The 144,179-nt window shown below is 43.8% G+C and overlaps 1 protein-coding gene across 2 annotated transcripts; it reads right to left on the bottom strand.

Moving 5' to 3' along the window:
* Nucleotides 1–28,896: 28,896 nt before the first annotated feature.
* On the bottom strand, nt 28,897–112,130 carry coro1b (coronin, actin binding protein, 1B). Of its 2 annotated transcripts, none has more exons than XM_084313492.1 (11): nt 111,705–112,130; nt 97,545–97,750; nt 78,458–78,580; nt 69,759–69,888; nt 60,350–60,531; nt 55,911–56,030; nt 54,583–54,687; nt 52,255–52,400; nt 51,984–52,041; nt 41,220–41,528; nt 28,897–30,857 (listed from the first exon to the last, which is right to left on the bottom strand). In XM_084313492.1, the coding sequence occupies exons 2-11, from the start codon at nt 97,746–97,748 to the stop codon at nt 30,735–30,737; spliced, it is 1,500 nt and encodes a 499-aa protein (XP_084169618.1). In that variant the 5' UTR covers nt 97,749–97,750; nt 111,705–112,130; the 3' UTR covers nt 28,897–30,734. The 2 variants fall into 2 exon arrangements, with proteins under 2 accessions (XP_084169618.1, XP_084169617.1); XM_084313491.1 differs by having other exon boundaries at nt 97,545–97,753.
* Between the last annotated feature and the right edge of the window lie 32,049 nt (nt 112,131–144,179).

Here is a 144,179-nt window from a genome sequence, read left to right on the forward strand (position 1 = left end):
ACAGCGGCAGGACCCGGCGGAGGACTGCGGTCCGGAGGCTCCTCGGCGGCGAGACCCGTCGCAGGACCTGATGTAGGACCCCCGACTGGGGTCCTTCCGGCCGTGTGATCTGGCGTCGCTCTCCGGGCAGACGACATGCCGGTGACGTGGGACCTGAGGTAGTCCCAGAGCGAGGGATCACTTTCAGGAACCTCCTCGGGAGGAAGAGACCCGGACCAGGGCGGTGAAGGGGACCTGTAGTCTCTGGAACCCCTTCTCCCTCTGGGGCTATGGCGTCGGGATCCGCGTCCCTTCCCGGACGTTCCCCTGCGGACCAGGCGACTTCCCTCCCAAGGGTTTGGAGCCGAAGTGGCAGCGGGAATGGCACCCATGGTCGAGGTACCCAGAACCATCAGCGCAGCTGGGTTGGCAGCTCCGTCTCTCCTCTTATCTGCTGGGTTGTGGTTTGGTCGCGTCATTCTGTTACGACTAGACATGACGGTGGTGGACAGAGTAAAACCCAAGCGCAGACCAGCAGAGGATAGACAGGAGGCAGGTGTTGAATCTTGAAATATGAGCACTGCTCCTTTAATGTAGGTACGAGTAGCTCAAAAACAAAGAGAGAGAGGGCAAGTCTCCAAACGTGCTAAATGCCCTACAAATCATAAACATAATAAATAATAATATCCTCTGTGACAAGGAGCGATAAAGACTTCCACAAAACAAGTTATGCTACTTACAAAAGTGTTCAGCGAACAGCTGACAAACACACAAGCCAAAACACGACTGGAACCAGGGAACACAGAGTAATGACGCGACAGGGAAGACAGGAAGTAAGAGGCATATATACAGACACTGATTGACACAGGGGGGTAATTAGGTGATTAGACTCAGCTGGGGAAACAGAGTGACACACAACATTACCAAGTTGAAATATAAATACACATAAACACAACACTGACCAGATCACAAAACCAACACAGATAGGGAAGACATTTAGACCAGGGAGTGTAACATCACAGATAAGACAGACATCAAATGAACAGACAACAGATTGATAAGGACCACATGAAACACATTAATAAATAAACACAAGAGCTGCGCCACCTGAATTAGTCCACCGGCTGGCGCAGCAACCAGGGGGGCGTTACACTGTACTACTGTCTATGATGCTATATAATGAAACGCGCTGAAAGCTACGGTCTATGATGCTATATAATGAAACACGCTGAAAGCTACAGTCTATAATGCTATATAATGAAACGCGCTGAAAGCTACGGTCTATGATGCTATATAATAGCTTTTCAACTTGGCCTTTAACCCCTAATCTCTCACTTTATATGTATATGTTGTGATTTTCCACTGTCTGTTACTTTGTTATTCCCCCCCCCCCCCCTATGTAAAGCGACCTTGGGTCTCTTGAAAGGCGCTATATAAAATGAAGTTATTATTATTATTATTATTATTATTATAATGAAACATGCTGAAAGCTACTGTATATGATGCTATATAATGAAACGCGCTGAAAGCTACTACTGTCTATGATGCTATATAATGAAACATGCTGAAAGCTACAGTCTATGATGATAATGAAACATGCTGAAAGCTACTGTCTATGATGCTATATAATGAAACGCGCTGAAAGCTACTGTCTATGATGCTATATAATGAAACATGCTGAAAGCTACATTGTTGAGATCAGAAGCTCTGTGTAGGATTGTTAGTAACTGTCTAACTGTACATATGGCTGTTTACACTAGTAACTGTTTACCTGCATATATAATTGTCTCCACCAGTGACTGTCTAGTTGCATACATATCTGTTCCCACTAGAGGGCGCTCTAGGCGGAGCCACCCAGGTACTCCACCTTGTGGCGAGTATAAAAGCAAAGGTATACTCCCATTTCGTTCTCTCCCCCAATGTCTCTCAGTGAGAGAAGAACATGTATGTTACTGCTGCTATTTCCATGTGAATAAAAAGAAACCACGCCAGTTCAGGCTCAAGATAGAAACCATGCCTCTTGACCACATTATTGTTGCCCTATAGCCGAATTCTGTTAACAGGTTATGGGCCCAGATAACGCCGGGGCGAAATAGTGGAGGTACTGTAGCAAGCTTAGCTGAAGTATAGGCTAGGATCACCGCGTGGCTAGACGCTAGGCCAACAAGAGCGAAAGCTAAGCATACCATTAACGAAGAGAAGAGGCAAATGGCAGACATTCAATGGAAAAGCGGAGAACTACGAGCTCTGGGAAGAGCGCATGCTGTGCTGCATGCACGGGGCGGGGCTGAAGGAGACGATCCTGGGGGCCCCCACCGGAGAACTGACAGCGGAAGAGCAAGCCCTGGACGACCAGTGGAACGCAAGCACGTACTGTGAGTTAGCACCGATGCTCGACGACACCAGCCTGGGGCAGATATTCCGCGACACTAAAGACAGAGGCCGAGAAAGCCTGGCGGTATTGAGAGAGCATTTCATCGGGCGAGGAAGACCCAGAGTCGTGGCCCTCTACACAGCACTAACGGGCTTGAGGAAGGGGATCACCGAAACCGTGACCGAATACGTCAACAGAGCGGAGCAAATCACGACGCCACTGAGGAGTGCCGGAGAAGCACCAAGCGATGGGCTAATGATGGCGATGATAATGAGAGGACTACCGGAGCTGTACAAACCGTTCACACTCCTGGTAACACACGGTTCAACGGACATTACGTTGGGACAATTCAAGGCTAAGTTAAGGAACTTCGAGGCCTTAGAAGACACCCACCCAGCCGCCGCGGAGGAGGGGGAGAGGATGCTAAAGGCCAGAGCGACGCCAAGAGAGAGAACCAGGACCACGACGGAACTGGCGTGTTGGCGATGCGGAGATCGGAGAAGCGAATGCACAAAGACTGTCTGGTGTAGCTTCTGCAAATCCACGGGGCACACAGACAGAGCGTGCATGAAGAAACACAACCAGAGCGCGCGATACGCGCATGGACAAGATGGCGGCTACGGACGAGACGACGGCCATGAACGAGACGGAGGCCACGGACAAAATGGCGACTACAGACGAGACGGAGGCCACGGACAAAATGGCGGCTACAGACGAGGCGAAGGCCACGGACAAAATGGCGGCTACAGACGAGACGAAGGCCACGGACAAAATGGCAACTACAGACGAGACGGAGGCCACGGACAAAATGGTGACTACGGTCAAGATAACGGCTGTGGACAGGATGACGACAGCGGACACGACGGTGGCGACTATCGACGTGAGATGAATTGAGATGACGCCCGGAGAATCGATGGCGGCGACGATCGACGTGAGGCGAGTCGAGACGACGCCTGGAGGATAACGGGACAAGAAGACTGCGCTTTTGGAGCGCGGACGGCGGGCATCGCCGGACCGGCCCAGCTGCAGCGGGCCCAGAGAAGGGGACTGATCGTGGACACGGGCGCGTCGTCCCATGTCATCAACGACAGGGGTCGTTCAAGAACTTTGACGACACTTTCCACCCGGAAAGGCACTGCATGGAGCTGGCGGACGGTAGACGCATCTACGAATTGGCACAAGAGAGGGGAGACGCACAGGTATGCCTCACGGACAGCAAGGGGCGCCGGCGTACGGTGACGCTAAAGAACGCTCTATACGTACCATCGTTCCCACAAGGACTATTCTCTGTAATAGCTGCTACTGCAAGCGGCGCCAAGGTATTCTTCGACAAAGGTAAAAATGTTCTTGTAGAACCTGACGGTACCCGGTTTGACATAAAGATGTACCAGAGAATATTTTATCTGAAAACGGAGTGTAATGACAACGACCAGTGTAATGATAATGATGATGTGTGTAGCGGGACGGCCCGTCACGATATTCAGACATGGCACGAGATTATGGGTCATTGTAATTACGAGGATTTACTGAAACTGCAAGGAGTGTCAGAGGGCATGCACATTGAAGGGGAGAAGCGTAGACCTGACAAAAATTGTACAATGTGCAAAACGGGGAAGTTTACCCAACCGAGATACAGAAATCCCACAGACAGAGTAAGGGTACCACTTGCACTAGTTGACATGGACCTAGCAGGCCCAGTAAGCAACGAGTCCATAGGAGGTTTTAGATATGTACAGTCTTTTACAGACATGTGTACACTACAGGGGCAGTGTTTGTTTACTTTATCAAAGAAAAGAGTGACACACTCCAGGCCACAGAAAAATTCCTGGCAGACGTAGCCCCTTATGGTACAGTAAGATGTTTGAGGTCCGACCACGAAACCGAGTTCACAAACAGAGAGTTACAATCACTGTTGAGAAGGTATAAGATAAGACACAAGACGTCACGTCCATATCCCACACACCAGAGCGGGGTGGCAGAGAGGGAATGGCACACCCTTTTCGAAATGGCTAGGTGTAAGCTAGCAGATAGTAACTTACCAAAGAGCCTGTGGCATTATGCGGTGCAAGAAGCCGCTTACACCAGAAACAGGTGCTTTAATAAGCACTCTGGCACCACCCCGTATACAGCACTGACAGGAAAGAAGTGTAATCTAGCTAGAATGCACCGATTTGGATCAGTGTGTTATGCAGGACAGGGGAAAACCCAAGTCCAAGGAAATAAAAGGATTTTTCGTAGGATACGACAGAGGAAGCCCTGCTTTCCTAGTTTATCACCCCGGTAACGGGAGAGTGCAGAAACACATGCTAGTCAAGTTTGTCACGAAGACAACCTGTGAGAGCGACACACAGACAGAGGAGCCAGAGCTGGACTCCAGAGCAAGGTGTGTAGAAACAGAAACACATCACCCCAGTGTACTTAGTACAGTTGTGCAGACAGACAGTCAGCAACCCCCAGAGGGCGATGGCGAGGAGCACCTGAGGGTGACGTCAAGCAGTGGGAGGTATTCCCCAAGGGAACACAAACCCCCAGAATATCTGCCAGACTATGCCAGGAAAGGGAGTGACGAGGAGGACAATACACCTACCCCTGTTGAGTACTACTACAGGGTAGTCAGTGGGGTAAACCCGACCTTTAAGGAGGCCACATTGTCCCCCGAAGAGGGCAGACATACAGTGGGAGGAAAATGGGTGTATTCAACCAAGTTACCAGAGGGCAGACAGACAGTGGGAGGGAAATGGTTGTATTCGATCCAGGAGGGTATTGAAGACCACGGTAAATACAAAGTATGGTTCATAGAAAATTGCTTAAATGCTGAAGGAGGGTACCCCATATTTAAATAATGAAGAAGGGTGACTAATTTCTTAAATGCTGAGGGAGAATACTCCAGGTTTAAATACAGGAGGAGTAGAATCCAGGTTTGAAAGTCTGACTAGTTACCATGTTTAAAATACTGAAATGAATCGTATGTTTAATCCCATGTTTAAGTACAGAGGTGGGTGATTTACAATGTTTAAATACAAAGGTGATTCAATGTTTGAATACAAAAGAGGATCTATGTTTAAAATACAGAAGTGGAGGATTTGATCATCGCACCAGACAACAATAGAAAGACCTAGGCAGGTTCAACCATTTTATAGGTATGGACTTCGAACAGTCTGCCAATTATGTAAAAATATCCCAGAAGAGATATGTGGGAAAGATCCTGAGATGTTTTGACTGAAGTAAGAGATGTATAGAAAAATGTGGGTAGCTTCATTTTGTTGGACAACCTGTACTCGCCCTGACCTATGTTTTGTAGTGAGTAAGAGTGTCATAGTATTTTTGTTGACCCCACAGAGAAGCATTGAACTACGTCAAAATATGTTTTTCGTTATCCCAGAGGTGCTGCAGACGGACAGCTGTGTGTTCAGAAAAGACAACAAAGGTTTAACGCTTAAAGCCTACAGTGATACTATCAGCCTGTGAAGCTGAGTATATGTTTCTAGCTATGACAATGCAAAATGTGTTTATCTAGAGCAACTGCTCGAAGTGATGGAGATAGGTTATGAATATATTGCTCAAAATGCAGTAGGTAATTGAAATGTATTCTCTATACCGAATATAGTGTTTTTGAAGAATGGGCGTTCTGTCAAAACCGTTTAAAATGATGAACACTGTGTATATATGGAGACTGTTGTTTATGAGGACAACCAGGGGACCATTGTGATTACTAGGAACCCAATATGTCAATATAGATGTAAACATGTCATTATAAATAATATCATCTCATCAGGTATGTCATCAGATAAGAAAGAATGACACCGGTTTACTGTCCAATGGACGACAGAGCAATAGATACTATGAGAGAGCCTGTTTCAAATTAAAATTGAAGGGATTTGCAAAGGTCATGTTTAATGTGAAGATATTGACTGTCATACCCTATGGATATTTTTGGGATTATATTATTTCCTTTGTTAAATGTTTTTCCCAGAAGTCAGCCAGTATGCTAATGCAAACCTAAGTGGGAGTGTTGAGATCAGAAGCTCTGTGTAGGATTGTTAGTAACTGTTTAACTGTACATATGGCTGTTTACACTAGTAACTGTTTACCTGCATATATAATTGTCTCCACCAGTGACTGTCTAGTTGCATATATATCTATTCCCACTAGAGGGCGCTCTAGGCGGAGCCACCCAGGTACTCCACCTTGTGGCGAGTATAAAAGCAAAGGTATACTCCCATTTCGTTCTCTCCCCCAATGTCTCTCAGTGAGAGAAGAACATGTATGTTACTGCTGCTCTTTCCATGTGAATAAAAAGAAACCACGCCAGTTCAGGCTCAAGATAGAAACCATGCCTCTTGACCACATTATTGTCGCCCTATAGCCGAATTCTGTTAACATACATGATGCTATATAATGAAACGCGCTGAAAGCTACTACTGTCTATGATGCTATCGCACTGAAAGCTACTGTCTATGATGCTATATAATGAAACGCGCTGAAAGCTACAGTCTATGATGCTATATAATGAAACATGCTGAAAGCTACAGTCTATGGTGCTATATAATGAAACATGCTGAAAGCTACAGTCTATGATGCTATATAATGAAACACGCTGAAAGCTACTGTCTATGATGCTATATAATGAAACGTACTGAAAGCTACTACTGTCTATGATGCTATATAGTGAAACTCGCTGAAAGCTACAGTCTATGATGCTATATAATGAAACGCGCTGAAAGCTACAGTCTATGATGCTATATAGTGAAACGCGCTGAAAGCTACTGTCTATGATGCTATATAATGAAACATGCTGAAAGCTACTGTCTATGATGCTATATAATGAAACGTGCTGAAAGCTACTACTGTCTATGATGCTATATAATGAAACTCGCTGAAAGCTACTGTCTATAATGCTACATAATGAAACATGCTGAAAGCTACTATAATGCTATATAATGAAACACGCTGAAAGCTACTTATGATGCTATATAATTAAACACGCTGAAAGCTACTGTCTATGATGCTATATGAAATGCGCTGAAAGCTACAGTCTATGATGCATAATGAAACATGCTGAAAGCTACGGTATATGATGCTATATAATGAAACGCGCTGAAAGCTACAGTCTATGATGCTATATAATGAAACACGCTGAAAGCTACTGTTTATGATGCTATATAATGAAACATGCTGAAAGCTACGGTCTATGATGCTAGCTGTCATGCTGTACGCCTACTGTATTAGTGTCACGTCAGCAGAGAAGGATGCCCCCCCACCCTCCCCCGACACAGGAAGTGTCTGTGTGGCCCTGATTCTGAGCCTCCGTGGCGCGGCTGAGGAACAGGAAGCCAGCAGACGCTCTCAGCCTCACCGGCTTCCTGTCGGATGAGACGACATCAGTCGAGATTTAAGATAAGCGACAGGATCCGCAGGTTTAGACTTGGTGGAACGTGCAGCTCAAAGAGTGGTGCGTGGCACTAGCATGGGTCAGGTCGAGGGTTTGATTCCCACTGGGGCTGTACCCATGCTCAAGGGAGGCCTTGTGTGAGGCGCAGCTGGCATGCTGTATGTTAATTGGCGGACCTGGTCCAAGCCTTTAACCCTTTCACTGCCACACGACAGCCGGTTAACCCTTTCACTGTGACAATAAAGAAGGTTAACCCTTTACTATCACACAACCGACGGCGATGCTCCATCATTAGCTCCGCGGATGCCGAGTTAATGATGCTAATGATGGAGCATCGCCCTCGGTTGTGTGATAGTAAAGGGTTAACCTTCTGTCGTGTGGCAGTGAAAGGGTTAAGGGGCCCCTAAGTAAAACTTTATTAATACTATTGACTATGATCAATGCCTGATCATTCACACACCTACAGCTCTCCAGCTACTGTGTTTTGTATATTTGTTTCTGTGCCTTTGTCTCTGTAGCCTGTTGTCTTTGGAAAGCTATATACTTGTATTGATTTTTGTCATTTGTGTAGTATGGTAGTAGTATATGGTAGTATAAGTAGCCAGCCCGTAAACATAATAATGCATTTTTGTATGACGACATGATATAATATATTACAAAAAACAAACAAACAAAGAAAGACAATTTCAACCGCTCTTGGCTCTCTGGTGGCCATGGGGGCCCTAAGCAGGCGCATCATTCACGTATGCGTTGGGCCGGCCCTGTTAATTGGCATAAGCACCATGACAGAAACTATCAGCTACAAACATGGTGTGATTCAGTTATGCTGCTCCGTTTAAAGGTTATGTTAAAGTGGTATGTGGTCCAGTTATGCTGCTCTGATTAAAGGTTATGTTAAAGTGGTATGTGGTCCAGTTACGCTGCTCTGATTTTTCTTCTCCTCCTTTTTCTGTATTTTTCTCCCATCCCAATTTAGTCGTTATGCCAATTCCCCCCTCCCCTTCCTGGTCGTTGCGCGCATTTCCCCCCCACTTGCCGGTCTAGGGAAGGTTGATAGATACTATCACATGTCCCCTCCGATTAGGGCTGGGCAATTAATCGGAAAAAAATCGCGATCTCGATTCATAGACCTATGCAATCTCATTTCTAAGTTATGATGATTTTCTTTAATGAAAAATAAAAAAAGCATTACACTTTTTTTGTTTTTTCTTTACTTTTTAAAATGATGACTATGCGGAGCTAAGTTTAAGCGTTAAGTTTAAGTCAATCATTTTGATATATGTTATGTTGTCTGTTTAAGAAAGAGTGCAATAAATGATTTTATTGAAAAAATAAGAATCGTGTGAGAGAATTGTGATCTCAATTCTTAGAGAGAAAAATCTTGATTCACATTTTAGCAAGAATTGCCCAGCCCTACCTCCAATACATGCAGAGTCAGCCAGTCGCTTATTTTCACCTGACAGCGAGGACTCTCACTGGGGGAGCGTAACGCGTGGAAGGCTCACACTACTTCCCCCAGTTCCCTCCCTCGCTGAGCAGGCGCCCAGACCGACCTGTAGGAGTCGCTGTTTACAACGACCAGGATACACACACCGCCGGCTTCCCACCCGCTAACACTGCCAATTGGTTAGTATGGACGACCAACCAAGCCGGATGTACCGCTGACAGCTGGATTCGATACCAGTGTCTCTGCGGTGGTAGGCAGGCGCTTAGTCCACTGCGCTACCCAGCCGCCCTATGTTGCTCTGATTAAAGGTTATGTTAAAGTGGTATGTGGTCCAGTTATGCTGCTCTGATTAAAGGTTATGTTAAAGTGTATGTGGGACAGTTATGCTGCTCTGATTAAAGGTGATGTTAAAGTGGTATGTGGTCCAGTTATGCTGCTCTGATTAAAGGTTATGTTAAAGTGGTATGTGGTCCAGTTATGCTGCTCTGATTAAAGGTTATGTTAAAGTGGTACGTGGTCCAGTTATGCTGCTCTGACTAAAGGTTATGTTAAAGTGGTATGTGGTCCAGTTATGCTCCTCTGATTAAAGGTTATGTTAAAGTGGTGTGTGGTCCAGTTATGCTGCTCTGATTAAAGGTTATGTTAAAGTATTATGTGGTCCAGTTATGCTGCTCTGATTAAAGGTCATGTTAAAGTGGTATGTGGACCAGTTATGCTGCTCTGATTATGTCCTCTTGAAGTTGACAGGCTTCAAAATGTGTAAATTATTGCCATGTTTTATATGCAACATCTTTTTCTACAGATAAATGTAGTAAAAAGTACAATATTTTCTTTGAAATGTGGAGTAAATGTACAAAGTTCCCTAAAATTAAAATACTCACATGGTAGAAGTACCTAAAAACTATTCTTAAGTACAGTACTTGAGAGTAAAAAATACTTAGTTACTTTCCACCACTGAAATAGATCCACTCTAAAATAGAAATATCCTACACACAGCAGTCAAGAGATTCAAGTGTTAAACTCTGGAACACTCTAAGTTCATCATTGAGGTCAACAACCTCCTTATCTATATTTAAAAACAATTAAAATCTCATTTAATTTCATCATAAATCATCAACATATTAAGTTAGTCCTGTGCATCAATGTTACATATATGGCTGCTTATTTTGTTCTTTTTCTTCATTATATACTTTTCATATGTTATTCTCCTCTCCTTTGCCTTCTTGTACCTTTTCTAATTTCTTTTTCTTTTTATTGGCTCTTGTTGCTGTGTTTTGAACATGACATATATCCGTGTTTATCTTCCATTTTTTCGCTATAGTGTTTGCCTTATATCTCTGATTTTGTTCTGAATTTATTTTCTAGAAAATGTTGACATGTATTTAGTTCATATATGATTATGGGCATTGATGGGATGGGAGTGGAACTTTGTACCCTTTGGGCTTCGTTCCCTCCTAGCACTGTTTTTTTTTTTTTTAAATAATGTGCTAAATAAATAAACTAAACTATAATTCAGATACCAGGAGAACACAATAATGCCAATAATCACCAATATACTATTTATTTTTCCAGAAGAGTACTATTAGATTTGATTAGATTAGATTGAAATGTATTGTCATCATGCAGTAACAAGTACAGTACAACAAAAAGAGGTTCGGCATCCAACCACAGTGCAAATGTAACAGTAAAGTGCAATAGTAATATACAATGTACAGGTGATTAAATTGGGTATAAAATATATAAATGAGTACTACGGAGTAATAGTGCTAATCAGATGTATGTACAGAGTTGAGTATTAATATGTACAGTGATACAGGTAAGTCATACTGGCCAGCAGCGTAATTATTCAAAATGATTTTCAAGTAACTTGCATGCATCCGATACTACTTCCTGTGGTCTTATATATGCTATGAATTTCAATCGTGAAGATTTATATCAGTTTTTAAGTTTAGTTTATTAAATGAGTTGATGTGGGTTTGCCAGAGCCACCATAGCATCCCAAAATAGGCTGCAAGTATAATATAAAAGCACCAACTTACCCAAATGTGTTGGCATCTAAATTGGCAAGATGATGGGTTTGCTAAAACAGATGGGAGCGCTCCCAGAGAGACAGGAAGACATGACCAGCGTGCGAGTGAGAGACAGACAGAGAGAGAGAGAGAGTGAGTGAGAGAGTGAGTGAGTGAGAGAGAGAGAGAGAGAGAGAGAGAGAGACAGAGAGTGAGTGAGTGAGTGAGAGAGAGAGAGTAAGTGTGAGAGAGAGAGAGAGAGACAGAGAGAGAGTGAGTGAGTGAGTGAGAGAGAGTAAGTGAGCATGGAAACAAAACTTAGGGTAGGGTGCAAATGAGGTATGGATGTAGTGCAAATCTCTTTAATAATAGATAAATATAAAGTGTGTTAAAGTGTCTAAAACGTGAGTAAAGTGAGTGGTAGTGTGAGTGTGTACATGTGGATGTGTGTGTACTGTACTAACCTAACTGTACCCAACCAACTGGTTAATTGTTTAGAGTAAATCTGTAATTAATTAATTTACTTCGTTAACCGTTATCAAGGAGTACATATTAATATTACAACTCTGTACATACATCTGATTAGCACTATTACTCCGTAGTACTCATTTATATATTTTATATCCAGTTTAATCACCTGTATATTGTATATTACTGTCGCACTTTACTGTTACATTTGCACTCTGGTTGGATGCCAAACGTATTTTTGTTGTACTGTACTTGTGCTGTATGATGATAATACCTTTTAATCGAATGTAATCGGCAACAAATGTATAATTGCAGATTAGTCTAGCAACACTTAGATATATGTCACTGACTGGCATCCAGCTTTTACATCCACTTCATCACCTTTGAATAACTATAATATTTATATACAATATATTTTTTCAAGTGAGTTTTACTGAACACTACATGAGGGTGGCTTAGGAGGTAGAGCGGTCGTCTGGTAATCAGAAGGTTCTCGATTGTACTTTAGCTTGTATATTGTGTATAATATGGTGTTATTCCTCTTTTACTACTTTTTTACGGTATGAAGCACATTTATCACTGCCATGCCTCTGCACACTGCACTGTAGCACCTTATGGCACCTATCTCTTTGGATTTTTATTGAATCAGTTTGTATGTCTGTCATGAGGATCGGTATTTTATTTGTTTAGTGTATATCTAGCATCAAATGGCTGTAACTGAGACCTGAGTACTGTATCTCGTGCTTCCATGTCAATGGAAAAATTACAATAAACTTAACTTTTATTCTCAGGGGCTCATACAGAACCACGCATTTAACTGTAGAGTACATGTACCTTATGTGACAAATAAAAACAAACTTGAACTTGATTAGATTCCTGCTCCTCCCGGCAGCGTGTCGAAGTGTCCTTGAGCAAGACACTTAACCCCTTAACTGCTCCTGATTCACACACCTCTGCCGTTGGTGTGTGAATGGGTGAATGTGAGGATTTGCACCATTTACGTGAACATGAGCAGGTTCAAAATGCTGCAGGTTTTGCTCTTGGAGGTTGAAAGTAGAAGAACTTCCTGTTACAGTATATGCTCCAATGACAGGCCACCAGTGGTGGAAAGTAACTAAGTATTTTTACTCAAGTACTGTACTTATTTGAAATTAATTAAAATTATACTTTTACTCCACTACATTTCAAAGGAAATATTGTATCTTCTACTCCACTACATTTATCTGAACCCATAAGTTACTAGTTACTTTAACATGGCAAAATAATTATGAAGATTATATACTTTCACATTTGAAGCCCATCAACTTCAAGAGGACGTAATCAGAGCAGCATAACTGGACCACACACCACTTTAACATAACCTCAGAGCAGCATAACTGGACCACATCACTTTAACATAACCTTTTAGCCGGAAAGTTTGGTTTCTTACATATCTCGATGTGATTTATCAAGAAATATCTACAGCAAGAATTCTGGGTCTCAATGAATCCAAAATGTCAATGTGGTTAGAAGTGGTGGAGAGAATAAAAGCTAGCTTATAACGGTAGTGTCTGGTTAGGAGCGAGGGATAATGGAGGTACTATCCAAAGAGGGGTCCGGGAGGGGGGGGTTCGAGCTGGAGCATATGTGTGTAGGTTTTTAGATAACAGGTATTAGGGGTATATCCTGTATAAGACATTGGTATAAATGGTAATTTTGTTGGATATACACTGTATATTAATGCTTGTGTATCTTATCGTGTGTTGTCATGTTTGTTTATATGTGTGTTTAAAAAAAACATAACCTTTAATCAGAGCAGCATAACTGGATCACACCACTTTAACATAACCTTTAATCAGAGCAGCAGAACTGGACCACATACCACTTTAACATAACCTTTAATCAGAGCAGCATAACTGGACCACATACTATTTTAACTAGGGATGCTCGATATTAGCTTTTTTTACCGATATTGTCCAACTCTTAATTTCCGATACCGATATCAACCGATACCGATATATGCAGGGTTTAATAATTTAATAATTTCAGGTAATTAACATTACATATCTCACAAGTTCATATAAAGTTCATATAAAATGTAAGTGATTAGGGCATGACAAATGAAGCTTATTTTTGGTCTTTATTTTTAGTTTTATCTTATTTAAATTTTTATTTTACGGGAAAGTGGCCAAGCCACAGTCGACATTCTACTTATGGTAGAATTTAGAGTGTTAGATCCTATGGTATACATAGGAATGTTAAGGATAATTGGATCATTCTGGGATATCCGGTGGTGCAAGGGAGGGAGTCATACGCAAAGGTTGTGTTCATGGAACACAATCCTGTACGACTCTCGGTGGGAGGGAAGGGTAGGGGATTTTTATTTGTATATATGTATGTTTTTAAGCTCGGCTCTCAACGGGACCTCACTAGTGGGAAGTATATCTATTATTGCCTCGCACTCTAGAAGCATTACCAAAAATTACAATACAACATGTATAGATTATGGCTAGTTTGAATGATATGGAACACCGGGGGAATAAATAACCAACTCAAACGCAAAAGCGTGCTCACACGGATGAAAAAAGAACATGTGGACATTGCTCTGCTAAGCGAAACGCACATTCTAGAGAAAGACATAGATAAATTAGCGGACAACACATACCATAATATTAGTCACTCTTCTATTGGTACGAGAACTCGGGGTGTAGCCATAGTCGTTAAACGTAAGTTGAATATTGTACTAAAGGGAGTATGGTCTGATGTAGAAGGTCGGATAACTATAGCTAAGATTGAACATAAGAACAGGAAAATAGCGTTGGTAGCGGTATACGCCCCAAATTTGTACGAAGAAGATTTCTTCACTACACTAACCAATGCAATGTTAGACATTCCCGATTACTCATTTATAATAGGTGCGGATTTTAATGCCATCTGGAACCCAAGGATGGACAAATCTTACCTCGCCTTTTCCAGCGAACAAAAAAACTCATCGAAGGCATTAAAGGATTGGTCGAAGATTACAGGTGTAATTGACTTATGGCGGTTACTTAATCCCACGACCCGAAAGTACTCTTGTCGATCCACGAGACATAATACACTATCCAGAATAGATTATGTCTTTGCATCACAGAGACTATTTGATAATTATGAAGTGGAAATGATACCCAACGCACTATCAGATCACTGTTATTTACTCCTTAAAGGTACATTTGGTATACTATCCTCCCGAGCCCCAAGATGGCGATTTAACTCGTTGCTGCTTAATAACAAGGAATTCATTACACAACTCAAAGAAGCTCTTATAGTATTCCAACGGGAGAATGCAAACTCGGTGCAAGACCCCAGAATAATATGGATGTCGGTAAAGGGAAGGATCAAAGATTTCACGGATAGCTTTTCCTCCAAAATGCGCAAGAATCAATGCACAAAACTGGCTGAGCTGGAAACGCTTTACTCAACGTTATTTAATTCCCTAAAATACAACAACTCAACTCGACTAGAGATTCAAGTTAACGTACTAAAAATAGAGATCAATGCCATATACAGACAACAATCGGAAATACAAATACGCAGCACAAGACAACAGCAGCACTCCCATGGTTCCAAACCCAGCCACCTATTAGCCATGCGATTAAGAATTAATGCAAAATTTGCAGATATAACTACCATTAGAGCACAACAAGTACTTGTAACAGATCCTGTAAAAATAAACGATACATTCAAAGAATTCTACTCCGACTTATATAAATCAGAAACGACCTTCGATCAAAACAAAATGGACACATTCTTAATCAAATTATTCTCCCTAAACTTTCAGAGGATGACGCTAAACAGTTAGAAACACCGATCACACTAGAGGAACTCAAGAAGGCCATAACCGCAATGCAAAGTGGTAAGGCTCCTGGAATAGACGGTTTCCCATCAGAAATGTACCTTTCTTGTTGGGACATAATTGGCCCCTTATTACTAAATATGATCTTATACTCAGTCAAGGAGGGGAACATCCATAAGAATGACAATATTGCACTCATAACAGTCCTCCTTAAAAAAGACAAAGACCCCAACGAGTGCGGTAGTTATAGACCTTTAAGCCTCCTCGGAACCGATATCAAACTGTACTCAAAGGTATTAGCCATCAGATTACAAAAGCATATGACGTCTTTAGTTCACCCGGACCAAACTGGCTTCATAGGAGGCCGCCTGATCACTGAAAACATAAGACGAATACTGCACGTACTTGATGCCGACAAGGAGGACACCATACCTAAGGCGATGCTGTCCCTGGATGCTATGAAAGCCTTTGACAGGCTGGAATGGTCGTATCTATGGGCAGTACTAGAAAGGATGGGGTTAGGAAAAGGATTCATCGATATGATTAAAGTATTATACAAAGACCCATCGGCCATGATTACAACAGGCACAATCATCTCCAAAATCGTTCCGGTATCACGCTCAGCCAGACAGGGTTGTCCTCTTAGTCCCGGACTGTTCAATCTATCATTAGAGCCTTTAGCACAATATATAAGACAATCCCAATCCATAGAACCAATCGTAATCAAGGGCACACAACAAAAAATTAGTTTATATGCGGACGATGTAATACTGTTCATGCAAAACCCCAACACCACATTGCCTCATCTGCTCAAGTTGATTGAGGACTTTGGTGATTTATCGGGATTTAAGATAAATTGGCCGAAGTCGGCTTTCCTTCCACTTAACACCCCTGCAAAAAAAGATACAACCCTCCCAGGAGAGATACCGATGGTAAAACATTTCAGATGCTTGGGAGTGGAAATATTCCCCACCATAAGACAAACTACACAAAAATCCAAAACAAAATCAATGACGACCTTGATAGATGGGCAAAACTTAAAAACACAGTACAAGCACGGATATCAATAGTTAAGATGGATGTACTACCTAGAATCAACTTCTTCAGTTCAATGCTACCGTTACCCCCTCCAGAGGGTTACTGGAAAAGATTACACTCCTCCACATACAAATTTATTTGGAATAACAAACCACCACGTATAAAAAGATCCACCGCACAGAGAAATAAAGCAGATGGTGGCATGGCATTTCCAGATTTTTTCCTATATTTTAAGGCGTACACATTAAGTCCATTGACAACATGGTTTGACCCCCAAGCATTAGTATCCTGGAGAAAATTAGAAGAAAACATAGTAGCCCCACATAGACTGAAGGACATAGCATACACTAAACTATACCAATCAAGCACTGTGAACGAAAATTTGGCCCCATAATTACTCATGCGATCCGGATATGGCGTGAATCACAAAAAAAAAATCCTAACCCACAAAAATGGCACAATCATACTCCCTTATTTAATAACAATGCACTCTTAATTGGAAAACGACCTATAAGATTCCCTATATGGGAAGAGCAAGGCATACACTCATTAGGGGATGTTTTTAACAAACAGGGTTTTTGTAGTGATTTTTTTTGATCAAATTTTTTTTATTATTAATTACATGAAACAGGACAACACAATAACCACAGTAACAAAAAACATAACTTTCACAGGAGAATAACAAACAATAATAATACAGAATAATAAATTATAAAGACAAAAATTATAAAGACAAAAAGAAAAAGAAACAGCGTCCAACCTATCAAATATAGATGGCTACTTCAATAACAAAAAGGGTCTTCAAAACATGGCAACCTTTCCCCACCTTTACAAAGTGGAGTGACTTAAAAGATCGTTTATGAGAGTGTTGCCGCAGATTTACTGTAGATAGCCTAGGTCCCTTACACATGTTCAAGACTGCCAAACTTGCAGAAGGTAAAGTGTAAGAAGAAAGAAATTCTTCCTCCAAGTTGGCTGACAGGTCAATCAGTCTGCCAATATTAGTCTCTTGGGGAGATGGCATGTGAATTGACATATAGCGCAGAATAGCTAAATACCAACCCCCCCTAAAATCCCCCCAGTCAAAGTTAAGAAGGACAAGACAAAAACCAAGACAGACAAGACATTTCCTCCTCCCCCTCCCCAGAGACCGCCGGACCCCCCCGATCAAGCGCCCCAACCCCGCTCAGCCGCACACTGCGGTCTTTACCTTCTCAGCTGCTGCGAACCACAGGTCAATTCCAGCCTGCCCTACCCCGATCACCCGGGCCGTGGATATCTCAAGATAAATCACATCCAATAGAGTTAGGGACCAGTTAATCATTGTAAGCTTCTCAGGCTCCTTCCATCTCATTGCTATTAGCTTCTTCGCTGCTGTGACGCCCGCTAGGACAACCCTTTTCAGTTGTACGGACGCGGGTAGTGTCGTTATATCGTTCAGGAGTAGCGTAACAGCTGTGAATGGGATAGTTAAGCCACACAGATCTGAAAGTTTGTCCGTTATTGACCTCCAGAAGCGGGCCACTGGTGGGCAATCCCAATACATATGCATATAAGTGCCAGTGGCCTTTTGAGAGCACAAAGTGCACCGAGAGTCGGTTATCAGTCCCATAGCAAATAGCTTCCTAGGTGTAAGATAGGTCCTATGAATATAATTAAAATTTATTTGCTGGTGATTGGGGTTGCGGGAAGATAATGCCACATTTGCCCAAACATCATCCCAGTCAAACTCGGGGTCCAACCCCGGGATATCCACACGCCAGATTGTATCCAATGATAAATTTTTATACGTGGATTGAATTAAGAGCGTATAAAAGTCAGAGACAAACCCTCTGGATGTCGTCCTGTCCACTATGAGCCTGAGGAAGGGGTGTGGGTGCAAGGCTTGAGCCCACGGTACGCCATGCGCCCTCAGTGCTGACCTTAGTTGAAGGTAAAGAAAGAAGGACTCGCCGGGAAGATCATAAAATTCTCTTAAGTCCTGAAACGCACGGAGGCCGTTCTTATCATAAATATCCTCCAGAGTATGTACTCCCCTCCTTTGCCATTGAGGAATATTAACCGGCTTGTGTCCAACAAGTAATTGCTGGTTATTAAAAATTGGAGAGTCCAGGTGCCAAGGGCATTTAACCCCACACGACCTCTGTACATTACGCCACGTTTGGATCACGTGAGTTATGATCGGTCCATACCTCAGCCGGCATTTCGCAATAGAGACAGTGGAGTACACTACATCCTGCAATCTTAGCGGAGACACCGCCGCCGCTTCTAAGGAGCGCCACGATACAGCCTCTACAGGGTCTAGCCAGCACATCAAAGGTCTCAGTGAAAAGGACCAGAAATACAGTTTAAAATCAGGGATTGCGAGGCCCCCATCTTGTTTCCTACGTTGAGTAGTAGCCCTTTTGATTCTCGGGCGTTTGTTATTCCAGACAAACTTAGATACCATCGATTGTACCTTGCGCCAGTGGTCTATTGGAGGGGGCAGGGGGAGCATTGAGCTAATAAAATTTATCCTAGGCAGGATGTTCATTTTGATTATGGAAGCCCGGGCTTGTAAGGAGTTAGGAAGGGACGACCACCTGTCTAGATCCTGGCGTATTTTATCATAAGTACCCGTGAAGTTGTACTTAGTAGTTTGGTTCAGCGTGGGGAATATCTCTATGCCCAGGTATTTAAAATGTTCTACTATGGGGATATCAGCTGGTAGTCGTACCGCCTTGGCCAGTTCATTAAGAGGTAGGCAGGCTGATTTGTTCCAGTTAATCTTAAAACCTGACAATTTACCAAAGTCGTCGATTATCCTCAATAATTTTGTGGCCGACCGGGAGGGGTCGTCCATGAAAATCAGCAGGTCATCCGCATAGAGAGCAATTTTGTGTGGAGTATTGTTGACCATTATGGGGACGATGTCCTCCGATTGCCTAATAAATTGGGCCAAAGGTTCGAGGGAAAGCGCGAACAGTCCCGGGCTCAGAGGGCAACCCTGTCTAGAAGATCTGGAGACTGGAAAGAGTGTGGAACAGTTTTTGCCTGTCAGTATCATCGCAGACGGCGAGGCATACAGGACTTTAATCATATGAATAAAACTCTTTCCAAGACCCATGACCTCAAGTACCTTCCACAGATATGACCACTCAAGTCTGTCAAACGCCTTCATGGCATCCAAAGACAGAACTGTGGATGGAGTTGTATTGTCTTTACTGTTATCGATTACATGCAACAGCCTCCTAAGATTATCTGCAGCCAGACGCCCCGGGATAAAACCAGTTTGATCGCAGTGTACCAATACCGTCATAAATCTCTGCAGGCGGCGGGCCAGCACCTTGGCAAACACTTTTAAATCGGCCCCGAGAAGACTCAAGGGTCTATAGCTACCACAATCATTGGGATCTTTGTCCTTTTTGAGAAGTAAAGAAATCAACGCCATATTGACATCTCTTGAGAACTCCCCTTGTTCGATAGCGTAATTGATCATATCGAGCATCAATGGACCCAGTTGGTCCCAGAAAGCTAAATACACTTCGGGTGGAATACCATCCCAGCCTGGCGCCTTACCCCTCTGCATTTCAACAATAGTCTCCCTCAATTCTACGAGAGTAATCGGTCTCCCCAGTTCCTTGGCCTCTTCCTCAGAAATGTGGGGTATCTCAAGCCCGCCAATGAACGATTCAAATCTAGAGTCATCCAGATTACCCTCTGAGCTATATAACTGTGAGTAAAACTCTTTAAAAGTGTCATTGATCTTTTTCGAATCAGTAGTGACTGCACCCTGGCTCGTCCTAATCGAGGGGATATCTGAGAAATGATCATTTGATCGTATTTTCATTGCCAATAGATGGCTAGGTCTGGAGCCGTGAAAATAGTAATTTTGTCTTGTCCTATGTATCAAAAACTCAGACTGTTGTTTAAGTATGGAGTTTATTTCTTTTTTGACTATCTTACGTTGTGTGTTTAGTCGTTCATTATAGTCAGTTTGCAAGGATGCGTATAGGTCCGCATATAATGATTCCAGTCCTTCTAGCTTTTTTGACCGGGATTTTCGCAAATTGGAGGCAAATAGTGTGACATGACCCCTGATGAATCCTTTCAATGCGTTCCACAGGACCCTAGGGTCTTCTACTGTGCCAACGTTGATCTGCAAAAATTCAGCTAGTTTACTCCTGAACTCAGAACAGAAGTCATCGTTCTTTAGCAAGGTCGAATTAAAACGCCATCTGGGAGCTCTTGCGGAGAGCCTGCCAAAGGTTGCCGTAAGGAAAATCCCCTTGTGGTCTGAGAGAGCCAAGGGAACCAATGAGACATCGACACTATCAAACGTATTAGGGGACGCGAATGCATAGTCAATTCGAGAGAAGCTTTTGTGTCTGGCTGACAGGTGAGAGTAATCTCTGAGGGTGGGGTTGCATAAGCGCCAGAGGTCTGTGAGCCCCGTGTCTTTGGCCCACATCCTGAGGGCCTTAGAGGCCCGTTTCTGGTCGCTCGTTTCAGAGGGCCCGGACCTATCTATCTCCGCATCCCAGCACGCATTAAAATCGCCACCCACAATGAGAGCGTATCCATTAAGTTCCAACATATTCTTCGTGATTGTATTATAGAACGCTGAATCAAATGTGTTAGGAGCATACAATGCTATTATAGCCATCTTCCTATGCAAGAATTCAACTTTTGCTATAGTAATCCTTCCCTCCGTGTCCGACCATACATCCAAGATTTTGATATCAAGGTTACGTCTTGTAACTATGACTACTCCTTTCGTCTTATCATCGGCTGAAGATGAGGAGATAACGTGATATTGCCGATTTGCCAGTCTTGACACGTCACCTACCATTAAATGCGTCTCACTAAGGAGAGCAAGGTCAATATTTCTCCTCTTCAATAGCCAAAGGACACTGGCACGCTTGTGTGGGGCGTTAAGCCCTCCTGCGTTCCAAATTAAAATATTCAATTTAGCCATGGTCGAGCTTGTATAAGTGCGTAGAGAACATACCCGTGCAGCCAGGCTGAGTACAGAGGTGCCGATCCCGGCGGGCCCGGACGGTCAATCCCAGGAGTTCAGAGGAGGAACACTTACACATATATAAGACAACAGTACACAGAACACATAAAAATACCACCCCAGCTACAGCCCCCCCTCCTTCTACTCTAAACCCTAACCCACCCGTCCTACTATAAGTTCCTCTATACCCACTCTCCAATCCCCACCCTATGCCCCATCCACTGAGGATGGTCATCTTCCTATCACTTCCCACTAGAGACATGGATCAATAAGACGCTTCCCACTCCCACCCCCCTCTAGATAAACCCCTGAGTAAACCCCCACTAGTCCAATAAACACAAATAATAATAAAATAAAATTCAATAAAGATATCGGTCGAGACCCACCTGAGCCCTGGCCCCAACATGAGACAACCATAATGGTAAAAATAGCCATTATTAAATAATAACTCTGCATCAACCTGCAGCCCTCTATTTCCGAATCTGCGCTTCAACATCACATTGTTATAGCCCAACAAGGTATAGGAAAATTCAAAACAAAATTAAATTAAAGCATCCCAGCCGATAGTCTAAGGCAGGTTCGGGTCACAGGTTAATTGTGCAAAATTGTGTGAACAGTGTCAATTAAACAATGACAAAAAAAAAAAAGGAGGAAGGGAAAAAAAAGGGTTATGGTCAAAGTGCACCCCTTTAGCCGTCCCTCTGATCAGGCACAACGGCTGAAATGACCCAACCTATGTAAGAATAGAATTAAACACAATCATTCATTAATCAATCCGGGGATGGTAATAGGCAACACCTGACACCACCTGTCATCATACATTGTTTCAATAAAGATATCGGTCGGAGCAGTTAGTCCGAGGTAGGATCGAATCACAGTTAAATTGCTCATTCAAATGCCCTTAAAACAGCGACACAATAATTATTATATAGTTACTCAGCATCAACCTGTAACCATCTACCTTGGAGTCTGCATATTAATGTATCAACGTTATAGCATAAGTGCCTCACGGAAAATTCAAAAAAAAATTAAGGCGAGTCAGCAGTTAGTCCAAGGTAGAACCGGATCACATTTAAATCGCGCATATAGATGACATAAAAACAGCGACAATAGGAAAGAAAAAAGAAAGGAAAAGAGGGTAATGGCTAGAGTGCAAGCCATATAACCATATAGCCATGAAGTGCAAGCCATACCCGACCCAACCGTTTATCAAATATTGTATATGCATATTCAACCGACCTTGGCATCTACTTTGGATCACCAAAGCTCAAAACAACCTGGATATAAAAATAAAAAGCATACCAGAAGTTAGTTAGGGACTCGGTCACTCTTGAACTGTGCAAACCAATGTCCCTTTGAACAGCAACGTAACCATTAACGGGTCTCGAATGTCTCAGCGCAGACCATAGTCGAAGCCCGCTGGCTAGCCCGAGGCTAGCGTGTAAGCTAGTGACGAATCCGGATAGCACGTTAGCCTACTATGTACATTGTTCAGCTAGCTCGTTAGCTTCCAAAGAGGCGATACACAAGTACGACCATGAGGTCAGCTTTAGCAAGTAACAGAAGTCATTGGGAAGCCCCGCTAGTTGGATGGGCAGAGGACAGTTAGCATGTCTGGGCATGACAGCAAGTGTTTGTGAATAGTCGACCTAATCAATGTATATAGGCCCAAACCGCCAAGTCACTCACCCTCCATAGATATCAAGCAACAGACTCGGGTGTCTCCGCGAGATATTCCTTCGCTTTAGCCAACGACCAAAACAAACGCTGACCACCGACCTTCTCCAACACAGATAGTTTCGCGGGAGCGAATAACGTGGGCCTCAGGCCTAGTTTCCATAGCTTAGTCAGGACCACCTTGTACTCGGCTCTCTGAGCTTGAACCTCCGGTGTAAAGTCCTCGAAAATGGCCACTTTGTGATCGCCAAGCCTCAGAGTACCCCTTCTGGTACGAGCCGACCGCATGATGATTTCTCTCTGTTGGAGTCTGTTCAGCTTGACTATGATGGGCCTCGGTTCTTTGTTCACGCCGGGAGAAAACCTGCCCGCTCTGTAGGCCGACTCACAGATAGGAGGCGAGGGGAGGACGTCCGTCCCTAGTATCTTCTGCAGCAGTTCGGGCATGGTCTCAGAGAGACGGCCTTCACCGCTGGTCTCCGGTACTCCAACAATCCTGACGTTGTGGCGTCTATCCCGGGACTGCATCTCCTCCATCGCCGACTGTAGTTTGTTGACTTCAGCCTGCCTAGCCAGCAGGGCGGATTCAAGACCCGCCATCTTCTCACACTGTGATGATACCTCCGTCGTTAGCATGGCTAGTTCGTTAGCATTAGCCGATGAGGCAGCGTGAATCGTCTCCATCTTGTCTGTCAGCGGGACTACCGCCAGCCGTATTTCTTCTGATATCTCACGACGGAGGCTGATACAGAAATCCGCCAACGCTTTCTTCTGTGCTTCAGCGATGCGTGCCTCAGAGTCTGCGTGTACTTTCTTCTGTGCTTCAGCGATGCGTGTCTCAGAGTCTGCGTGTAGCTTGGTCATGACCAAGAGCACAGCTTCGCTTAACTCCCCGACAGCGGGAGACGGTGCGGCCATGCTCGGCGGTGCCGGTGTCGTGCCTAATTCTTTCATGGCTCTGGTTTCCACCCCCGCCATCGTAGAAAGTCGAAAAAAGTTGATGAATGTATACTAAACACGACGACCTAGCAAACAGATAAAAAACAAATAAAAATAAAATAAAGACTAATGGGGAGAAACGTATATTCAGCACGGTAGAAGGGAGCTCATGTGAAACACGTCTACTCCATGATCGCTCAGCTCCGCCCCTTCTCGGGTTTTTGTAGTGATAAAGAAATACGCAAAAAATTTAATCTCACCAAGTCCACATGGCTTTTTTACAAACAGTTAGAGCTATGTTTGAAGTCTCACGGTGTTCCATTAGACAGACCAATTGAACACCACAGATACCACAAATTATTCTACGAAAGAGAGACATCGAGAGGTTTTGTTTCAGAATTTTATCATCAATTACTAACGTCCTCGTATGAAACCCTCCAACTAGACTCTGTCTGGAGGAGGGATATACCTGACCTGGAAAATGACTTTGATTGGCAAGGAGCCTGGGCAAATGTCCGACTTACATCAAGGAACCCGGATCATCAACAAATCAATCTTAACTATATTCACAGGACATACTTGACTCCTATAAGACTGTGCCGAATGGGTCTTAAACAAGACTCCAAATGCTCCCAATGTACAAATGGGGACGAAGGGACATTTATGCACATGTATTGGGACTGCTCACCAGTTAAGGCATTCTGGAAAGATGTGACCCAACAAATATCAAAACTCGTATCTTGGAATATACCTGTACACCCCTCTGTATTACTATTGAATGATGTTTTTGAGTTTGCAGTGAATCCACAGCTAAAGAGATTGGTTTTATCGGGTATCACAGTAGCTAAAAAGCTGATCGCATCACGCTGGTTTCAACCGGAAAAAAAGTGCCGTAAAGTTTGGTTTCTTACATATCTCGATGTAATTTACCATGAAATATCTACAGCAAGAATTCTGGGTCTCAATGAATCCAAAATGTCAATGTGGTTAGAAGTGGTGGAGAGAATAAAAGCTAGCTTATAATGGTAGTGTCTGGTTAGGTGCGAGGGATAGTGGAGGTACTTCTCAAGGTGGGGTCCGGGAGGGGGGGGTTCGAGCTGGAGCATATGTGTGTAGGTTTTTTAGATAACAGGTATTAGAGGTATATCTTATATAAGACAACTAACTAAAATGTGATCTCATTGGATGTGCCCTGACAATTAATGCTTGTATATCTTATCGTGTGTTGTCATGTTTGTTTATGTTTGTTTAAAAAATAATAAAAAAATAAAATACAAAAAACATTACATATCTCTTGTTGTGGAATTAACACAACATTATGCATACTTATGACAATAAATAAAATCAGAATTTGTTCTTACTTGCTTGCCTGGGTAAATAAAGTTTATAGAAATGTAAAAAAAAGTTAAAAAAAATTAAATAAAATATTATAATTTGAAAACCGATACCGATATTTTCCAATATCACATTTTAATGCCGATATCGGCCGATAATATCGATAGGCCGATAATATCGGACATCCCTAATTTTAACATAACCTTTAATCAGAGCAGCATAACTGGACCACACACCACTTTAACATAACCTTTAATCAGAGCAGCATAACCAGACCACATACCACTTTAACATAACCTTTAATCATAGCAGCATAACTGGACCACACACCACTTTAACATAACCTTTAATCAGAGCAGCATAACTGGATCACACACCACTTTAACATAACCTTTAATCAGAGCAGCATACCACATAACACTTTAACATAACCTTTAATCAGAGCAGCATAACTGGACCACACACCACTTTAACATAACATTTACATTTAGTCATTTAGCTGACGCTTTTATCCAAAGCGACTTACAAGTTCTGTACGACAAGCCATCAGGAAGGGCACAACTCTATCAGCTGAGTAACAATGTTCATCAAAGTGTTGAGTGCTACAGTGTAGGTTAGTTTATTAGGACAAGTGCATGACAGTATGGTTAGTTAGGGTTAGATTTTTATTTTTTTTAATTCAGATAATGGTTGAAGAAGTGTGTCTTTAGTCGACGGCAAAAGATTGGACGTGTTTCGGCTGTCCTAACTGGGGTGGGTAGTTCATTCCACCATTGTGGGGCAAGGACTGAGAATAGGCAACTTCTCTTTGATGACCCTCCTGGAGCTTGGATAGGAGTAGGTCTGAGGCGGCCAGAAGATGCAGAGCGTAGGGGTCTTGAGGGTGTGTAGTTAGAGACCATTGACCGGAGGTAGGCGGGAGCGGTTCCCTTTGCCGCACGGTATGCTAGGTCGAGGGCCTTGAAGCGGATTCGTGCAGCAATGGGGAGCCAGTGCAGGTCCCCAAGAAGTGGGGTGACATGGGCCGACTTCGGTAGGTTTGAGATCAGGCGGGCCGCTGCGTTCTGAATGAGTTGAAGAGGCTTAGTGGCAGTGGCCGGTGAGCAGTCGAGGCGGGAGATGACTGTTGATTGGACGAGGAGTTGGGTGGCTTCTTTTGTCAGGAAGGGGCGGATCCTTTAATCAGAGCAGCATAACTGGACCACATACCACTTTAAAGGGGAACTATCTTATAAATGGCCTTTTTGAGTGTTTAGCATTGTTTCCTAGCTATGTGAACTTATATTAATATGATCCGTCTGAAAATTCTCATATTGGCGCATTCTTCCAATTCTCCTATCACAATATTCACCCTCACTGAACTGAGTCATTTGAAAATGTGATGATTTGTGATGTCAGAAAGACAACGCTGCATGATAATGTTGAGATACAAGATGAGCTGCACACAGTTCTGCTGCCCAGGCTCAAAACGGCTCGAGATCTTGAGGTAGAAAAATGCTGTTTTTGAGGACTTGATTAGAAATACAAAACAATGAATAAAAAAAATATATATATATTACAGAGGTGTTCCATAGACTCACAGGAATTGTGTAAAAGTGCCCAAATAGTGAAAGAAATAGTAAAATAGTTCCCCTTTAACATAACCTTTAATCAGAGCAGCATAACTGGACCACATACAGTACCACGTTAACATGACCTTCAGAGGTCAATGGTTCAAGCACATTCAATAGCAAATACGTCTCTACTTTTACTTAAGTAGAATTGCAATGGAGGGCTTTTACTTTTACTCATTTATCTGAGTATTTCTACTTTTACTCAAGTAAAATAACTGTGTATTCCACCACTACTGGCCACAACACCCAACACTGACCATCATTATACAATCGAAACCAAGCAGTCTACAGTAACTTCGTCTCCACTTGACTACATACCGTAACACTTCCATCAATAGCCGGGGCTTTTATTTCAGGGTTCCCACAGACATTGCAAAATGAAATTCAAGGACTTTCAAGTACTTTTCCAAGCACAATTTTTCATTTTAAAAAGGGCATTTAAAAGGATACAATTCACTTTTAAATATGTTTTTTTTATTGGAAAAAAGTCGGATCCAATATTTATGGCTTAAAACCAATTTCCGACAATTAGTTACACTTTAGATTAAAAAAAATACAATTTCTTGATTCAGAACAATTTTATCATGGATGAACAAAACTTTCAATGCGAATGGTTGCTTTTTATTCAAAGGACTTTTTAAGTGCCTTGTTAAAAAATGGGCTGTTTAGGGAATTCCAGTTGTTGACTTTTTTTTGGGACAAAAATCAAGCACTTTAAGGACCTTGTGCGAACCCTGTCTACAGTAACTTTGTCTTCACTCGACTACATACCGTAAAACTTCCATCAATAGCCTGGGCTGTCATTTGCTTCAATCTCAGAAATTAGTATTTTATTTGTTCAAATAAGTAGTCTACATCGGAGATTTTGGATCCGTTTACCGCGCACAGGACCTACCAAAATGAACTGATTAAGACACTTGGACTAATAATGCATTCAGTCATTTGGACGGAGTTGTTCAAACTCACTCCACTCAAATCAATAGTTATATTTCACTATTCAAATCAAATTTAAAGTGACGTGGCTGGGATAAATGTGCCAGTCAGTCAGCCAAAACAAATTCCTGGACCAAGGTCGAACCAGGGAGCTGCTGGAGTCGAAGGCCCTCTGGGAGATAAGAGTGGCAAGCGGCTTCCCCCACCCCCAATCCCCCCTCCCGCGTGTACGCCCGGCGCCACTCCCACGTGATGGTGACGGCAGCCGACTAGTACACGCGCTGGAGGGGGGGAGCCTAAGACTGTCACCGCCGTCCCTGCCCCCTCCCGCTTGACAATCTTTCCACCCTCCCTCCCGCCACCTGGCGCAACGACACCCCGGTGTTGTCGCAGCCGACTATCGCATATGGTGTCTCAGGCATTCTGTAGTCGACATGTGTCAACAAATGTACATGTCTGTTTGAATTTATGTTGTGCCGTTGTTACTGTAAAAATGTTATGATTGTGATATGTTGTTGTTAATGAGACGATGAGCTGTATGTGTGTGTCACTGGAATTTCCCCAAGGGGATCAATAAAGGAATATCTTATCTTATCTCATCTTAAAATAATAGCTCGACGTACTGACAGCCATCAGTGATAGTGTTTGGTCAGACCGTATTCTTTCAGTGTGGAGTTCTCTCTCCTGATTGGATAAGTGTATTTCCTGTTTACTGCAGCGTCGAGGACTGGGAGACCCATGACACTCTATAATCAGTGATGGCTGTCAGAATGTAGAGCTATTATTTTAACATGTAGACCACTTATTTTAACAAACAAAAGAATACCCGTTACAGCATCTTTAATAATTCTGGTCAATAAGAAGTTCAGTACACAAACACAACAGGAGGAATGAGTGTTTATTGGTCTTTTGCACAGTGTCTCTCATTTCATCACCTACTGGTTCATAACCACAGAAAACAAGTCAGTGCAATAATGAAAATATTACCAAGTAATCGACCTATCTCAAACCCCGCCCACTTTTCTCGATCCTTCAATCACAACTGTTGCTTCCTTCGAGGGTGGGGGAGATACCTCCACAGGGGTTTGTGATAGGTCCATCAAGGAGTCTGTCCTGGCGTGGAAGGTACCAGAAGCTAGAGGATCCTTGGCCAAAGAAAATAAATGCACAATAGTCTAATTGTAACTTAACGCAAGAAAAAAAGGAAGTTATTATTTTTCAAAAGAGCATCGTATAAGAGCTTCTCCTCTCCGAACACCACAGCTGCTTCTACATCAGCCTAATTAGGTTCTACCCACTTGGTTCACTTCATTCACACTGTAAAAAAACAAACAAACAAAAGCAAACATACGACACATCACATCTTCCTCTTACTGTGCCAGGCAAGCACTAATTGAACTGTCATTTTGAATAACAATTAGTATAGTTTTGTCCAAACTGCGGCAATGTGTTCCTGGGTCGTGCCTAGAGGATATCCAGATTTTTTGCCGAAACGCATTATAACTTTGAAAACCGATGACCATACAAAATACATTGCTTTCATCTCAGGTTAGGGTTAAGGTAAGGGTTTATAAACAACTTATAAAAAAGGTGAAAAAAATGCGGATACCTTCTAGCCTTGACGATGCTACTTGCACTCTCTTACCCGCAGTTGGGAGGTAAGTGTTTGTTATGTTGCAGTCGCTTCTCCTCCTAGCGTACCCCTTTGTGACATCGCGGTGGCTTCTTTAACATCAAGGTTATTCTCTCCATATAACACGAGGTACACGATCACAAGCGCTGCCTTCTCTCGGAACAGGAAAAAGAAAGCGCACACAGTTTTACAACGTCGTACTGTACAGACACATCATCTCTCACTCACATCGTCACTTTTATCAAAAAACCTTATTTGTATATTGGCCGACGGTGGTTCTACCCATAGCCCTATAGATCCCTATAACGAAGGGGTAAAAATCAAAAGTACAAGCCACGCACGAATGAATCCACTATTATCTGGTCTTATACAACCTCACAATTTAGCAGCTGCAAACTACCTGATTATACATCTCTAATAGATAGATGATGCAAGTCCTTCAGCAGTGACAGAGAGGGGGGGGGGGGGGGGGAGACAGAGAGAGGGGAGGGGGGGAGAGAGAGGAGAGAGGGGGAGAGAGAGAGGAGAGAGACAGAGGGGGGGGAGGAGAGGAGGGAGAGAGAGACAGAGAAATAGAGAGGGGGGAGATAATTAATTTTACTAAGTAGCAGGAGTCCAGGGAGACCCTGCGTCATGTGCTCAAGTACGAAGCGCTGTTGATTAATCACGACATACGTCCGACATGTAAACCTCACTGAAACCCTTCAAAAAATTAAGACGTACTTCCATGAACCCAGATTGAGATTTTGCCTCAAAAGCTACTCTATATGCGCCCCTCAAAATGTTACTACAATGCTCCTATATATATGAGAAACCATTATGTCACTGCCAAAATGTATTCTATATGCAGATGATATCCCTTTCTCATCCACTGTCTATCAAGGAATTGTGTGGAATCAAAATTGTGGTCCATGTTCCTTCACTATAGCCGACCTGGTTCTAAGCAACTGCGATTCACAGTTAGCACACTGAGCTACACTTCAAACTAAATTCCCCCACTCGCACGCACAGCTGGAAGGTACTGTTGATTCTAGTAAGGCTATGGTCTAGAGTTGAGTAAGAATGTGGGTGTTTGGTGATGCGGTCACACGTCTCCGTCCTCGATGCGAGCCAGCTGCCTCTCCAGCAGCTCGATCCTCTGGCCCTGAGCGAGGACCACTGAGCGCAATGCCTTGACCTCCGCTAACACCTCGCTCAACACATCCTCCTGGGGGGGGGGGGGGGGGGGGGAGAGGAGGGAGGGAGAGAGAGAGAGAGGGGGGGAGGGAGAGAGAGAGAGAGGGGGAAGAGAGGAGGGAGAGGAGAGCGAGAGAGGGGGGAGGAGAGAGAGACAGAGAGAGGGGGGGGAGAGGAGAGAGAGAGAGGTGGGGGAGACAGGAGAGGGGGAGAGAGAGAGACACAGAGAGAGGGGGGAGAGAGAGAGAGAGATTACAGTCAGGACTCAACGAGAAACTATAGGGTTATTCCACAAAACTGAACTTGGTTGGAGTCTTACTCTAGAGAATCAAATATCTTATGGATGACCTTTAACGGCAACATTCTTGTATTGTGGTTTCAAGTTTCTTTATTAGTTGTCATACAGAAATACAGAATACTTTTGCATTAGGGATGCACCGAATGGGAAATTCTTGGCCGAAACCGATACCGAAAATAGGAAACAGTTGGCCGAAAACCGAATGCCGAAAGGCCGAAAATGATTCATAGAATAGAATTTTTTTTTACCAATGTTGTTCAGCTACCTGATTATGGAAAAATATATGATTATGGCTAAACTTAACTTAAATAATAAATAATCACTATTATGGGTCCATAAAACATTTATTCAGCACTTCTGAATGCATACAGTACATTAATTCCAAGTCAAGTGCATTTTCTTTTCTCTGTAGGATAACTACAAAGTGCATTCAGAACAAAGCCAATGTGCTTTAAAACTGCATAAAGATCTGCACACATGAGAGGGAGAATAGCTTATAGCAGACTTAATGATGTTACTGTAGTGGCTACAGTAAGCATTTTATATAAAAGTACCCCCTCCAATGTACAGTAAATTACCTAGTATGGTTGTCAATATTCCAATGTACAGCTTTGCTTGTACAGTTGTACAGTGTTCCCCCCCCCCCCCCCCCACCTCCTACAATGTACAGTTTCTACGTCAAATGTATATACTCCCTTTTCTGGACTATTTTTGTATCACAAACAGTACTGTATTTGGAAATCGGGTATGTCATAAATGTATAGATGTAGCAGTACTGTCTATCTGTATGTCATGTATATGTATGTCATATATGTCCGGATGAATTGAAAATGGGGGACCCTGATGTAAACAAGACGAAAGTCTTTCTCTGGTCTCCATCCCCTTAACAATTGTGTGTATTGAGCTGTACTGTATTGTACCCATTCTGCAATCTGTTAATAAAGTTTTCAATCAATCAATCAATCAGAGAGAGAGAGAGAGAAAGAGAGAGAGAGAGGTAGATAGATATAGAGAGAGAGAAGACATGTGTGGCTGCCGCCATGGCGGACATCTGTGCTCTACTGAGCGCACCTTCTAGTCCCCAGATGAATGTGCTCTCTTGACTTTGGCACAGTAGACGCGCGACGTGTATTCTCGAGAATGATAATAATAATAATGCTCTTCAGATTATATTATCAACGACAGACAGCGTCAATGTGAGAAACACAATCCCTCCCCCTCTCGCTCTGAGGAATATGCATATTAGATCACTCAGTGATTAACCGCGACGGGCATATAGTAAATAAGGATATAAAGCATGTTAAAGACGCATTTATTGGACGCGTTGCGCGCAGAGTTTACATAGAAACAGCGCGACTCCCGAGTCCCAAGAGGAGTTATCACAGGCTGCAGAACGCAGGACTGAAGAGCTCACGTTGCGCATGTAATGACTGAAGCTGCGTTTTGATGACATCATCACAACAACACGCGTTAGGTTACAGGTTGTTTCTGTTTCGGTGATATATTTTCGGTGAAAAAACTCTTTCGGCCAAAAGCCGAAAGGCCATTTTTGGCCAAAAACTTTCGGTGGCCGAAATTTCGGTGCATCCCTATTTTGCATGAAATGCTTCTTTCTGTTTTGCTCCTGAGAGTGTGCTAGGTAATAAAGATAGTATAAAATAAGTATAATATAAGTATAAAATAGAAAGTCATGTACGTAAACAAGTGTACAAATTTTTCTCTTCTTCAATATACATACACTATATGTACAGTCTATACAATGCAGATACAGGATACAAGTGTCATGATAACATGATCTCAGAGTTCTGCAGTGAGGGGTAGGGTCATGATAACATGATCTCAGAGTTCTGCAGTGAGGGGTAGGGTTTACCACCGACTGAATCATGTACCCTTGTAAAAAAAATTATAAAATAAAAATGCCCCTGCACAATCACGTATGTTTACTTTATGTGGCGGGGATTGATGTGTGGGGTGTTTTGGGGGACTGGCTGTTCCGGGGGGGGGGGGGGGGGGGGGTTCACATGCCTTCAAGCAACACTGTGCTTATTGTACTTATTTTATGCCTATTCTTATGTCTGCATGTTCTACGTTGCACTACTTTTATTGTCTTTTACACCTATTCCTATGTCTGCACTTTATGCATTGTTTTTATTCTGTCAACTGTATGCAAATTGTATGCCTATGTTCATTTTATGCTATTTGCTGTGGGGCACTTTGGGCTGCAGTCCATGTGTGAAAGGTGCTCGGCGACATTGAAAATGAGGGTGACCTCAATTGTCCTTTGAGAATAAATAAAGGTTTGTGGTGAATTGAATTAATGCTTACCTTGCACCATCACTTATGTTTACTTTAATGTAGGGCTGAGCGATATGGCTTCTAAATGATATCGCGATATTTTTTGGCCATTTTTTTATATCACGATACACAGACATTTCCTCTAAAGCACTTAAAAATGCTTGATTTAACCCTTTGATGCATACAGTCACGCCAATATGATGATTATAATAAGTCCCTGCAACATATGTTTGCATTATTAAACCATGAAGATGCTTTAAAAAAGAATTAAATGAAAATGTACTAAGAGTAGTCTACTGACACACTAATAAAAAAAAATTATTTACATCCAAGACAATTATTATAAAAACGATTGGGTGCCTAATAATTTTGCACAGTACTGTGTTTTCTATCCACTTTAGCCAAACACACACACACATATATATATACACACACTACTGTGAGAAAATAATAATCACACACAAAGGGATAATGGCTTATAGCAGACTTAATGATTTTAGAATATTTCAGATAATGAAATTAAATGTTTATATCATCAACTATCCAGTTAGTATTTATACTGTAACGTTTGGCTACTTTAAATCATTGAATGGAGAGAGAGAGAGAGAGAGAGAGAGAGAGAGAGAGAGCCTCAGGTTTTGTTTTAGGTTCGCGTTTTGAGCGTCTAAGCTGCCGTAGGCAATGACGTCACACTCGAATGTCAACAGGAAGAGTTTAAGACACGGAGATGGAAACTGGATGCCGATATAAAGAAACGAATAACCAATAAATATGAAGTTATGTTTAAACCTCTGTTGTTAAGCGTCGTCAATATAACCCACCCCCTTTCCTCACGAATGGAACTAGTGACGTGGAGTCCGCTTTGAGCGTTTTCCAGGGTTAGCAGCTAACGCTAGCTAACTCTGGAGCGTAACAGTAACAGTAAGCGTAACAGTAAGAAGCATTTAGTATGAAAGTATTCTGTACTTCTGTATGACAACTATTAAAGAAACTTGAAACTTGAAACTAGCTAGTTAGCTTAGCCTAGTCATGTGGGATAACTTGGTTAGCAGCTAACGTTAGCCCATTGCTTGCGTCAATTAAATTGCATGTTATTAAAGGTCCGCGCTGGTCTGTCTAATGAAATTACAATTGCATGTCATTTAAGGTCCGCGCTGGTCATGTGTCTATAATGAAATGAGGACAGCTCTGCGCTAAAGCTAAAGTCTGATCTCAGCCGCGACGTGACAACATATACTCGGGTCATACTTTTTTTTTTTTGGAAAATCAATGGAGTGGGGTGTCTAAAATATGTGTTTTCTTGTGGGGAATTCAAATATGGGATTATTTTTCTAATCGGATAACTCCTACCTACATTGTTTTGGATTTCAAAATGGCCGATTTGACCATTTTTCACCCCTTGGCCATACATGGATGCCAACATGAATCTGAAGGAAATCCTAACATGCAAGGTGTCTAAATGATGTGTTTCTTAATGGGGAATTCAAATATGAGTTCATTTTTGGCATAGGATAACTCTAACCTACATCATTTTGGATTTCAAAATGGCAGATTTTACCATTTTTCACCCCTTGGCCATACATGGATGCCAACATGAATCTGAAGGAAATCCTAACATGCAAGGTGTCTAAATGATGTTTCTTAATGGGGAATTCAAATATGAGGTAATTTTTGGGATAGGATAAATATAACCTGCATAATTTTGGATTTCAAAATGGCTGATTTTACCATTTGAACCCATTGGTATTGTATTACAAATTTGCAAAGATAAAAAATATATGGGAAATCATTTATAATGACAAAGCCATCAAATTTATTAACAAGTGAACTGTATATAACTGGATACAACTCCAAAGATCAATAATAATAATACTAACAATAATAAATTGTATTTGTAATGCACACAAACACCTAAGTGCTAAATCTCGATCTCCTGACTTCTTGAACTTTGCCAGGTTCCAATATCTTGATTGGACTCATTCTTGGATGGCAAGATCTCCTACTGTACTGCTTTAGCCACCAACCTACAAACACAAACTTAAAGTCAACGTCAGCCATAAATAGGTGAGCTCTTTCCAGAACTACTCAGCAGAAACCTCTGTAACCATTTTAACAAACGTCTCAATGTATTGAGAAAATCCATGGGCCTCCATCAATCCTCTATCTTCTTAAATTTGATCAGGTTGCACAAGTCCTGCTTGGATTCATTCTTGGACATCAGCCTCCTGCTGGTCTCCTGAGCCCTGATCCCTCCATCCCTTTTTTCTTGTGAAAAGTACTTAGCAGAGGCCTCAGTCACCATTTTAACAACCCTCTCGATGCTTTGTGTGTGGCAAGGCCAGTCGAGAACCTCCATGGGGGTGTTGATTAAGTTCTTCACCTCGGAGGTGCTTAGGGAGCAGGTGAGAGGTGGCTGACAAATCTTCTGACCAGCTGATTAAGCCACCAATGCTGGAAGCGTCACTATTGATGTGAGGTGTTCTTCTGATCCTGACACAGGAGTCTCCCAGCTGAGTGTCTGGATCCCCCTCTCCCCTGATGGCCAGGATTCTCTCCACCCCCTCAATTCTCTCTTTTTGATCCTCAGAGCACAGCAGTGTTTGGAGGATGGCTTCACTGTGGGCATACCAAGCAGATCTTCTCACAGTTGGCATCACAACATCCAGCACCTCCTTCCTCTGAGACTTGAGGCAGTCCAGCTGAAACAGGATGTGCCTAGGCCCTTCGATCCAGGAGTGCTTGACCTTCATGTTGAACCAACATGGATAATACACTCCAATGATGAATTCCACAATGCATTGTAGATTATTCAGGTTCTTTCTTTTAAGTTGATGCTTTGACACCCAGAGCCTGAGGAGTCTGTTTGCTGTGGTGAGCCAGCGGCTGTGGTTTACCGGTCCAATCTCCAGCAGAGCCAGCCTTGCAGAAAGCACTCCATCCCTGATTGCACAGACCAGCTTATAGCCATAGTGTTGATCAGTTGAGAGATCTTGAATGATCTTCTCAGGCAGCTTGATCAGCGGAGGGCCAAGAAAGATCCTGGTGAAGTTAGGATTGATCTCCAAGTCTGTAACAGAATCAAGGAGCTGTCCTATTGGCCCAGACAATTTGTTGTCTGACAGAGTAGCCCCATCAACTTCAACAATGAGACGGCGCAGTGGAAGTTCACCAGTGTGCAGGTTGCACACCAACCAGACCAGCTTTCTCCCCAGGTGCAGCTCCAGCTTCCGCATTACACCTGCCTTCACTCCAGTGTTGACATTGGTCGAGTCTCCTCCAATGGCCCACAAGGTCTTATCAGAACCTCTCTCTTTCAGCCAGGCAAACAGGACCTTAGCAATCTTCTCTGCATGGGACTCCTCTTTAGTTGCTTTCTCTGGTGTAAAGTGGAACAGATAGTTGCTGCCAGGCTCACTAGCAACACTATAGTGTTCTTCCTTGATCTTTGCAGGAAAAGATTGGTCACTGCCCTCAGCTTCCATCATCACATTGATCCGGCCATCAAAGAGGATACAGGAGATCCCCCCCCTCCTCCCAGCACTTCTCCTCAAACTCTTCCCCCAGCTCTTGCATCAACTTTTCTTGTGCTCTCTTAACCTTGTTCTTATCAATCACTTTACTTGTGTCATCTTCTAAGATGAGTCCTGCATCAATCAGAGCTGCAGTTGCTATAGCTGCAGTTGGCCTTAGACCTATGCCATACCTTACACTAGCAAGGGCGATGTTTGGAATCTCATCATAATTTTTCCGTAGCTTTGCTGAAGCTGCAGGGTCAGTTTCAGGAATGAGCTCAACTTCAGGGACTGTAAGGAAGCGCTCAACATCCTTCCTGGCAACCTTGTCTGCTGCTGCAAAGCTTTCTTCTTTGCCCCTTCTCCTTTTCTCTGCCTTCTTTTCCGTCCCCTGCCTTTCCAATGTTTTAAGAAGATAGAGGATTGATGGAGCCCCATGGATTTTCTCAATACATTGAGACGTTTGTTAAAATGGTTACAGAGGTTTCTGCTGAGTAGTTCTGGAAAGAGCTCACCTATTTATGGCTGACGTTGACTTTAAGTTTGTGTTTGTAGGTTGGTGGCTAAAGCAGTACAGTAGGAGATCTTGCCATCCAAGAATGAGTCCAATCAAGATATTGGAACCTGGCAAAGTTCAAGAAGTCAGGAGATCGAGATTTAGCACTTAGGTGTTTGTGTGCATTACAAATACAATTTATTATTGTTAGTATTATTATTATTGATCTTTGGAGTTGTATCCAGTTATATACAGTTCACTTGTTAATAAATTTGATGGCTTTGTCATTATAAATGATTTCCCATATATTTTTTATCTTTGCAATTTTGTAATACAATACCAATGGGTTCAAATGGTAAAATCAGCCATTTTGAAATCCAAAATTATGCAGGTTATATTTATCCTATCCCAAAAATGACCTCATATTTGAATTCCCCATTAAGAACCACATCATTTAGACACCTTGCATGTTAGGATTTCCTTCAGATTCATGTTGGCATCCATGTATGGCCAAGGGGTGAAAAATGGTCAAATCGGCCATTTTGAAATCCAAAACAATGTAGGTAGGAGTTATCCGATTAGAAAAATAATCCCATATTTGAATTCCCCACAAAAAAACACATATTTTAGACACCCCACTCGATTGATTTTCCAAAAAAGAAAAAGTATGGCCCGCCCTAATACTCGATGTTCACGATATAATAATGTACTACATCTCATGTAGAACAAGCCGCGATACATCGAGTATACTCGATATATCGCCCAGCCCTACTTTAATGTAGGGATGTCCGATATTATCGGCCTACCGATATTGGCATTAAAATGTGATATATATATTTTTTTACATTTATTTAAACTTTAGTTACCCAGGCAAGCAAGTAAGAACAAATTCTGATTTTATTTATTGTCAAAAGTATGCATAATGTTGTGTTAATTCCACAACAAGATATATGTAATGTTAATTACCTGAAATTATTCCGTTATTGTTATTCCGTACTAGGGCTGTCCCAGACTAAGGATTTGGATGGTCGACTATGATTGGCCAAAATTTGCCGCTAGTCGACTATTGGTCGACTAAAAAAGAAAAAAAAAGAAAAAAAAGTATAATATATATATATATATTTTTTTGTATCATTCCATTTGGGCTGTGGGGGTGCTTAATGTCTGAAGGAATCGACTGAAGGCTTCTTGTCCTCTGCAAAAGCATGCAATTGGTCCACTGATGGATACATCTTGATATTTGTCTAGTCTAGTGTGTTCATTAGATGGGTGAAATCCTCTTTCAGTGCCTCTGTGCCTGTTTTCGTAGGCAGTTAGCCTCTGGTATGCGTGCCATTAGCGTTAGCCACGCTTCTAGGCCTCCTTTCTTTTGGAAAGAATGATAAAAATAAAAATATAAATATATATTTTTTTATATTCGACTAAGAGGTTGGCTCCTTACGACCGACTAATCGACTAATAGGGGTCAGCCCTATTCCGTACCTGAAATTATTCCCTGCATATATCGGTATCGGTTGATATCGGTATCGTAAATTAAGAGTTGGACAATATCGGTAGAGGTAAAAAAGCCAATATCGAACATCCCTACTTTAACCCTTTAATCGCCAAGGACGACTTAACACGCCATTCTCCGCCATGCGTAATCTGCCAATGACGTCGTACAGCGTCTTTGAGATCAATATTTAAAAAATCTGTCATGGCAATCATATTTCACCCACGGAGACTTGAGATCTCCTGTAGATCTCCTCTCAACTCTCCAACGGTTCAAGACCGCCATCTGGTGGCCGATCGGCGAATCGCCAAAACAGGAAGTGACGCGCCGGAAGTGGTGCTCGCCCATATTTCGTCCGGGCACTCGCTAGCGGGACTCCATCTTGATACACTGGACATCGATCGGTTGCAAATAACTCGATAAACAACATGATTTGGACGCATATAGTATTATACAACCTGGAAATGGATCGCATATATCAACATCCCATAATAGCGATCTTTCTGCTCCACGCTGATCACCCAACGGTCAGAGGAAGCCGCGGTGAGTTTCAGCGTGTTTGATTATTATTAACCTCATAATCTGCTCTGATATATATATCGCCCATACTACATGAATCATTTAATGTCGGCCACGGACTTATAAACCCCCCCCCCCCCCCCCCCTCCGGTCACCAGCAGATGATGAGGCATGACGTTTAGGATCTTGTACAATTGAAATTTTTAATCTGACGTCAATCGGTATCAAACTACATTTGATGATCTAATATATGTATTTGTGGCTATAACTCACGTTCTATGGAATGCTGCAGAAAACGATAAAAACATATTTATACTTTAGACCATATTTTAGTATGAATGTGTGAATGAAAAAGTAGAACGTTGCTACATCCTAAACGATAGATACTTGATGTTGAATGGGCCATAGTAAAGTCAATTTAGCAATACAATTTAAAAAGTTATAGCCCTGCAAAGGGGAACATCTCCATAGACCAGGGGTGGACAATTATTTTTCCCAGGGGGCCGAATGAGCAACTGAAAATATGTTGGGGGGCCGGGCCAAAATTCCAAACTCAATTATGCATAATATACATTTTATTTCTATATAAAAAGCAGTAAATGGCATTGTTTTGACCCCTGGTAAGAGTGTATGTTATTATTTGGCAATTAAAAGGTGAGGTTAGCTTTCAAAAATATCATTTATTCAAATAGAATTTATTTCCAAAATGATAAACAAAATGTGAAACATTAATAACAAAGGGCATTTTGAGTTTCATATACTATTGAAACAAGGATTTTCTTAGCTTTCTAAAGACATCACATCATCTTATAGCAAAAATAAACAAGACATGTCACTGAACTGTGTAAAGAAAAGTGTCCCAGTTTTGTAGCCTTTTTTACTTTACATGCCTATATTAAACATTTAATGTTTTCAGAACTGTGCAAAAAAAGAAAAAAAATATCATGTGTCCCATTTCACTTGTTATATTTCCACATTTTAGTGTTCTTCAGTTCCCTTTTTTTTTTTCATTCAGTGTGAGAAATCCAGTCTCTGTTGAGCTTTAACAAGTCCATCAAAGTCAGGTTGCATGTCTGAGGTGGAGATGCGAAGCACAGCTGCCAGATGTTCATCAGTGAGAGAGGATCTGTACCTGGACTTGGTAAACGTCATGACTGAGAATGTCTGTTCACATATGTAGGTGGATCCAAAGAGAACCAACATCTTCTGAGCATGTCTCCTACGCGTATATTGTGCGTGTGAACGTTGACATGAAAATAAAAAAGTTAAAACTAAATTTTTTTTTTTTTTTTTATTATCATCATGTAATATTTCGCGGGCCGGTCACAATCATCCCGCGGGCCGTATCCGGCCCGCGGGCCGTACAATGCCCAGGTCTGCCATAGACAAATAGAGCTGGCAGAGGACGGTATAAGATCAGAATAATCCCTGGCAGATAAAGGGTTAATGGTTACCTTGCACTTATGTTTACTTAAGGTTTTCTTTGCACATGGACTGTAAATTGTTTTACGCTTGACAGGTAAACACATTGTAGTCGTGTATAACGTGTAGTATAAACACATTGTACTTGTGTATAACGTGTAGTATAAACACATTGTACTTGTGTATAACTAACATGTAGTATAAACACATTGTACTTGTGTATAAGGTGTAGTATAAACACATTGTACTTGTGTATAACGTGTAGTATAAACACATTGTACTTGTGTATAAGGTGTACTTGTGTATAAGGTGCAGTATAAACACATTGTACTTGTGTATAAGATGCAGTATAAACACACCTCTTTCTTCAGCCTCTCGGTGGTCCCGTCCGTCTCTCTGGTCGCTCTGGCAGGTGGTGCGGCCTCCACCTCGGCCTCCCTGCTGGCGAAGGCGGCCGCCGGGGTAACCGGGTGTGCCGCCCCCGAGTCCTGCGCGGGCAGCTTGGGCTTTCCCCTGGGGGCTTGGTGCTTGGAGGAGGGCGTCGAGTAGCCGGCGCTCAGGGAGACCAGCAGGGGAGGCGCGTCCTGCCCAGCGATCCAGTCCTCTGCCAGGAGAGAGGGCTCCAGGCTGGCCGTGTCCGGGTACAGGTCTCCCTGGAACAGGTCCGACTGCAGGAGGCAAGCAAGGAGCATTTTGGAATGGAAATCCTGGACACTACACCAGTCTGTTGATGAGCTATTACAGTAGTCTGTTGATGAACTACTACACTAGTCTGTTAATGAACTACTACACTAGTCTGTTGATGAACTACTACACTAGTCTGTTGATGAACTACAACACTAGTCTGTTGATGAACTACTACACTAGTCTGTTGATGAACTACTACACTAGTCTGTTGATGAACTACTACACTAGTCTGTTGATTAACTACTACACTAGTCTGTTGATGAGCTACTACATTAGTCTGTTGATGAGCTACTACACTAGTCTGTTGATGAACTACTACACTAGTCTGTTGATGAACTACTACACTAGTCTGTTGATGAACTACTACACTAGTCTGTTGATGAACTGCTACACTAGTCTGTTGATGAACTGCTACACTAGTCTGTTGATGAACTACTACACTAGTCTGTTGATGAACTACTACACTAGTCTGTTGATGAACTGCTACACTAGTCTGTTGATGAACTACTACACTTGTCTGTTGATGAACTACTACACTAGTCTGTTGATGAACTACTACACTAGTCTGTTGATGAACTACTACACTAGTCTGTTGATGAACTACTACACTAGTCTGTTGATGAACTGCTACACTAGTCTGTTGATGATGAACTACTACACTAGTCTGTTGATGAATTACTACAGTAGTCTGTTGATGAACTATTACACTAGTCTGTTGATGAGCTACTACACTAGTCTGTTGATGAACTACTACACTAGTCTGTTGATGAACTATTACACTAGTCTGTTGATGAACTACTACACTAGTCTGTTGATGAACTGCTACACTAGTCTGTTGATGAACTGCTACACTAGTCTGTTGATGAACTACTACACTAGTCTGTTGATATACTACTACACTAGTCTGTTGATGAACTACTACACTAGTCTGTTGATGAACTACTACACTAGTCTGTTGATGAACTACTACACTAGTCTGTTGATGAACTACTACACTAGTCTGTTGATGATGAACTGCTACACTAGTCTGTTGATGATGAACTACTACACTAGTCTGTTGATTAACTACTACACTAGTCTGTTGATGAACTGCTACACTAGTCTGTTGATATACTACTACACTAGTCTGTTGATGAACTACTACACTAGTCTGTTGATGAACTACTACACTAGTCTGTTGATGAACTACTACACTAGTCTGTTGATGAACTACTACACTAGTATGTTGATGATGAACTGCTACACTAGTCTGTTGATGATGAACTACTACACTAGTCTGTTGATGAACTACTACACTAGTCTGTTGATGAGCTACTACACTAGTCTGTTGATTAACTACACTAGTCTGTTGATGAGCTACTACACTAGTCTGTTGATGAACTCCTACACTAGTCTGTTGATGAACTACTACACTAGTCTGTTGATGAGCTACTACACTAGTCTGTTGATGAACTACTACACTAGTCTGTTGATGAACTGCTACACTAGTCTGTTGATGAACTGCTACACTAGTCTGTTGATGAACTAGACTAGTCTGTTGATGAACTGCTACACTAGTCTGTTGATGAACTACTACACTAGTCTGTTGATGAACTACTACACTAGTCTGTTGATGAACTACTACACTAGTCTGTTAATGAACTGCTACACTAGTCTGTTGATGAGCTACTACACTAGTCTGTTGATGAACTGCTACACTAGTCTGTTGATGAACTACTACACTAGTCTGTTAATGAACTACTACACTAGTCTGTTGATGAACTACTACACTAGTCTGTTGATGAACTACTACACTAGTCTGTTAATGAACTGCTACACTAGTCTGTTGATGAGCTACTACACTAGTCTGTTGATGAACTGCTACACTAGTCTGTTGATGAACTACTACACTAGTCTGTTGATGAACTGCTACACTAGTCTGTTGATGAACTACTACACTAGTCTGTTAATGAACTGCTACACTAGTCTGTTGATGAACTGCTACACTAGTCTGTTGATGAACTACTACACTAGTCTGTTGGTGAACTACTACACTAGTCTGTTGATGAACTACTACACTAGTCTGTTGATGAACTGCTACACTAGTCTGTTGATGAACTACTACACTAGTCTGTTGATGAACTGCTACACTAGTCTGTTGATGAACTACTACACTAGTCTGTTGATGAACTACTACACTAGTCTGTTGATGAACTACTACACTAGTCTGTTGATGAACTACTACACTAGTCTGTTGATGAACTACTACACTAGTCTGTTGATGAACTACACTAGTCTGTTGATGAACTACTACAATAGTCTGTTGATGAACTGCTACACTAGTCTGTTGATGAACTACTACAATAGTCTGTTGATGAGCTACTACACTAGTCTGTTGATGAACTGCTACACTAGTCTGTTGATGAACTACTACACCAGTCTGTTGATGAACTACTACACTAGTCTGTTGATGAACTACTACACTAGTCTGTTGATGAACTACTACACTAGTCTGTTGATGAACTACTACACTAGTCTGTTGATGAACTACACTAGTCTGTTGATGATGAACTGCTACACTAGTCTGTTGATGATGAACTACTACACTAGTCTGTTGATGAACTACTACACTAGTCTGTTGATGAGCTACTACACTAGTCTGTTGATGAACTGCTACACTAGTCTGTTGATATACTACTACACTAGTCTGTTGATGAACTACTACACTAGTCTGTTGATGAACTACTACACTAGTCTGTTGATGAACTACTACACTAGTCTGTTGATGAACTACTACACTAGTCTGTTGATGATGAACTGCTACACTAGTCTGTTGATGATGAACTACTACACTAGTCTGTTGATGAACTACTACACTAGTCTGTTGATGAGCTACTACACTAGTCTGTTGATTAACTACACTAGTCTGTTGATTAACTGCTACACTAGTCTGTTGATGAACTGCTACACTAGTCTGTTGATGAGCTACTACACTAGTCTGTTGATGAACTCCTACACTAGTCTGTTGATGAACTACTACACTAGTCTGTTGATGAGCTACTACACTAGTCTGTTGATGAACTACTACACTAGTCTGTTGATGAACTGCTACACTAGTCTGTTGATGAACTGCTACACTAGTCTGTTGATGAACTAGACTAGTCTGTTGATGAACTGCTACACTAGTCTGTTGATGAACTACTACACTAGTCTGTTGATGAACTACTACACTAGTCTGTTGATGAACTACTACACTAGTCTGTTAATGAACTGCTACACTAGTCTGTTGATGAGCTACTACACTAGTCTGTTGATGAACTGCTACACTAGTCTGTTGATGAACTACTACACTAGTCTGTTGATGAACTGCTACACTAGTCTGTTGATGAACTACTACACTAGTCTGTTAATGAACTACTACACTAGTCTGTTGATGAACTACTACACTAGTCTGTTGATGAACTACTACACTAGTCTGTTAATGAACTGCTACACTAGTCTGTTGATGAGCTACTACACTAGTCTGTTGATGAACTGCTACACTAGTCTGTTGATGAACTACTACACTAGTCTGTTGATGAACTGCTACACTAGTCTGTTGATGAACTACTACACTAGTCTGTTAATGAACTGCTACACTAGTCTGTTGATGAACTGCTACACTAGTCTGTTGATGAACTACTACACTAGTCTGTTGGTGAACTACTACACTAGTCTGTTGATGAACTACTACACTAGTCTGTTGATGAACTGCTACACTAGTCTGTTGATGAACTACTACACTAGTCTGTTGATGAACTGCTACACTAGTCTGTTGATGAACTACTACACTAGTCTGTTGATGAACTACTACACTAGTCTGTTGATGAACTACTACACTAGTCTGTTGATGAACTACTACACTAGTCTGTTGATGAACTACTACACTAGTCTGTTGATGAACTACACTAGTCTGTTGATGAACTACTACAATAGTCTGTTGATGAACTGCTACACTAGTCTGTTGATGAACTACTACAATAGTCTGTTGATGAACTGCTACAGTAGTCTGTTGATGAACTACTACAGTAGTCTGTTGATGAACTGCTACACTAGTCTGTTGATGAACTACTACACTAGTCTGTTGATGATGAACTACTACACTAGTCTGTTGATGATGAACTACTACAATAGTCTGTTGATGAACTACTACACTAGTCTGTTGATGAACTGCTACACTAGTCTGTTGATTAACTGCTACACTAGTCTGTTGATGAACTACTACACTAGTCTGTTGATGAACTACACTAGTCTGTTGATGAACTGCTACACTAGTCTGTTGATGAACTACTACACTAGTCTGTTGATGAACTACTACACTAGTCTGTTGATGATGAACTACTACAATAGTCTGTTGATGAACTACTACACTAGTCTGTTGATGAACTACTACACTAGTCTGTTGATGAACTACTACACTAGTCTGTTGATGAACTGCTACACTAGTCTGTTGATGAACTACTACACTAGTCTGTTGATGAACTACTACACTAGTCTGTTGATGAACTACTACACTAGTCTGTTGATGAACTACTACACTAGTCTGTTGATGAACTACTACACTAGTCTGTTGATGAACTACTACACTAGTCTGTTGATGAACTACACTAGTCTGTTGATGAACTACTACAATAGTCTGTTGATGAACTGCTACACTAGTCTGTTGATGAACTACTACAATAGTCTGTTGATGAACTGCTACACTAGTCTGTTGATGAACTACTACAGTAGTCTGTTGATGAACTGCTACACTAGTCTGTTGATGAACTACTACACTAGTCTGTTGATGATGAACTACTACACTAGTCTGTTGATGATGAACTACTACAATAGTCTGTTGATGAACTACTACACTAGTCTGTTGATGAACTGCTACACTAGTCTGTTGATTAACTGCTACACTAGTCTGTTGATGAACTACTACACTAGTCTGTTGATGAACTACACTAGTCTGTTGATGAACTGCTACACTAGTCTGTTGATGAACTACTACACTAGTCTGTTGATGAACTACTACACTAGTCTGTTGATGATGAACTACTACAATAGTCTGTTGATGAACTACTACACTAGTCTGTTGATGAACTACTACACTAGTCTGTTGATGAACTACTACACTAGTCTGTTGATGAACTGCTACACTAGTCTGTTGATGAACTACTACACTAGTCTGTTGATGAACTACACTAGTCTGTTGATGAACTGCTACACTAGTCTGTTGATGAACTACTACACTAGTCTGTTGATGAACTACTACACTAGTCTGTTGATGAACTACTACACTAGTCTGTTAATGAACTGCTACACTAGTCTGTTGATGAACTGCTACACTAGTCTGTTGATGAACTACTACACTAGTCTGTTGGTGAACTACTACACTAGTCTGTTGATATTATATATTCAATCTTTATTTATACTCGATAATACACTGAGTAATTAAACTCATTTACAGTGCCGTCGAGATGTTACATACACAAGTGTCACAGTGTGTTCATAAATATAAAGACATCAGACAATCAGAATAATTGAGAGCACATTTTAAAATACATTAAAAAAAAATAATAAAACATCTTTTAAAAAGAATAAAATAGCTCAAAATTAAAACAGAGGTAATAATTTAAAAACAATTACATATTGTGGTGACCTGATTGGTCATTAAGGTTCTAAACCGACCCATAGACACTAGAGTGTCTAGTTTCAGTGTTTCCTGCAGGGTATTCCATGATGTAGGGGCAAAAAAGCCAAAAGCAGATCTACCAAGTTCAGTACAAACTCTAGGCACTCTAAGTGTAAGCCAAAAACTGGATCGTGTACGACAGGGTCCAGTGGTCCATTCCAATAAAGAACTAATATAATTTGGACAATCTCTAATTATGGCTTTATAGATAAAAAGATTGCAATGCAACTTACGTCTCTCTGCCAGAGAGGCCCACCCGACCTTATTATATAGGATACAATGGTGAGTACCATAACTATCACCGGTGATAAATCTAATGGCTGAATGATAAACAGAGTCTAAGGGCTTAAGAGTGGAAGCCGCTGCATGTCTATAAATCACATCTCCGTAATCCAAAACAGATAGGAACACTGCTTCAACAACTCTCTTTCTACTAATCATAGGGAAGTTGGCTCTATTTCTATACAAAAAGCCAATCTTTTTCCGTAATTTACTGGCGAGAACGCCCACATGATATTTAAATGTAAGTCCTTCATCAATCCAAATACCAAGGTATTTGTATTCTGAAACTCTCTCGATATAAGAACTGTTCAGAGTCGATATATGCAAGTCACTATAAACAATATTTTTGGCTTTGGAAAACAACATGAATTTAGTTTGACTGGCATTAAGCACCAATTTTAGACTAATAAGTGCATCTTGCAGGGCGTCAAAGGAGAGTTGTAAATATTTAGTGGCCAGTTGCACAGAATCAGCAGTACAATAGAGAACTGTGTCATCCGCGTAAAGGTGGCTTTGACAGCTGCTCAGAGATGAGACAATATTATTAATATAAATGGTAAATAAGACCGGGCCGAGGATTGATCCCTGTGGAACACCTTTTGTGATGGGTAGAAGCTCTGATTGGGCATTTCCCATTTTCACACACTGAAATCTTTCTGTTAAATAGTTTTGAAACCAACTGCAAGCACCTGTATCAAAGCCAACACTCTGCAATCTTTGTAAGAGGAGAAGGTGGTCAACAGTATCAAACGCCTTAGACAAATCTACAAACAGGGCAGCACAATGCTTTCCTTTGTCAAGGGCTGATACAATGTCATTTATAACTACAGTAGCCGCCGAGATTGTACTGTGTTTTTCTCTAAAACCAGATTGGTGTGGGTTTAATATAGAGTGTTTTGTGATGAATGTTTTAAGTTGGTTGTTTACCAATGACTCCAGGATTTTTGCTAGACAGGATAACTTGGAGATTGGTCTGTAATTATTTAGGTCACTTTTATCCCCCCCTTTATGCAAGGGGGTCACATGGGCTGTTTTCCAGGCAACAGGAACCACACCTGTTAGTAGTGAAAGATTAAATATGTGCGTTATTGGCTTTGAAACCAATGGTGCAGCTAGTTTGAGGAAAAAAGGATCCAACCCATCCTCTCCAGTTGATTTCCTGGTATCAATGGCTTGAAGTGCCTCAAGAACCGAGTTTACAGACAAGGGTTGTAAATGAAACTGAAAATCATGTCTTATCTGCACAGGGAATGTACAGGGCTCCTGATCCTGTCCACCTGGTGGCCCTACATGGCTATTCTCAAATAGATTGACCAGCTTCAATAAAATGTTGGTTTATGGCTAAACAGACCTCTTTTTGTTCCGAGATCAAGGATTCACCCTTTCTAATCTCTGTAGGGAGGGAAATTGTGGTTCTGGTCTTATTTAAATTCACCGCCTTCCAAAATTTAGCAGGATCTGAGTAGGAGCTGGTTACTAGTTCTAAGTGATACTCAACTTTAGCCGTTCTCACAGATGCTGTACATTCATTTCTAAGCCGTCTAAATGCTGCCCAGTGTGACTGATCACCAGAGCGTCTGGCAAGTGACCAGGCTCTATCTCTCTCCTTAAGCAAGGCAGATAATTCAGGTGTGAACCAAGGGATTAATCTATTTTTTATTCTAAGCCTTTTATAAGGTGCATGTTTATTAGCAATTGAGAGAAAGGTTTTTGAAAAAAAGTTGAGTGCTACTTCTACATCGGGAATCTCCAATGTGTAGTGGATGTCGCTATGGAATAGGTCAATTAGAAAAGCCTGATCACTAAAGTTTTTCATATTCCTTTTGTTAATAATGCGAGACTGTGATTTCTCTAATCGAGAGTTTCTAACACAAGCTATAGGACAGTGATCACTAACACCTAATTCAAAAACACCACAAGCACTAATTTTATCAGTCTTATTAGAAAACATTAAGTCAATTATACTTGACCTAGAATAATCTTTTAGATTTGGCCTGGTGGGTTCAGTAACCAACTGAGATAAGCCAATGCTACTACTAATGTCTCTAAGATGGTTTGAATCATTACTAAGCCAATCAATATTAAAATCCCCTAGAACTATCAGTTCAACATTTGAGTACTGAGATAGTAACTCTGCTATCCTATCAATAGAGTTAACATCGGCTGATGGGGGTCTATAGACTCCAGTCACATTAACAGAATTATTGGGTCCCAAATAAATGTTTAAAACAAGGATTTCAAAACATTTAGGAATTGTTACAGTGTTTAAAATAGTCACAGAAAAAATAGACTTTACATAAATAGCCACCCCTCCCCCCCTCCCAGTCCTATCCGCTCTAAACAGGTTGTAATTGTCTAGAGTTACATCCAAGTCAGAATCACCTTTCTTAAGCCAAGTTTCACTTAAAATCAGGATATCGGGGTTAGACTGCATGACAAGTATCTTGACATGATCAAGATTTTTATGTAAACTCCTAATATTCCAATGAATGATCCCTAATCCGTTTCTCTTTTTAAAAGTAAGTGGGCTGAATAGAGACTCTGAATTGGTGTAAAAATCAATAACATGATTAATAACAGGGGGCTGCTACACTAGTCTGTTGATGAACTGCTACACTAGTCTGTTGATGAACTACTACACTAGTCTGTTGATGAACTGCTACACTAGTCTGTTGATGAACTACTACACTAGTCTGTTGATGAACTACTACACTAGTCTGTTGATGAACTGCTACACTAGTCTGTTGATGAACTGCTACACTAGTCTGTTGATGAACTACTACACTAGTCTGTTGATGAACTGCTACACTAGTCTGTTGATGAACTACTACACTAGTCTGTTGATGAACTACTACACTAGTCTGTTGATGAACTACTACACTAGTCTGTTGATGAACTACTACACTAGTCTGTTGATGAACTACTACACTAGTCTGTTGATGAACTACACTAGTCTGTTGATGAACTACTACAATAGTCTGTTGATGAACTGCTACACTAGTCTGTTGATGAACTACTACAATAGTCTGTTGATGGGGGTCTATAGACTCCAGTCACATTAACAGAATTATTGGGTCCCAAATAAATGTTTAAAACAAGGATTTCAAAACATTTTGGAATTGTTACAGTTTAAAATAGTCACAGAAAAAATAGACTTTACATAAATAGCCACCCCTCCCCCCCTCCCAGTCCTATCCGCTCTAAACAGGTTGTAATTGTCTAGAGTTACATCCAAGTCAGAATCACCTTTCTTAAGCCAAGTTTCACTTAAAATCAGGATATCGGGGTTAGACTGCATGACAAGTATCTTGACATGATCAAGATTTTTATGTAAACTCCTAATATTCCAATGAATGATCCCTAATCAGTTTCTCTTTTTAAAAGTAAGTGGGCTGAATAGAGACTCTGAATTGGTGTAAAAATCAATAACATGATTAATAACAGGGGGCTGCTACACTAGTCTGTTGATGAACTGCTACACTAGTCTGTTGATGAACTACTACACTAGTCTGTTGATGAACTGCTACACTAGTCTGTTGATGAACTACTACACTAGTCTGTTGATGAACTACTACACTAGTCTGTTGATGAACTGCTACACTAGTCTGTTGATGAACTGCTACACTAGTCTGTTGATGAACTACTACACTAGTCTGTTGATGAACTGCTACACTAGTCTGTTGATGAACTACTACACTAGTCTGTTGATGAACTACTACACTAGTCTGTTGATGAACTACTACACTAGTCTGTTGATGAACTACTACACTAGTCTGTTGATGAACTACTACACTAGTCTGTTGATGAACTACTACACTAGTCTGTTGATGAACTACACTAGTCTGTTGATGAACTACTACAATAGTCTGTTGATGAACTGCTACACTAGTCTGTTGATGAACTACTACAATAGTCTGTTGATGAACTGCTACACTAGTCTGTTGATGAACTACTACAGTAGTCTGTTCATGAACTGCTACACTAGTCTGTTGATGAACTACTACAGTAGTCTAGTGTCTACTAGTATTAGCCTGGTATAAGCCTGTATGAGCCTGCATTAGCCTGGTATCTGCCTGTATTAGCCTGGTATCAGCCTGTATGAGACTGTATTAGCCTGGTATCTGTCTGTATTAGCCTGGTATCTGCCTGCATTAGCCTGGTATCTGCCTGCATTAGCCTGGTATCTGCCTGCATTAGCCTGGTATCTGCCTGCATTAGCCTGGTATCTGCCTGCATTAGCCTGGTATCTGCCTGCATTAGCCTGGTATCTGCCTGCATTAGCCTGGTATCTGCCTGCATTAGCCTGGTATCTGCCTGCATTAGCCTGGTATCTGCCTGCATTAGCCTGGTATCTGCCTGCATTAGCCTGGTATCTGTCTGTATTAGCCTGGTATCTGTCTGTATTAGCCTGGTATCTTCCTGCATTAGCCTGTATTAACTAGTTACATGCATGGCTTACCTTTCTAGGCACAGTCATGGAGATGGGTTCAACTTTCCTCTCATGCAGCTTGTAGAACCTGTAGTAAAGAGAAAGGGGTGAGTCCTAAATGGCATGAAAGGCTGTGAGAAAGGGGTGAGTCCTAAATGGCATGAAAGGCTGTGAGAAAGGGGCGAGTCTAAAAATGGCATGAAAGGCTGTGAGGGAACATAATTGTATGAAAGGAAACAAAAGAAAAGCACTAATGTTCCATCTAATTTCTCCCTGCTACAATGCTGAAAAACCTGCCTACCTGGCAATTTCACACTTGTTGACGTCCACGCCTCTCTTACTCAGGAAGCCTGCACCTCTCTGTGGCTCCTTGCTGCTGTACAGGCTCAGGAAATGAACATAGGGGGACTCGTCCGTCACCTCAAAGTACCGGATGGTACAGTCCCCCTGAAAGAAAGCAACAGATCACAGACCGAACCAAACACTGACGGGGGTGGTTACTGAACCAGCGGAGGGCTCGTGTCCACTAGGGGTATTTTTATTTTGCAGAGCGCTTTTTCAGGAAATAACTAAAAGAATTGGCCAACACCAGTGATGATGACTGGACTTCATAATGTGCCCACCTTTCCTTCTGAATGTGGTTGTATAAAGTCACAATATGTCCACTACTTGTTCAGACCAGGTCTCGCTCCTCACACATGTTGTTTAGCTAACCCACCCCCCCACACTATTAGTTACCAGCACAGGTTTAAATAGTTTAAAACAGTAAAACTACATCCTCTTTCTCTCAAAGTAAAATTTAAGAAATTTTTAATACCAATTAGAGCAAAGATGAATACCAATTTCAGGATCATACTAGCAAAAAAAACTAAAAACACAACAAAGCATTTCATTATGTTGTTATCGACAGAAGAACGATCTACACAGAACTGCCGTAAAGTAAACTGCTTGCCGTCGTCAACAATCGGGTCTCTGGCCTGGTATCTGGCCTGGTATCTGGTCTGGTATCTGGTCTGGTGTCTGGTATCTGGGCCTCTGGCCTGGTATCTGGGCCTCTGGCCTGGTATCTGGCCGGGTATCTGGGCCTCTGGCGCAAGCGGGTAAACTGCTTTGTCGTCAATAAATCAGGCTCCCGGCGCTAATGATGCTAGGGCACGCCCCCTGATGCTAGGACACGCCCCTGAAGCTAGGACACGCCCCCTGATGCTAGGACACGCACCCTGATGCTAGTGGACCCGAGCCCTCAGTGAATCGGTTAACCCTAAACGCGTTACCTTCCCACACAGGAAGACCATGTTGGTGTCTGGGTCGTAGTTCGACATGAGAACCCTAAACGCGTTACCTTCCCACACAGGAAGACCATGTTGGTGTCGGGTCGTAGTTCGACATGAGAACCCTAAACGCGTTACCTTCCCACACAGGAAGACCATGTTGGTGTCGGGGTCGTAGTTCGACATGAGAACCCTAAACGCGTTACCTTCCCACACAGGAAGACCATGTTGGTGTCGGGTCGTAGTTCGACATGAGAACCCTAAACGCGTTACCTTCCCACACAGGAAGACCATGTTGGTGTCGGGGTCGTAGTTCGACATGAGAACCATAAACGCGTTACCTTCCCACACAGGAAGACCATGTTGGTGTCGGGGTCGTAGTTCGACATGAGAACCCTAAACGCGTTACCTTCCCACACAGGAAGACCATGTTGGTGTCGGGTCGTAGTTCGACATGAGAACCCTAAACGCGTTACCTTCCCACACAGGAAGACCATGTTGGTGTCGGGGTCGTAGTTCGACATGAGAACCCTAAACGCGTTACCTTCCCACACAGGAAGACCATGTTGGTGTCGGGGTCGTAGTTCGACATGAGAACCCTAAACACGTTACCTTCCCACACAGGAAGACCATGTTGGTGTCGGGGTCGTAGTTGGACATGAGAACCCTAAACGTGTTACCTTCCCACACAGAAAGACCATGTTGGTGTCGGGGTCATAGTTCGACATGAGAACCCTAAACGCGTTACCTTCCCACACAGGAAGACCATGTTGGTGTCGGGTCGTAGTACGGCATGAGAACCCTAAACGCGTTACCTTCCCACACAGGAAGACCATGTTGGTGTCGGGTCGTAGTTCGACATGAGAACCCTAAACGAGTTACCTTCCCACACAGGAAGACCATGTTGGTGTCGGGGTCGTAGTTCGACATGAGAACCCTAAACGCGTTACCTTCCCACACAGGAAGACCATGTTGGTGTCGGGGTCGTAGTTCGACATGAGAACCCTAAACACGTTACCTTCCCACACAGGAAGACCATGTTGGTGTCGGGGTCGTAGTTGGACATGAGAACCCTAAACGTGTTACCTTCCCACACAGAAAGACCATGTTGGTGTCGGGGTCATAGTTCGACATGAGAACCCTAAACGCGTTACCTTCCCACACAGGAAGACCATGTTGGTGTCGGGGTCGTAGTACGGCATGAGAACCCTAAACGCGTTACCTTCCCACACAGGAAGACCATGTTGGTGTCGGGGTCGTAGTTCGATATGAGAACCCTAAACGCGTTACCTTCCCACACAGGAAGACCATGTTGGTGTCGGGGTCATAGTTCGACATGAGAACCCTAAACGCGTTACCTTCCCACACAGGAAGACCATGTTGGTGTCGGGGTCGTAGTACGGCATGAGAACCCCATTGCTGGTGTCCATCTCCTGCACCGCCATCGGCTCGGAGAGATCCTTCTGGAAAATCACATGAAAACAAAAAACAATGACCGGACAAACTCACAACTAATAAGTCTTCTATTCTACTTTAGAACCGATTGGCTGATCTTTGAGGTCCCCAGAGTTTTCTGGGAAAAGGGTACATTTATATTTTATTATGATGACCCTACAGTAGCTCATGGAATGAACTCCACTCATTAATCATTGTTGATCAAATTGTACGTGTTTTAATTGATTCGTTAATCCTAGTCTACCCTCGTCTTGTCATCTTATTGTTGTGATTTTATATGCTGTGTGATTTCTAGGCTGTATTTATGATCGTTTATCTCTGTAGGCAAACTCAACGTAACTTTAAATGAAGAGAGTATAAATAAAGGTTTGAAATTAAATTGAAATAATCCCGAAATTCTTCCTGTGGCAGAAATATACTTAAAAAAAAGATACAATATATAGACGCATAAAAACAGAGGCAGGTGGTGACAAGTGGAACACAACATGACGGAGATAATTAAAGCGGCTACAGAAAACATTCGGCCACTAGATGTCGCACTAGAGCACCAGCATGTCATTTATCCAATCAGGTGCAATTGTTTTTTAATGATTACTTTACATAACATTTGTATCTATTAGCACCTTTAAGATACAATGAGACACTATATAAGCCAACAAGGGCTGAGGTGAAGGACCGCATAACGCCAGCAGAGCAAAGAGGCCGCTATTCAAATCAAAACAGAAGCCCAAACAAAGTGGGTGAAAGTCGAGGTCTTGCCATAAAGCTGTAGAACTCAAAAAGTACAATAAAATTACAATGTGACATCATCTGTGGAACATACTGAATGTGGTGCTAAAGCAATGTCCAAACATAATGAGACAATTCAAACTGAATTATAAAGAAATCATTTTCACGAGGTACAGGGATGAGGAAGGGATTTGACATTCACAGGCGTTTACATTTTTATTTTTTATTTCTTTATATATATTTGTTTTGTAAGGTTTTAAATTAGTACATTAATTTGAGTAGTGGAAAAGGGGTAGGATTAAATAAGTGTATACTTCTTCCTACTCCTTTTCGAACATGTAAATTGAGTTATGTTTTAAATTTAAAAAAAATAAAAATCTCAATTCATTGTTAGAGATCAATGATTTGTTTTTGTTTTATATAGTTTGTATTTACATGTTCAAAATAAAGATTTCAATTAAATCATCAACGTGCGCTCGTGGTACAGTGAGTGGCTGGTTACCGTGTCCCACAGGGCCAGCTGTCTCTCGCTCATGCGGCTGAAGCCGGTGGTCAAGATCTTCCCGTCCTGGAGAAACACGGCTCTCATGGGCCGCGTGCCGTCGTGGACCCGCTCTCTCACCTGGGAGACACAGGAGACCAATCAGGGACTGGTGTCCATGTCACATGTCTTACAGGAGACCAATGAGGGACTAGTGTCCATCTAACATGTCTTACAGGAGACCAGTGGCGGACTCAGGCTGTTTGAAGGGCAGGGGCGAAAAGAAAAAAAGGGCACCTACTGCATAACATGGGACTCCATCAGTAAGCAAAAAGCTATGATGAGTCATGTATGGTTAAATAGTCTTCATCCTTGATTAAGATTAACATTAGAATAACATAGACAATCCAGATTAATAGTATAACCACACCTCTATGATAAAAACACAGGGAACAATACACCTTTCAAATGTTTATTTCACCTCATTGTCATGGTGTTTGAAAAGTAGATTTATCATGGTGTTTGAAAAGTAAATGATCATGGTGTTTGAAAAGTGGATTTATCATAGTGTTTGAAACTTAGATTTATCATGGTGTTTGAAAAGTAGATAATCATGGTGTTTGAAGGCCTAAACCATTGCTGCAGTGGTACATTTCTCAATGCTAAAGATATCAGTGAGGAATATAAATATTTGGGAAACAGCATTTTCATATATTCTGGGTTGAGAAATAGTGAACCTATTCTTTAAAAGCTATTTACAACATATATTTGTAAACAGTTTAACAGTTAGTTAATTTGAGTGCCGTTGAGCTTCTTCCTTTCTCTCTCCTAAGACTCCTTCTCCCCTCCTGACCTCTCCTTCTCTCCTCCTATACTCCCCTTCTCTCCTCCTGTACTCCCCTTCTCTCCTCCTGTACTCCCCATCTCTCCTCCTGTACTCCCCATCTCTCCTCATGTCCTCTCCTCTCCTTCTCTCATCCTGTCCTCTCATTCTCTCTTCTACTGTATCTCTCCCTCCCCCCTCTCTATCTTCCCCATTCTCTCCATTAAAGTTAATATATTGTACCTGGATACTGGCTGGATCAGTGGGATATTTTAACAGGAGAGCATTCAAGTTATTTGTTGTTGTGTCGTTTGAATCATTTCTCTTCCTATCATCATTTCCATCCTCGCTTTCTTTAGCATCTCCATGACCGTCTTCATCATCATTTCTCTCCATAGCATCATCTGCATTCTCTTTCCTCAACTTCTTCATCATTTCTCTCCATAGAATCATCAGCATTTCTCTTTCCTCCACTTCTTCACCATCTCTCTTCCTGATATCATTATTTCCCTCTTGAATATCTCCATCTTCATTTTCTGTACTGTCTTTATCTAAGGTGGAGCAAATAATATTTGTTTTATAATAGTAATATAATTGTACTGTATATAATATTCGTACTGTAGCCTACAATTTTATAATTGTATTATAAAATAATATGTCATATAGCACTACCACCACTAGCCCTCTTGCCTTGATTGGAATAAAAATGGTATATGGTTGGTCAATTTAAATGTTTAAGACACAATTGTCTGTCCAAAATAAGCATTATTGACCATGTTAGCACCAGATTCTCAGTTATGGCTATGTGAGACAAGCTTGTACATGTATCTAGTAGTGAGGACTTACAAATACATAACTGTGGCGGTTAGGTGGTCGAGCGGAGATTGCGTTCGTCACCAGCCCCGGAGCTGAGTTGGATTTGCCTGTTCGAATCCAGCTCACAGCTCCGGGGTTGTCACCAGCTTGGCTGGCCGTCTGCACTGATACGATTGGCTGTATCAGAGGGTGGGAGAAGCTGGCGGGGTGGGTCCGGGTCGTTGTAAAACAGCGACTCCTACAGTTCGGTCGGGGCGCCTGCTAAGCGCGGATTGGACGTGAGGGGGATAGTGTGGTCCTCCCACACGCTACGCCCTCTCAGTGAGAATCCGCGCTGCCAGGTGAAAAGAAGCGGTGATTGGCTGGACGTGTGTCGGAGGAAGCACGTGGTAGCCTCCACTCTCCCATATGATCTGACTGTAGGGGGTAAAGCGCAGCGACCAGGAAGGGACTGGGAATTGGCATACGACTAACATTGGGATGGGGAGAAAATCGGAGGAAAATGGAGGGGGAAAAAGACCAATAAAAAAAAAAGAAAAAAATACATAACTGTATCCTTATCTCCTCCCTTACTATTGTTGCTTTTAGACCCCATTTTTTAAAGAGCATTTTTCAGCTGCTTTTTAATATTCTTCCGATTTCTCTCTCTCCTTGGCATTCTGTAATCATAAAATATAGGCCAATGCTAAAGCCACTTCTTATCAGGTGGGGGCCCACATGTGGGCCCTCTTGAGGATGATTTGCCCACCTGCAATTTGGCGACCTCTAGTGGCTTGGTTGTGCATATTTTTTAATACAATATATATATCGAATTAAAGCCCCATTAGTTGCCTGTCGATAGCCCTTTCAGGTGACAAAATCCGTTCAGCGGTTCTCGAGTTACATGCCGATATGTGAGGCTTGCGCGAAGTACACGGTATTGCGCAAATACTACTCCCGACTCTTGGGGCTCTAGTTCCGTCAATCATTTGGCGATCTCGAAAATGATTGGACAGGGTTGTAGCCAATGAGTGTGGCTTTCCAATGATACCCCAACTGGGGATGTACGAATCAGGGATCTAGGTGAAAAGTCATGAGCGAAAACAGGAAGAGAAAAACCGCAGAATTAGTTGAAGTATATGAGAAAACTGAGCTTTTCTTTTGTACAGTTTACCAAAATCACTCCTAATCACTCATTTCTGACTACTACAGAAAAACGTGAGTAACACGCTTTTCTACAACTCAAGTTCAGACCTATGTTACTCTATTTCATTAGCACTAAAGGTGAGTTGTCCTTATTTTATCAGAAACTCCAGAATGTCTTCTTTCAAAAGAGACCAGGCTCATGCATGTGGTATAAGTACAAAGTATAGTATATTGGTTTGCAAAAAAAGTATGCAGTCCTCAAAACGAAAACTAAAATGGCAAATTTTGGAGTTTACTATACCACTCTTAAATTAGCTTTAAAAAGCAATTCACACTGAACTTTAAAGTGCTATGGGTATATTTTGTGCAAATAATCCAAAAATAATTTGTACACTTTATTTCTAAATTGAGAACACATGTTAGCATAGAATCAGCTAAGCAAGGCACCCGTTTAGTTAGCTAGCTACAGTAGTAATACAGCTAGCCTAGGCTAAAACATACTGCCATCAATAAAAGGAAAGCACTTGCAGTGTACATACATTAGTATTTAGTAATGCATAATTGGTAAAACAAACTCAATCTTTGCATTAAGCCCTCTGGCATCTGAACATTCAAGAGGGGATGTGTCTAAAACTGAACATTTAAATGGATGGAATATTGTAGTGACGGGGCTGCTCAGAGTTGTAGCTAACACTTTTGTGTGACATTATTTAACCGTCTGGGTCAAGTTTAGACCATTGGAAGGGCACCAATGGGCACATCCTCTCATTTTCGCCACTCAAAATGCCATTTTAGCGTGATGTTTTCAGCTGTGGGGGCACATGGTCAAGTTTAGACCATTTGAAGGGCACCAATGGGCACGTCCTCTCATTTTCGACACTCAAAAGGGCATTTTAGCGTGATGTTTTCAGCTGTGGGGGCACATGGTCAAGTTTAGACCATTGGAGGGGCACATCCTCTAGTTTTTTCACTCAAAAGGGCACTTTTGCGTGATGTTTTTCAACTGTGGGGGCACATGGTCAAGTTTAGACCATTGGAAGGGCACTAATCGGCATGTCCTCTCATTTTCGACACTCAAAATGGCATTTTAGCGCAATATTTTCAACTGTGGGGGCACATGGTCAAGTTTAACCATTGGAGGGGCACCAATAGGGCACGTCCTCTCGCTTTTGCCACTCAAAAAAGGGCACTTTAGCGCAATATTTTCAACTGTGGGGGCACATGGTCAAGTTTAACCATTGGAGGGGCACCAATAGGGCACGTCCTCTCGCTTTTGCCACTCAAAAAAGGGCACTTTAGCACAATGTTTTCAACTGTGGGGGCACATGGTCACGTTTAACCATTAGAGGGGCACCAATAGGGCACATCCTCTAATTATTTCCACTCAAAAGGGCACTTTTGCATGACATTATTTAACCGTGGGGCACAAAAGCACTCAAAAGGGCACTTTTGCGTGATGTTTTTCAACTGTGGGGGCACATGGTCAAGTTTAGACCATTGGAAGAGCACCAATAGGGCACACCCTCTAATTTTTCACCACTCAAAAGGGCACTTTAGCACGCGTTTTTCAACCGTGGGGGCACGAGGGGGGGCGATTGTCATTAGGGGTCATGTGATAGGGTAAGGTGTCATGAGGTAGGGGTGGTTAATTGAGCACTTCATCATCAGGGCATATTATGAATGAATGGTCGGTCACCTTGAGCACGGTGCCGCGGCGCGGGTCGATGACGCGCAGGGCCTTGTCTTTGCACACGGTGCAGATGAGACTGCCGTCCTTGTTCCAGCTGACGCCATAGATCAGGTCGGGGTGGGCGTCGCCCAGCTGGTACACCAGCTCCCCGGTGCCCACGTCCCACACGCACACCAGGTTATCACAGCCTGGGCAGAGAGAGCACACACACCAGGTTATCACAGCCTGGGCAGAGAGAGAACACACACACCAGGTTATCACAGCCTGGGCAGAGAAAGAACACACACACCAGGTTATCACAGCCTGGGCAGAGAGAGAGAGAACACACCAGGTTATCACAGCCTGGGCAGAGAGAGAACACACACACCAGGTTATCACAGCCTGGGCAGAGAGAGAGAGAACACACCAGGTTATCACAGCCTGGGCAGAGAGAGAGAGAACACACCAGGTTATCACAGCCTGGGCAGAGAGAGCACACACACCAGGTTATCACAGCCTGGGCAGAGAGAGAACACACACACCAGGTTATCACAGCCTGGGCAGAGAGAGAGAGAACACACCAGGTTATCACAGCCTGGGCAGAGAGAGAGAACACACACACCAGGTTATCACAGCCTGGGCAGAGAGAGAGAGAACACACCAGGTTATCACAGCCTGGGCAGAGAGAGAACACACACACCAGGTTATCACAGCCTGGGCAGAGAGAGAGAGAACACACCAGGTTATCACAGCCTGGGCAGAGAGAGCACACACACCAGGTTATCACAGCCTGGGCAGAGAGAGAGAGAACACACACACCAGGTTATCACAGCCTGGGCAGAGAGAGAGAGAACACACCAGGTTATCACAGCCTGGGCAGAGAGAGAGAGAACACACCAGGTTATCACAGCCTGGGCAGAGAGAGAACACACACACCAGGTTATCACAGCCTGGGCAGAGAGAGAGAGAACACACCAGGTTATCACAGCCTGGGCAGAGAGAGCACACACACCAGGTTATCACAGCCTGGGCAGAGAGAGAGAGAACACACACACCAGGTTATCACAGCCTGGGCAGAGAGAGAGAGAACACACCAGGTTATCACAGCCTGGGCAGAGAGAGAGAGAACACACCAGGTTATCACAGCCTGGGCAGAGAGAGCACACACACCAGGTTATCACAGCCTGGGCAGAGAGAGAGAGAACACACCAGGTTATCACAGCCTGGGCAGAGAGAGCACACACACCAGGTTATCACAGCCTGGGCAGAGAGAGAGAGAACACACCAGGTTATCACAGCCTGGGCAGAGAGAGCACACACACACCAGGTTATCACAGCCTGGGCAGAGAGAGAGAACACACACACCAGGTTATCACAGCCTGGGCAGAGAGAGAGAACACACCAGGTTATCACAGCCTGGGCAGAGAGAACACACACCAGGTTATCACAGCCTGGGCAGAGAGAGAGAACACACACACCAGGTTATCACAGCCTGGGCAGAGAGAGAACACACACACACCAGGTTATCACAGCCTGGGCAGAGAGGAACACACACCAGGTTATCACAGCCTGGGCAGAGAGAGAGAACACACCAGGTTATCACAGCCTGGGCTCGAAAATAAACTAGCAGAGCCAGAACTGTTCAACTCCCCTGGAGCCACAGCCAGCAGAGAAGCTGGTTTACTTTCGCTTTTAAACCAGCTGCAGCCTGAGAACTGGAGTGTGAGGGGATGTAACACTAAAGATGGCGGCAATGACAAAGAATTGCTGCAAAATAAACATACATCTGTTGTTTATAAAAAAAAAAAATGTTATACTTATAACAATTTCGATAATTATCGATAGAGAAATATGATAACATCGTATCGTTATCGCGATATGATTTTTTTCCATATCGCCCAGCCCTAAGAGAACACACCAGGTTCTATGTCGTATAAGCTTCCGCTCAGCGTCTACTGCACATATTCTCACTCCAGTGCTGTACACTGAATAAAAACTCACAAAATGTACCTTTACATACCAACATCCGTCTGGCCACACCCCCCGCTACCTATATAAGCAGGGGTGTGGCCACACACTCGTCTCCTTCTCAAATTTCACCACAAGAGAGTGCCTGTATACCAATCACTTGACATGGAGAAAGTATTTAGCTGAAGAAAGGAAAACAGAAGAACAAGGAGATACGTTGACGTTATATCTTTATTTTCTCTCTCACTATTTTCGAGAAAATACGGCGATAATGTCTTCGTCACTGGGGTGTCTGGAAGATGATGATCATTCTGACCTCCACCGGCTTTTTCGTATTAGGGGCTCGCGTCGCTGATCTACTCCCCACCTGCAGTCCTCCTTGCTGCGGCTGGATAGGTATTGAACCTCCGGTTCTACAGCTGGACTGCAGGAGGCACCGGCTGTTGTGAGAAACTGGTTGCTTTCTGGGCTGGGTGAGTAATGTTTTGCTATGCGGGCGTCAGTTGTCTGCTAATGCTATGGGGGTTAGCTGACAATTTTACGAAGGCCGGCCCCAGATTGGGGTCCTCTGTTCGGTCTCTTAGGCGACGGACGGAGGGTCCTGGTCTGACGCCCATAATGGTCAAACTAGTGGGCCGCGACCGAGATCTGGTTTAAACCCGGTTCTCTGGACGAGCGGATGCTTCTCTGTCCCGTGAAGGCCCCTTCTTTCAAATTAATGAGAGATTACACCCTAAGCACGAGGAAATGTGGGTCTGGATCTTCTTTATCGGTAGTTCCATGCTCAAGTCGGCTGCAGCCCGTATGGGAATTGTGCCGACTCCGCCGTATGTCTGTTAAATCACCATTGAAAACTGTGTTGACATTTCTTTTTCTCTTAGGATGAGGAGGGATTCAGGCGGCGGCCTGTCTGAAGTGTGGCTTGTTATGTCGTTGTGTACAGTTCAAGTGATAGCTGCTTAGCTTGCGTGCTAGTATGTGGCCTACTGTTAGCCAGTCAGCTGTTAGCTGCGGCACTAGCCCGTTGTGTTCACTAGACTAGGAAACGTTAGCTTGTTGCTATCAGTCGGGAGCGGCTGTTAGCTTAATGCTACACTGTTGAACGTTACTGTGAGTATAACAAGCCTTAACACTCTGACTACGACGTCATCTTTGACAGAGGATGTTAGTCGACCCTACACCGGGTGCCCTGCCAGCGAGGACTTCGTCAACATGGAGAACGGCGGCTGGGTGGCACAGCGGACATTTGCCCTCGTCACCAATGCAGGAGACGCCGTTAACCAGTGTTCACAGTTCTCTCGGCCTGGGCTCAGGGTGGAGGTAAGGAGTCCTGCCGGACTTAACACTTCTTCTTTCCTTCCCTTCTAAATGTTTTGGAATAACGATGTTTTCCAAAACGTGTGTTGCTGCAATACATTGAGGATACGACGCGTGTTGTGTATGAATTGTCTTGTCACTGGTATAGCTTCTCTCTACCTAGAAAATCGGCGTTGTTTTTTACGTGTGTAAAAATGAACTGGTTAGTTGTGATGAGAACATGTGTGTTCATGTAACGTTAGTAACGTGGTTGAACTCGCAACTAAGTGGGTTAATTAACCTGTGAAGCTATGCTTAGTGACATGTGATTGAGGAATAAATTCTTCTCTCAGCCTGTGATGACAATGAACAGCGTGTTCACATATTAACAGGGGTACCTGTTCAACCTGGTCGTATCAAGGGTAAGGTAGGGAGGGGTGACCCAACCGGTTTTTCCCTGAGACTTCCCCCCCCTCCCCTCAAACATGTTTTGTTTACAATATATTGTGTCACTATGTTTGTGGGGATACGATGTAGCCCTCAGCTTAAACTGCTGGGGTTGTGCTTCTGCTTGAGAAAACTATTTTTTCCTAGGGAAAAGGTTGTTTGGTCACTGTCATATGTGCTTAGCAAGGCCTGTGGCCATTACATAATCGAGGACTTATGTCTCTCTCGTTATGAAAAATGGCATTCCTCTGTAGTAAGAGTGTACTTTTGCCCTTTTTTGTTGTGATGAAGGGTTGTGTGTGTCGTTGAGATCCACAACTGGGTTAGGTTTTGGCCCACAGAAGCACATGTGTAAGTCTGGTACCGGGGCTCTTAAAGGGGCCCTCTCTGTTCTGTGTTTTTCCTTAGTAAAAATCAGATAGCAGGTTCGCACATGAGCTATGTGAAGCTGTTAAACGCTTCATGTAGCATGCTATGACTGGTGTCATGGCTCTAATTTGTCATTACATCGTATCAGGGGTGAGGGGTCGTAAAGGGCTTCCTGTCACGTTGCTGGTTCGGCACGTTACAGGGTAGGGGGGGGGTTTCCTGGTCCCACGCCCTGAAAGATTGGGCGTGTGCACCGCGGAAATTCCCCCGCCATAGAGTACATCACTGGGCGCGTTTCTATTGGTAAGGCTTCCGTGAGTTGTTCAGGTTCCATGTTATGGTTCTGTTTCAGGGAGTTTTCAGAGCCTCCTCCGCACAGAGCTCTTCTTCAGGGAGAAGAGCCTTCTGTGAGTTCGGACCCTCCCTCCCAGTGAGGGAGCCTCCTCCTCAGATTGTCAAGGTGAGTAGAACTTCGAAGAGGAGTTCTGCTCTGTTGTATTTGTATTCGATTCAATTCAATTCGATTATTGAGCTTGGTGGGTGATGCAACGCAGTAGAGACGTGGTTCTTCTGCGCTGCTCCCTACTGGTAGTGTGTGTATTGGGTCAGAGCCTCCTCCTCTGGTGTTTGGAGTCTTCTCCTCGGGGAGTTCAGAGCTCCTCCTCGGAGAGTCCTAACCCAATTGTTACATAGCTCAATGCTGCAATATGTCTTTTTTTTTTTTTTTTTTTTTAATCTTTTTCCCTCTCCTTTTTCCTCCAATTTTCTCCCATCCCAATGTTAGTTGTTATGCCAATTCCCAATCCCCTTCCTGGTCGCTGCGCACTTACCCCCCACAGTCGGTCTGGGAGAGTAGAGGCTATCACGTGCTTCCTCCGACACACGTCCAGCCAATCAACCGCTTCTTTTCACCTGGCAGCGCGGATTCTCACCGAGAGGGTGTAGCGTGTGGAAGGATCACACTATCCCACTTAGATCCTATCCGCGCTTAGCAGGCGCCCCGATCGAACTGTAGGAGTCGCTGTTTACAACGACCCGGACCCACCCCGCCAGCTTCTCCCACCCTCTAATACTGCCAATTGTATTAGTGTGAACAGCCAGCCAAGCTGGTGACAAACCCGGAGCTGTGAGCTGGATTCGAACAGGCGAATCCTAGCATCTCCGGGGCTGGTGACGAACGCAATCTCCGCTACGCCACCTGACCGCCCTGCAATATGTCTTTTCAATCTATACAGCTCACGTGGGAAGTCTCTCTGGGGGTTCCCCGTCCTCTCCTTTTTAGAGTAGGTGGACGGGGTATTGTTTAGGGTTTCCCAGACTCCTCGCCTTACAGGTCTGTTGAGTCATGGGTTTCCCCCCGTCATAGGGGTACGTCGCTCACCATCCCCTCTTATGAAGTGTGGTTGATGGGGTGGTGTTTTCCCTCAGCCGCGTCGCATGGGACCCATGTCCGTATTATTTTAAATTTTTTCTGAAAAAATTTAAAATAAAAAAGCAGCTTCTTGTCGTTCCCCCAGGCGGCTTGGAGGAACGGTATCTGGTGTCTTGTTAGACTATCCATTGATGTGTTTTGGGTCTCGACTAGGGCTGACCTTCGAATTCTTTTTGGCAATCGAAGCTTCGGGGCCGAGCTTCGATTTTAATCACAGAGTGATCTAATATGCATATTATTCACATGTTGTTGTGATGATGTCGCGCTGTCGGGAGTCGCGCTGTTTCTATGTAAACTCTGCGCGCAACGCGTCCAATAAATGCATCTTTAACATGCTTTATATCCTTATTTACTATATGCCGCGGTTAATCACTGAGTGATCTAATATGCATATTATTCAGAGCGAGAGGGGGGGATTGTGTTTCTCACATTGACGCCGTCTGTCTGTCTACTGTGCCGAGTCAAGCGAGCACATTCAGCTGGGGACTAGAAAGGTGCGCTCAGTAGAGCACAGATGTCCACTGCGCAGCCAGAGAAAAGATGGAATTAATGTACTGTATGCATTCAGAAGTGCTGAATAAATGTTTTATGGACCCATAAGTGATTATTTATTATTTAAGTTAAGTTTTGCCATAATCATATTTTTCCATAATCATAATGTTCCACAACATTGGTAAAAAAAATTCTATTCTATGAATCATTTTCGGCCTTTCGCCTTTCGGCTTTCGGCCAACTGTTTTCTATTTTCGGTATCGGTTTCGGCCAAGAATTTCCCATTCGGTGCATCCCTACTCCTCTGGCATCCCTGTGTACGACCCGGTCCGCCGGGCCCGGTCCGAAGTTGTTTTCGTCGACCCGTAGGCCTGGGATAACCCCTTTTTGAAAACTAAAACACTTGTACTGCGGTATAGCCAGTGTTTGAGTTTTTTCCTGAGAGTTATAGGAACAACCACCGCATGTTGAACCAAGAGGGTGGTTGATTCCCTGGTGTGTTGGAGCGGAGTCAACTCCCGGGTTACCCGGTTGAGTGTGCCCCTGCACGTTCATGACGTCTGCCAATCGTGTCAGCCTTCTCTGCCTCGGCCCCTCTAGAGCGTCTGGGATTTTTTGGTGGAGGCTTTGACATGGTGCTCAACAATGCCAGCATACGCCCCTTCCGCCGGGGTGCTGTTTTCAGTTGACCCCTTTGGCGCCTGTCTCGTCCGCAGTGCTCCAGGCTCAGGTCAAGTGCCTGCTGCCTTGATTGAGGGATCGGCCTCTTCTGGAGGTCGTCTCCCCGGTGCGCTGCCTGCTCCCGCTGTAGTGTAGCCTCTTGAGTGCTTAGAGTTACAGCCATGCTGACTGCCTGAGTATGCCATGGTCAGTGAGCCAGGCGGCGTGCTAGTGGGGAGAAGGGCCTGCTCTTGGATGGGCCCTGTCCGAATACGCTGGCGATGTGGGGGGTGGTGTCACTAGTGACCGCCTGGTGAGGTCTTGATGCTGTGGCGTCATTGGCCTCTCCGGGCCCCCTTTTCCCGGGGGGATCCAGTCCCTTCTGGGTCTGGGTCTTCCTTCGCGCTCCGCTGCTACGGCCTTGCCACGGGGTTGAGCTTTGCTCTTGACCCCGTGATTTTGGGGGGGGGGGGGCGGTAACGAGGTTTGTTCCTTCCGTTCGTTCCCTGGTGGAATGCGGGTTGTGCGTGTGCGTAGTCGTGGGGTCAAGCCGCGGTCTGCTCACCCTGTGCGTTGAGTTGCTCGAGTTCCTCTTCGCACGGTCGGATCCGTCTCCCTCCCGTCCTCCAATAGGGAGGGTATCCCTCCATTAGGGAGGGTCGGGGGGCTCGGTCCTCCCCGGTTCTGATGGTTGTGGGGGGCCTCAGTGGGGTACATTTGTCGAGCATCAGCTCCCGCTCAGCTCCCGTTGTGCAGTAGACGCTGAGCGGAAGCTTATACGACATAGAACAGTAGGTTATGAATATAACCGTGTTCTATGAGTATAGTGACGCTCAGCATCTAGACGCCACTGCGGCCCTTGATCTTGCCTTGTGGTGAAAGATTGAGAAGGAGATGAGTGTGTGGCCACACCCCTGCTTATATAGATAGCGGGGGGTGTGGCCAGACGGATGTTGGTATGTAAAGGTACATTTTGTGAGTTTTTATTCAGTGTACAGCACTGGAGTGAGAATATGTGCAGTAGATGCCGAGCGTCACTATACTCATAGAACACGTTATATTCATAACCTACTGTTATCACAGCCTGGGCAGAGAGTGAGAGAACACACACCAGGTTATCACAGCCTGGGCAGAGAGAACACACACACCAGGTTATCACAGCCTGGGCAGAGAGAACACACACACCAGGTTATCACAGCCTGGGCAGAGAGAGAGAACACACACCAGGTTATCACAGCCTGGGCAGAGAGAACACACACACCAGGTTATCACAGCCTGGGCAGAGAGAGAGAACACACACCAGGTTGCGTGTTACTGTTCCGCAACAGTAAGTTACTTCCGGGGTAGGCCTGATTGGCCCCGACAGGCACATGACGCGGCAAACTCAGGACGCGCAACGAGGCTGCTGAGAGCTGTCGCGCGGAAATAGGCTGTCTATTGCCATTCTCTAACACAAACTCTAACCTTAACCAGCTCCTTAACAGCGCCTAAACTTAACCGTTCTAACCTTAACCAACTCCGAAACAATGCCTAACCTTAACCCTAACCTTAACCATAGAAAGAATATTGCCATTCTCTAAGACAAACTCTAACCTTAACCAGCTCCTTAACAGCGCCTAAACTTAACCGTTCTAACCTTAACCAACTCCGAAACAATGCCTAACCTTAACCTTAACCTTAACCATGCCTAACCTTAACCGGCGAAAGAATACACGTTAAAAAAAAAATCACGTTAAAAAAAAAAAATTTGATGGGATTCGAACTCGTCAACAACGGACCGCAGGATCGCAGGACCGCTGCTCTGCCAGGTGAGCTGAAGCGCCGAATGAAAATCATGGCGGATTAGGACGGTTACATAATTCCGCAAGCTCTGCCGCTCCGCTCCGCGGAGCGTGCCGCGCGGCAGAGAAAGTTGCGCGTCACGTGCCTGTCGGGGCCAATCAGGCCTACCCCGGAAGTAACTTACTGTTGCGGAACGAATAAAAGCCACCAGGTTATCACAGCCTGGGCAGAGAGAGAGAACACGCACACCAGGTTATCACAGCCTGGGCAGAGAGAGAGAACACACACACCAGGTTATCACAGCCTGGGCAGAGAGAGAGAACACACACCAGGTTATCACAGCCTGGGCAGAGAGAGAGAACACACACCAGGTTATCACAGCCTGGGCAGAGAGAGAGAACACACACACCAGGTTATCACAGCCTGGGCAGAGAGAGAGAACATACACACCAGGTTATCACAGCCTGGGCAAAGAGAGAACACACACACCAGGTTATTACAGCCTGGGCAGAGAGGAACACACACCAGGTTATCACAGCCTGGGCAGAGAGAGAGAACACACACACCAGGTTATCACAGCCTGGGCAGAGAGGAACACACACCAGGTTATCACAGCCTGGGCAGAGAGAGAGAACACACACACCAGGTTATCACAGCCTGGGCAGAGAGGAACACACACCAGGTTATCACAGCCTGGGCAGAGAGGAACACACACCAGGTTATCACTCGCTGTCGTGGGCCAACTACAGCATCGCAAACAGTGCATGTGACACACACACACAAACTAACGTTAAATATTTTTTTTTAAATTCATATTATTTTTTTTACATGCAAAAAAAAACTATAAGTGTCGCTGCTTATCGATTTCACGCAGTTATCGATAAATCGATAAGTGGTCTCAGCCTTAAAAAGAATAAAATCCAGACAGAGGGAATGGTCTCTTTTCCACCGCGAGTGCAGAACACAGACAGGTAAAATGCTGAGCTTTACCTGCGGTTAAGAGGATGTTGAAAGCCGTCGGGTGCCACTCCACGATGCCGACCCTCTTGCTGTGCCCCTCCAGAGTCACCACCGCCTCCGTCATGGGGCTGGTGAGACCTCCGTCTGGGACCTGCCACACCTGCAAAACAAGGTACCCATAACTCCACAGTGGCTCGGGAGGTAGAGCAGTCGTCTGGTAATCCAGAGGTTCCCGGGTTCGATTCCCATGAGCAGGTTGGCACCTTGCATGGTTGCCTCCCGCCATCGGTGTGTGAATGGGTAAAATGTGTGAGGAACAAATTGTAAAGCGCTTTGGATAAAAGCTGCTATATATATATATATATATATATTAGAGGTGGGCATAGATTAATTTTTTTAATCTAGATTAATCTATCTGCAATCCTGGATTTAATCTAGATTAATCTAGATTAAAATGGCTCAAAAAAAAAAGAAAAAAACCTGCCGAAGGCATTCAAAATATGTGTGTTCTACCCAAATAATGACCAGAAGTAAGTCCTTACTTTTTCTTTACTTTTTCTTTACATTACACCATGAGCCCATCTCCCGTTTCCAAAATGCATTACAGACTGTTTGAAAAAGCTGTTTTGCTATGATAATTGGTAATGAAATATCAAAATAATGTTCAATAAGATATACTTGTGTTTAATAAGTTGTTTTATTCAGAAGTTAACACAAATAAATAATATTACCAGTACAGTACAGTATCTAGCACTCTCAGGAGCAAAACAGAAAGAATCATTTCAAACTTGAACTATGTGACATGGCTTGAATCAACTGCTCCAGTGGAGTTGCTCAGTGGCCAATGGTGTCAACTGTGGTTGTACTGGGCAGCTCCCCGGTGTGAATGGAACTGTGTGAATGTGAAGCAGGGCGTTCGTGAAAAAGAGCATCTGTGCTCAGCGAACCTACCCTGGGTAAATAAAAGGTAAAAAAAAAATATATAAAAAAAAAAAAAAAAAAATTAGATTAATGCGTTAATTATATTATCACGCGATACTAGTATAGCGTTAACGCAACACGTTAACGCCGTTAACGGCTCAGCTCTAATATATATATATATATATATATATATATATATAAATGCAGCCATTTACAGTCGGGTGCGCTTCTCAGTTCTTGGGAGAATGTTCAGTAAGGAATGAGTCCATCATCATCATCATCATCATGATACTTCCTAGAGGTGGACGGTATAAACGGTATGAATTTGCGCTACGGTATGGATTTGACTATACCTTGTGACCGGTAGACTAGAGCAGCTCTAAAGTAGCAATGACGTTAACGTTACTTGACGATTCACTCGGCGTTTGCAGTGGTCGTTGCATAGTGTTTAATTGTACAGAGTTTTTCTCCACTTGCTCACGGAACTTGCCATATAGTTTTGTCATTTCAATTTGGCTAAGGAGGCTGAGAGGAGACTTGCTTTAGCGCAGCAACGGGTTATCGTTAGCCACTAAGCTACCTCACGTTAGACGATAACTAACACTCTAACGTGACTCCGCGGCACCAGTTCCATTAGTGAGGAAAGGGGGGGGGGGGGGGCAGGTTATATTGACGAGGCTTGACAACAGAGATTCAAAGATAACTTCACATTTATTGCCTATTCGTTTCTTTATATCGCTTTATCCATCGGGCTGCTCCCGTTTCCAACTCTGTGTTGACAATGACATCCTGGTGTGACATCAACTACGGCAACTTAGGACGCTCAAACCTCAAACTCAAACCTATTACATCACACTCTCTCGCTACGTTGTCAAACATGTACACTAAAGTGAAGTTATGGAGTTTTATTGTGTTTGAGTTGTTTGAGGGAAAGAAACCTCCTGTCCTGCTGTAGTTTTTATTTTCACTTTGTGCCGCTTGATTTTGTTGTATTTCATGAAAAAAGTGTTTTCCAGAGATGGAAGTAACTTGAGAAAAGGTTTAGCATTTTTCTATTACAATTTTGCACAATAAAATTTCTTAAAATACCTATGTGAAATATGTCCTAGTAATACAAGAGTACAGTAATAGCTGCCAGTGTTTTACCCCTTCAGAAGCATTTATATAGACATTTTAAGATAAATTAATATACCGTGATATATACCGTTATGCTTCAAATTATACCGTGATATACATTTTAGACCATACCGTCGAGCCCTACTTCCTGCCAAACAATGACATAATGGTGGCTAGGGATGCCCCGATCACGTTTTTTGCCACCGATACCGATCACCGATAGTCTTGAGCCATATTGGCCGATACCGATCGGATACCGATCGTTTTTGGTTTTATAAAATATATATATTATATAATTATACTTGTAGTTGTATTATGTGCGAGACATCGCCACCACGCAACAAGTAAAAATGCTCGCTATCTCCATACTCTCTATACTCTAGGGATGCCCCGATCATGTTTTTTGCCACCGATACCGATCACCGATCGTCTATGAGCATAGCTGTCAACCCTACCGTTTTTCCCGGGATTCTCCTGTTTTTGCAGCCCTCTTCACGCCCTGTTCACGGTTCACGTATTGGCACGTATTTTGTACTTATTAATTTTTACAAAATGGCTGCAATTCCTCTCCGTGACGACAGGTGGCAGCAGTGTAGATTAGAACGTTATCACAGGAAGTCAGACCGGGAGACGGTTGCGACCCGAAGAAGAAATAGAACAGCGAGCGGATTTGCTCAGAGCTCAGGGGAGAGACTGATGCACCGAGGGTGTCAAATCAACTTAGCCAGTGTCTCTTGATTGCCCACTCTGTGGCTTTTGTCTCTGGAACAAAGGGTTTGCAAATCTTCTGTGGATAAAACAATACAAAGTTACTGTATGTGATGCAGGAATGTGTAAATGTCTTGGTGAACAGCCGTTTGCTCTGCGCTTCCCCTGTCGTCCCCTAAGGTTCACGCGTCCCCTCAGGCCCGGACTGGCCATCGGGAGCACCGGGAGTTTTCCCGGTGGCCTGGCCTGCACAGATAAAAAAATAAAAACAAAATTAAAAAAATATATATAATTTTTTTTTTAATAATTTTTTTTTTTTTTGCCAGGCCATTGTTTCTAGTTGTGGCGGCGGCGCTGCGCGATAGTTAGATAACCTAGGTGGGTGGGGAACAACCAGGATTTCACTGTCTGCGACAGAGTTGGAGAACTATCCGACTCTCTCCCTCGGATCACACACACACAATGGAGCCGTGCTGCCGCTTGTGATTGGTGGAGGCGGGACCAGGCGATACAACTGATTGACAGTGGAGGCGGCGAATGGAATAGCAGATGGCACTCTGCAGAATACTGTAACAGCCAGGCAGTGAGCCAGGTAGTTTTGTAATAATGAAAGGTCTGTTATTTAATGTTTGTGTAAGGGCTATTTTAACTGTTGATGGGTAGTGCATCAGTAAAGTGAATATGGTATTGTGCTCTTGCTCTGTTTGAATAGGTGGAGAGAGTGGTTAACTGTATTATAATAGTAAATAGACAAATATGTTGTGCTCTTGCTTTTATCTTTTTGAAGGTGGAGAGAGTAGCATTGCTAGTGCCACAACAGTTTTATTTGAGGTTCATAACAGTACATTGTACTAAGCAATTGTTGGCTCATTAGTTTGTGATTCACATGCACTAAAATTCACCAGAATGCAGGAAATTAAGTCTTTGTAACAAAAAAAATCCTGGTGGGGGACCCCCAGACCCCCCGCTTAAAAAGTGGCCTGACTGGGGCTATATTTCGCGCTATATCTCCCGGTATGAATTATTTCCCCAGTCCGGCCCTGCGTCCCCTCCTCCCATACAGTTACTGGTAACTCGCAGGCATTGCAGAGATATTGAGGAAAAACACAAAATCGCATTGGCTTTTTTTCTATCTCACATTTCTCTGTAGACACACACACTGTTCCAAAAATGATATTCCCACTGCTAAATTAATGACCATAGGTATTTTTTATAGCTTTAACGAGTTGTAGTTTTAATATGTAGCCTACAGTGATGAAGGTATAAAGGCACTATGGTAATACATTGATTGATTGCTAAATGTAACAGATTGCAGAATGGGTACAATACAGTATTGCGCAATACACAATTGTTAAGGGGATGCAGACCAGAGAAGGACTTCCCCCATTTTCAATTCATAACATTTACAGTCAAATCAAATACATTTAGAGATTACAACCTTTATTTAATGGTTAATATTTTGATAAAATGTAATTTACTGTATTTTTATAGCATTTACACTTTATAATATTTTATTTTCAGCTTTTATAGTTTCACAAACACACATCAAGACAAATCACAAACACAAAGAAAAAATAAATAAAAAGAACACAAACAGTATGTTGCCAGACACTGTCACATCAATGAACAAACATACACCATGTCATATGCTATACACCAGGGGTCAGCAACCTTTTTGACATGGAGTGCCTGTTTGAAATATAGTTGTAACTAGTGTGACTCAACAATATTCCATGCATCGTAATTTTTTTTCTCATAATCAGGTCTTTTTAATGATAATTTTTACATTATTACATCATTATTGTCATTGTTATTATTAACAATATTATTATGATGGTTGTATCAACCCTAAATCTGAGTGGGGGGGGGGAATGCAATGCAGACAAACAGCTGCATACAGTGCGACCATTTCACTGACATTTGCCCATTCATTTTTGGACACATCACACACCATCGGTGTGTGTACTGTACGTGTGCTGTCATAGCTCCACCTACAGGCCTAATGGAGAACACCAGGAGAACACCAGGATGTGAATGGAGGGTGAATGTGAGGTATATCGTGTAAATAAGTTTTGATTGATCGCAAGACTACACTGTAAAAAAAAATTATAATAATAAGTTACCAGAACTAAAAAATATTGAGTTCATTAACACTTTGGCTGCCATGGGTTAAATTCATTATCAACCGTAGGTTGCCGGCTCTATTTGTCTATAGAGAAAGTCCCCTTCTTTGCAGGGCTATAACTTTTTAAATTCTATTGCTACATTGCCATTATTAGGGCCCATTCAAAGTCCTATATGTATTGTTCATTGTGTAGCAACGTTAAACTTTTTCATTCACATATTCATAGTAAAGTATGGTCTAATGTATAAGTATGTTTTCATCTCTTTCTGCAGCTTTCTCCAGAACGTGATCTATAGCCCCAAATACATTATATTGATGATGCAATACAGTTTTATGGCAATCAGCGCGATATAAAAAATTCCAACTAGACGTACTTCTAGAAGTTACTACACGTCATCTGATGTTGACCGGATGGGCTAGGGGGCGTTTATAATTCCGTGGGCAGCGTTATACCAATCATCTAATGTGGGTCAAATGTTGATAATAGCAGTTAGTATCGAAGACGGTAATTTTACACGCTAAAACTCACCCCAGTCTCCGCGCGCCGTTGGGCGATCATCGTAGAGTAGAAGTTTTACCATTATGGGATGTCGATTTACCCGGTCCATCTCCAGCTTGTATAATGGTATATACGTCCAAATCATGTTGTTTATCGAGTTATTGGCAATCGATCGCTATGTAGTGTGTCGAGATCGAGCCTCGGGACCTATAGCGAGTGCCCGGAAGTAATACGGCCGACCAGCACAACCTCTACGGCACTTCCTGTTAAACGATTGCGCCGATCGGCCACCAGATGGCGCTCCTGAACCGCCAGAGAGCTCAGTGGGTCCTCCTGGTGGATCTCAGGCCAGCGGAGGGGAAATATGAATCCGATCCCAGATTTTTGAAATATTGATATTAAAGACGCTGTAAAGAGTCTTCGGCAACTTGGGCGGCTAGGTGGTGTAGTGGGCAAGGCACTCGCCACCTATGTGGAGACGCTGGGTTCGCATGTTCGAATCCAGCTCTCCACATTGTTTTCAGTTTGGCTGGTCGTCCGTACTAATACAATTGGCAGTATTAGAGGGTGGGAAACTGATGGGTGGGGATCGGGCGTTGTGGACAGCGACTCCTACAGGTCGGTTGGTGCGCCTGCGCAGTAGAATCAGGAAGTGTCGGGGGCAGCGTGAGCCTCCCACGCGTTACTCCTCGCCACTGAGAGATCGAGCTGCGCAGGTGAAAAGATGCGACTGCTGTTACCTCAAGTACCGGAGGGGACTTGTGCTATGTATGACTTAGTCCACATTGCAGCCGGCTTGTGGGAGGCAAGAAACAGCGTTCGTGACAGGGGAGGGTTGAATTGGATGATACGAAATTGGGATGGGAGAAAATATAGAAAATGGGAGAAAAAGTGGATAAAAAAAAAAAAGAGAGTCTTCTGCAACTTGAGCATGGCCGGGAATGACGTGTTTAGGCGTTTTCCGGCAGCCAAAGTGTTAAGGTTTTCAGTTTTCAATCCATAATAAGTTAACAGAAAAATAAGTACACAACCACATTATTTCAACCTAATAAAACTATGTTTATTATCATTGTTTTAAGAACACAAGTTGACTTGGTAATACTCACACTTTGAGTAAAAAAATGGCTTTTAACATGTGCAATGTTCAATGAAATAGAAAAATAAATAATAAAATTTGTTGATTAATCCCACTGGTCACAATGGTGACCGTAATAATGTTTTTGTTATAAGGCTCTGCAAATGTTACTGAATGATGTAGCAATGTATTTCCAGCTAAATTGAAATAATAAACAAATAAAGGGTCTCAATTAAATATGTGGTAGTAAAAAGAACCTGTGGGAGGATTTCAACAAGATAAATGCGACAACAGTGCAAAATATTTCATTATAATATAAAAAAAAAAAAAAAAAATTATGCTGCCCCCCTGTGCCTATGCAAATGCCCCCGCGTGCCTATGCAGGCACGCGTGCCTAGGGTTGCCTACCCCTGCTATACACTAAGGACGCAAGGGGCTGATTCTCTGACATATATACACACATTACATATATACACATACATATATATATATATATAATATATACACCAGCGCCGCCAATATATAAAAGAAATGTATTAACTAATCAATCTCACAATTTTCTGTAATCAATCTAGATTAATCTAGATTAAAAACAGCATTTTTCTACATAAAACCGAAGCTTGTAACAGATATTTACTTGAGTAAAATCATGGAATTAATGTAAAATCAACACAAAGAAAGTATATTTAGATTCAAAGAGCTTTCTTTGAATACAGTTTCTCTCCTGTGAAATACAAATGTTCAACAAAACCATCATTTACATAGCATTTACACTTAAAGTAGGAAAAGTTTACCCTACAACGAATGGCTGGGTACATACAGGTTTTGACCAGCAGATGGCAGCGACGAGGCAGCTCCATTGGGAGGGGGCAGGGCCGGGTGGGAGGGGGCTGGGCCGGGGGAAGGGGCGGGGCTACAATTTCGTTGTGATCTAACCGTGATCTAACGTGAGCTAACGTTAGCTACCTATGCTAACGGAGGTCTCATGCTGGCGCATCCCTATAATTCTTAAACTGAAATGCGCATTTGTTGATATCAGGAGCTATCAGTAGCTAGCCAGTTAGACAATGCATCATGTATTAAACTAAAGTGAATAGTTGACTGTGTAGTTTTGTTTAAACAGTAATGTTAGCTCACGAGCGATAGCTAGTTAGCCAACGCTACCCAGCACTTGCGAAATGAATGCCAAACTGTCACGTTGATATCAGGAGCTATCAGTAGCTAGATAACATTAGACAACGCCTCATGTATTAAACAAAAGTGAATAGATGACTGGGCCATTTTGTTTAATGCTGGTTATGTTGAAAGAGGAGCTCTGCGGTGCTCATGCACTCGACTCTTGCCGAAGGGTTTGTTGACATGACACGGGTCTGGGAGGGGGAGGAGGAGGAGGGGCAAGATGCGCAGCAGCAGAGCTCTGTGTGGCTGTGAGAGAAGAGCGAGTGAGAACTCCGCTGAGAATTGGATCATGTTTTCCGTGTCATCGATCGGTTTTCACGATCGGCGAAAATAAAGCATTATCGGAATTCACCAATCTCATATTTATACTGAATATCGGCCGATACCGATCGCTGGCCGATCGATCGGGGCATCCCTAGTATACTCTGCTTTGGTCAAATCACATTCAGCATGCCCTCAGCAGGGTATATCTGCAGCTCTGCAGATAAACCCTACTCCCTCAGCTAACCCCTTTCGTCAATAGCATATCTGCAGAGCCACAGAGCCCAACGTCTGCAAGCCGGGGCTCGAATATGCATCGAATCAATGTTATAAGACATTGATATCAGGAGATATCTGTAGCTACTGCTAGCCGGCTAGATAACGTTAAGACAACGCCTCAGTGAACTATTTAGTTCAATGGGACATTTAGTTTTGAACAGTGAGCTAACGTGAGCTAACGTGCGCTAACGTGAGCTAACGGAGGTATCATGCACTACTAGACTATTGCTGGAGCATTTGTTGATATCAGGAGCTATCAGTAGCTAGCCGGCTAGATACCGTTAGACAAGGGAGGGGGCAGGAGGAGGAGGAGCGGCAGTTTGCAAGTCCTGTGTGCCTGAGACAGAAGTCAGCGAGTGAGATCTCCGCTAAGAATTGATGTTTTTCTATCGGTTTTCACGATCGGCGAAAATAAAGCATTATCGGAATTCACCGATCTCATATTTATACTGAATATCGGCCGATACCGATCGCTGGCCGATCGATCGGGGTATCCCTAATGGTGGCGGCTTTTATCCTAAATGTAGCCTCATAGTGGCACGTGTTTGAAGCGGTGCGCGGCCTACCTTGACGGTGCAGTCCTCCGAGGCACTGGCGATCACGTTGTCGTCGTGAGGGCTCCACTGGATCTCCAGGACGGGCGCTGCGTGGCCGCACACCGTGGGCGCCGCCTGGTCGATACGGCCGCTCTGCGGAGGACAAACAAGTACAATAATAATATAACACCAAAAGTATTATGCCAAAATGTCCCGACTCAAATCCTCCCGACGTTAGCCGATGTTCGGGTCACACCGCAACGACTCGGACCGCCGACACTCCAGACCCTAACAGACGTTCCAGGCGGGCGATAACCGGCTTGCTGTGTCCCCGCTTTACAGTACCGTGAGTTAGGGATGAGCTTGCTGTGTCCCCCCCCTTTACAGTACCGTGAGTTAGGGATGAGCTTGCTGTGTGTCCGCCCCCTTTACAGTACTGTGAGTTAGGGATAAGCTTGTTGTGTGTGTCCCCCCCTTTACAGTACTGTGAGTTAGGGATGAGCTTGTTGTGTCCCCCCCCCTTTACAGTACTGTGAGTTAGGGATGAGCTTGTTGTGTCGCCCCCCCCTTTACAGTACTGTGAGTTAGGGATGAGCTTGTTGTGTGTCCCCCCCTTTACAGTACTGTGAGTTAGGGATGAGCTTGTTGTGTCGGCCTCCGCGTCATTGCTTTTACCAAACGGTTCGTGCGTTTTGCGAATCTGATTGGCCACTGACGTTTCTTTGACGTTTCTGGTCATGTGACATGTAAGCCCAATTGTGTGACGGCAAGTTCTTTGGACGGTTAAGCTTAGGCGCTCTTTCGAAGTTGGTTAAGGTTATAGTTTGTCTTAGAGCATGGCGATAGAACGCCAGCCCTGATTCCAAACTCTAACCTTAACCAACTAGTCTATTTGCCACCCCATAGAGCCCCATTGTGAACCTGGAAATTTCGGAACCACCAAAGTTTTATGATGGATATGGATAGTACGGATCCCCAGCACTCAGAAACTGCCGGATGCTAAGTTGTAAATGTTTATTATTTTATTTGCATAATTAGCACACATTTGCATAATCGCCTAAATGGCCAAATCTCAGAAACTACTTGATCAATTTCAACAATGTTGGAGTTGTTTTGGGGGTTATTCGGGATGCTGAATCCAGTTATGATACTTAAGAGAAGAAAAAAGTTTCAAAATTGCAATATTTACTGGAATTTACCAAATGTTGGTGCCATTTTCTATGGATTTTCCATTTATAAATGTTTCAGAAGATGCAGAATTTATAGATAATTTTCATGGAATGTTCAATTGTAAACAGAATGATAATAATAATAACTTTAATTTGTAGAGCACCTAATAGACCACTACACTTCCGCGTTACATTGAAATCGGGGAGGAGATTGCGGGGGGAGCAAATTAATGAATGTGGATAGTTTAGTTTAGTTTAGTTTCTTTAATAGTTGTCATACAGAAGTACAGAATACTTTCATACAAAATGCTTCTTACTGTTACGCTCCAGAGACTGTGCTAGACAAGATAGTATCAAATAACATAGTATAGCATGTAATTTAGAAGTAGAAAATGAGGTCACAGTGTTCAGTATAGACATATGTACAATGTTCGATGCAGAATAGATGTAACTGAGTTACCATATAATATACAATACTATGCAGTGTACTAATGTACAGTACTATATAGTGCAAAGCAGAAATGGGATGAGGTACAATTTAGGTACAATTTACAGTAAGGTGTACGAGTTGTAGTGCAATCCTTCATCAATAAATATAAAGTGTGGGGAGTGGGTGCTACAGTGTGTTTGTTTAAAGTGGGTGTGTGCTATAAAGTGTGTGGAGTGGGTGCTACAGTGTGTTTGTTTAAAGTGAGTGTGTGCGTGTGGATGTGTGTGCTATGTGCGTTTGGTGGTTGTTGTTGTGTAGTGTTCATTGTTCGTTTAGCAGCCTGATGGCCTGGGGATAGAAGCTTCTTCTGAGTCTTTCTGTGCTCGCCTTGAGACTCCGGTATCGCTTGCCTGACCGCAGCAGTTCAAAGAGGCAGTTGTTCGGGTGACTGGAGTCTTTAATGATTCTCTTAGCCTTACCCATGCAACGCTTGTTGTAAATGTTCTGGAGGGTGGGGAGCCCCCCTCCAATTGTGCGTTCGGCTGAACGTGTCACTCTTTGTAGTCTGCTTCGGTCTTGTGCAGTGCTATTCCCAAACCAGGAGGTGATGTTGCCAGTCAAGATGCTCTCTATTGTACATGAGTAGAAGTTCTTAAGGATCTTATGACTGACTTGGAACTTCCTTGAGAGCCGTGATGTAAGTGGTTGCATTCCTAATCGATCAGAACTAAATCGGCCGAGAAAAAGCCAATTTTTAAGCACCTATTCCCCATGCACATGCGCAGATTGCCCACGGATTGTGAATGTTAAAAGGTGAGTGTTATTCCATACACATGGAATATGTATCTCGATACGATAGAGAGCACACATTGTGAAAACAAAGAACAATTTACCGCCTAATAGAGGCCTTGCACAGAGTGTTTAGAATGCCCATTTCTCCTTGTTAGGGACCAAGCAGTGAGACAATGAGGAAACATATTGTATCTATTTATTAGTAAAAGATTTGCACTACCTCTAACTCATCTTTGCATTTGTTTGCATTGTGTACTTGTACTAGTTTGTATATTTTGTATAGTGTTTGGTCTTTATTTTTTTTTACTGTCTGAAGCACAATCTCAGGGGGCTCATACAGAACCAAGCATTTCACTGTAATGTACATGTACCTTATATGTGACAAATAAGCTGGTCAGGAAGGCCAGTAACATGGTGGGAGTGGAGCTAGACTATTCCTCTGTCAGAGAGGAAGAGCCTTGATAAGCTCCACGCCATCATGGACAACCCCTCCCACACACTATACACAGACTTGGCTGATAGAAGGAGCATGTTCAGTGTTAGACTAAGACTCCCTAGATGCAACACTGAACGGCACAGGAAGTCCTTAATTCCAACAACCATCAGAGAGTATACAACGCATCACTGTGCCTCACTGCCTCACCACAGAGTGACAGTACAAACTCTGGTAATCTTCCTGGACTTTTTACTTCTTATTTTTACATATACACTTAAACAATTTTATTAAAAAGAATTCTACATTTATTACTGTAAATTTTACTGTATATTTTTGGCTGTATATTTTAGAATGTATATATTTTAGAATGTATATCCCGGACTGTATTTTTATTGTTATTTGTGATTTTTGACTACCTAAACTTTACGCAACATAGGGGAGGAGCAAACATAGCTTGCATAGCCTTCTAAACTCTAATTTGAAAATTACCATGAAGAAAAAGTTTTCTGCCAGTGAAGTTGTCACAGATATTTGACGGTGAAAGTGACATAGGAGAGAATGTGTCTGAGACCCTGATTATGAGGCGTCCTCCTCTGATGAGAATGAGACCCTTAGTGCAGATGCTCCTGTTGTCTCTCAACCACAAGCAGACACGTTACTTTCCAAAAACGGAAAGTTATCATGGTCCCACTCCCCACTTGAACAACATAATATATATTATGCATGTATAATTGGGTGGGTGGGGGGAGTAGGAGTAATGTTTTATTTAAATGGTTATTTAGGTAATCAACAAAGTAACATAAAGCACCTGAAACATACATTTGGGTAACAATTTTGATTATGATCATTTTCTGAAGGTTTAAACTGCTGGGGTCAAAATGTCCCGAAGGATAAAGAGAGTAAAGTCAATTTGAGGATAACAGGAGGGTTAACAAAACCATTTCAAATAATTGTAGCCCTGCTAGATAGAGGTAGCAAATAACTCTAAGGATGGCAATAATAATAATAAACGTTATTTGTACAAATTCCATACAAGAATTGCAGCCCAAAGTGCTTCACAGCAGAAAATACACTAGAATACATCAAATGAGCATAAAATAGACAGAATAAATGCAATGCAGAAAATAAAAATACAAGATGATAGAAGTAGATGATCGTAGTGTTCTTGGGGGCATGTAGTTGACAAGAAAATTGCCAATATAGCTTGGTCTGGTTCCATTTAGGGCTTTGTACATAAGGAGGAGGACCTTCAAATCAATTCTAAACGTTACCGGAAGCCAGTGTAATAGCCTAGCTGAGAGTTGAATAAGCTGAAGTATTTTCTTCAGTCGGCTTGGAATAAAGGCATGGATCCGTTTTTCAGCATCCTTTTGATTTATAAATGGTTGTACTTTAGCTTTGTTTCTAAGGTGGAAGAATTATGTTTTTGTCACCTTGTTAATGTGGGACTTGAAGCTTACAGTAGACCTGAGTCTATGATAACCAAGACTTGTAAGCAAGGAGTAAGTTTCCCCATAATATTATTCAGCAGAATTTCTCTTGAAATTGAAATTTGGTAAATTCCTGTAAATATTGCAATTCCGAAACTCTTGAGTATCATAAATGGATTCAGCATCCCGAATAACCCCCAAAACCACTCCAACATTGTTGAAATTGATCAAGTAGTTTCCGAGATTTGTCCAATTAGGTGATTATGCAAATGTGCTAATTATGCAAATAAAAAAAGTTGCCCAACATGTACAACTTAGCATCCGGCAGTTTCTAAGTGCTGGTGACCCATACTATCCATATCTATCATAAAAGTTTGGTGGTTCCAAAATTTCCGGGTTCATTGTGTTGGCAAATAGACTAAACTGAGAAAGAGTCGCCTAGGCGTTAGGACGTTTGCAGGCTGTTCGACGCGGAAATGGGCTAAGACACTGCTTGTCATGCGATTGGGCGCACATGTCACATGACCAGAAACGTGTGTGGCCAATCAGAGTGCAAAACGGGAACGCGGAAACACAAACAGTTTGGTAAAAGCATAGACGCGTCCCCTCCCCCCCTTTACAGTACTGCGAGTTAGGGATGAGCTTGTTGTGTCTCCCCCCCCCCTTTACACTGTGCGTTAGGGATAAGCTTGTTGTGTCCGTCCCCCCCCCTTTACAGTACTGAGTTAGGGATGAGCTTGTCGTGTCTAGGGGTGGGAATCACCATCATCATCACGTTACGATACGATATCGATTCTTTGGACAACGATACGATATTTTCCGATATCACAAAGTCTGCCACGATACGATTAGATTCAGGTGCCTGCGATCGATATGAGACGATATTATATGCCCATTTAACACAATCAGTAACATTTAAATCAACAAAAAAAAAGGCAATGGAAATATCATGACATTTTTATTTTTGATCTCTTCCAGACATTTAAATGAAAAACAATCTATTGTTTTTAATACAAATAGACCTCCTGTTCACTGTTTTTGGTTCCTTTTTTTTTTTTTCGATATTAATATCTTATCACAGCGCTGTATTTTGGCTGGAAAAGGCATATTGGGAGTCAGAAGGTGCAGTACCGGCCAGATCCTGTTAGTGGGGCTATCTCGAGAATGCAGTAACCCCCCCTCCTTCCCAGTCCCTAGTGGACCTCTCTATCGCTCTATCAGCTTAGCTTAGTTAGCTCACGCTAACGCAACGTTAATTTCGGTATTTAACGCGACGTGGGCATAAAGGAATGGCGAGGATGGAAAGCATGTTAGATGCATTTGACCCCTTGTGGGGGAAAAAAACAACAGGCACTTATTTCGGGCAAAATAGGCGGACTCTGAAGCAATGCTGTCTAACGTCTACACACGCTGAGCTGCGCTGAGCTAATGTTGTTCCGGCCGGGCGGATATGCTCACGAGGGGATTTTCAAAATAAGAGTATCGCAATATGAATCGATCTTTTTACGTTGCATCGATCCTATTTGATAATTGATAATAGATAGATATATCGTCTGGATCGATGTATCGTCCCACCCCTAGTTGTGTGTCCCCCCCCCCCCCCCCCCCTTTACAGTACTGTGTTAGGGATGAGCTTGTTGTGTCCCTCCCCCCCTTTACAGTACTGTGAGTTAGGGATGAGCTTGTTGTGTTCCCCCCCCCCCCCCTTTACAGTACTGCGAGTTAGGGATGAGCTTGTTGTGTGTTCCCCCCCCCCCCTTTACAGTACTGTGAGTTAGGGATGAGCTTGTTGTGTCCCCCCCCTTTACAGTACTGAGTTAGGGATGAGCTTGTTGTGTCCCCCCCCCCCTTTACAGTACTGAGTTAGGGATGAGCTTGTTGTGTCCCCCCCCTTTACAGTACTGAGTTAGGGATGAGCTTGTTGTGTCCCCCCCCCCTTTACAGTACTGAGTTAGGGATGAGCTTGTTGTGTCCCCCCCCCCTTTACAGTACTGAGTTAGGGATGAGCTTGTTATGTCGTCCCCCCACTTTACAGTACTGTGAGTTAGGGATGAGCTTGTTATGTCCCCCCCCTTTACAGTACTGAGTTAGGGATGAGCTTGTTGTGTCCCCCCCCTTTACAGTACTGAGTTAGGGATGAGCTTGTTGTGTCCCCCCCCCCTTTACAGTACTGTGAGTTAGGGATGAGCTTGTTGTGTCCCCCCCCTTTACAGTACTGAGAGTTAGGGATGAGCTTGTTGTGTCCCCCCCCCCTTTACAGTACTGTGAGTTAGGGATGAGCTTGTTATGTCCCCCCCCCCCTTTACAGTACTGTGAGTTAGGGATGAGCTTGTTATGTCCCCCCCCTTTACAGTACTGAGTTAGGGATGAGCTTGTTGTGTCCCCCCCCTTTACAGTACTGAGTTAGGGATGAGCTTGTTGTGTCCCCCCCCCCTTTACAGTACTGTGAGTTAGGGATGAGCTTGTTGTGTCCCCCCCCCTTTACAGTACTGTGAGTTAGGGATGAGCTTGTTATGTCCCCCCCCCCTTTACAGTACTGTGAGTTAGGGATGAGCTTGTTGTGTCCCCCCCTTTACAGTACTGAGAGTTAGGGATGAGCTTGTTGTGTCCCCCCCCCCTTTACAGTACTGAGTTAGGGATGAGCTTGCTGTGTCCCCCCCTTTACAGTACTGAGTTAGGGATGAGCTTGTTGTGTCCCCCCCTTTACAGTACTGAGTTAGGGATGAGCTTGTTGTGTCCCCCCCCTTTACAGTACTGAGTTAGGGATGAGCTTGTTGTGTGTCCCCCCCCTTTACAGTACTGTGAGTTAGGGATGAGCTTGTTGTGTCCCCCCCCCCCCCTTTATAGTACTGTGAGTTAGGGATGAGCTTGTTGTGTTCCCCCCCCCCCCCCTTTACAGTACTGTGAGTTAGGGATGCGCTTGTTGTGTCCCCCCCCTTTATAGTACTGAGAGTTAGGGATGCGCTTGTTGTGTCCCCCCCCTTTACAGTACTGAGTTAGGGATGAGCTTGTTGTGTCCTCCCCCTTTACAGTACTGAGTTAGGGATGAGCTTGTTGTGTCCCCCCCCTTTACAGTACTGAGTTAGGGATGAGCTTGTTGTGTCCCCCCCCTTTACAGTACTGAGTTAGGGATGCGCTTGTTGTGTCCCCCCCCTTTACAGTACTGAGTTAGGGATGCGCTTGTTGTGTCCCCCCCCTTTACAGTACTGAGTTAGGGATGCGCTTGTTGTGTCCCCCCCCCCCTTTATAGTACTGTGAGTTAGGGATGAGCTTGTTGTGTCCCCCCCCCCCCCCTTTATAGTACTGTGAGTTAGGGATGAGCTTGTTGTGTCCCCCCCCCCTTTATAGTACTGTGAGTTAGGGATGAGCTTGTTGTGTCCCCCCCCCCCCTTTATAGTACTGTGAGTTAGGGATGAGCTTGTTGTGTCCCCCCCCCCCCTTTATAGTACTGTGAGTTAGGGATGCGCTTGCTGTGTCCCCCCCCCCCCTTTATAGTACTGTGAGTTAGGGATGAGCTTGTTGTGTCCCCCCCCCTTTATAGTACTGTGAGTTAGGGATGAGCTTGTTGTGTCCCCCCCCCTTTACAGTACTGAGAGTTAGGGATGAGCTTGTTGTGTCCCCCCCCCCTTTACAGTACTGAGAGTTAGGGATGAGCTTGTTGTGTCCCCCCCCCCCCTTTACAGTACTGAGAGTTAGGGATGAGCTTGTTGTGTCCCCCCCCCCCTTTACAGTACTGAGAGTTAGGGATGAGCTTGTTGTGTCCCCCCCCCTTTACAGTACTGTGAGTTAGGGATGAGCTTGTTGTGTCCCCCCCCCTTTACAGTACTGTGAGTTAGGGATGAGCTTGTTGTCCCCCCCCCTTTACAGTACTGTGAGTTAGGGATGAGCTTGTTGTGTCCCCCCCCCCCTTTATAGTACTGAGAGTTAGGGATGAGCTTGTTGTGTCCCCCCCCCTTTACATTACTGAGTTAGGGATGAGCTTGTTGTGTCCCCCCCCCCTTTACAGTACTGTGAGTTAGGGATGAGCTTGTTGTGTCCCCCCCCTTTACAGTACTGAGTTAGGGATGAGCTTGCTGTGTCCCCCCCTTTACAGTACTGAGTTAGGGATGAGCTTGTTGTGTCCCCCCCCTTTACAGTACTGAGTTAGGGATGAGCTTGTTGTGTCCCCCCCCTTTACAGTACTGAGTTAGGGATGAGCTTGTTGTGTCCCCCCCCCTTTACAGTACTGAGTTAGGGATGAGCTTGCTGTGTCCCCCCCTTTACAGTACTGAGTTAGGGATGAGCTTGTTGTGTCCCCCCCTTTACAGTACTGAGTTAGGGATGAGCTTGTTGTGTCCCCCCCCTTTACAGTACTGAGTTAGGGATGAGCTTGTTGTGTCCCCCCCCTTTACAGTACTGAGTTAGGGATGAGCTTGTTGTGTCCCCCCCCTTTACAGTACTGAGTTAGGGATGAGCTTGTTGTGTCCCCCCCCCTTTACAGTACTGAGTTAGGGATGAGCTTGTTGTGTCCCCCCCCCTTTACAGTACTGAGTTAGGGATGAGCTTGTTGTGTCCCCCCCCTTTACAGTACTGAGTTATGGATGAGCTTGTTGTGTCCCCCCCTTTACAGTACTGAGTTAGGGATGCGCTTGTTGTGTCCCGCCCCCTTTACAGTACTGTCTTATTGATGAGCTTGTTATGTCGTCGTCCCCCTTTACAGTACTGAGTTAGGGATGAGCTTGTTGTGTCCCCCCCCCCTTTACAGTACTGAGTTAGGGATGCGCTTGTTGTGTCCCCCCCCCCCTTTACAGTACTGAGTTAGGGATGCGCTTGTTGTGTCCCCCCCCCCTTTACAGTACTGAGTTAGGGATGAGCTTGTTGTGTCCCCCCCCCCTTTACAGTACTGAGTTAGGGATGAGCTTGTTGTGTCCCCCCCCCCCTTTATAGTACTGCGAGTTAGGGATGAGCTTGTTATGTCCCCCCCCTTTTACAGTACTGTGAGTTAGGGATGAGCTTGTTGTGTCCCCCCCTTTACAGTACTGAGTTAGGGATGAGCTTGCTGTGTCCCCCCCCCTTTACAGTACTGAGTTAGGGATGAGCTTGTTGTGTCCCCCCCCCCCCTTTACAGTACTGAGTTAGGGATGAGCTTGTTGTGTCCCCCCCCCTTTACAGTACTGTGAGTTAGGGATGAGCTTGTTGTGTCCCCCCCTTTACAGTACTGTGAGTTAGGGATGAGCTTGTTGTGTCCCCCCCCCCCCTTTACAGTACTGTGAGTTAGGGATGAGCTTGTTATGTTCCCCCCCCCCTTTACAGTACTGTGAGTTAGGGATGAGCTTGTTGTGTCACCCCCCCCCTTTACAGTACTGAGTTAGGGATGAGGTTGTTATGCCCCCCCCCTTTACAGTACTGTGAGTTAGGGATGAGCTTGTTGTGTCGCCCCCCCCCCCCCTTTACAGTACTGTGAGTTAGGGATGAGCTTGTTATGTTCCCCCCCCCCTTTACAGTACTGTGAGTTAGGGATGAGCTTGTTGCGTCACCCCCCCCCCCCCCCTTTACAGTACTGCGAGTTAGGGATGAGCTTGTTGTGTCGAATTTTCGAATAGTCGTGCCAGTTTTCACATTCAATTTCCATGTCCAAGTCGAAAAATATAATATATATATTTTTTGTGTGAAGCAAACCATTCTTATTTAGTAAATTTTTATATTTAGAGGCAGCCTAATATTCATAGCCTAATTGATCAAAAATATGGCACATGCTACTGTTGCTGTTTGTTTGTTAAAACCGGTTGATAGGCCAATGCAATGCTGTTATAATAGGTTATGATGGTGAATGGTGTCATTTTGATTCATTGTCGGTCAGCTGAGCCGATCAACGTTCTGAAGGATTATCTGAAGTGCCTATTTATGTGCAATACCCTTTGATTTTAATGATCCAGTCTATTAAAAAGAATAACTGAATTTAACTGAAAATGAACATTTTAACTGAATTTAAACTGAAACAGAAAATAACAATTGTGTTTTTTTCTTTAGTCAACAGTAGACTATTCAAAAATTATTTTGGTCAGTCATGCACATCCCTACCGGGAGTGCATACGTTTCTTTTTTTTATAGAGTACATCGTCATAACACATAGGGAGTCGGGACATCTAAGTAAGATAAGATATTCCTTTATTGATCCCCTTGGGGAAATTCAGGCATCATAGCAGCATGGGGAGGGGGAGGGGAGGTACACACCCATCCTGTCCTGTGTTGGTCATGTCTAGAGCCATATGAAATCCGTTTTATTATTTTCCAAATTCCATTTTATTTTTTCCCAAATTCCATTTTTTCCGTTTTAATATTTCAGAATTCTGTATTTTGCCTTTTATGCTCATTTTACCATCAGAAATAGTGTCTAATAAGTGGGAATGAATAAATGTCCACAATTGAATAAGATATAACAGTCCATTTAATGTTTTTAAGTGCTTCAACTCAGAAATACAGTTCAATTTTACACAATATTTTTCAATTAATATTGTGACAAAATAAAAATACATATTTCAAGTGTAAACAATAGATACAGCTAGCTACTACTGACATTATCACAATGACAATGTCAGTAACCTAGCTATATCTATTATATTGTGATGAAATATAGTAATGCATAATTTAGGCACCTTTAGTTTAGTTTATTTCGTTTATAAAGGACAGTGTATAATGGCAAACGTTTGCATTAAACAAATGGATGAGTGCACCAGATTTAGCAAGAAGCTATCATTTCCATCTATAGTCCTATGTACTGTAACGTTTCATAGCTATTTAAGTTTATTTAGATTATAAAGGGCAGTGTATAATGACAATAGTTTGCATTAAACAAATGGATGGGTGCACTAGATTTAGCAAGAAGCTATCATTTCCATCTATAGTCCTATGTAATGTAACGTTTCATAGCTATTTAAGTTTATTTAGATTATAAAGGGCAGTGTATAATGACAATCGTTTGCATTAAACAAATTGATGGGTGCACCAGATTTAGCTAGAACTTCTAGAAGCTATCATTTCCATAGATAGTCCTATAACGTTACATAGCTATTTAAGTGTATTTAGTTTATAAAGGGCAGTCGTTTGCATTAAACAAATGGATGGGTGCACTAGATTTAGTTAGAAGCTAAACGTCCTAACGTTATAGCTATTTAATCACAATAGTGTCGCAAGTGTTTTTGCGGGTCCAGTCCACGGAACGTTGACAGAATTAGCAAAACACCTTATCACCGGAGGCATAAAAGTCATTAGGATACTGTTCTGCTCTGAATTGAGGGCTTATTGTGGAATAGTTTAGCTTCTTGACGATGTTAACACAAGCAGCCAGACGCTTGAGCACCGCGGCTGTGTTGTGTGTAACACGCTGTAGCGTCCCCGCCTCCCCGGTCGCGTGTACACCAAACGTTCCACCCAAAAACGAAATTTCAGTCCAGATTAGGCCAAATTCTGCAATATTCCACGTTTTGCAGTTGATTCCATTTTTATTGGTTAATTCCGCGATTCCGTCCGCGATTCCGTGAACGCGGATTTCATATGGCTCTAGTCATGTCCCGTTTGTCACAGAACTCAAAGTGCTGCTTATGAATCAGTTAAGAACTCAAAGTGCTGCTTATGCATCAGTTAAAAACTCAAAGTGCTGCTTATGCATCAGTTAAGAACTCAAAGTGCTGCTTATGTGCAGTCCTCAGTTAAAGGAACACGCCAACTTTTTGGGAAATTAGCTTATTTGCCATCTACCCTGGAGTTAGACAAGCAGATACCCCTTTATTCTCTGTGCATGCATTAGGCTTAGGGAACAGCCGCCCCGTTAGCCTAGCTTAGCGTCAGTCACTGGAAGTAGGTGTGCCAGGGTAGCCTAGTTCCCAACAGTCACAAAATACACTCCAAATACAACTCCAAAACTTTCCTGTGAACATGTTGTGACCTGTCTATTTATTGACCATGTGAATCTTTAAAAAAAATAATAATAATAATTTATCAACACTTTGGTCGCCAGGCTTATATTCTTAATATACCATCCTCCGCCAGCTCTATTTGTCTATGGAGAAGTTCCCCTTCTTTGCAGGGCTATAACTTTTTAAATTGTATTGCTAAATTGACATTACTATGGCCCATTCAACATCAAGTATCTATTGTTCAGGGTGTAGCAACGTTATACTTTTTCATTCACATATTCATACTAAAATACGGTCTAAAGTATAAGTATGTTTTTATCGTTTTCTGCAGCTTTCTCCAGAACGTGATTTATAGCCCCAAATGCATTATATTGATGATCAAATACAGTTTGAAGGAATCTGCGCGAGATAAAACATTTCAAATGGACGTGCTTCTAGAAGTTACTACTGATCATCTGATGTTGACCGGATGGGGGGGGGTTGTTTATAATTCCGTGGCCAACGTTAGATGATTCATCTAGTGTGGGTGATATGATCATTAGAGCAGTTAGTATCGAACACGTTAAAAAAATAACGCTGAATCTTACCGTAGAAATATTCCTATTATGGGATGTAGAAATATGCGATCCATTTCCAGGTTGTATAATAGTATATACGTCCAAATCATGTTGTTTATCGAGTTATTGGTAACGGATTGCTATCCGTTGTGTCTAGCTCGAGTCCTGGGACTATTATCGAGTGATCGGACCGAATTGGAATGAGCACCAGCTTCCATTTCCTGTTTCCGCTCTGGGCGATCCGCCGATCGGCCACCAGATGGCGCTCTTGAACCGTTGGAGAGTTGAGAGGGGATCAACAGTAGATCTCAAGTCTCCGGGGGAGAAATATGATTTCGATCACAGATTTTTGAAATATTGATATCAAAGACGTGGTACGGCGTTTTTGGCGACCATAGTGTTAAGACACATGAAGCGACTGTTCCCTAAGACTAATGCATGCACAGAGAAGAAAAGGGTATGTATCTGCTTGTCAACTAACCACCTCGACCAGTTCTTCATACCAGCAGCCATCAGGCTCCACAACAGTGGGCAGGGACTGCTGCCAGACATCCAACTACAACTACTAGGAACCTAAGAAGGACAATAATAACACTACTAGGGGTGGGACGGTACGCATCCGAACCGTGTACCGTACGGTATGACCCCCACGGTTCGGGGCGTCTGTGTATCGTACGGTTCAGATGAAGCGCAAATTAAAAAAAAATCATTTGGCAGAGCCGGGAGAGTTGAGCACTGACTGCAGGCAGCAGCACTGCAGCCAGGTGCTAGTCAGTTTGTGTAAAAATGGCAAGCACAATATAAATCAATCTTCATTACGACTTTAAAAACATAGCCATTAACATTACATAGGCCTACACACATCTTGCCATAGCGTTAGCAGTTTGTACAACACAACGCACGTTTTAACTATGGTAGCACTAGCCCCAGCTAATACAGTCAACGAAATGTTACCGTAGCTACTAGCTAGCAGAGGAGGAAATGAGAGTCTGAGAGGCGGGGTGTTTAAAGACAATGATAGGCGTTTATTCAACATCCAAGAAGGCTAACATACAACTGTGTTTACTAACTCCAACCAGGACTATTGCCGCACACAGGGGCGGACCTTCCTACAGGCGATATAGGCGGTCACCTAGAGCGCCACCCAGAGGGGGGCGCCAAATTATTATTATTTTTTTTTCTCTGCGCAGTTTGTGCCACCCTCTATATCTGCAACCATTATTTTTACATAAAAAAAATCTAACATAAGGGAAAATGTGCCAAAAATCTAAAACGGTCGGTCGGTCTGAGCCTCAGCTTTAGGTGTTCACAGTCAGAACACGCTAGAGCGCTGTGCATTGATGGGTATCGGTCAAGTGTTTATAGAATTGAGCATTGAGGAAAGAAAGACTAACGTTAGAGAACTATGAAGAGGCAAAAGCCATCCGGCCATCCAGTTTAAAAAGAGAAGAAAAGAAGAAGACGAGAAACGTGCCAAGGTGAAAGGTATGCAATTTTGTACAACTTCCAAGACCTGCCACACCAAGAGCTGATGAAGCAAGCAGAGGCACTTGTACACACCTTAAACCATGGAGGGCAATCTGATTTGGATGGGAAGGAGCTGGCTCAGGAGTTGGACAATTTGATGTGATTGATGACTTTGCAGCGAGGAAGGCCAGAAGGATTGCACTGTAAATGGAAACCAGTAGGAGCTACAGGCTAACCTTGAAGTGTGATGATAGGGAGTGGAATGTAAATAGTTCTTTAGACAAAGTGAATTTGTAATTTTTATTTATTTGTTTGTTTATTTAGCATATTATATTTTGATTATATATGTGTAACATATTTTACAATACATAATTTTCTTTTAAAGCAAATTTGCACGTTATTTTATTGTTTGTTATTATTATTATTATTATTATTATTATTGTGTGTTAGCTAAGTTGTTTATTTGTTTTAATTCTTTAGTGTGCACTTTACATTTATTCTTAGCTCTTGTTCTTGCTTGTAGAAAATAAAGGTGCAGTACTTTACTGTATAACTGTTAACCCTTTCACTGCCACACGACGGAGGGTTAACCCTTTACTATCACACAACCGACGGTCGTGAAAGGGTTAACCTTCGGTGTATTGTCGCAGTGAAAAGGGTTAACCGGTTGGTAGCGCTGCGATGTTTTGATTTTTTTGGGGGGGGGGGGAGGCTCAGACCGACCGTTTTAGATTTTTGGCTCATTTTCCCTTATGTTAGAATTTTTTTATGTAAAAATAATGGTTGCAGATATAGAGGGGCGCGCCAAAACTGCGCTGAGCAAAAAAAATTAAAACTAAAAAAGTGGTGAATCTCGCCTAGGGCGCCAAATGTGCTAGGTCCGCCCCTGGTCCCACCACACGCTAAAATGTCCGTGGGGACCCGCCAACCCATAGATGGTTCCAACTCACCGAATTACGTAATCCACCACAGTTGCACTCAATATTTAAATAATGTTAGTCTAAATAAATGTAGACAGATAATGTACGTATTTTAAAAATAGAATGAACAGAGCAGTGTTGTTTTTAAACAGTACAGTGTGTGTTAGTTTGATGTATGCTGCCAGTTAATACTTTGACAAATTTAGCCTATATTTTTCAGTCAGTTCGGTCTTTGTGTGCCAAACATTATTTAAGGCTGTAAACTTTTTTTTAATATATATATATACATATATATATACATGAAGCATGTTTAGATTTTACGAACCGTGATACGAACCGAACCGTCCATTTTGTGAACCGTCCCACCCCTAAACACTACCATGCATACTGCACCTTAAGTGAATACTGTATATTTCAGTTAGTTAGTTCATTATATTGACTTGTTATATTGTTTACACTGCTTGTTTTTACTACCTGTACCTCCCCTCCCCCATGCTGCTATGATGCCTGCATTTCCCCAAGGGGATCAAAGGAATATCTTATCTAATCTTAACAGTTTGAGTGCCAGCCATTTAACATTAGAAACCCTGTTGAATGCCAGCACCCACTTCAATGATAGCGTTGTGAATGCATATTCTCTGTCTTAAATTATGGCTATGTGTCTAATCTGCCTGTCGCTTATCAATGACTTGTTTGCAGTCAACATTGTCGAAACGGATTGTTTTTCTATCGGTTCATTTTCGTTTTCCAGCATTTTGAAAAGCCCTCGTTTTCAAGGAAAATATATAGATTCCGTGATAAACGGCATTTACTGGAATATTCTAGCATACACAAAAACGTTGTCATTTTTCGGCCTATTTATGAATAGTTTTCAAATAAACGCTAGATTATCGATAGTATATGTGTACTTATGCACGCTATAGAGGCGGGCTAAAAAAATCGATTCTCTCATTTCCTCATCAGGAATCACACACATAGGGCAAAAGCTTATATCTCCGTGAAAACAGGTCTGATTATCCTAAGACTGGTAAAATAAATTCCTTACCTGAGATCAGATGTTATCCAAACAGATTATTCCAATTCCTGATCGCCATTCCAAATATCGATCACGCTTATTGATTACAGCGTTGGTACTGTAAATACATAATCCACGCTGTTCTGAGGGCCGGCGATCACTTGGTCTCTTCAGATGCCTCGTCGGAAAAGTAAAATGAGGAAACTGACCACTCCCCCTGCATCAGTCTGAAGTAATGGGGTGCAGTTACACAGGGAGAGACGATAGGGGGCGGTATCTTCCCAATTGAGCTCAGAGAGACTCTGCAGTAGTGTTGTCACGATACTGGAATTTCGAACTTCGATACGATACCTTGAAAAGTATCGATATTCGATACCATTTTCGATACCACAGGGAAAAAGGTTCAATCTTAAAATGTAAAAAAAAATTGTTGCTGGTTGATTCTCCTCAGCTTCTCTCTGGTACTATAAGAGAAGATAAATATAACACTTTTAAAACCCTTTGTTTATCTTTAGATCACACATTTAAAAATAACTGTTCATCTCACTTCAATAATTTTTATTGCAGAACATGGTATTTTCTCACGCAGACAGATGTAAACACTGTGTTGCATGTACCTGACAAACTGAACTGTTTGTATTACAGTCATATTCCGATTTAACTGAATGCACATGTGTGTGTGTGTGGACTACTGTACTATTACAGGTATTGAAATGAACAATGCAACTTCCCTATACATTTTTTTTTATGAATAAATAAATAGATATTTCGGGAAATGAGTATTGAAACAGTTTAAATTATTCAGAATCGGGCGCCCCAGTGGCGAACCACATAGCGCGCTCAGCCGCGACACGGCCGACCCGGGTTCGACTCCCGAACCCGTCGTTATTTGCCGAATGTCTTCCCCCCACTCTGTCTCCTATTCCTCCTCTGTCTCTCTCTACTGGACTGCCCAGTAGCAATAAAGCGATAAAACGCCAAAAAATGTATCTTAAAAAAAAAATATCAGAATCGATGTATTGATTTTTCGATATTTTTGACAACACTACTCTGCAGCACTAACCCGAGGCTCGATTGATGAAATAGGAATTCAAATCGCCAATAAAAAAAAGAACAGCAAACAGACGCTATATAGCGTCGGGGGCACTCAAAGGTCGGCATGAACTAACGATAAAAAGTCTGTGGCAACCAAAGTGTTAATGTCTGAAGGAGTCGACTGAAGGCTTCTTGTCCTCTGCAAAAGCATGCAATTGGTCCACTGATGGATACATCTTGATATTTGTCTAGTCTAGTAGGCTTGGGCGGTATGACGGTATTACGGTATACCGGGGTATTTAGAAATACCGACGGTATTGAAAATCAATACCGTCAAAATCACAGTTGGGTTTCAGTTTCCATTTACACTGAAACAGAGTTTCGATGGGGACTGCATTGGTTGTAGTGCACACACACAGCACGGCCAGCAGAGGGCAGGGGAGGCGGTCCATTGATGATTGATTGGCTATTGTGAGTCACGTGAGGAGAACACAGAGGTGCGTCACACTAACCTGTATGCATTTCCTCTATCTCTGAGCAGACTGCTAAAGCTTAAGCAATAATAATAATACGTTACCATTGAACGATGAAGCGTTGAAGTTAACCACCGTCACTCCAGCCCACGATGAGCTCCCTGACCACAGATGGCTAACGTTTTGTCAAACAAGAGCTAAACTTGCACACACTGTCGTATTTGGACAATTAAAGGACTGGAGTCTGTTCGGATTTAAGCAAAACCCTCGCTGCCACGAGTCGACTCGCCAGTGACTTCATCCAGCACGAGACTACGAGAGACGGAGACACTTCTTTGGGAATGTAATATAAAACGGGGTGAGTGAGTGTTGACATTTTTTAATCCTAATGCAACTGGCTCACGTTGATATGATGGTGCCGGGCTGCCGGCTAACTAGCTACCGTTAGCTCACGTCGATACCTGGATGGTGATGGCAGGCGGCAGTGGCTACCTTCTGTGATTTGTTTACCTCGAGGTTGAAGAAAGTGCACTTTCAGGTTGAAAGAGCGGCCCTAATCTCAACGTGTTTCAATATAAGCAAGCGTTATGTATGGTGATAATAACGAGTATATTGTTAGCCCCCCCGCCCGCTGATGAAAATGAAAGTCATACAGTCATATACTGTATACCGGGGTATTAGGTCATCATGGTATGACGGTATGAAAAAAAATTATACCGCCCAAGCCTATAGTCTAGTGCAGGGGTGCCCAACCTTTTTTGAACCAAGATATACTTTTTTATTTACCACCTAGCCCGAGAGCTACCAGCCAAAATTGTATATTGTAAGCCGTCATTTGAGGCTTTATAAAAGCAGCATAATGAACACAAATCTGTCAGTGCCGAGTCCGACCTCACCTTAAATAACAAACAGCATTGCTTGTTGTAGTTAACAAGGAGAGGAAGAGTTGATTTAGCAAAAAAAAAAATCAAATTTTATTAATCAAGATCTACTTGAAATCAGCCCGCGATCTACCTGTCGATCGCGATCGACTGGTTGGGCACCACTGGTCTAGTGTGTTCATTAGATGGGAGAAATCCTCTTTCAGTGCCTCTGTGCCTGTTTTCGGAGGCAGTTAGCCTCTGGTATGCGTTCCATTAGCGTTAGCCACGCTTCTAGGCCTCTTTTCTTTTGGAAAGAATGATACAAAAAATAATAATAATAACAATAATAATAATAATAATAATAATAATAATAATAATAATAATAATAATAATAATAATAATAATAATAATAATAATAATAATAAAAAATTGTATTCGACTAAGAGGTTGGCAGTCGACTACGGCTCCTTTCGACCGATTAGTCGACTAATAGGGGAGGGGTCAGCCCTAGTATGTATGCATGTATGTGCAGCATGTATGCATGTATGTACAGTATGTATACAGTATGTATGTATGTGTGTATAATATGTATATATATGTATGTACAGTATGTATGTATGTATAAGGGCTCAAACCTTTCCGATTGGCACCACAAGGAAGGCTCCTCCTCCGCCGGACTCGATGATGACAGCGATGAACTTGGGGTTCACTGCACACAGGGCGCTGTCCCATGTGACCCGGGACACTCTGACATCATCGATGCAGTGCTCCGCCTTCCAGGCCTGGGCGAAGACGTGCCGGAACTTACTCTGTCTGACCACTCCCCTTCTGAACGACATGGCTGCTGGGGAGAGAGATAACATGACACAGAAATCATTAACCCTTTCACTGCGACAATTCACAGCCGGTTAACCCTTTCACTGCCACACGACAGCCGGTTAACCCCTTTCACTGCCACACGACAGAAGGTTAACCCTTTTCTATCACACAACCGACGGTCGGGCAGTGAAAGGGTTAACAGGCTGTATCGAATAGTTCGAAGCTTCGTTCACAATGTTGACATTCGAATTCTAAATCAACATTCGAATTTTTTTTTTAAATAAATATATATACTGTATATATATATTTTTTTATATATATATTTTTTATGTGTCTATTCATTCCGTTTAAAGCAATGGGGTTTTTCTTCACAGTTGCAGATAAAGATTAGGCTACACTAATATTATAGTATTATACTATTATAGTATATGACTAGTCGTAAAAATTCAAATAAAACATTTATCATAAATGACGTAGCCTATCTGCATCCGCTTGACGCTCCATCAAGACGTCACCATCACTTTCGTACCAACCGTGCCCTTATTGGATTATTTATGTTGATGAAACTGATGAGTTATATTCATTAAAGAAAGTTGATTTAATAAATAAAAAAATACTAATTTAATCAGATTAATCACTTTATTCAAATTGAGGATTTAGTTTGAGGATATTCATAATTTCTCTTTTTTTTGGGGGGGGGGATTATGTTATAAAATATGATGACAGACATTCGAAGCTTCGTTCGAATACTTCAATAGAAGCTTCGAATGTTAAAAAATGACATTCGGTACAGCCCTAGAAATCAAACAGTGAAGTAAGTATATTAATCCTCTTGAGGTGTTCTTGGACCGTTCAGAATTCTGTCTTGGAATTCTAGGGCTACTATAGCTCATTAGTCATTGTGTGACGTCAACATTAGAATAAACAGTAATCATAATCCTAATCTCGGGGCGTGAGATTGCACACCAGAAAGGACAGAAGAATGGCCATCTATGTAGAGCAGATTGTCGCTAAACAGGCCTGTGCAGGTTGGAGCCAAGTGTATAGATGGCTTTATAGTCATTTTCATCCCTCATTTAAATAATCTTTGGCCATAATAGAAAAGATTTTCAGGGAACCTTTAAAATGGGTGCTGTAAGTGTTTTTATTTTTATTTTTAATTAATAAGTGTTAAATAGCTCTACATTCTGAGTCACTGACACTGATCACTGGGGTTCTCTCTGCTGATTGGATAAAGTGAGAAGGGAATGGATACCAGAAAATGTATTTTGTGTTTACTGCAGACTAGAGCAGGAGGGACTGGGAGACCCATGTTACTGACCAGACACTCTGAGTGAATGAATGAATGAATGAATGAATGAATGAATGAATGAATGAATGAATGAATGAATGAATGAATGAATGAATGAATGAATGAATGAAAACTTTATTTAACAGATTGCAGAATGGGTACAATACAGTACGGCTCAATACACACAATTGTTAAGGGGATGCAGACCTGAGAAAGACGTTTGTCTTGTTTCCATCAGGGTCCCCCATTTTCAATTCATATAGACATTTATGACATACACAACATACATGACATTTATGGCATAGGGACATATAGGTATTTAGTACTACTGATACATTTGTGACATAAACGGTATTCAAATATAGTATACAGTACTGTTACCCCTAGATCCTGACAGAGTATATACATATGATGGGGAGGGGACTGTACATTAGGAGGGGGTGGGTGGGTGGAAGAGAAATATACATACGGCGGGGACTCCGGGGAGGGATGCGGTGGGGAGGAGACTGTCTATTAGGAGGTGGTGGGGGTTTTGGGCATTTACGGTGGCCAGTTTCGAATTGCAGCCTCCCGTAGGTGCTCTTTGAGAGCGGTTTTGAATGTGGGTAGGGATTCACATTCCTTTACAGCTTTGGGTAGGGCGTTCCACATTGATGTGGCATAATTGCAAAACGCGTTTAGTCCCTTGTTTGAGCCGAATCTGGGTTTAACATGATTTGTTGAGCTTCCTCTGGTGTAGTGGTTGTGGTATTCACTGACCTTTGGGAAGTATTTTGACATGTACATGTACATGGGTGAATATCAGGAAGGCAGCAGGACCGGACAGCATCCCCGGCCGCGTCCTAAAAGTCTGTGCCGACCAACTGGCCCCGGTATTCACTGACATATTTAACCTGTCCTTAGAACAGGCTGTCATCCCCACCTGCCTGAAGAAGTCCACTATTATCCCTGTACCCAAAAAATCCAAGCCTGCTTGCCTCAACGACTACCGCCCTGTAGCTCTCACCTCCATAGCCATGAAGTGCTTTGAGAAGCTAGTAAAGGGCTACATCTGCTCCTCCCTCCCCATCAACATGTCATGGACCCCCTGCAATTTGCATACCACCCCAACAGGTCCACGGAGGACGCCATAGCCCATGTGCTGCACACAGCAGCATCACACCTGGACAAGAGGATGGGGAACTATGTGAGAATGCTATTCATACACTACAGCTCGGCATTCAATACCATAGTCCCCTCCATACTCATAGCCAAGCTCAGGGACCTGGGCTTGAACTATGACCTCGGCCAGTGGGTCTTGGAGTTCCTGACGGGCAGACCCCAGGTGGTGAGAGCAGGCAACTGCACCTCCTCATCCATCACCCTCAACATAGGGGCCCCCCAGGGCTGTGTTCTGAGTCCCCTCCTCTACTCCCTGTACACACACAACTGTGTGGCTCAGCGGAGTAGCAACACAATCATCAAATTTGCTGACGACACAGTGGTGGTGGGCCTGATCTCTGCCAACGACGAGAGGGCCTACCTGGAAGAGGTCAAGGTCCTGGCGGGATGGTGCCAGGAAAACAGCCTCTCCCTGAACGTCAGCAAAACAAAGGAGATGATTGTGGACAGGGGAGGAAACTAACTTTTTGGCTTACCAGCCAACTGGCGAGTATCTGATTTTTTTTACCAGCCAAACAGATTTTTTACCAGACCAAAAAAATCGCTAATTGTGATAATTACTTCTTTGTATGTCTTCGTCTAAATTGGTTTTCAATCATAGTAAAATAATCACACCGTGTCTCTACTCTTTAAAATATTTATTAGCATAAAACATTCATCTCTACTCTTCACAATATTATCATAAAACATATTAACATGAAATAGGGATCTATTCTGGACTGGGTTGGGCTGAACTGGGCAGTGAAAGATGCTGGGTTGGACTGGGTTGGGCAGTGAAAGAAAAAAAACGAAGTATGTTAAGTGTATAGATAGATGTGAAATGTATAGATGTAGCAGTACTGTCTATCTGTATGTCATATGTTATGATGAATTGAAAATGGGGGACCCTGATGTAAACAAGACGAAAGTCTTTCTCTGGTCTGCATCCCCTTAACAATTGTGTGTATTGAGCCGTACTGTATTGTACCCATTCTGCAATCTGTTAATAAAGTTATCAATCAATCAAGTTAACTTTGAACCTCGGTTGTCAAGCCGCGTCAATGTTGTGTATGCATCTGGGTAGGCACACTGTGCCTTTAAGACAGCACGGGGGTCTTACGACAGTGCTGTGAAGTACCGTCAAGTGTTGTGGTAACGTTAGTTGGGTTGGTCTGCTGTTGTGCACAGTGCACTTGAGCTAGCCCCAGTTCGTGACTGCGATGTGCAAGCCAGGGGCTTTTGAGCATGAAATAAAATGTCTAACCTTACGTCGTAGTCCGGTGCTTTTTTGGAAACATTACACCTAGCTGGCTGCTTTGAGCACACAGGGCTAACGTTAGCTAGCAAGCAGCTATAGCTAAAACGCTAACTAGAAGCTAACCACTGTATACAGTTCCAGTAGACTAACATTACACATCTGTGATTTAAGTGTGTCCTTAGTAACTTAGACACTAGGGTTGGATGCAGTTCCCCGTTGGTCAGTCTGTCTGTTTTCCATCTTCTGCTGTGTTTAACGTTAACTTATCTGTTTGCGAGTGCTCCTGATGGCTAGCCTAGTACCGCGGGACTTTTATTATTATATGTCCGTGGGTTGGCCAGTAGTAGTACTGCGCAAACTTTTATTAAACATTATATGTCCGCGGGTGGTCTTGTGCAGTGCTCTCGTGGCACTGTCTGTCAACTAAAGCGAGCACTCAGAAGACGTGCACCGTTTGCCAGTGCAGTGATTGCAGAATGTTTTTATTTTTTTGTATACTCGCCATACTGGCGAGTGGTCTTCATGAATCACTCGCCAAACGTAGAAAATACTCGCATTTGGCGAGTAAAGTGGCCTAATTTCCTCCCCTGATTTGTGGACTTCAGGAGGTCGGGGGTCAAGAAGGACTACAGCCCCCTCAGCATCGACGGGGCACCGGTTGAGAGAGTCAACAGCTTTAAGTACCTCGGAGCCTACATATCCGAGGACTTGACATGGACCACACACATTGACAGTGTTGTGAAGAAGGCACGACAACGCCTCTACTTCCTCAGGCGCCTAAGGAAGTTCCAAGTCAGTCAGAAGATCCTTAAGAACTTCTACTCATGTACAATAGAGAGCATCCTGACTGGCAACATCACCTCCTGGTTTGGGAATAGCACTGCACAAGACCGAAGCAGACTACAAAGAGTGATACGTTCAGCCGAACGCACAATTGGAGGGGGGCTCCCCACCCTCCAGAACATTTACAACAAGCGGTGCAGGGGCAAGGCTAAGAGAATCATTAAAGACTCCAGTCACCCGAACAACTGCCTCTTTGAACTGCTGCGGTCAGGCAAGCGATACCGGAGTCTCAAGGCGAGCACAGAAAGACTCAGAAGAAGCTTCTATCCCCAGGCCATCAGGCTGCTCAACGAACAATGAACACTACACAACAACAACCATCAAACGCACATAGCACACACATCCACACGCATACACTCACTTTAAACAAACACACTGTAGCACCCACTCCACACACTTTATAGCACACACTCACTTTAAACAAACACACTGTAGCACCCACTCCCCACACTTTATATTTATTGATGAAGGATTGCACTACAACTCGTACACCTTACTGTAAATTGTACCTAAATTGTACCTCATCCCATTTCTGCTTTGCACTATATAGTATTGTACATTATATGGTAACTCAGTTACGTCTATTCTGCATCGAACATTGTACATATGTCTATACTGAACACTGTGACCTCATTTTCTACTTCTAATTTACATGCTATACTATGTTATTTGATACTATCTTGTCTAGCACAGTATCTGGAGCGTAACAGTAAGAAGCATTTTGTATGAAAGTATTCTGTACTTCTGTATGACAACTATTAAAGAAACTTGAAACTACCTTAGTCGTATAGTGTATCTTGTAGACCAGGCCCATTGCAAGTTGCTGTACTCCATTGTCTACTCTAAGCCATCCTAGGTTGTCAAAGTGGGCAGGGGTGAGGTGGGTTCTGGGGGTAAGGTCAAGTAGTAGTCTGACCAGTTTGTTTTGTGATGTTTGTAATTTTGTTTTAAGCGCCTTTGGAGGTGCTTTGGTACCATGAGGTGCACGCATAGTCATAGTACCCTTGAATGAGTGCTCCTGCCAGAGTCTTCAGGGTATTCTTGTTTACCAGAGAGGAGATCCGGTACAAGAATCTAGTTCGTTGGTTGACTTTTTTTTATTACATTGGATGCCATTTTGTCACAGGAAAGATTTGCCTCTAGGATGGAACCCAGGTAGGTAATTTCGTCTTTCCTTGTGACAATATTGTCACCCACTGCAACTGAGAAGCCGTCGGTCTTGCTGAGTTTGTTATTTGAACCGAAGAGAATGGACTCTGTTTTGCCCATGTGTAATGATAGTTTGTTATCAGCGAGCCATATGCAGATTTTGCCTAGTTCCGAGCCGAGGGTTTTCTCAACCTGCAACTTGTTCTTGTCAGAGACCAGCAGGGCTGAGTCGTCCGCAAACAGGAACAAGTTGCAGTCACAGGCTGACGACATGTCATTTGCATAAATTAGGAAGAGTAGCGGTCCTAGTATGCTTCCTTGTGGAACACCACAGCTCACTGCGAGGGGGGGGGGGATAGAGTACCGTTTACCTCTACCATCTGTTCTCTCCCCTCCAGGTAGGATTGCATCCAGCTCACTGATAAGCTATCAAAACCAATTGCTTTTAGCTTGTCAATGAGAATGGAGTGATTGACGGTGTCGAAGGCCTTTTGTAGGTCCAGCATGACCATGCCGCAGTATTTGCCCACATCCACCTCTTGTTTGATGTGGTCGTTCAAATAGAGGAGGCATGTGTCAGTGGAGTGGGACGTTCTGAAGCCAGATTGGAATTCATAGATTAGATTTTTTTCCGCCAGGTACTTTTCGACCTGTTCGTAGACCATTTTCTCCATGACTTTCGAGATGGAGGTAAGAATAGAAACAGGGCGGTAGTTGCCTGGGTCTAATTTGCTGCCCTTTTTGTGCAGAGGGGTCACTCTCGCAATTTTGAAGTCCTTGGGGACATGTCCCTGTTTTATAGAGAGGTTTATTATGTGCGTGATGACTGGGGTGATGGCGGCTGCTGCGTCTCTGAGGAATTTGGAGGGGATGTTGTCATGGCCAGTGGCCTTGTTAGGTTGGAGGGCGCTCAATTTTTTGAGTACCTCATCGGTTGTTACCATTTCAAGTTTGAAGTCGTCTTTGTGGACCCCTAGGTTTTTGTAGTATGCTACTATGTGTTCTACCCCATAATGCCCTGAGTGGGAGGGTAGTTTGTTTACCAGTGTTGTGGCTATGTTTGTGAAGAAGATGTTTAAGTAATTGGCTACATCCAGCTTGTCTGTGATGAGCGTGTTGTCCGTCTTTATGTTTATGTTTGAGAATCTGGTTTTAAGTTTTTTACTGCAGCCTAGTTGATTATTGAGTCATTTCCAAAGTTTGCGGGGTTTGTTTTTGTTTTCCTCCGTTTTGTCGTTGATGAAATTTCTTTTTGCGGTTTTGATCATGGTGTTTACGTCATTTCTTAGTCGGTTTCTTTGAATTTTTTGTTCAACCACGTGGGCTTGGAGTTCACTGTTTGAGCTTTTGGAAAGCTTTGTCTGACTTTTATGAAGTTCAGAGCATTTTTTGTCTCTGGTTTTCATAGCGGCCAGTATTTCAGTGATGGCTGTTTACTGCAGAGTGGAGGGACTGGGAGACCCATGTTACTGACCAGACACTCTATATATCTGTGGTGGCTGTAGAGCTAGTGAGCTACTAAACACTTTTTTTTTTTATTATTAGGTTTATCTTTTTTTATTGGAAGAATTTGTACAGATTTATACATTTCAGTTATCCAAATTATACAACTTCCATTTCCTTCCCCATTCCTATCCCCTAATCCCACCCCATCCCACCCAGTGAGGGCGACGACAAACATACATGTAAAATAAAAAATTAAAGAAAATTTAAATAATTAAACATAAATACAGATGTGACAGACAAAGCTACGCAAAAAGAAATTAAGTAAAATTAAAAGAAAACTAGAAAAAATATAAATAGGAAAGACAGTAATAATAATATATAATATAAGTAATACTCTCCATTTTAGTAGCGTAATTTCCAGATGGTAGAACAAATAAAATGGAAAGTAAATTTAACACCCTTAGCAGACCACCACAATGCCATCTCCCCAGCCAGGGGAGGAAACTAACTTTTTGGCTTACCAGCCAACTGGCGAGTATCTGATTTTTTTTACCAGCCAAACAGATTTTTTACCAGACAAAAAAAATCGCTAATTGTGATAATTACTTCTTTGTATGTCTTCGTCTAAATAGATTTTCAATCATAGTAAAATAATCACACCGTGTCTCTACTCTTTAAAATATGTATTAGCATAAAACATTAATCTCTACTCTTCACAATATTAGCATAAAACATATTAACATGAAAGAGGTATCTATTCTGGACTGGGTTGGGCTGAACTGGGCAGTGAAAGATGCTGGGTTGGACTGGGTTGGGCAGTGAAAGAAAAAAACCGAAGTATGTTGTGAAGTGTATAGATAGATGTGAAATATATAGATGTAGCAGTAGTCTATCTGTATGTCATATGTTATGATGAATTGAAAATGCCGTACTGTATTGTACCCATTCTGCAATCTGTTAATAAAGTTTTCAATCAATCAAGTTAACTTTGAACCTCGGTTGTCAAGCCTCGTCAATGTTGTGTATGCATCTGGGTAGGCACACTGTGCCTTTAAGACAGCACGGTGGTCTTACGACAGTACCGTCAAGTGTTGTGATAACGTCAGTTGGGTTGGTGTGCTGTTGTACACAGTGCACTGGTTGAGCTTAGCTAGCCCCTTTCGTGACTGCGATGTGCAAGCCAGGGGCTTTTGAGCATGAAATAAAATGTCTAACCTTACGTCGTAGTCCGGTGCTTTTTTGGAAACATTATAGTCATAACAGATACACCTAGCTGGCTGCTTTGAGCACATGGGGCTAACGTTAGCTAGCAAGCAGCTATCGCTAAAACTAGAAGCTAATCACTGTATACATTTCCAGTAGACTAACATTACACCTCTGTGATTTAAATGTGTCCTTAGTAACTTATACTCGAGGGTTGTACTAGGGTTGGATGCAGTTCCCCGTTGGTCAGTCTGTCTGTTTTCCATCTTCTGCTGTGTTTAACGTTATCCGTTTGAGAGTGCTCCTGATGGCTAGCCTAGTACCGCAGGACTTTTATTATTATATGTCCGTGGGTTGGCCAGTACTGCGCAAACTTTTATTAAACATTATATGTCCGCGGGTGGTCTTGTGCAGTGCTCTCGTGGCACTGTCAACTAAAGCGAGCACTCAGAAGACGCGCACCGTTTGCCAGTGCAGTGATTGCAGAATGTTTTTTTTTTTTGTATACTCGCCAGACTGGCGAGTGGTCTTCATGAATCACTCGCCAAACGTAAAAAATACTCGCATTTGGCGAGTAAAGTGGCCTAATTTCCTCCCCCCAGCTATACGTGGGCTAGCCTAGCAGTGTCAGGAAGGTAGATGGTTATTCCCCTTAACAATTGTATGTATTGAGCTGTACTGTACCCATTCTGCAATCTGTTAATAAACTTTTCAATCAATCAATCAATCGATTACGTAATTCGGTGAGTTGGAACTATCTATGGGTTGGCGCCGGGTCCCCACGGACATTTTAGCGTGTGGCACCTTCAGCTCCGGTCACGTTAGGACATCAACAAGCAGGAGTTAGTAAAACACAGTTGTATGTTAGCCTTCTTGGATGTTGAATAAACGCCTATCATTGTCTTTAAACACCCCGCCTCTCCGACTCCCATTTCCTCCTATGCTAGCTAGTAGCTACGGTAACATTTCATTGACTGTACAGTAGTAGCTTGCGGGCTGCGTCGGGCTACCATAGTTAAAACGTGCGTTGTGTTTACAAACTGCTAACGATATGGCAAGATGTGTGTAGGCCTATGTAATGTTAATGGCTATGTTTTTAAAGTCGTAATGAAGATTGATTTATATTGTGCGTGCCATTTTTACACAAACTGACTAGCAACGGGCTGCAGTGCTGTTGCTGCTGCTGCCAGTGCAGAACACCGGCTCCCCGGGCTCCGCCAAATGAATTTTTTTATTTGCGCGTCATCTGAACCGTACGCTACACAGACGATCCATTACCGGATAAATATATATATATATATATATAATTAGTAAACTGTCAGGGGCATTAAGTGCCCCCCTTAACTGAGTTTCGAGGGCATTTTGTCCATTTTCAAGGGCATTATGCCCCAAGCCCCCGTTAATTTCGAACCCTGACTCCAGGTACAGGAGACAATAATCCCTTGATCCGTAGACGAACAACAGCTATTCTCCGGTATGCAGTGCCGCATGGAGGAAAGCTAGCCAGCCTCAGAGTACTAGAGGCGGGCTCGACGGTGCTCCTCACAGGGTAGATCCCACACAGCAGTGGGTGTAGACGATTCTCCGCTCCAACAGCTACAGGACCAAAGCAAATATAATCCAGCCGAAAAGGGCTCTGTAGTCGTCGGGTAGGTTATCCAGTGTACATATCCACACGGTTCTCGTCTAGGGCTCCTCGGATGACGGCACCAGGTTAGGCCGCCCAGCCTGGATAAGCACACTAGCTCGGTACGATGAAACGTTGGTAATGCTGGTCACTGTAGAACGGTAGCCGCACGTTACACTATACATAATAGACTATTACTTAATAATAGAATAGGTCGAACTCGACGATACAGCGTTAAACTCTGACACTTCAGCTATCAATTCGCACGCGGTCTCAAGGCTCTATTTCGGGGCAAAACGGGCCCACTTCACAGCACGTTGTATCGTGGTGTGAGGCTTCAACTTATTGGGGGTAACTAACTGCTGTATTCACCTGCGCCGTATTTATACGTAAGGTGAACAATCTAGTACCAGCCTTATTTCTGTCTCGTATTCCTGCGCAGAACCGGGCATGTCCAGGCATGTCTTAGCGGTGACTTTGAACTAGACATTGGGGGGTATGGCCGTGGCGCCTAGGGGATCGCTGTCCAATAGGAGAACGAATATTATGGTCTGGCCTGTACTAGGTAAAGGGATATTCCGTGTATATGTACAAAGAATATACAAGGGATATCAGACGATATACAAATACTATACAATATATCTCAAGTAATAAATATATATATTCGGTTTAATCTGACCCTTTGTAACAGAGTCATATGGGTTTTGAAATGAGATAGGAAGGGCTGCCATGTTTTGTGGAAGGTATCTGTGTGGCCTTGTGTTGTAAATCTGATTTTCTCTATATGTATAAGAGACATAACATCCCTCATCCAGTGTAAGTGTGAAGGGGGAGTGGCTGCCTTCCAGTTGAATAGGATGAGGTGTCTGGCAATGAGTGAGGCAAAGGCCATGGCATTGGATTGCCCAATAGATATTGCAGCGTTCTCCGGTGTCAGACCAAATAATGCAATAAGAGGGCATGGGTCAACATTCATAAAAAATATGTATGAATAAGATTTAAAAATGGAAGTCCAGAAAGGGGCCATTTTAACTAAATAATACCACTTGCAGCACCTTTAAGTATAAATCCACCACGTGCCGTGTTTAATAACCTGGTTAGTTGTGAGAAAACTGCTTCTCACAGGAGGTTTTCGGCATGTTCCAAGTTGCAGCTTCAAACGAACATTGTGGCACACATGATTCAAATCATCAACCCAGTGCTCGGGGGGGGGGGGGGGTTACTGATTCTGGTAATCAGTAACATTTTGCAATGTGGAAATAAGCCAGTTCTTCACACTATCAGCCGAACGCTGTCACACTGTGCTGCTCTGAGAGAGAGCAGCCACGGCTGAGTGAACAGAAAGACCCGGATCTGCCCGAAACCAAAACATGGGAGAGAGGGGGGGGGGGGGGGGGGGGTTGGGCACAGAAATGCCAATGCTTTACAGTTGTTGAAGCATGCTACACATTCTAAATAGTGTATTGTCATCATACAGCACAAGTACAGTATACAGCGAAAAGAAGTTTGGCATCCAACCAGAGTGCAAGGGTAACAGTAAAGTGCAATAATATACATTGTGAGGTTTTATTGTGTTTTAATTGTGTTTTTATTGTGTTTTAATCCTCAACGATTTTAGATTATATGTGATGGCTGTACCGGTATTGTATGTAATTTTGATTGTCAAATAAATTCAATCAATTCAATCAATCAATTAAACTGGGTATAAAATATATAAATTAGTAAGTAAAAATAAGTAGTGCTAATCAGATGTATGTACAGAGTTGTAGTATTAATATGTACAGTGATACAGGTATAAAAAGACACTATGGTAGTAAGTCATACTGGCCAGCAGCGTTTGATTGATTGAAAATTGTAACAGATTGCAGAATGGGTACAATACAGTACGGCTCAATACACACAATTGTTAAGGGGATGCAGACCAGAGAAAGACTTTCGTCTTGTTTACATCAGGGTCCCCCATTTCCAATTCATCATAAATGCGTAACCAAAAGGATCGTCTATAGTAACTAGTAAGAGTAGGTAAGAGATATGTAGTATGTACAGATATAGTAACTAGTAAGAGTAGGTAAGGGATATGTACAGATATAGATATACTACTAGTAGGTGGAGGTGGAGCGGACACTAACATGGTGCAGAGAACACAACCTTATACTCAACGAAAGCAAGACCGTTGAACTCATCATTGACTTTCGGAAAATCACACCGACTAAAACACCCATGCTCATCAATAATCAACCCATTTCAGCCACAGACACATTCAAATACTTAGGAACACACATCAGCAATAAACTCAACTACTTAAAACAGCCAATCAAAGATTATTTCACTTGAGACAACTCAAGAAGTACAAGGTTAGGAAGACTTTAATGATACAATTCTACACAGCCATAATACAAAACATCATTTCACTCTCCATCAACACACCCAAACACACACTACACAGACTAGACAGGATCATCATTAGGGCATCCAAAATTATTAACTGCAAACTCCCCACCCTGGACTCCATACACAAACATCACACCATCACACACGCACACAAAATCATCAGTGACCCCCTGCACCCAGCTCATCACCTCTTCCAACACCTCCCCTCTGGTAGGAGCCTGGTTCAGGTCACTGGGCAGTCGCACGGTTAGGTTCAACAACAGTTTCTTCCCCAAGGCCATACAACTACTTAACTCCAACTCCTCCTAATTTTACCCCCTGCTGTTATGTTATGTTATGTTCCATGTGTCTTCTTATGTCTTTGTGGACTGTGGTGTATTGTCGCAGCTACCACCTGCACCGTGCTCGAATTCCACCGGCCTGGCCGTGTGGCAATAAAAGGAAAAAGGAACTTGTAAGAGATATGTACAGATATAGTAACTAGTAAGAGTAGGTAAGGGATGTACAGATATATAGATATAGTAGTAACTAGTAAGAGTAAGGGATATGTACAGATAGATAGTCATTAGTAAGAGATATGTATAGATATAGTAACTAACTAGTAAGAGTAGGTAAGGGATATGTACAGATATAGATATAGTAACTAGTAAGAGTAGGTAAGGGGGATATAGATATAGTAACTAGTAAGAGTAGGTAAGGGATATGTACAGATAGATATAATAACTAGTAAGAGTAGGTAAGGGATATGTATAGATATAGAAACTAGTAAGAGTAGGTAAGGGATATGTACAGTTATAAATATAGTAACTAGTAACAGACAGTAAGGGATAATTATGTACAGATATGGAACTGATGGAAACAAGACAAACGTCTTTCTCAGGTCTGCATCCCCTTAACAATTGTATGTATTGAGCCGTACTGTATTGTACCCATTCTGCAATCTGTTAAATAAAGTTTTCATTCATTCATTCATTCATATAGATATAGTAACTAGTAAGAGTAGGTAAGGGATATGTATAGATATAGTATTTACAGGTATGTAAAAAGGAGTAGGCCTATGTATGCAGGTATGTACAGACAGATGTGGATTAGAAACGATACGAATATATACAGCATCTTCTACATTTGACTGCTACTGTGTGTTAGTGTTAGTGAGCCCCGTCATTGGGTCGAAACCTTGGTCGCTTCCTAAAATGACGTCAGAAGAACCAAAGCTGATGTAGAACCCCGTCAGAACCAGGCTGATATAGACCGCCGTCAGGTCAGACTCAGAACCAGGCTGATGTAGAACCCCGTCAGAAGTTGAACCAGAACCCTGTCAGAACCAGGCTGATGTAGAACCCCGTCAGAAAAAGGCTGATGTAGAACCCCGTCAGAACCAGAACCCCATCAGAACCAGGCTGATGTAGAACCACGTCAGAACCAGGCTGATGTAGAATCCCGTCAGAACCAGAACCCCGTCAGAAAGGAGATGTTAATGGTTTAATATAATGTGGTTTATAATAATAATAATAATGGGGGTAATCGGGCAACAAATGAGAGTATATTTACCCTAATAATTCCAGATTCCACAACAAGGCGTTTCAACAAACGAGCAGTACTGGAGGTGAATGTAAATAATAACTTACTGTAGAGCGTTGGTCGCAGCAGCCTCTCCTCTAACTGGGGAGAAGAAGAAACGCCAGACTGTGAGACAGACAGGAGGAGGCAATAAAATAATCCTCCAGTAACTTAATCCTAATGATGTCGGAGGAGAGGAGCTCGTTTACAGTCGAGCTGCCGAGGAGAAGAACGAAAAGAAAAATGTCGCACACGACGACGAGGAGGAGGAGGAGGAATGATGCATCTGTGATGGAAACACAACAAACCGCTCCGGGGAGTAGAATGTAGATTATTTTTTCTCAACGATTTCCCTCCCGGTCTGTCACACTTCTTCGGTGTGTTGTTGTGGTGTAAAAAATATTAATATATCCAAAACCTGAAACGTTTCCTACATGAGAATGATGATGATCGGTGACGGAATGCTCTGCTGCTCGGACCAGGAATTCCAGACACTTCCGCCCACGGCCGGATATGACGCTTTGTGCAAGTTACAGTTACTTTTTAAGTAGAAATACCCAGATAATATACTTCTAACATAAGTAAAAGCTCTCCATTCAAAACACCCCCAAATAGGGATTTTTTTTGAATAGATATCACTATGAGACTTTCCCAGTTTGTTATGTACATATAAACTAAGAAAAAATATATTGCAAGTTTTCTGAATTTTATGTTTATATATGCAAATGAGGCACGTCCCCATTAACACTTTGACTGCCGGGAGGCCTGTACGTTAATGCCAAGCAAGCAGTGCAAAAATGCTTCCGCATTCGTCACCGCACGCTAGTGCGGTAAAGCGCCCTTCTTTTCAGACAAATGCTACCGTGCGTGCACCGGCGGCGGCGTGCTCGCTCAGGTGCGTGCGTGCGCCGGCGTGCTCGCGCGAGGTGCCCGCGCATGCGCATGAGATCCCGCCTTGGTTGGAGCTCAATATATATAAGTCACCGCCTCTTATTCACTATCTGGCACTAGCTCAATTGGCAAGGACACATGGCTGTGGATCCTATGGCTTGTTTGCTGGCGAGTTCGAATCCCATCGAAAATATTTTTTAACGTGATTTTTTTTTAACGTGTATTCTTTCGCCGGTTAAGGTTAGGCATTGTTTCGGAGTTGGTTAAGGTTAGAACGGTTAAGTTTAGGCGTTGTTAAGGAGCTGGTTAAGGTTAGAGTTTGTCAAAGAGAATGGCAATAGACAGCCTATTTCCGCGCGACCTGGGCGCTGGGCGGCGGAAAATGAAAGGCGTATTACTGCATGCCACTACGGTAAGTTTTTGCACTGCTTGCTTGGCATAAAGCTACACGCTGCCGGGAGCCGTCTTTAGACGTCTTTGCTGGCCATGCTAAAGTTGCCGGGGGACGCTGTACGTCGTCTTTATATCAATATTTCAAAAATCTGCGATCGGATTCATAATGTCCCTCCGCTGGCCTGAGATACACCAGCAGGACCCACTGAGCTCTCTGGCGGTTCAGGAGCGCCATCTGGTGGCCGATCGCGCAACCGCTTAACAGGAAGCGCAGTAGAGGTTGTGCTAGATGTCCGTATTGCTTCCGGCCACTCGGGATAGGTTCCGGCACTCTAGCTCGTCACACTACATAGCGATCGATTGCCAATAACTCGATAAACAACATGATTTGGACGTATATACCATTATACAAGCTGGAGATGGACCGGGTAATAATATATCCCATAATGATAAAATTTCTACTCGACGATGATCGCCCAACGGCGCGCGGAGACTGGGGTGAGTTTCAGCGTGTAACGTTACCGTCTTCGATAATAACTGATATTATCAACATTTGACCCACATTAGATGATTGGTATAACGCTGCCCACGGAATTATAAACGCCCCCTCGCCCATCCGGTCAACATCAGATGACGTGTAGTAACTTCTAGAAGTACGTCTAGTTGGAATTTTTTATATCGCGCTGATTGCCATCAAACTGTATTTCATCATCAATATAATGCATTTGGGGCTATATATCACGTTCTGGAGAAAGCTGCAGAAAGAGATGAAAACATACTTATACATTAGACCATACTTTACTATGAATATGTGAATGAAAAAGTTTAACGTTGCTACACAATGAACAATACATATAGGACTTTGAATGGGCCCTAATAATGGCAATGTAGCAATAGAATTTAAAAAGTTATAGCCCTGCAAAGAAGGGGACTTTCTCCATAGACAAATAGCGCTGGCAATCTATGGTATATCATTAATTTAACCTTAGGCAACCAAAGTGTTAACACTTTAATCGCCATGGGTTAAATTAATAATTTACCATCCCTCGCCAGCTCTATTTGTCTATGGAGAAGTTCCCCTTCTTTGCAGGGCTATAACTTTTTAAATTCTATTGCTAAACTGCCATTATTATGGCCCATTCAATGTCCTATATGTATTGTTCAGGGTGTAGCAACGTTAAACTTTTTCATTCACATATTCATACTAAAATATGGTCTAAAGTATAAGTATGTTTTTATCGTTTTCTGCAGCTTTCTTCAGAACGTGATTTATAGCCCCAAATGCATTATATTGATGATCAAATACAGTTTGGTAGGAATCTGTGCGAGATAAAAAATTTCAACTGCACGTACTTCTAGAAGTTTCTACGCATCATCTGATGTTGACCGGATGGGCGAGGGGGCGTTTATAATTCCGTGGGCAGCGTTAGATGATTCATCCAGAGTGGGTCATATGTTCATCAGATCAGTTAGTATAGAAAACGTTAGAAAATAATGCTGAATCTTACCGTGGCTTCCTCGCGCCGCTGGCAGATGAGCGTGGAACAGATTTTTTCTATTATGGGATGTAGAAATGCCCGATCCATTTCCAGGTTGTATAATGGTATATACGTCCAAATAACGTTGTTTATTGAGTTAGGGCGAGCGATCTATTATCCAGTGTTTCAAGATGGAGTCGCGGGAGCTATAGCGAGTGGCCGGACCACATATGGATGAGTACTACCGGTTCAAAGGTTAATATCCGGTTGGCGATCTGCCAATCGGCCACCAGATGGCGCTCTTGAACCGCTAGAGAGTTGAGAGGAGATCACCAGTGTGTCTCAGGGCTCCGGAAAGGAAATATGATTTCGATGACAGATTTTTGAAATATTGACATCAAAGACGAGTTACGGCGTCTTCGGCAGAATGAGCATGGCTCCGAATGACGTGAAAACTCGTCCGCGGCGATCATAGTGTTAAATATGTGCACATTTATGGATGCAATCAGGCAAAATGAAGTCAAATAAACAACCAAATGTGTGTTATTGACATTTTATTGTCACTAGTTTCATAGAAGACATGTTTAGGAAGCAAAATATAACAAAATCTCAATATCGTCGGAAAAAAGCAAAAAGCAAATTTTGGGGGTGCTGTCTCGCCTTAAAGGCCAACTTGCAGGTTGTATTTTTTTTTAATAAACAATGTGGACTAGGCCAACGGTGACTTTCATGAAGAAGAAAAAAAAATATTGAAATTGACCCAGTCTTAGCGTTTTTATCAAACATTTTGTCTGCCCAACACAATCACCACGCACGTGGATATTTTAATCAATGGTTCATAACGTGCGCGTGTAATCGAAATGATGTCGTCACGGCAGGTGCAGGGCACCAGGGGGCTCTGAGAGTCACATACACACAGAGAGTCTGAGAGTCACACACAGCTAGTGGCAGGCAGAGAGCCTTGCTACTACTAGCCGAGGAGTAATGAATGAAAATGTATCTGTTTCACCTAACAACACTATTGCTCCGTGATCATAGCCATCCATCTATAAAGCTAACTGTAGAAATCGTCGGAAAGGAGAGACGCACAATTTCTATCTTACGACAACACCAAGTAGTGTGTCATTTATTATCTTCTTAGCACAAGTGACAGCTGTCAGATCTATGCCGTGCTAAACTCTGACAGCTCCTCGTCACCAAAACCTTTTATGAATGACATTCCACCAGCGCGTCTTCTCTAAGCCCAACCCCCATTAAAGTGACAGTGCCCCATCAATACATCAAAACAATCTAATGGTGAATTATGTCCATAGCACCCACTACATACGTCCCCCCAGAATTCATCATAACAAAAGAAGTCAATGAACAGGAGGGCGGAGAACCCTGCCATAACGGCTCCGCCTGACCCCTGTAGCGGCCGGCGCCGCTGTAGGGAAAACCTTAAGGGCCCTACGGCCACTCGGGCACAGGATAGGTGGCGAGGGGGTCTCGCGGGCCTTACTCGGAAGACGGGGCAAGGTAGGGGGTCGTCCCCGCCGTGGGGGCTGGGCCAGTCCAACAGGTTTGCCCAAGTCCACATGAGCCGGTTTAAGGCGGTCTATGGAAATGTGTTCCAGCTTCCCGCCCATGTCCACAACAAAGTACTTGTCACCAGCCTCCTGGACACGGAACGGACCGTCGTATGGAGGTTTCAAGGGGTCCCGGTGGGCATCGTGACGGATGAAAACATATTCCGCTGACTGCAGACTTGTAGGGACGTGCGACCGGGGAAGGCCGTGCTGTGAGGTGGGGACCGGCGTGAATACCTTAGCCTTCTCCAGAAGTGCTGTCCGCTGCTGGGCTGCACACCAGGGGGCAGTAATGTTAGGGATGAAATCCCCTGGCACCCGCAGAGGCTGACCGTAAACCAGCTCAGCCGAGGAGGTCTGAAGGTCTTCCTTGGGGGCCGTCCTGAGACCAAGCATGACCCACGGGAGCCGGTCGACCCAGCCGCTGTCAGTAAGGCTGGCCCGAAGTGCTGCTTTCATTGAGCGGTGAAAGCGCTCGCATAACCCATTGGCCTGCGGGTGGTATGACGTAGTCCGGTGTAGCTTCACGCCCAGGCTCTTGGCGACCGTGTTCCAGAGCTCGGACGTGAACTGTGGGCCCCGGTCTGAAGAGAGGTCGGCTGGAGTGCCAAACCGGGCGACCCAGGTTCCAATAAAGGCTCTGGCCACCTCGGCGGACGTCGTGCCTGACAGTGGAACTGCCTCTGGCCAACGGGTAGTCCTGTCTACCATAGTAAAGAGGTAACTGAAGCCGTGTGAGGGGGGCAGGGGGCCCACTAGGTCAACGTTCACGTGGTCGAACCTCCTTTCAGGTACAGGGAAGTGCTGCAGGGGGGCCTTGGTGTGACAGTACACTTTAGCGCGCTGGCACTCCAAACAGGAGTCAGCCCAGTCTCTTACATCTTTTCTAAGCCCAGGCCAGACAAACTTGGCGGACACTAGCCTCTGCGTAGGTTTCTTTCCTGGGTGGGAGAGGCCGTGAACAGCGTCATAAACACGCCGCCTCCATCCTGTGGGAACGATGGGGCGGGCCTGCCCCATAGAGACATCACACAGGAGTGTGGTGCCAGCGCTGTCAAAAACCACATCCTCTAACCGCAGGCTCGAGGTGGCTGACCTGAAATCTTGCACTTCAGGGTCGGTAGCCTGGTCCGCCGCCATACCGGTGTAATCCAGCCCCAAGTAGATGGCGCCCACTACAGCCCGGGAGAGGCAGTCTGCGACAAGGTTTGCTTTACCTGCCACATGTTGAATGTCAGTAGTGAACTCTGAGACATATGAGAGCTGTCGCTGTTGACGGGCGGACCATGGCTCAGACACCTTGGCCATGGCGAACGTCAGCGGCTTGTGATCCATGAAGGCCGTGAACTGGCGGGCCTCCAGCAGGAAACGAAAATGGCGGATGGCAAGGTAGAGGCCGAGGAGCTCCCGATCGAAGGTGCTATACCTCCGCTCGCTGGGGCTTAACTGGCGGCTGAAAAAAGCGAGCGGCTGGAAAGCCCCGCCTACCCACTGTTCAAACACTGCGCCCACGGCAAAATCTGAGGCGTCGGTGGTGATGGAGATTGGGGCCTTAAAGGAAGGATGTGCCAGCATGGTGGCGTTGGCTAGGGCAGCCTTGGCATCCAGAAAAGCTTTGTCTCTCTCTGTAGACCAGTCGACAGCATGTTTTGGCGCTTTACCCCTAAGGGCCTCATACAACGGCCGCATAATCCAAGCCGCCTGGGGAATAAAGCGGTGATAAAAGTTGATCATTCCGAGAAACTCCTGCAGTGACCTAACCGTGGGCGGCCGGGGAAAATTCATCACCGCTTCCACCTTCATGGGAAGAGGGACCGCTCCCTCTTTAGTGACTCTGTGCCCCAGGAAGTCAATGGTCGACCGCCCAAACTGGCATTTGGCCGGGTTGATTATCAGTCCATGCTCATTTAGCCGCTCAAAAAGCATCCTGAGGTGGGACATGTGCTCAGCCTTAGAGGCGCTGGCTATGAGGATATCATCCAAGTATACAAAAATAAAATCCAAGTCTCGTAGCACAGAGTCCATAAGGCGCTGGAACGTCTGTGCAGCGTTTTTGAGGCCGAATGGCATGCGCAGAAACTCAAATAGTCCAAATGGAGTTATGACTGCTGTTTTGGGGACATCCAGCGGTTGGACGGGCACCTGATGATACCCACGCACAAGGTCCACCTTGGAAAACATTAATTTCCCTGAAAGGCGGGCAGAAAAGTCCTGAATGTGCGGGACTGGGTACCGGTCCGGCGTCGTAGCATCGTTGAGCCGGCGGTAATCCCCACACGGGCGCCACCCGCCTCCCGGCTTGGGGACAATGTGGAGGGGGGAGGCCCATGGGCTGTCGGAGCGACGGACAATGCCGAGGCGTTCCATGTTCTCGAACTCTGCCTTGGCAATGCTGAGCTTGACCGGGTCGAGGCGCCGAGCCCGGGCATAGACCGGAGGGCCGGTCGTGGCGATATGATGTTCCACTCCATGCTTGGCTGTAGATGATGAGAACGTGGGCCGCGTGAGGCCAGGGAACTCGGCGAGAAGGTGTTGAAACTCATCTGCGGCGGAGAGCATGCTAGAGAGTCTGATGGAGTCTGCACCCCCAAGCGCACCAGCATAAGAGCAGAACGTAATGGCATCAATTAAGCGGCAATTTTTAACATCCACTAACAGTCCATAATCACACAAAAAATCAGCGCCTAGAAGAGGGACGGCTACATTAGCTGTGATAAAGTCCCAGCCAAACCGTTGGCCACTAAAACACATTTCGACATACCTGGTGCCGTATGTGCGGATGGGGGTGCCGTTGGCGGCCTCCATGGGGGGTCCGTGTCCGCCGGATAGGATGTCCACTCTAGAAGCCGGCAAGACGCTCCTCTGCGCGCCCGTGTCGCACATGAAACGCCGCCCGGAGATGGTGTCCTGGACAAACAGTAGCCTGCCAGCCTGACCGACGCTCATGGCCACTAACGAGCGCCGGCCCGGGCATTTCCCGGCCCACTGAAGCTGCACGGCGGGCGGCACTGCTTGGCTTTAGGTCCAAACCGTGCATGATAAAAACACAGCCCCGCGTCCGCGTCACGCTGCTGGCGAGGGGCTGTCGCTGCGGCGGTGAAGTTCCAGTCTCCCGGCGGTGAAACAAAGGCTTGGGTTGGGAAAACTGCCGCTGCACAGTGCTGTTGACCAGCCAAAAAAAACGTATCAGCCTCCTCGGCCAGAGCGCGGCAATCGTCTATAGTGGTGTTGGCCAGAGCGGCCCGAACCAGAGAAGGCAGCTGACGCAGGAAAAGTTGCATGAAAAGGAAATCAGGCTTGTGCTCTCCCAATAAATCCAGCATCCTATCCATGAGCTCCGATGGCTTGCTATCACCGAGCCCTTGCAAAGAAAACAACCGGCTGGCCCGCTCGGTATCGGAAAGTTCGAATGTCTTTAACAGATGAGACTTGATCGTGAGATATTTATCTCGAGCCGGAGGGTTCTTGAGGAGGCTCACCACTCTGCTAGCTGTCGAACTTCCCAGGGCTGACACCACATAATAATATCTTGTGGTATCCGAGGTAATCTCACGTAGCTCGAACTGTGCCTCCGTTTGCGCAAACCATGCCGAGGCTGACGACTCCCAGAACTCAGGTAATTTCAGTGAAACTGCGTTCGTAGACATGTTGCCGCGGAAGCGTCTTCAAAACGTATAACAGGGTCACCAATGTAGAAATCGTCGGAAAGGAGAGACGCACAATTTCTATCTTATGACAACAGCAAGTAGTGTGTCATTTATTATCTTCTTAGCACAAGTGACAGCTGTCAGATCTATGCCGTGCTAAACTCTGACAGCTCCTCGTCACCAAAACCTTTTATGAATGACATTCCACCAGCGCGTCTTCTCTAAGCCCAACCCCCATTAAAGTGACAGTGCCCCATCAATACATCAAAACAATCTAATGGTGAATTATGTCCATAGCACCCACTACTAAGCTAACCACTATTTGTAAAAGCCACAACCATGTTACCATATTTGTACTAATGAAAATCATTGTGTCGTTGTACATATTGTGTATACACCGTTAGAAGCTAGCTAAGTTAGCTAACGTAGCTTAGCTTAGCTTGGTAGCCGAAACTCATAACATCACCCGATTTAAAATGGTTCGCTCCTCTTTGTATACCTTTATCATCACAAGTATTCTGCCAAGGAACTTATGGACACGACAATAGTAGTAGTTATAAGGTGTTTGAGCTTGTAGCGTTAGTTAGCTCATAGCTATCGTCACTGATGCACCGAGTGCAGCTAAAGGGGCTACTATCGTATCAACATGCCGGGGCGCATAGCTTGCTAGCCGGCAGGATGTGTGTGCAGCAGTGCTTTGCCTCACAGGTCTGAGAAGAGGACCTACACATTTTACTCGTTCCCAAAACTCTTTTACATGCACGACAGTAGACATAATGCTAACGTTAGCGGGGTAACGTTAGCCAGAGCCATATAGCCAGCTTGATACTATGACCCGGGGATAAGGCGACAGCCCACAGACCAGTAGCGCTGCTGTACTGAACAACAGGCTGCCTAGTGGTAAATGTAGTTCTTTTTTTACGACATTAAAAACATTATAACTACCTTGTTTCAACCAGTTGTAGCTGGTCCATCAAAGTCTCCCGACGATTAAACCCATTTGCGTCTTGTAAGGCGTCAATTTGGATCAAGGAAATAGCTTTCTGCACTCGTCAAAACTCCTTGTAGTGGATCAGAAGTAGGGGAAAGATACCCGACGTGACGTCATGGCCCTGATAGCTCTGATAAGCTTTTTTGATTCGCGCGTGCATGTTATTCGTGCATGGACCTTTTTACCCCTTTCGGAGTGGCATTTCCGGCTTCAAATGGAAAAAATTATAATTAAATTAGATACCAATGATGTAAACTACCCATAATTGAAGAGTAGGGTTTAACCTGCAATTCAATATTGATATTGAATTCATTATGATGAATTGAAAATGGGGGACCCTGATGTAAACAAGACGAAAGTCTTTCTCTGGTCTGCATCCCCTTAACAATTGTGTGTATTGAGCCGTACTGTATTGTACCCATTCTGCAATCTGTTAAATAAAAATTTCAATCAATCAATCAATCAATCAATCAATCAATCAATCAATCAATCAATCAATGTATTTAAGTATTAAAAGTAAAAAGTATGCGTTCTACATGACGTTCGTGTATGTAATGTATTTGTGTTTGGGAGCATTCAATAATCGGACCATTGACCTCTAAAGGTTAAAGTGGTGTGTGGTCCAGTTATGCTGCTCTGATTAAAGGTTATGTTAAAGTGGTATGTGGTCCAGTTATGCTGCTCTGATTAAAGGTTATGTTAACCTGTTCCACACGATGTGAAAATCCGCCTAAAATAAATGGAATATTGCTCCACTTCTACAAGGGCTATTTGCATATTCTTGGTATCTAGGTACATCTATGGACCTCAGGGAATGTATTCACAGTGTCAGAAATATTGTGCCTATTACTAGGCTTGCTTAAATTGTGATGAAACAAAGGAGAATATGAATTATGATTTTTCTTTGCATCTTTGACAGTGAATAACACCATGATAATAATGACTAAACTTAAAAAACTGCCACTGATCTCGTTTAGTACCCTCTTGAGATCATGTGTACAAAAAATCAAAGGAAATTAATAAAGGGAAGATGATTAAACCGAAGGTTCTGTAGATACAGTACTGAATTCTCCCATCCGGACCAATGCAATTTGAAATATTATTATAGAATATAGAATATGATGCTTATACATTACCTTATTATAGCCAATTCGCACATTTATATATATATACATATATTATCTTTCAAATGCCCGAGTTCAATTTGGATTTAGTATCACCAGGCGTGCATAAGAACAGATAATGAAATCTACTGTAATCTAGTGTACTTTAAAATTTTCCCCACAGTGCAACCGTTTTGAAAATAATTTCAGATCTAATTGTTCCTACATGCTAACAATAGGGAGGAGAAACTAACTGCGTTTCAATATTTGTCAAAAACTTTACCTTTTGTGGCTTATTATCGCGAATCATAACAGTTATTGATATGATTCATTCAGAACGCTGAACTTTTAACCCCCACAGTATGTCGCAAAAAGACTACAATTCCCATGGTTCAAAAATTCCATTTCCGTTCCGTCTTGGAATAGACTTCCGAAAATCGAAATCTAATGGCACTTTTAACCTATTGCTAAACTAACGTATTGATGTTAATATACATTCTACATGCTTTTGTGACATGTTAGTGATGTTAATACTTGAAAACGTTTGATAAAAAAATCGAGACAGCCTTGGCTCCCCCCTCCAGCACGCATACGAGTTAGCTGCCATCACCAACGTGAGGCGCTGGGCCATACACGTAGGAGGGGGGGTGGGGGGGAGGGGGGTGGGGGGGCCGCATGCCACTCTTATCTCCAAGAGGGCCTTCGACTCCAGCAGCACTCAGTTCGACCTTGGAGTCGTCCAGGAATTTGTTTTGGCTGACTGACTGGCAACATTTCCCCAGTCACGTCGATTTAAATTTGATTTTGAGTAGAGTGAATTATAACTCTATTGGTTTGAGTGGAGTGAGTTTTAACAACTCCATCCAAATGACTGAATGCATTAGTCCAAGTGTCCAAGTGTCTTAATCAGTTCATTTTGGTAGGTCCTGTGCGCGGTAAACAGATCCAAAATCTTCTTATTGCAATCCCAAAAGCTTCGATAATCCAAATGTCCACGACTTCAAGTTGGTAGCCCGATTGAAATGTCGCAGAGGCAGAGAGGGTTAGCCTTATTCTGCTTCCTTGACGAAAATATGCAATCCACTGATTAGATCCATTTCGAGTTGATTTGAGTATAGTCTGACAACCGGCACAAAGCACAGAGCACAGCAGCGTCAGGCTTCATGGAGGCAGTAGAGGCGGCGGTAGGAACGGCCTTGAGGAGCTTGGGGAGAGGAGAGAAATGCGACTGTCTCTGGGAAGGCTGGGAACATATGTGTATGTGGTTCAGTTATGCTGCTCTGATTAAAGGTTATGTTAAAGTGGTATGTGGTCCAGTTATGCTGCTCTGACTAAATGTTATGTTAAAGTGGTATGTGGTCCAGTTCTGCTGCTCTGATTAAAGGTTATGTTAAAGTGGTGTGTGGTCCAGTTATGCTGCTCTGATGAAAGGTTATGTTAAAGTGGTATGTGGTCCAGTTATGCTGCTCTGATTAAAGGTTGTTAACGTGGTATGTGGTCCAGTTATGCTGCTCTGATTAAAGGTTATGTTAAAGTGGTATGTGGTCCAGTTATGCTGCTCTGATTAAAGGTTGTTAAAGTGGTATGTGGTCCAGTTATGCTGCTCTGATTAAAGGTTATGTTAAAGTGGTATGTGGTCCAGTTATGCTGCTCTGATGAAAGGTTATGTTAAAGTAGTATGTGGTCCAGTTATGCTGCTCTGATGAAAGGTTATGTTAAAGTGGTATGTGGTCCAGTTATGCTGCTCTGATTAAAGGTTATGTTAAAGTGGTGTGTGGTCCAGTTATGATGCTCTGATTAAAGGTTATGTTAAAGTGGTGTGTGGTCCAGCTATGCTGCTCTGATTAAAGGTTATGTTAAAGTGGTATGTGGTCCAGTTATGCTGCTCTGATTAAAGGTTATGTTAAAGTGGTGTGTGGTCCAGTTATGCTGCTCTGATTAAAGGTTATGTTAAAGTGGTGTGTGGTCCAGTTATGCTGCTCTGATGAAAGGTTATGTTAAAGTGGTATGTGGTCCAGTTATGCTGCTCTGATGAAAGGTTATGTTAAAGTGGTATGTGGTCCAGTTATGCTGCTCTGATTAAAGGTTACGTTAAAGTGGTATGTGTTCCAGTTATGCTGCTCTGATTACGTCCTCTTGAAGTTGACAGGCTTCAAATGTGAAAGTATATCATCTTCATAAATCTTTGCCATGTTTTCTATGCAAAATCTTTTTTTCAAAGTAACTAGTAACTGATGGGTTCAGATAAATGTAGTGGAGTAAAAAGTACAATATTTCCTGTAATGTAGTGGAGTAAAAGTATAAAGTTCCCTAAAATGAAGATACTCACGTAAAGTAAAAGTAGCTGAAAGTAAATATACTTAAGTGAAGTACTGAGTAAAAATACTTAGTTAGTTAGTTACGTTCCTCCACTGGCTCTGTGTGGATGAGGTTGTTTATTTCATCGCTCTCACAGCGGCTGAGTCTTCTTGTATTAGATTAGGCTCATGAGGATTTGAACAAAGGGAGACCTGTCTATTCAGAGCACAATGGTTGCCTGTTTTAAGGTTGAGGTGCAAATTATTAATGAATTAAATAATTAAAAGTTTAGAAGGAGGCGAACAGCAAAAGGCCCACAGTGCTCTGGCCCTTAGCATCTGGCAATAAAAGAGACCAGCCACAATGATGTTATTAAGATGAGAAAAAATAATATATTCCTTTATTGACCCCCTTAGGGAAATGCAGGCGTCATAACAGCACGGGGGAGGGGAGGTACAGGTATGTGCAGGGTACAGACTAGTGTAGTAGCTGGGGTCCAGAGAAAAATGAGAAAGATTCCTCAACAAACTAAATGAACTAATAACAGTATCTGATTATGATATTAAAATAAACCAACAGATGTTATACTGTTGTTAGGGTTAGGTGTCTTTTCTAGAACCCCAGGAGCAGGAGAATAGAGCGGTTTAGAATATTTAATGAGAGTATGGGAAGCAAGGTGCATGGTGGTGAGAGGAGCTCAGAGACAAGGAGTGGAGGAGTGACATACTGTGTGTGCGTGTGTGTGTGTGTGTGTGTGTGTGTGTGTGTGGCATCAGAGAACAAGAGTTAGTGTTATTATGTGTACTATTCTATTCACATATACTTACTGTCTGTGGTGTATATTCACATGGTGGTGGGTATATTTACTGTCTCTGTGTTACATTCACATTGTGGTGTGAGTGTGGTGTCACTAATTGATTCTTGTATTTTACATTTGTTTTGTGTAATCAGACACAGGTGTGGTGACGAGGCTCCACGCCCTATATCAACAGACCAGGAGCTCGTCACTGCAGCTCTCTCACCTGTGCTCTCATTTTTGCTCTTTGCTCTATTTTGCTTTTTGTCCACTGTCCTTTGATATCGTTGTATCCTGAACCAAGGAGGCTGGTGCACCCAGCTAAAGACGTGTCCGACTTCTTGTTGTCCACCATTTTACAACCAAGGCCTACCGGGAAACGAGCCATATTCCTGTGACTGTTGAGGCCTTAGGGCAAGTCATATATGCTTGGTTGTAACAGTTAGTATGGAGCAAAAAGTCACTGGGCACAAGAAGACATGATTCCATGAACGCTGAGGTCTGAATAGAGTCTTATACAACGGCATGCAAATTTCTCGATTCTGATTGGCTGAAACAGTCCATTTACACGTATGTATAGGTCACAATCCACGCTCCTGGTTCCAGGATCCGCCCACAACCGAATCACATCACTCCGCCGTGCGGATTCTTCGGAGAAAACAAGATGGCGGACAATAATCTTTAACAAATGGATATGTTGATAGCGTCATAACGACTAAACATAAAGCGATTCTGTCACGGCGAATGTTTTAGTCCTTTAAACAATGTTGGATGATGTAATTGATGGGTCATGAGTCATTGTAGAGCAAAAGAAAAATCGCGGATTGATTGATTGATTATTTGCAATTTTATTTTAAATTTCTTCTTCCTTCCCCCTGACTGCAGAGCTCACTCTCACACTGTCTGGCACACACACACACACACACACACACACACACACACACACACACACACACACACACACACTCACATACACACACACACACACACTCCTGTCTGCAACGGCGGAGGAGAGTCAGACTGAGAGAGCTGGGTGTTGCGATGTTTTAAGTGAGCATCAGCATGGCCTATTGAATTGATTGATTGGTTGATTGCTAATTTTATTACTGTACGCCTGGTTTCCAACTGGTTAAGTTTAGGCCCTCTAAAGTAGGTTTAAAAAAATAAATAAAAAAATAGGGCGAAGAAAACTTTTTTTCCTCTATAGGGCAAAGAAAACCTTTTAATTCGTTTTACCTACTTTCTATAGAAGCATCTAAGAATGAAGTTATATAGAAAGTAGGTCTGCATCCCCTTAACAATTGTGTGTATTGAGCCGTACTGTATTGTACCCATTCTGCATCTGGTAATAAAATGTTCAATCAATCATTCCAATAACACACAGTTGGATGTGTTAGTTTGTTGGATCCGTTGGATGCACTTCCGAGCTGCTTCCACATGGAGGCAACTTCTCTCAATCATTCCAATAACACACAGTTGGATGTGTTAGTTGGTTGGATGCACTTCCGAGCTGCTTCCACATGGAGGCAACTTCTCTCAATCATTCCAATAACACACAGTTGGATGTGTTAGTTGGTTGGATGCACTTCCGAGCTGCTTCCACATGGAGGCAACTTGTCTTTTTTGTTGTTGTGGGAACTACTTTCTCTGGCGGATGGTTTTTTCAATAAATCTTCGATTAATGTGTGTTTATTGTATAGCAATAAGGTTGGATGAATGTGGCAGTTGTATAAAAGCATTACACCACTTGCAGTCGTGATTTGTGAACAATAAACCATGCCTAGGGGGGTCTAACGACCACCCCTAGGCATGGTTTATTGTTCACAAACCACTCCTGCGCATGATGTAATGCTTAACTATACCACGGGAGGTGAAAACAACACTGGGACAAGGCGTGACAGGAGTGCAGACCTCTTTATCCCGGCTCCTTGATGGTGTGAGGTTTCTCAGGTGTGTAGGCCACGCCCAGGAAGACAGTGTCTGTGAGGTGGAGACAGGAAGGACCATGTATGGGCCTGGGAACCTGCTGACACACACAGGGGAGAGAAAAGCCCTGACTGTGGCTGTAACAACTGAAAAAAAAAAAAAAAGCCATTTTAAATTTTATTTAATTGAATTCAAAACTTGATTATTAATTTCAATATAGAATATTCGTTGACAGCCCTACAAGTACAATTAGTTACTGCACACTACATCACCCGAACATGGAAAGCCAAACTTTCCCTCTGTACCGAAAACCCGTACTGAACCGTGACTTCAAAACCGAGGTACGCACCGTACCGTGGTTTTTGTGAACCGTTACACCCCTAGTAGCCACCAGGCTCCACAACCATGGGCAAGGATTGACTTGGCTACTGGCTGGAGAACTGGTAGAACTGATTGAAGTCTTAACTACTGAACCCGGCATGGACTCTGGTGCACTTTGAACAAGGACTCACATCACTCATTCATTTATTAGCATCTTAAATCATTTTAAGGCTTTTAAAAGGGGCCTAAAAACATTTCTTTTTAACAAGGCTTTTGCCTGAATTTTTCTTTTACTTTTATTTTTTACTTCTATTCATTTTATTATTATTTAATTTAATTAAATTTGTATGTTCTTCCATTTCATTGGTTGTTCTATTCATTTTAATTGTTTTATTCATTTAACTTTTTATCTTTATCTCCTGTAGCACTTTGAGATTTTCACAAATATAAAGTGCGGTACAAATTGAATTTATTATTATTATTATTAAATCGTATTGGTATACGCACATTTATATACATTTTACATTTACATTTAGTCATTTAGCTGACGCTTTTATCCAAAGCGACTTACAAGTTCTGTACGACAAGCCATCAGGAAGAGCACAACTCTATCAGCTGAGTAACAATGTTCATCAAAGTGTTGAGTGCTACAGTGTAGGTTAGTTTATTAGGACAAGTGCATGACAGTATGGTTAGTTAGGGTTAGATTTTTTTTTTTTTTTTTTATTCAGATAATGGTTGAAGAAGTGCGTCTTTAGTCGACGGCGAAAGATTGGACGTGTTTCGGCTGTCCTAACTGGGGTGGGTAGTTCATTCCACCATTGTGGGGCAAGGACTGAGATGCAGAGCGTAGGGGTCTTGAGGGTGTGTAGTTAGAGACCATTGACCGGAGGTAGGCGGGAGCAGTTCCCTTTGCCGCACGGTATGCTAGGTCGAGGGCCTCGAAGCGGATTCGTGCAGCAATGGGGAGCCAGTGCAGGTCCCTAAGAAGTGGGGTGACATGGGCCGACTTCGGTAGGTTTGAGATCAGGCGGGCCGCTGCGTTCTGAATGAGTTGAAGAGGCTTAGTGGCAGTGGCCGGGAGGCCAGCGAGCAGTGCGTTGCAGTAGTCGAGGCGGGAGATGACTGTTGATTGGACGAGGAGTTGGGTGGCTTCTTTTGTCAGGAAGGGGCGTATCCTTCTGACGTTGCTCAGGAGGAATCGGCAGGTTCTGGTTGTCGCTGCGATGTGAGCAGAGAAGTTCAACTGGTCGTCGAGGACAACACCAAGGTTCTTGGCGGTCGGGGACGCGGTCACAGCTGCATTCTCGACTGTGATGGAAAGGTCAGTCAGGGGGGAGGATTTGGCCGGCAGGTGGAGCAATTCTGTTTTGCTTAGGTTCAGTTTGAGGTGGTTGGTCGTCATCCAGGCGGAGATGTCGGACAGACAGGCCGAGATCCGCTCAGAGACGTGGATATCTGAGGGAGGGAAGGAGAGGAAGAGTTGAGTATCGTCGGCATAACAGTGGTAGGAGAAGCCATGAGACGTGATAATGTTACCCAGTGATTTAGTGTAGAGGGAGAAGAGAAGGGGTCCTAAAACCGAGCCCTGGGGGACACCCGTCCGCAGGGGGCGGGTGGCCGACAGGGTCCCTCTCCATGACACTTGGTAGGAGCGGTCATTGAGGTATGATGACAACCATGTCAGCGCAGAGCCAGCCACTCCCATTCCTGCGAGGGCCGCGAGGAGGATCTGGTGGTTGACTGTGTCGAAGGCTGCAGATAGATCTAGGAGAATCAGGACAGAGGAGAGGCCTTTCGCTTTTGCTAAGTGAAGTGCCTCTGTGACCGCAATGAGGGCTGTCTCTGTGGAGTGACCAGTCCTGAAGCCTGACTGATTAGGGTCTAGGAGGTCATTCTGTAAGAGATAAGATACAGCACGTTCAAGTGTTTTAGAAAGGAAGGAGAGAAGAGAGACAGGACGGTAGTTGCCTATGACGGTAGGGTTCAGGGATGGTTTTTTTATGAGGGGCGTGACTCTGGCTTGTTTTAGGGAGGTGGGGACCACCCCCGAGTTGAGTGAGGAGTTGATGGTTGCAGTTAGGAATGGGAGGATGTCTGGTGCTATGGACTGGAGGAGTGGGGAAGGTAGCCGGTCCAGCTGGCATGTAGTCGGACGGTTCGACGTTACCAGTGTCAGGGTCTCGGCTTCTGTAATGGGAGAGAAAGATGACAGAGTGAAGGATGAGGTTCTCGATTCAGCATTTGGAATGGGTGGGGGTTGGGAGAAGGAGCTGCGGATGTTCTCCACTTTTTCCTCAAAGAAGATCGCAAAGTCTTCGGCAGAGAAAGATGAGGGAGGGGGGGGTGGGGGGGGAGTGAGGAGGGAGGACATGGTAGCATGCAGTTTGCGAAGATTCTTGGCAGAGGCCTCGATCCTATGGTGAAAGAAAGAAGCTTTGGCATTAGTAATGGTTTTGGAGAATGTTAACAAGAGGTTGTGATATGTGTCGATGTCAGCAGTGAGGCGTGACTTTCTATACTTCCTTTCAGCTGCTCTCAGGACCTGTCTTTGTTCTCTCACTGGATCTGTCAGCCATGGACTGGGTGGGGAACGGCGGGCAGGTTTCTCAACGAGGGGACAGAGCTTGTCGAAGGAGGTTGCAAGGGCTGAGAGGAGGGTGGAGGTTGCCATCTCTGTGGAGAGAGCAGAGAAGGTGTCACTCAAAGGTAGAGTGGATAGTATGTCAGAGGAGAGGGTGGAGGGGGATAGGGAGGGCAGGTTGCGTCTGAGTGAGACGGTTTGAGTTGGGGTGAAGACCTTTCGGTTAAGCATGAGAGTTAGTGAGAAGGATATGAAGGAATGGTCAGATACATGTAGGGGAGTTACCGTGGTGTTAATGATGCTGGAGTTACGGGAAAATATGAGATCCAAGGAGTTGCCTGCTTTGTGGGTGGGAGGCATGGCAGTGGGAGTCAGGTCAAATGATTGTAGGAGGGAGACTACTATGACTGACTGAGATGAGTCAGGCAGGTTGAAGTCGCCCAATAGAAGGAGAGGGGTGCCATCTTCCGGTAAGGAGCTTAGAAGCATGTCCAGCTCATCTGTGAAGTGATCGAGCGGACCTGGAGGGCGGTAGAGTGTAACAATGGTGAGATTGAAAGGATTAGAGACAGATACTGCATGATATTCAAAAGAGGAGAGTGACAGTGCTGGGAGGGGTGTTAAGTTTGTAGTCCATGAAGGAGATGTCATGAGGCCAGTGCCTCCACCCCGCCTGGAAGGTCGAGGTGTGTGAGTGAAGTTATAGTTTGTAGATAATGCTGCAGGTGTTGATGAGTTATTGGGGGTTATCCAGGTCTCAGTTAGAGCCAGGAGCTGCAGATTTTGACTATGGGCGTAGGCAGTAATGAAGTCAGCTTTCTTGACTGCTGATTGACAATTCCATAGGCCTCCCTGTACTGTGACAGGTGTATTAGTGGCTGTAGGAGGGTAGGATAGATTAGCCGGGTTGCTAGCAAACTGCCGTGGGTGGGTTGAGTCTGTTCTGGGGGAGCAGATTGTGGATATGAGACACATTGTGGTGTCAAGAGTGGCAGGGAGGAAGTAGAGAAATGGCAGAGTGGGAGGGAAAGGGAGATTTTTCAGAGTGGAGTGTAAGATAGGATTATGATGTACTTAGCACTGGGTGGATCCCTGGATACTCCAGGAAAACTCCTCTTTGTCCCTCTTCGTTTCTCGACGCTTCGCTGACGCTAAGCCAGCAGGCCTTTAAATCCCTATCACTAATTAGTGCTTTCTAACACCTGGCCCTTAATGGGTCACTTAAGGAAACAAAATGGCCGCTTTAAACACGCCCCTTAATCAAGTCAGCTGGTCAAGTCAGCAATCAAGTCTCAGTTTAAAGATATTACTAAATGACTTAAAATGTCTTACCCTGATGCAGTGTAAGTCTCTCAGTGAATGAGCTGTCCTTCCACAACAGAATGTAGTACAGAGTGATTCCAGGAGAGGCTGAGGTTCTGCTTTTAAGCAGTGACAGGGCTCTGAGATCACACTCAGTACACAAGTGCTGTCTTTAAGCAGGAAGCAGCTTTTAATGGGTCACTTAAGGAAACAAAATGGCCGCTTTAAACACGCCCCTTAATCAAGTCAGCTGGTCAAGTCAGCAATCAAGTCTCAGTTTAAAGATATTACTAAATGACTTAAAATGTCTTACCCTGATGCAGTGTAAGTCTCTCAGTGAATGAGCTGTCCTTCCACAACAGAATGTAGTACAGAGTATATACGGTAATATTGATACTCTGCTTAGCGTGTTTATTTATACCAAGATGGGGTATGGAGTATTCTCGAAGTCAACTTCCTGTCTGTTATTGCTATGCAACTGCAGCGTGGGGGGAAACTGCCCCGCCTGGTACATTGTGTACACTATTTAGTGGAGAAACGGATAGTTAAAACGGCAAATTAAAGACAATCAAGCAGACTTTTCTTCAGTCCTTCACAATGCCAAAGAGCTGCTGTGTTACGCGTTATACTAATGACAAAAACAGAAATCCAAATCGGAAGTTTTATACCATCACAGAGGAAAAAGTGGCTGGTGGCTATCGTTCGGCTAACTCGCTCTGATGTTGTGGTCGTGGTAATCAGGGGGAGTTTCTTTGACTCATATCTCGCCTTAGAATCACCAGAAAGGCTTTCGAAATAGTGAAATGCCATGTTGGCCTCAATATTTTCAAAACAAATCGTATGAAAATGTTATGAAATGAACAAGAATGTGATAAAACATGTAATAAAAACGGAGCTCAATGCATGGATTTGATGGTAGAAATCCGTATGGTCCCCCTATACCAAGATGGCGGCGGTCTCGTGACATCAGAGTGTCTTCGAGAATTGCACATTGTACAGAGTAGACTTGGGTTTGCTATATTTGTACATGGGGTTGACTTAGTATATAATCTGTATATTATACCAGGGGGGGGGGGGGCTGTATAAACATAAACATACATTGTGATATTACCAATAGAGTACACATGTGTCTCACCTGTCCAGCACATCAGACTTTTATCTTTTTTATTATCTGCTATACTTTTTATTCTTATATTTGAATTCCTATGACCCTGCCTGTACCTCCCCTCCCCCTCCACTATGCTGCTATGACCCCATAATATCCCCAAGGGGTTAATAAAGATCGCTAAGGGTGAGCGAGAAAGTGGCAGTCAGGAGAATGAGGCTGGCAGGTCACTGCCAGAGACACCATGAGCTGCCAGTCAGCAAACTTGTGCTGTGGGATCCAACACACGGACATCGATCACGAGGACGTCCCACATTAGCGTACGTGGACGTACTCAGGAGGAGAGATGCGGGAGCAGAAAGCGCCGGATGCATGGAGGATCTGGACGACTGGAAGCACTGATGGAGGGCCCGTCCGAGGATGACCTAGTAGTACTTTAGTTTTGTATATTGTATATTTTGTATAGTGTTTGGTCTTTATTTCTTTTACCTTTTTTACAGCATGAAGCACAATCTCAGGAGGCTCATGCAATTTCACTGTAATGTACATGTACTTTATACGTGACAAATAAAACTTGAACTTGAACTTAAACAAGTGTATACTTCATCCTACTCCTTTTAGAACATGTAAATTGAGTTATGTTCTCTTTTTTTGTTTTTTATTTTCCATTTCATTGCTAGAGATAATAATAATAATAACTTGGTTTTATATAGAGACTTTCAGAAGACCCAAGGTCGCTTTACAATACTGTATTCTGTCGTTGTGACTATTTTGGTTCTTTTCTATATTTTAACAGTGAACGGGCACTTCTTCCACATTATTATACCAAGCGGAGTATAGGCTGAGAGATTGGGCCTGGACTCCAGCCATGGACGACCTCTACACAGAGGTGCAGTAGGAAAACCCGGAACATTCTCAGAGACCACAGTCACCTCGGTCACAAACTGTTCACTCTGCTACCGTCTGGCAAACTGTTCACTCTGCTACCGTCTGGCAAACTGTTCACTCTGCTACCGTCTGGCAAACTGTTCACTCTGCTACCGTCTGGCAAACTGTTCACTCTGCTACCGTCTGGCAAACTGTTCACTCTGCTACCGTTTGGCAAACTGTTCACTCTGCTACCGTCTGGCAAATTGTTCACTCTGCTACCGTCTGGCAAACTGTTCACTCTGCTACTGTCTGGCAAACGGCATGGAGCATCCGCACAAGAACCAGCAGGTTCAGAGACAGCTTTTTCCCACAAGCCACAAGACTCCTGAACAAGGACAAGGACTGGAGAGTAGACGCACGCACGCACGCACGCACGCACGCACACACACACACACACACACACACACACACACACACACACACACACACACACACACACACACACACACACACACACACACACACACACACACACACACACACACACACACACACACACACACACACACACGCACACTTTCAGTGCCAGCCATAACGTTGATTAATGTCCTTGAGTGCCATCATCCACTTCAATGATAGCGTTAAAAACGCATAATCTATGTTTTAAATTATGGCTATGTGTCTAATCTGCCCGTCGCTTATCAATGACTTGTTTGCAGTCAACTGTTGAAGGCAGAGGTTCTGTGTAGTATTGTTAGTAACTGTCTAACTGCATATATAACTGTGTACACTAGTAACTGTCTAACTGCATATATAACTGTTTCCACTAGAGGGCGCTCTAGGCAGAGACACTCAGGAACACCGCTAGGTGGCGAGTATAAATAGTGGTGTCTCCTCCCACTTCTTTCTCTTTCCCCCAGTCTCTCAGGGAGAGAAGACCTGTAGTGTTACTGCTCTGCCATGTGAATAATAAACCACGCCAGTTAAGGCTCAAGATAGAAACCATGCCTCTTGACCACATTATTGTCGCCCTATAGCCGAATTCTGTTTTTTTTTTTTTTATCCACTTTTTCTCCCATTTTCTATATTTTCTCCCATCCCAATTTCGTATCATCCAATTCAACCCTCCCCTGTCACGGACGCTGTTTCTTGCCTCCCACAAGCCGGCTGCAATGTGGACTAAGTCATACATAGCACAAGTCCCCTCCGGTACTTGAGGTAACAGCAGTCGCATTTTTATTTTATTTTTTTTTATTTTTTTTATTATTGCAAAACAAAAATTATTAAAAGTCAGTACTCAACACATAATGCATAATGAAACTAACAGACAAGGTGGCTAAAATGATATGCAAGTACAGAAACAGAAAACAAAAAAAAAGTCTATAATAATATTTTAACGTATATAGTGTATATCCAACGAAATTACCAATTATACAAATGCCTTATACAGGATATACCCCTAATACCTATTTTCTAAAACCCTACACATATATGCTCCAGCTCGAACCCCCCCCTCCCGGACCCCTCCTTGGATAGTACCTCCATTATCCCTCACTCTAACCAGACACTACCATTATAAGCTAGCTTTTATTCTCTCCACCACTTCTAACCACATTGACATTTTGGATTCGTTGAGACCCAGAATTCTTGCTGTAGATATTTCTTGATAAATCACATCGAGATATGTAAGAGACCAAACCTTCCTGCAAATTTTTTCCGGTTGAAACCAGCGTGATGCGATCAGTTTTTTAGCTACTGTGATACCCGATAAAACCAATCTCTTTAGCTGTGGATTTACTGCAAACTCAAAAACATCATTCAATAGTAATACAGAGGGGTGTACTGGTATATTCCAAGATACGAGTTTTGATAATTGATGGGTCACATCTTTCCAGAATGCCTTAACTGGTGGGCAGTCCCAATACATGTGCATAAATGTCCCTTCGTCTCCATTTGTACATTGGGAGCATTTTGAGTCTTGTTTAAGGCCCATTCTGTTCAGTCTTACAGGAGTCAAGTATGTCCTGTCACTGTGAATATAGTTAAGATTGATTTGTTGATGGTCCGGGTTCCTTGATGAAAGACGGACATTTGCCCATGCTTCTTGCCAATCAAAGTCACTTTCCAGGTCTGGTATATCCCTCCTCCAGACAGAGTCTAGTTGGAGGGTTTCATACGAGGACGTTAGTAATTGATGATAAAAACCTGATACAAAACCTCTCAATTTATCTCTTTCATAGAAGAATTTGTGGTATCTGTGGTGTTCAACTGGTATGTCTAATGGAACACCGTGAGACCTCAAACATAGGCGTAACTGTATGTAAAAAAGCCATGTGGACTCGGTGAGGTTAAACTTTGTGCATATTTCTCCATAACTACAAAAACCCTGGTTATAAAGAATATCCCCTAATGAGTGTATGCCTTGCTCTTCCCATATAGGGAATCTTATAGGACGTTTTTCCATTAAGAGTGCATTGTTATTGAATATGTGTTATGGTTTGTAACCGACCCCAATCGCACAACACAAGACAGGTATGAGAGTAAGCCAAGAACTGGGCATTTATTGAAACACACAGAAAACGGCACTGTCCCTTTAAGGGAGAACACAAATTACTGGAAAACAAGAAATGGGAAAAAGGCACAGTGCCTTTAAGAGGCGAGCTGGCTAAGGGGAAGGCTAAGGGAAACAGGACAGGGCAAGGGACAAGGGCAGGAACTGGGAGGACTAGGAGGACTGGACAGGGATGACTAGGAGGACTAGGAGGGGGGAAACAGGGACAGAGGCCCGCGGAGGCGGGCTGGGGACAGGGAGGACTAGGAGGACTAGACGGACTGGACGGACTGGACAGGGAGGACTAGAGAGGGGAAATAGGGACAGAGGCCCGCGGAGGCGGGCTGGGGACAGGGAGGACTAGGAGGGCTAGAAGGACTGGACAGGGAGGACTAGGAGGACTAGAGAATGGAAAACAGACAAAGACTGGGATACAAGCATTAGAAGAATGTTGCTGCTCTGCAGCTTCTCCCGGGAAGGTTCGTCTGAGGAATCAGACAGTGACGTCAGAGCCGCTCTGCAGAATCCTCTCGGCAGCTCTCCGAGGTGGTAACGGGACAGAGAGGGAGAGAGAGAGCGGGTTAGCTCAGAGTACAGTTGGGAACAGAGCAGGTGACAGGAGAAGTGACTTGTCCCAAAACAGAGTAATCCAAGTGACTGAATCTTCTGTGTAAATACACACTGTGAGTAATGTCCCGACAACAATCCACGTGATAGAATCTTCGGTGCAAATACACACAGTGAGCGAAGTCCCAATTATAATCCAAGTGATAATATCTTCGGTGTGAATACACACAGTAAGCGATGTCCCAATAATAATCCAGGTGATAATATCTTCGGTGTGAATACACACAGTGAGCAAAGTTCAAGCAAATATTATCCCAAATGAACAATCCAAAAAGCAGGCACAGGGTGAGTGACAGTCAGAACAAAAAGCAGGATCTCTTCAGTGTTTAACACACACGAAAAATGATAGGGTCAAAAAGACAGTCTTGCAAACTCACCCAGGCGCTGTGCGTAAAGAGAGCAGGATCAAAACAGGGGGAGCGCGTCGCTACGGGGAACGGGTTGTCCAGCATCGTTACCGGGAACGGGTTGTCCAAGCGGAGGTCTGAGTGGTGCGCGACTAGAGTGCGTCAGGATGCGCGTCTGGAGTGAAGAGCGCGTCAGGCTCGGAGGTCTGGATGAGCGTCTGGAGTGCGTCTGGATGCGCGTCTGGATGCGCGTCTGGAGTGAAGAGCGCGTCAGGCTCGGAGGTCTGGATGAGCGTCTGGAGTGCGTCTGGATGCGCGTCTGGATGCGCGTCAGGAGTGAAGAGCGCGTCAGGTTCGGAGGTCTGGATGGTGCGCGTCTGCTTGGAGTACGCGCCGGTACGGAGAGCGCATCTGCTGCGCGGAGGTCTGGAGTGGAACACCGGAATACCTCCCGTAGAGGTTTAGAGAGCGCAGTACGGTGTCTCCTTCCAGGCTAACGGCGACAGGTGGCGAAGGCTTGAGCGCATCTGGCGCGGAGGTCTGGGGTGGAACACTGGAATACCTCCCTTAGAGAATTAGAGAGCGCAGTACAATATCTCCCTCCAGGCAACGGCGACAGGTGGCCAAAGCCTGCACCTCGTCTCACGCCGGAGATAAACAGCATACAGACAGAAACAGAACTCCCGTAGGAGCCTATAGACAGAGAACCTCCCGAAGGAGTTAGGTGATAGAGATATGATACGGAACGACCCGACAAGGCCAGAGGGGAAGAGCGAGGTACTTAAAGCCCAAAGGGGAACTAATTAGAATACACGTCAGGTGCGTGAAGGTAATTGATACTTGAAACTAGAAGTGTGTGTTCGGCACCAGACCAATCAAACACATAATGACAGGTAGTCCAAGGGTGTGGCTGCTGAAGAGCAAACGAACGCGAGGGTGGGGGCTAGTGAAGTGAGGAGACAGGGAATTAAAGTACAGGGAACAGGAATTAAAGGTCCAGGGAGAGGAGAACCTCACAGTACCCCCCCCTCCACGGGAGCCACCGGGCGACCCAAAAACACAGACAGAGGGGCAGGGGAAAAAACAAGGCAACAAAACAAAAAGTACTGGGCCATGCTAGCAGGGGAAGCTACAACAAAAGTGGGGCTAGCAAAGGAACAGGGCAGCTGAGGGGTAACTAGGGAAGCCGAGGGGCAACTAGAGGAGCTGAGGGGTAACCAGAGGAGCAGAGGGGTCACCATGGTAGCTGAGGGGTAACTAGAGGAGCTGAGGGGTAACTAGAGGAGCAGAGGGGTAACCATGGTAGCTGAGGGGTAACTAGAGGAGCTGAGGGGTAACTAGAGGAGCCGAGGGGTAACTAGAGGAGCTGAGGGGTAACTAGAGGAGCTGAGGGGTAACAGCCAGGGCACTGATAGCCACAGGGCCTATGCTAGCTGTACCGCTACATTAACATAGAGGCTGCGCTAGCTGCCGGAGCTAGGCTAGCAGACAGGGCTGGAACAGGGGCACTGGAGAGGGGAACAGGGAAGGGGCTAGCAGAGGGAAAGGGTAGCTGCCAGGGCACTGATAGCTACAGGGCCTATGCTAGCTGTACTGCTACATTAACAAAGAGGCTGCGCTAGCTGCCGGAGCTAGGCTAGCAGACAGGGCTGGAACAGGGGCACTGGAGAGGGGAACAGGGAAGGGGCTAGCAGAGGGAAAGGGTAGCTGCCAGGGCACTGATAGCTACAGGGCCTATGCTAGCTGTACTGCTACATTAACATAGAGGCTGCGCTAGCTGCCGGAGCTAGACTGGCAGACAGGGCTGGACCAGCATGAGAGAACAAGCTAGCTGGAAGGACAGTCCTAGCTGAGAGAGAAAACTGACCTTGCTAGCTGAAGGGGCAGTCCTAGCAGTGGGAGCAAACTGACCTTGCTAGCTGAAGGGGCAGTCCTAGCAGTGGGAGAAAACTGACCTTGCTAGCTGAAGGGGCAGTCCTAGCAGTGGGAGAAAAACTGACCTTGCTAGCTGAAAGGGCAGTCCTAGCAGTGGGAAAACTGACCTTGCTAGCTGAAAGGGCAGTCCTAGCAGTGGGAAAACTGACCTTGCTAGCTGAAAGGGCAGTCCTAGCAGTGGGAAAACTGACCTTGCTAGCTGAAAGGGCAGTCCTAGCAGTGGGAGAAAACTGACCTTGCTAGCTGAAAGGGCAGTCCTAGCAGTGGGAAAAACTGACCTTGCTAGCTGAAAGGGCAGTCCTAGCAGTGGGAAAAAACTGACCTTGCTAGCTGAAAGGGCAGTCCTAGCAGTGGGAAAATTGACCTTGCTAGCTGAAAAGGCAGTCCTAGCAGTGGGAAAAAACTGACCTTGCTAGCTGAAAGGGCAGTCCTAGCAGTGGGAAAAACTGACCTTGCTAGCTGAAAGGGCAGTCCTAGCAGTGGGAAAACTGACCTTGCTAGCTGAAAGGGCAGTCCTAGCAGTGGGAAAAAACTGACCTTGCTAGCTGAAAGGGCAGTCCTAGCAGTGGGAGAAAACTGACCTTGCTAGCTGAAAGGGCAGTCCTAGCAGTGGGAAAACTGACCTTGCTAGCTGAAGGAGCAGTCCTAGCAGTGGGAAGGCTACACAAAAAGTGGAGGCCATGCAGAGGGACCGGGTTAGCTGCCTGGGCATGGCTAGCTACAGGGCCTATGCTAGCTGCAAGGGCTGCATTAACATAGAGGCTGTGCTAACAGCCGGGGCTAAGCTAGCAGACTGGGGCCATGCAGAGGGACTGGGTTAGCTGCCTGGGCATGGCTAGCTACAGGGCCTATGCCAGCAGCAAGGGCTGCATTAACATAGAGGCTGTGCTAGCAGCCGGGGCAAAGCTAGCAGACTGGGGCCATGCTGGTAGTAGAGGCCTAACAAGCTGCAGGGGAGCTAACGAGGCTAACAGGGAAGCAAACAGGGGAGTCAACAGGCTAACAGGGGAGCTAACAGGGGAGACTAACAAGCTAACAGGGGAGCTAACAGGGCTAACAGGGAAGCTAACAGGGCTAACAGGAAAGACTAACAGGCTAAACAGGGGAGCTAACAGGGGAACTAACAGGGGAACTAGAGGGGAAAAAAAAAAAGGGCAAACTCAACATACACCGTCTGTGCTGGCTGGGGTCGTCGATGGGTCGGGTCGTACTGTTATGGTTTGTAACCGACCCCAATCGCACAACACAAGACAGGTATGAGAGTAAGCCAAGAACTGGGCATTTATTGAAACACACAGAAAACGGCACTGTCCCTTTAAGGGAGAACACAAATTACTGGAAAACAAGAAATGGGAAAAAGGCACAGTGCCTTTAAGAGGCGAGCTGGCTAAGGGGAAGGCTAAGGGAAACAGGACAGGGCAAGGGACAAGGGCAGGAACTGGGAGGACTAGGAGGACTGGACAGGGATGACTAGGAGGACTAGGAGGGGGGAAACAGGGACAGAGGCCCGCGGAGGCGGGCTGGGGACAGGGAGGACTAGGAGGACTAGACGGACTGGACGGACTGGACAGGGAGGACTAGAGAGGGGAAACAGGGACAGAGGCCCGCGGAGGCGGGCTGGGGACAGGGAGGACTAGGAGGGCTAGAAGGACTGGACAGGGAGGACTAGGAGGACTAGAGAATGGAAAACAGACAAAGACTGGGATACAAGCATTAGAAGAATGTTGCTGCTCTGCAGCTTCTCCCGGGAAGGTTCGTCTGAGGAATCAGACAGTGACGTCAGAGCCGCTCTGCAGAATCCTCTCAGCAGCTCTCCGAGGTGGTAACGGGACAGAGAGGGAGAGAGAGAGCGGGTTAGCTCAGAGTACAGTTGGGAACAGAGCAGGTGACAGGAGAAGTGACTTGTCCCAAAACAGAGTAATCCAAGTGACTGAATCTTCGGTGTAAATACACACTGTGAGTAATGTCCCGACAACAATCCACGTGATAGAATCTTCGGTGCAAATACACACAGTGAGCGAAGTCCCAATTATAATCCAAGTGATAATATCTTCGGTGTGAATACACACAGTAAGCGATGTCCCAATAATAATCCAGGTGATAATATCTTCGGTGTGAATACACACAGTGAGCAAAGTTCAAGCAAATATTATCCCAAATGAACAATCCAAAAAGCAGGCACAGGGTGAGTGACAGTCAGAACAAAAAGCAGGATCTCTTCAGTGTTTAACACACACGAAAAATGATAGGGTCAAAAAGACAGTCTTGCAAACTCACCCAGGCGCTGTGCGTAAAGAGAGCAGGATCAAAACAGGGGGAGCGCGTCGCTACGGGGAACGGGTTGTCCAGCGTCGTTACCGGGAACGGGTTGTCCAAGCGGAGGTCTGAGTGGTGCGCGACTAGAGTGTGTCAGGATGCGCGTCTGGATGCGCGTCTGGAGTGAAGAGCGCGTCAGGCTCGGAGGTCTGGATGAGCGTCTGGAGTGTGTCTGGATGCGCGTCTGGATGCGCGTCTGGAGTGAAGAGCGCGTCAGGCTCGGAGGTCTGGATGAGCGTCTGGAGTGCGTCTGGATGCGCGTCTGGATGCGCGTCAGGAGTGAAGAGCGCGTCAGGCTCGGAGGTCTGGATGGTGCGCGTCTGCTTGGAGTACGCGCCGGTACGGAGAGCGCATCTGCTGCGCGGAGGTCTGGAGTGGAACACCGGAATACCTCCCGTAGAGGTTTAGAGAGCGCAGTACGGTGTCTCCTTCCAGGCAAACGGCGACAGGTGGCGAAGGCTTGAGCGCATCTGGCGCGGAGGTCTGGGGTGGAACACTGGAATACCTCCCTTAGAGAATTAGAGAGCGCAGTACAATATCTCCCTCCAGGCAACGGCGACAGGTGGCCAAAGCCTGCACCTCGTCTCACGCCGGAGATAAACAGCATACAGACAGAAACAGAACTCCCGTAGGAGCCTATAGACAGAGAACCTCCCGAAGGAGTTAGGTGATAGAGATATGATACGGAACGACCCGACAAGGCCAGAGGGGAAGAGCGAGGTACTTAAAGCCCAAAGGGGAACTAATTAGAATACACGTCAGGTGCGTGATGGTAATTGATACTTGAAACTAGAAGTGTGTGTTCGGCACCAGACCAATCAAACACATATTGACAGGTAGTCCAAGGGTGTGGCTGCTGAAGAGCAAACGAACGCGAGGGTGGGGGCTAGTGAAGTGAGGAGACAGGGAATTAAAGTACAGGTAACAGGAATTAAAGGTCCAGGGAGAGGAGAACCTCACAATATGGGAGTATGATTATGCCATTTTTGAGGGTTAGGATATTTTTTTGTGTTTCACGCCATACCCGGATTGCATGGGTAATTATGGGGCCAAATTTCCGCTCACAGTGCTTGATTGGTAGTTTAGTGTGTGCTATGTCTATGTGGGGCTACTATGTTTTCTTCCAATTTTCTCCAGGATGCCAATGCCTGGGGATCAAACCATATTGTCAATGGTCTTAATGTGTATGCCTTAAAATATTGGAAAAAATCTGGAACTGCCAAGCCACGTCTGCTTTATTTCTCTGTGCGGTGGATCTTTTTATGTGAGGTGGTTTGTTATTCCAAATAAATTTGTATGTGGAGGAGTGTAATCTTTTCCAGTAACCCTCTGGAGGGGGTAACGGTAGCATTGAACTGATGAAGTTGATTCTTGGTAGTACATCCATCTTAACTATTGATACCCTTCCCTGTACTGAGTTTTTAAGTTTTGCCCACCTGTCCAGGTCGTCTTTGATTTTGTTCTGTATTTTTGTGTAATTGTGCTTCACCGTTTGTCTTATGGTGGGAAATATTTCCACACCCAAGCATCTAAAATGTTTTACCATGGGTATCTCACCTGGGAGGGTTGTGTCTTTTTTTGCATGGGTGTTAAGTGGAATGAATGAATGAATGAAAACTTTATTTAACAGATTGCAGAATGGGTACAATACAGTACGGCTCAATACATACAATTGTTAAGGGGATGCAGACCTGAGAAAGACGTTTGTCTTGTTTCCATCAGGGTCCCCCAGGAAAGCCGACTTCGGCCAATTTATTTTAAATCCCGATAAATCACCAAAGTTCTCTATCAACTTGAGTAGATGAGGCAATGTGGTGTTGGGGCTTTGCATGAACAATATTACGTCATCCGCATATAAACTAATTTTATGTTGTGTGCCCTTGATTACGATTGGTTCTATGTATTGGGATTGTCTTATATATTGTGCTAAAGGCTCTAATGATAGATCGAATAGTCCGGGACTAAGAGGGCAACCCTGTCTGGCTGAGCGTGATACCGGAAAGATTTTGGAGATGAATGTACCTGTTGTAATCATGGCCGATGGGTCTTTGTATAATACTTTAATCATATCAATGAATCCTTTTCCTAACCCCATCCTTTCTAATACTGCCCATAGAAACGACCATTCCAGCCTGTCAAATGCTTTCATAGCATCCAGGGACAGCATCGCCTTAGGTATGGTGTCTTCTTTGTCTGCATCTAGTACGTGCAGTATTCGTCTTATGTTATCATTGATCAGGCGACCTCTTATGAAGCCAGTTTGGTCCGGATGAACTAAAGACGTCATATGCTTTTGTAATCTGATGGCTAATACCTTAGAGTACAGTTTGACATCGGTTCCGAGGAGGCTTAAGGGTCTGTAACTGCCGCACTCGGTGGGGTCTTTGTCTTTTTTGAGAAGGACTGAAATGAGTGCAATATTGTCGTGTTTATGGAAGCTCCCCTCCTTGACTGAGTATAAGATCATATTTAGTAATAAGGGTCCAAATATGTCCCAACAAGAAAGGTACATTTCTGATGGGATACCGTCTCTTCCAGGAGCCTTACCATTTTTCATTTCGGATATGGCCTTCTTGAGTTCCTCTAGTGTGATCGGTGCTTCTAACTGTTTAGCGTCGTCCTCCGAAAGTTTAGGGAGAATAATTTGATTAAGATATGTGTCCAATTTGTTTTGATCAAAGGTCGTTTCTGATTTATATAAGTCGGAGTAGAATCTTTGAATGTATCGTTTATTATTTTGGGGTCTGTTACAAGTACTTGTTGTTTTCTAATGGCAGTTATATCTGCAAATTTTGCATTAATTCTTAATCGCATGGCTAATAGGTGACTAGGTTTAGAACCTTGGGAGTACTGCTGTTGTCTTGTGCTGCGTATTTGCATTTCCGATTTTTGTCTGTATATGGCATTGATCTCTGTTTTTAGTACGTTAACTTGATTTTCTAGTCTAGTTGAGTTGTTGTATTTTAAAGAATTAAATAACGTTGAGTAAAGCGTTTCCAGTTCAGACAGTTTTGTGCATTGATTCTTGCGCAATATGGAGGAAAATCTATCCGTGAAATCCTTGATCATACCCTTTACCGACATCCATATTATTCTGGGGTCTTGCACCGCGTTTGCATTCTCCCGTAGGAATACTGTGAGAGCTTCTTTGAGTTGTGTAATGAATTCCTTGTTGTTAAGCAGCATCGTATTAAAACGCCATCTTGGGGCCCGGGAAGATAGTATACCAAATGTTGCTTTTAGGAGTAAATAACAGTGATCTGAAAGCGCATTGGGTATCATTTCCACTTCATATTTATCAAATAGTCTCGGGGATGCAAAGACATAATCAATTCTGGATAATGTGTTATGTCTCGCCGATCGACAGGAGTACTTTCGGGTCGTGGGATTAAGTGAACGCCATAAATCATTTACGCCTGTAGTCTTTGACCAATCTTTTAATGCTTTAGATGAATTTTTTTGTTCGCTGGAAAAGGCGAGGTAAGATTTGTCCA

The sequence above is a fragment of the Notolepis coatsorum genome (genome assembly GCF_963971535.1).
Source record: "Notolepis coatsorum genome assembly, chromosome: 4".
Taxonomy (NCBI): domain Eukaryota; kingdom Metazoa; phylum Chordata; class Actinopteri; order Aulopiformes; family Paralepididae; genus Notolepis; species Notolepis coatsorum.

Excerpts from the sequence above, each read along its gene's own strand:
- coro1b (XM_084313492.1), bottom strand. The coding sequence starts at position 97,748 with ATGTCGTTCAGAAGGGGAGTGGTCAGACAGAGTAAGTTCCGGCACGTC. Across the intron at positions 78,581-97,544 it reads TTGTGGTGCCAATCGGAAAG|AGCGGCCGTATCGACCAGGC; the intron begins GTTTGAGCCCTT and ends TGTCCTCCGCAG. Across the intron at positions 54,688-55,910 it reads AGCTGGCCCTGTGGGACACG|AAGGATCTCTCCGAGCCGAT; the intron begins GTAACCAGCCAC and ends GTGATTTTCCAG.